The following is a 144,179-nucleotide window of genomic DNA, read 5'->3' on the forward strand; positions in this document are numbered from 1 at the left end:
GTCACATTCCATAAACAACCATCTGTTCTAGAATCATGGCTACACATTACATTTATTGATATTATCTTGAAGAATAAAAAAAAAAAAAAATCTGGTTTCAAATGAGTATATTCTCGTTTATTTATTATTTTTATTTTAATGTCAGAGAATGAACTGCAAATAGTCCAAAAATATTTCAGATCATATTACCTACCACCATAATATAATGCTTTTAACACATGGAAAATAGAAATACATACATACGTATAAGCAGTACTAACTCTTTAAACTTTGCATTGGCATTGTTGCAGTTTAGACAGAGAAAAAAAAAATAAAAAAAAAAAAAATGGTTAAATGTTACCGGCTCCCACACGTCACAGTAAGAACAGGAAGCTTGAAGAAATTACTTAACCACAAAAATAGTGTTTTTTTTTTATAGCACAGAGCATTACAAAATATAATACAAAAAAAAAACAAAAAACCAAAAAACACATAATAGGTGCTAAAGGACTAACAAATAAATGTAAAGATCAAAAGTCTGATCATTATATTTACTTTTCAACCTAAATTATCCTCCATTATGTTGTCCACAATGGGCAATGTAACTATATCACACCCACTAAGCCTTTTTCGTCTTTTGATACATATAGTATTGAGCCTAGCATCAGGCTATGACACAGATCCCAAGTGCGTCCGATTGTAAGACGGGCCGGGGTAACTTCACGTAGCCTTTCACAATGTCCTACATCAGCTGCATGATGTCCGGGATCTGCCAATTGCTGTGACACCAGGTCCTTGTGTTTACAATGATTCATTCGTGAAATTGAGATTCGTTTCCCTTTTTTCCCCCCACCCCATGTGTATTTTGCACAATGTTTCGAAACCACCCCACACCCCTATGCAATTGTACAGACTGTGCCCCAAAGCCTTTCTATTCCCCTGCTTAGTGAATAGAGGTGTTTTTTTTTTTGTCCTTGGTTTATTTCCTAGTCAAAACAACCCAAAAAAAGAACCCACTTTTCAAAAACGTCTGACTCAAAAACAAAATGGTTCGTTAATGGTGAATCACTTCTGGCCATTTTGAATTTGTAGCCCTCAACAATTTTCCGATGTGCTGCCAACGACATCCCACGGCTTCCTCTACGAACAGAAGCTTTCATTGCCTCCAAATGTAAGATTCAGTAGCCTTTACTCTTTATACATATTTTTTATTGGCTCCCAAAAGTCCTACACCCTGATAACTATGAGTTCTGGATACATTTGGCCTACAATTTGGTCACTCAAGTGAGTATACATGTAGTATATAGAAAAGGCTTGGTATTCACCATAAGGCTACCAGAAATTCTGTTTCAGAACTTGTGAACCCATCATATTACAAAACTGGTTTCAAAGCACTCAATCAACTTGGTCAGATGGACCTGTCCGAGCCCTTACTCATACGCCGTTCTGCAAGCGGAGTATGGACAGTCAGCCTAGCTGAGCTTTCTTCCTCACCAAGCGGATTCAGAGCCCGACATGTATAGACCCCGGAATCCTCGGGGGTCACACTTGATATAACCAGCGAGCAGCTGCCGGTGTCTTCATACTCAATCTGAAAGCGTTTGGACTCCTGGATCGGGGAGCCACCGCAAAACCACAGGACTTCAGGATCTGGGAATCCTGCGAAAGCAAAGACATTAATCAGACGTTATTGTACAGTCCTGATGTATGATTAAAAATGACATGTTTAATACCTCTAGGTCTGTATCACAGGCTTCCACTGATACTATTTCTCTGGCATTTTATTATGCAGACTAAGGAAGAGTTAATAAACATATGAGAAGTTCCTCTTTTGAGTTATTTGAGTCAGAAACAGCTCTGGAAGCAATTTGTCAAGAAGAAGAAGAAGAAGAAGATTGTAGATATCCTGGAAGCCAGTTGAAAGGAGGATTGGGAAACATTTATTTCCGCAACCGTTCGTCTTCCAGCCCCCCCCCCCCATGGATAAGACCCTAGAACAAGTTTTGAGCAGGGGCTGCTTTGGTCCTAAAATCATCCACAATGTGTGAGAGGACTCCAGAATACATCCCAAACTCTACGAATGAGCTCACCTTCGATGTTACACTGGAATCGGGCGCTGCTGCCCACAACCTCTACTTGGTCCTTCAAAGTGGACGTGAAGAATGGGGGTCTCTGAAGCTGCTCTTGCAGGAGGCTAAATACCTCTTGGCTTTCACATCCTAACAAAAAATTAAAGTAAAAAAAAATAAAAAAAAATAAAGTTTATGCATTTCTGAAGATATATCCAAAAATATTACCATATGTCATACTTTCATTTAAAACTTTAAATTGGTAGTTTCTGTATGAAATGAAAAAAAAAAACCAAAAAACACCACACACTGCAATCACATGGGCCGGAAAAAAAGGAAGAGATTCTGGAATATAAATAATACAGGCCAGCATGTGCTTATTAGGTGGACACGGCCATGTCATTGGTTTACAGAGAGAGATTAAAAATTATAATTTAAGAATGGATTACAAAAAATGTTGCATGTCAAAAAAAAACTTTACATTAAGTAAAACTGTTTTCTTGATACATGAAAAAAAGCCAGGCAGGATACAGATTATTCATGGCCCACAGTAAGGGGCCGTGTGCCATGCAGTGAGTTGACCCCGTGCTCATGTTTGTGATCCAGCAGTAAGGTCCCTCCTTTTAGGAGAAAAGTTTGTATGAGGAACAGTTGAAGGACATTACTTTCTTTTCTTGACCTCAGCCTGGATCAGCATAGCTAGATGCTCTCCAGACAAGGAAGGTGCCATTTGTCCCTGCCCAGTCGCCACCACTTTCACACTCCTCTCAACTCTATTTGGGGATTGTGCTGCCTCTAACCGAACCACACTTAGTTCCTGCCTCCTATAAAGAACAGGAGAGGGAGAGCTCTTGGGGTGAAGGAGCCCTGGGAAGAGAGCCCTCCCGGTTATCTCTCAAATATTCTAATGTGCTTTAGACTTTTTTAGGAGTTATACAGTAGACAAAGCTTTGGCGGTGCTGTACCTTCTGTATGTGCAGACGGAGAGTTGGCTTCCGATTTGTTGCTGAGTAGAGTCATCCTCTTCAGAGCAAGCATGGCTTTACCCGTTTTCTGCGAACGAGTCAGAACGCATACGGTCACACAATGGGAGCAGGGTTTTGCAAGTCATAATTTTGCATAGTAATGCTAAAAAATAAATAAAAATTCTACAGCGAAGCAAGTGCAGCGTTTCACTTGGTGGCATAGATCGCCACATGGTGTACTCAGCATGTACACGTCGCATGCTCAATCCTCTTTGCTTTAGCAACAAGGTTCAAGTATAAGCGGAGTCAGCTTCATTCCGGTCTACTAAACAGGCTAACGTCTCACCAAACCGAAAACAGGGCAAACAGACCTGCCACTTTTGTCTTGCCAAGAACTTTTTGATGCGCTCCTTTGGTAACGTCTTGGTGCTGGAGACCTCTTTATGCTGGATCCAAGGATGAGTCAGTGCTTGGTCAGCTGTGAGACGAGACCTGTTGGTAGAGGGTTCTAAAATTAATTATTCCGAATGATCTTCATTATGCAGCCATCTTTCTAACCAGTTTATGGCTGCCTTCTCTCTCCGGCTCTCCAAGGCTTAGTCTTCCCACCTCATGTTTTTCTGCAGCAGTCGTCTGATGAAGTCTTTGGCCATCTCAGACAGTACAGCGTCCGTTTCTTCATCAAAATCCCATAGTGCCCTGGTAATATTCTGAAAGGTTTCCATGTCATTGGAGCCCTGGAAAGGGGAGTCTCCGCTGAGCCTGTCCAGAATGGGGAGAACGAGAAGAAGACAAAAAAAAAGTTACCCTATCTGGTAGGTTTAGGAGCCTAAAGTTTTAATAGTTTTGATCCTCTTCTGGTCTGGATTTGAGGTTAAAAAACACTACCATAGACGTTTATGTCAGAATGTGGCGACCGCACATTCGATGTGAAATTAATATCTATTGTATTAGATCATATCACTGTTCCGATACAAGGTTGCTTGTGTTTCTCCTCTCCGTAAAATTTGGGGGGAAAAAAATACCCTGATAAACTGGCTTAAGAGGGTCTGAAGGATTCAGCGTTTTACGTACAGGATGTAGCAGATGACCCCCAAACTCCACATATCGGTGGTGAACCAAATAGGTTCAAAGGCAATGACTTCGGGAGCCACAAACTCCGGGGTTCCTTGTAATACTTTCATTGAAGTCCCAGGAACTAAACAGAGAAAATAATGAACACGCAGAATTCACGGGAGAATACATCAATCAATTTATATTCCAGTTTCATTTAATATCAGAATTGTCTCATTGTAACGAAATTTGGGGGGGGGGGTCTGAGTTCAGAATGAATGTTCAGGACGAAGCAAGAATTTAACCCTCCGGCCACACAGGCGGCTCATTAATGGTGTCCAGAGAGGGCTTTAAATAGCTTGAGTCGCTCATTTGGGTTAAAATGTATAGCGGTCCCACTGATTCAGCTCTTTGGTAAGCAATATAGCTAGGAAAAATTAGATAGGACTCAAACTTGGGGTACTTCGACATAGCGGCGGACGAAACAATATACGGCCATATCATGTAGCTGAATCCCCAGTATCTATGCCGCAGATAGGCGTTATTTTTTTTTTAATCTTCCCCATTTACATTTTATGGAGCCCCCACTATTACAATAGGAGCAGTGATAAATAACACTATAACCGACAATACGATCAACACACGTTAAGGAATTCCGCCACAGAAGAAGAAGACAGCCTCGCTCAACAAGCCTACACTATAGATGCGCTCCCATTTATATCTCTTACCTAGTTCTCTGGCCAGCCCGAAGTCGATGATCTTGACCTGAGTGCAGGTTTTGCTGATGCACACAATGTTCTCGGGCTTGAGGTCCAAGTGGACGATGCTCTGCCGATGCATGTAGCCCACTCCAGACAGAATTTGTGACATGTACCGGACAGACGTGATCTCCGTGTGCTCAAAATCATCGGCCACAATCCGTTCAAACAGTTCTCCGCCTGCAATACTGAAGAACAGATGTTATTAGTCATTAAAACTATGAGTTTTTTAGACCCATGCATGGCCACCATATTGCATAGTTGAGCGAGTGAGACGAGATGGTTCTACTCAATAAACTCTGACGAATAACGAAGATGAGTGAATACTATCAACAACAGTAACGAATAAAAAGAAATGGAAAGAAATACTAGAGACTGACTGAGAGATAAAGCAAATGGACCAGCATGACTTTAACACTTACTACTCCATCACCATAACCATCCGGCCTGGTTCCTGGAACCCAGCCACACAGTGCACTAGCCGGGGATGATGGAGCTTGTTCATCAGTTCCACCTCAGCCTTGACATTCTGTATTTCCTTCTGCAGCCGCGCCTTATAGAATTTTCCAGCTCGTATTTCACCCGTGGACTTCTCCTGTAGCTTATACACTTGGCCGAACTTGCCCCTAGGAGAGACCAGTAGACATATAACATAAAAGAAAGGAAACTTCTAATCTCCATAATAAGACAGACTTGGGTAACTAGGCAGAGCCAAGGAAGGGGAGAGGACAGCAAGCCATCACATTTAGGCTAAAAAAGGTTTGGTTGTAAGTACATACCCTAATATCATGGCAAGCAGCTTTGATCATTTGGAAATAACTTATATTCACCCAATAAACCAACTGTTCCCACCACGTGATCACTTACACTCCCAGTTTCTCGAGCTGGATGTACAAGTCGCCTACTCTGTCTTGGGTATTGATGGAGACTTTGGGGTATTCGACATGTCCATCAAGGTCAGATTCTCCAACTGTGAGAGGAAAATAGATGCCATGAACACATCTTGAAGGCACAATAGAGAGAAAACAGCAGTGATATCTCGGAGGAGACCCACGGTCTATTCTACTGTAGTTAAAATGTCTAATGCTGTATACAAAAAGACCATTCAAGGCCAAGTTACCTTGGACAAAGACTAACTGAACTCTCTAGCATAATTTTTTTTTCTTTCAACCGAAGATTTAAGTGCATAAAAATCAAAGCGCCTGCTTATGTGTCACATGACAATTTAGCATTCCCCGAGATATTATGAATGACAACATTTTTTAGATGATTAAAGAGCTCTAGAAATGACATGAACTCACTTTCAGCGTCACACATGATCACAACGTCTGACTCCTCTCCTGCTTCGCTCACACCGTGGACGTTTACAGCCCGCACACGGAACTGGTATTGGCCACCTGGCTCTAGCCCCTCTGTGACTTGGCAAGAGGTATTAACACAGCAGTCTGTAAGTAGCCGCCAAGCCTCCTCTTTTTGTCCGACGCGTTTAACCTCCACCCAGTAGCTCAGCACAGCACTGCCGCCATCATAACACGGTCCAGACCATGAAAGAGTCAGTGAGGTGGCCTTCAAGGCAGATGTTATGGGCTTCCCCAAAGGTGGCGAAGGTTGATCTGCAAAGGGACATAAACTGATTTAGGAAACGTGGCCCATTTGCTTTACCTGCTCAAACACTGCTCCGTCATAACAAAACGCAACCCAAGTAAAATGTTATGTTTGCCAAGACTATCCTGAGAGATTATGTGAAAGATGGATACCCAGGGCAGAACTATCCACAGGTCAAAAATGGAATTACCATCAGCCCTTACCATCAAAGGTGGCTTTGACTACTGTTTTTTGGGTCAAGTGCTCATTGGACTAAACAGAGTCGGATACAGGGCCATGATCCGATTCTACTGGTTTTAAGTAATAGTTGTGCATTAAATATTTTTTCTGAATGTGGATGGGAAGCCACTAGAATCTAAAGAAACAGAACCGTACTTCTTAACGGCCACTTGAGTACTGATCCATAGTTTTATGTAAGCCAAGAAAGGCAAATGGGTAAGGTCTAAAGCCTCAACCATCACACCCCAAATCTTTCCAATCCTGTTCACCTATCAGTCCTCTGCCAAACGTTTAATTATTATGGATCTACAATAACTTCTTCTTCACTCGACCTACCTACAACAGCCAAGTTGGTGTGATGCTGCGTACTCCCAGTCTGGTCTTGAACACACAGCATGTAGCAGCCGGCGTCGTCCTCGGACACCTGGCAGATCAAAAGACGACTTTCCGCGTTGGATGTGTGCACCGATACTCGTGGACTATCCTCCACCTCCATTTCCAAAAGGAAAAAAAAAAAAAAAGAAAAAAAAAAAAGAACATCACACTATGCATTTCGCCAGACTTTAAAAAACAATGCGCATCACCGAGAAGCCCATAAATTTAGTCTTTACTTGTTTAGTTGCAGGAGTTTTGTGCAAACACATCACTTCCCATGTCTTTTATACGATAGACTTTCTAAGATACATTGAAGCAAAAGGAACAAGTCAGTCTTCCATAACAATAATATAGACAACCGACTGATTGCCATCCCAGTCCATAGAAATTAGCAAGCTGGTTGGTGACTCCGTACAAGCAGAGCAGGTGCTGAGCCAAACCTTGGGCTTGGCTTGTTGAGACTCATCCACCACATAATGAAATACAAAAATACTCAAAGCATAGGAAGCTTGACTTGGACTTCTCCTTTCCCAAAGAGCTAGAAGACCTCATAACATAACAAGACTCACTTGTTTCTTGTTTCGCAACCAGGAGGCGGCAAGAGGTGGTGTTCCCTGTATTCTACAACGCAGCTGCGCTTGGTCCCCCACCTTGACTTCCAGATGAGACACACCATCCAAAAGTTTTAAGCTTTCTCCTGGAGGAACCAGCGGTAGAAGAATCAACATTCTGCTTAAATGTTTCAAGGCTAATAGTACGCTAATCCAGCTAGCACAGGAGCACGAATAATAACGGAGGGCGCAGAAGGACATTTCCTTCACCGAACAATGGGTGGGTTCACCAGTGGGTGGTGTGATCACAGGTGGGGCAGGTATTGGAATAAATTGATGAGGTGGCCATATCCTACACGAGAAGAAGACAAGCCAATTTTATAATGCACATTTATCAGAAGGCATAAAAAGGGTATTGTGGTACACATCCCACACCAGAGGAGGAAGTGAATCTGTATTTGGGTGATCATGTGACAAATAAGTACGGAAACTTGATGAATTAGGAACGACTCCCAGAAAACACAATCGTAGCTTACCAGATCGATGGGGCTTTCTCTTAGGAGAAACTGGTTCTGGAAGATAAAAAGGTATTATTAAAATAAATAAATTAAAAAAATAAATAAAAATAAATGGTATTTATCAGCTCATACACATTATCACACAGAAAAAAAATAATATCACTATTATCAGCTAATGCACATCCCCTTTGGGACCACCACCGCATAGCAGCTGATCAAATAAATTCACTTCAGGAAGGATCTTGTACGTCTCATTATTGTTCTATTGATCGACAGGTGACCTTTAGGTTGTGCTTCCAGTCTCTGCTTGCATTTGTAGGGCAAAAGAACCAGTTCAATGTACGTTTTGTATACATAGACCTCCGTAATAAATGGAATAGAGTCTCCTGGGGGTCCTGGACCAAGGAGATACAGAAAGCGATAAAGACTAATGATGACGACACCTGGTAACACATTAGAAAGCAATGTCAATTTATTTAACACGCACTATGTAGTGTTCAATAAATGTCGAGTCCGAGGAGCCATCTGACGAGTTTCATTGCAAGGGTTAAACGTCGGCCCTCGTAATAAGTCTATGTTCATTTCTAAGCGTGCTCGGTCACCTTCTGTACATGTATCGCTGCAGGCTAGAGAGACGTGATTTAAAAAAATGTATTTAATAGTTGGCTTACAATGTATTCTTACACTAATGAGAGCGGGGGAAATCGGCGACAACCCATAAAACAGGTACTATTTTGTAACAGGTAACATCGTTACATTCAACGCGGTGTTTATTTGTTCTTTCCTGAGTGGGACACTGTCAAACATAATTAACTCCCATAAAACAAATATTCTGTAATTAAATAAAAACATATGTGTCTGGCGTAGCCCATTATGGTAACAATCGGCCCCGGGGAGAATAACAATGTTTGTTATTGATAAAAGTTGATTATGTGGATGAAAGGTGGGAAGAACGTCTCAATAACCCTTACGGTGGTCCCAGAATCCCCCCCTGCAGCCCGTCTCTCTATACCCTCCGTGATTTAAGGCACATATGTTAAAATGCAGTACATGCTGTAGAACTCAGTTCTCTTACATGTCTAATAGGTCTCTGACATCACATCAAACAACCATGACATAGTACTGCCACATAGGCCCTGACTGACCATAGGCCCTGACTGACCATAGGCCCTGGGAAAATGCTCAGTGGACCACTGGCCAACCGAGCCACACTCTCACCCCACGTACTGCTCCTGTAGATCGGGTGCTGCGGCGCGTGGCTGGATGCGTCTGACTGCACGACACATGAGCATGGAAACGTAGCCTGCGCCCGCGCATATCCAGACGTTGGCCACACTTACGTCATCAGATGGCCGCTGGCTTTAAAGCGTCATGACCGGTCCAGCTCTGCTGCCACACATAGACCTCCAATACTGCCGTATAATTCCTCCATATAACCCCTCCAGGGCTAGACTAGGGGTGACCAGGTGGCCCTGGCACTTTAAGGCCAGTGGCCACCACATACCATACAGTATCCGCGGCTGCATGAACCAGCTGGTGGAGAAGATGCTCTGCAGGACCTCATGTGCCGGTGGAGCAGCACTATCGGTAAGTATGTGGCTCTACCGGTCATTGGGCACCGGCCTGGTGTGCCAGACAAGGCCTGAACCACTCCTATTACTCCATACAACCTCTCCCTACACCTATTAATTCACATAACCTGCCCAATACCCTCCAGTAACAGAATCAGAGTCATCCGATGGATGCTGAGATTGTCCCGCAGCCAAATACAACAGGTGGAAAGTCTGATGATGCGGAGGACCGAAGTTCAAGGAGAGGAAAGTAAACTGGATCATATATAAAACACAAATCGACTATTTTCCTCCCAAAACAGACTGAAAATGAAATAAAGGAAACCACAGGGTAAGGAGCCCCCATTACCTGCTGCGTTACCCTCTGTAAGTCACATGAAGGGTCTGGAGGCGAGACCAAGGGTGAGGCTGTCTCAGCAGAAGAGACTGCAGGTAAACAGCTCAGAGACCTACACACCTCCCAACACTTTAACCCCGAAGGAGTAATCATTAAACCAGGTGAGACTTTGGTATGTTTTACGAGAGGCCGCCCCCAACCAACTTCTCCTGCAGGCTCTGTATGAGTTAATGGGGCTGTTATTTCATGTATTGTTAACAGATTGAATGCGAAGGGTTAAGAGCCAGTAGTTATATATCAAATAGCTAATAAAGAAATGAGCCAAAAGATGACGGCGGGGCGACCACAGCTTTATTTCACACATTGCTGACCGAGCCATGAAGTCCTTTGCTGCACAGCACGGCGCGTATAATATCCGAAAAACTACTTAATTGGGTAATTGATTGGTTTCTGGGAGTTTCTGCATTCTGCAAGTCAGAAACACGGTGAAAACGGCTGAGTTGGGCGCTTTTTCAAATGCCACCCCATGTAACCCCTTCTATTACCCCATGGAACCCCTTCTATTACCCCATGGAACTCCTTCTATGTAACCATCCCTATAATTCCCTCTATTATCTCATGCACTTTCCTTCTAGATTGTAAGCTCTTATGAGCAGGGCCCTCATCATCAGTTGTTTCTTTAAGTCTAATTGTTATGTTATATGCTACTTTATCCTTTTTAACCCATTGTACAGCGCTACGGAATATGATGGCGCTATACAACACAGTAAATAATAATATGAGATCAGCTCTTACCGTGACTGGGACTGCCGCAGGTTCCGGGCGCAGCACCGGAGGACGCACGCCGTGGCCGAGGAGCGTCGCTGTCTTTCTGCGGGTCTCCCTCTCGGCCGCTCTCCTCCCGGTCGGGCGTCTTTGTTACAGAGACTGCTACAAAAAACAATAGGAAACGGTGATTTCCTGCAAGATTAAGAGTCAAATCCTGCTGAAAACCAAACTGCCTCCAAGCCATCATCCACGAGTGAATTAAATACCCCTATTGCCCGTCAGCTGTATATATATATATATTATTTACCCCTCCTGGCCACCTCTGACAAATCTACTCAATATCATCCATCAAACACAAAGTAATTCATGTTTTCTGCATATAAACAATAATTGTAACAATTTAACGATGCATTTATTTGGAATTACGCTGGATTTACTGCCTCCGCTGGTTTTAAAGATTTTATACACCCATGGGGTGAAAAAAAAAATGGATTTCGAGTGCAAACTCTAAACTTCCGGCATTGATTTTCAGGATACCCCTAGGGTGCCGCCTCATTTATATCCATTTTTACAGGGTCTTTATCACAATCTGCTTTTTCGAACCCGTTAATTAAGCGTTCAATTTAAAAGCATGCTATTCACTATTCTATACCTTCTATAGGGATGGCAGATACAGGTTCTGTAGTCCCAGCATCAAGCTGCAATGTGGCACTTTCCAGCTGTCGGGATTCCAGAGGGGCCAGGAGTGGGCCATTCACTGAAAGGTAAGAGTAACTGAAATCTTCCTGCACCGAAAAGCACTGCTCCTGATGGAACAGTTCACAGGATATATATGTCATACCTTAAATACCTAAATATTCCCCCAAAAGGGGGAAACACATCTAAAGTGGGGGAGGGGCGTAGTACATAACTGGATCCTGTGACGTCTCTGTATTTACTACATATATTCGTATATAGATTCACATACAGGCGCCTTAATTAAAAATAAGTTTAAACAAAATTTGGAATCTTAGTAAACTTCTAGAAGAAAGAATGTATGTACCGTAATGCTGGCACATGGATGTCACACGCGTGATTGTATAGAGCATATAAAAGTATATAAAGTAGGTACCTTGAGTGTCAGGCTTGCTCTCGATCGTGATGGCTGTGCTGATGGTGTGCAAAGGTGACTTCACTTTGTGGACACTTATCCCACCACCGTTCTGGGGACACATCTGGAGGATTACTGTCAGAAAATGGTCTGTCCTTTTCACAGCTCGATTAAGGCTGGTTGATGTTCTGCCCGGATCTGATATATTGGTAGAAAGAGGAGAAACTTTAGATTGGGCTTCCTGGCAAAGTGGACCACGGATGGACCACTGTGATGGACCCTAGGACATCTCCAATCCCAGCTGTCTTAGGCAATGACTACCATCTGCTGTGAGTGGTCAACCATAATTATGAATGAGCAAAATTCTCTTACCTTTAGCTTTCCCCTTTTCTGTTGTAATGCTGACCCCATTATTCATCTGACACCCACTGACCCCTTTTACCGATGGGGGGTTGTAGCCGTTTCCAGTTGTATATGAAGGCTTCCCTGTAGGTTCACAAACAATTTTGTTAGTGACTGAATCCCAAAGTTTGATCGATATTAACATATTCATATTCTGGGTTTCTTCCAAGTGCCAAAGCTTTGATAACCCATCAGAAACACTCTATGTTAGTGATACTCTAATGGTGGCAACCAAGTGGTTCTAAAGGCTGCCCTAAAGATGATCTGCATTAGGATACCCGTATTGAATCATGGATTTCAACCATGATATACCCGTGAGAAAAGCAAGAACCAGAATGTTCACATATAATGGATAAAGAATAGAATATAAATAAGTCCGCGCTAGACTGGGTGACCTCGAGATTAGAGGAACAAACCCAACTCATGGCTTGAGCTCTTGAAGATTGATATGGTTTGCATGGTGGGTTCTGGGAAGATGACAAGGAAGGTCCGGCGTTTTATCTCCTGGATTCAACGTTTGGTGTAAAATCAACCAATTCTTTCATGAGGAGCTTGGAATGTCTGAGTTTCCTAATTCTACAGAAATGACGACCTTTGTAGCTTCCTCTCGCCCTCAGATTTATTTATTTTTTTACAGCATTTCTAAGCAAACAAACAGACTTTGGCGAGATGTATTTTAAAGTGATGTGCTGGCAGGAAAACCGGCAATAAAAGACAATTAACAGTAATGACAGGCCCTCCTGGAATGTCATCACTGGGGGCCGGTGTCGGGCTTTTTGAACGATGGAGAAGACGCGTTATACAAACAGAGGTTGATATCTGCACTATAACATATACTGCAAATAAAAACGCAACTGGGGAGCCAACAGACCGTTTCTCCTACATCTGGATCTCCTAACAGACAGACTTTATAACTAACATTTACATAAACGTCAGACCCCTCAGACCAACTCAAGACCCCTCAGCTGTCATCTGCGAATAAATATAGACATAATTAATAATAATACTTTACATAGATACGAATAAATAAAAAATCCTAGAAAAGAGAATGGATTTTAACGCCTTGAGGACAATGAGTGGTCCCTAAACCCATTGAAAACAATGCATTTTGAGCCCACACATGTCATTTCTTTTGTCATTAAGGGGTTAATATAGCTAGCTTCAAAGCAAGTAGTATGGAACAGGAATCTGCTATCCACATTGTTAGGGGCAAATTATATAGAAGTTAGGTTTTAACGGATCAGTAACTTCTAACTCGTCTTCTCTTTTTTTGGGGGGGGGGGATTTTTTTCTTTATTGATTTATTTCTGGAATTTAATTCCCAAATAAGTGGGCAATTTCTTGTATTTTTGAAGTTTAGATAGATGTGACCTAATAAAAACGCCTTTAACACTGTACACTCTACGGAATATGAAACAATAATAAAACAATAATATAACAATAATATAAAACAATAAATTATAATAATACAGCTAGATAGATATTTTTTTTAACTAAATTAAACATTATAATAACAATATTATATATATATATATATATATATATATATGTATACAGTGTGTGTGTATACATATTATATTATTATTATTTTTTTTTTATTATATTATAACCAGATGCACCTGGGGTGGGTCTATTTTTGGGATGGTTCCCTCTAATTACAGAACACTTCTGTTCCCAGGAATTCTCATGGGATAGAAACCTCGTCTTCCCTCCCTAATGTTGGATCCGTATTGTTCTCACTACAAACATCTCAGTTTAAATTGAATTTAAAACACCGCCACGTGTAAAACGAACATCTGGACACTAATCTATCCTGATCTTCACAACAATAACAAATCTTTACAACCACTTCCATAAAAACATAAAAGGCAGATCCTCTAGTCTGCTAGTTTTTCCCCAAACCTTAATCGTTTGTTGGTCTCGTCTTATATTCAGGAGCCAAATGCCTATCCCACGCGTGTTTAAATTTCCTCACCGTATTAGCCTCTACCGCTTCTGATGGGAAGCTGTTCCATTTATCTACCACCCTCTCAGTGAAGTACAACTTCCATACATTCCATCTAAACCTCCGACCCTCTAGTTGTAGATGAGGACCTCCTTGTTCTAACGTTTCTCCTCCTTTGAAATAAACTCCCCTCCTGTACTTGGTTAAATCCCTTTATGTTAAATGTATAAATCAAATATATCAGGGTATCGTGGGTTTTAATGTCCAAATAATCTCTCAAACATTTTCTGTAAAAAAATAAATAAATAAGCTACATAAAAACTTCTGAAAAGCTAGTTCCACCTGTGGTGTGAACAGTGACATCTAGAAGACAATCTTGCCACATCAGAACACTCTCTTGTTTTGCAGACATGAGCAGATGTTGGGATCAGAGCTCTATCTGTTGTTGGGTTGGTACCTACCATTGTCCAGGTGAAGTCCCCCACATCCATTCTCTTCAAGCAGGGGTCCTGCCCTTCCTCTGCCCCTCTGGAGGGGCTTCTCCAGCTGGACTCTTAGAGTAGATGTGTAGCTCATTGTAAAGACTTCTGCTGTCTGAGAAGAAGGACCAGGATCCAAGGGGAGGAGGAGATTCTCTCTCTCTCTCCTTCCTGAAGTCTCACTGGAGGTTCAGTGTCTGCATCCAGCTCTCAGAGGAGCTTGTTATCTCTAAACAGTGAGATATTGTTAATAATGATCAAGAAATGTTCTTGGGTAATAATAATATATCATCAGACAAAGTCACCTGGGGGCAAATACATCTCAGTGTAGTATGGTGTATCCTTACATCAAGATGTTAAGAAGAGCAAAGGAGGAACAATGAAGCAAGCTGTCCAACGTTATAGGGATTATACTACAGGATTTGTTTGCCCATTTACCCTGACAAATATTTACCGTGACGTTCATAAACAAATACAGAAGAAGAACGTGTAGAATGTTGTGCCTACAGCCCTTAAAGACACGACATTGTGTGGTGAAATAGAAACCAAGTTATTCTTTTACTAAATGTCTTACTCATCTACGTAAATAACTGTCTCTCTCTCTCGAGGTCAAAGTCACTTAGCAGTCCTGCGAAACCCTCTATATTATATGACTAGATATGGACACATTTTATTTCTTATGATCCATGCAATGCCCTTAAGATATTTCTAACCAAGCTGAAAATGTACCCAGGAATGTTACCAAAAATGCTACAGTATCGAAAGAACTGCTCAACACTGCATAGGAGTCCATGTTCTATACATACCTATATATATATAATATACACACATACACTATATGGACAAAAGAATTGGACACCTGACCATTACACCAACAGGACTTAATATGAAGTTGGTCCCCTTTTGGGGAGTTTCTGTGGGATTTTTGCCCATTCATCCAGTAGAGCGTTTGTGAGGTCAGGCGCTGATGTTGGACGAGACGCCCGGCTCGCAATCTCCGTTTCCAGTTCACCCCAAAGGTGTTGGATGGGGTTGAGGTCGGGGCTCTGTGCGGCCGGCCAAGTTCTTCCACCCCAAACTCATCCAGCCATGTCTTTATGGAGCTCGCTTTGTGTGCTGGGGCGCCGTCATGCTGGAATAGGACAGGGTCTTCCCCAAACTGTCGCCTACGCTGTAGAGCGCTAATGTTTGATGTCATATAACGACACTCTGTGATTTGCCCCTGGTTTTGCCTCCCTTGGATCTGCTCCTAGACCTAAACCAGAATATGCTTTTTCTCCTAACACCCATAACTTACATGATATTAATTACCTACCTTTTATTAACGATGGGCAGAACAGCTAGAAAAGTCTAAACAGTTCATTTGAGTGAAGCTTTTCTCGCTTTTACGACCGTCGCCCCCCCCTTTCCACCGCATTTTATCTTCTGATTAAATTAGTTGGCACAGTTTCTTTGTTGTTTGCAGAATTTCCCAATCCTTTATTAACACTAATTGCATTTTGTGCTACTTTGTAAATATATGACATCATTGTATTGTTTTTATGGTTCACATCACCACAAAATAACATTAATTAAAATGTTTGCCTTTCTCTATCTTGCAATATCTTAAATTGCAATTAAAAAAATTACTTTTTTTTTGTAACATGAATAGAACCTGATTTATATATTGCATATGACCCCACTGAAGGGGTACTAGTTTTTATGGGTACATTTTGCCCCAGGATGTCTTAAAGGGGTAGTATTGGTCTTTTTTGGGGTGCATCTAAGTCTCTTTTTATATATTTTTTTTATTTTTATTTTTTTATTTTTTTTTACTTAACTTTCTGCCATAAGATGACCAGAATTTTAAAATGAAATCCAGGGTCTTATTTTAAATGATTCCAAAAAGTTACATACAAGCTGTATGAATGGGAAGCATGCATGTCGGGGAAATAAAAAAAAAAAAAAAATAAAAAAAAAAAAAGAAATGAATCCATGATAAGGAAGTGTAATTAGAAATACATTTCTTAATTTTAATCGCTGAGATAAAAATATAAATTGGTGGTTTTTATAATACCGTTGACTACAGAAAATACCTGTTTATGGAGTTTAATGGACAGGAACAAATTGCTTTTAAAAGTACACAAGGACTTGGTTGCGATTGTTTTAAGGGTCAATTCTAGGAGCAAATGGGATCCAGGGACTGTCCGCTGAAAACAGGGACATCTGGTTACTCTGCTGTACCGTTCAGTGGCTTTTGTTCATGGAGGATCGCTGGGTAGATGCAAAGATATTGGGAGTGGGAGTCCGGGCGTCCCCAATGCATTCATCTTGGGTGGCCCGATTATTAAAATGATAAAAGCTGACCTGTTGGGTGCCTTTTCTGATGCCCCCAGGGGTAAATCTCAAAAGCCCCAGATTGTATCAAACAAAATACCCCATCAAGTTAAAAAATAAAATGCATCGACAACCGCTTTCTGCCGTTTTGCACGCATCATAACGCGTCGTTATGGTGATCCTGTGATGCATTCGTTATTGACTGGGGTGTAAAGCTCTACTTTCCGCCCGCTTTCAGAGATGACAAGTAACGCTTACGTCATCAACGCCAGGGGCAAATATAAAGTGCAGGAAATCCCGCACTTACTGTAAAAGCGTCTTTAAAGCAAAATGTTTGCATTAAATTCTCTTATTGTAACCCCCGCCGGACTCAGGAAGCACGCGGCTTCTCACGCTGATTACAAGCGCGTTCCAGCGGTCACATTGTTTCCAGCTGTTCCACCGGCAAAACCTTTTTATGTTTTGGACCAGAGCGACAAACGAGGAAATGCCATCGGAGATTCCGATTGTATCGGTTGGTATAGGTGATAAAAGAAATGTCCAAGGGGAAAAATAGAGGTTTTGGTGGCTCCAAAAACACCGTTATCTAAGCAATTTCACTGCGAGCCATTGTCGGCTACTCTTTATTTCTGAAAGAAAGAGGAATCCTCGCTTCTCCAATCCTTTTTAAAACGCCATTACGTATTTTGTGCCTTCCTCTGTAGACTCATTTCCCAGAAACACCTCATCTTCTTCTAAAGCTTTCCGTCAGCTAATAGGACATCTGATGTGGGCCGGTTGAGGAAACGAGATTCTTACTTTTTTTTTTTTTATTCTGGAAATGTCATTTTCATTATAGAAAGCTAATGAATGTATTAGGACAATATAAATTAGATAATACGAATTTCTCATAAAATGCGGAATATAGGGATATATAGATATATATAACGCAGCAGCCTTTGGGTCAATCGGTTCACATCGGTCAATGAAGCCTACAGCTCATATTTATTTAAACAAGGGGCAGTTTCCCTAGGGGCTGGAAGGTGCCGAGAGGCAATGCCCCATCACCCCGTTCTGCCTTGCAAAGCCAGCATGGGGCAGGACCTTCAATCTTGCCCCAAGAGGCCTAGTAACGACTCTGATACCTTCAAAACAATCTCATTGGAGGACAGAGTAGCTTTTGGAATTCTAAGAATCTTCTTTATATTTCCCATGATTATTGAGTTTGATTTTGCTGTAATTAACATCAATAATGTTCTTTATTAGGTTCCTTGCATGGTTGTCCAATTATCTAAGGCAGCCTTGAGGTAGCCTTTCCAAATATGTTCTACCAAAATATCCAGTCTCAACATATCTAACCTAATGTTATTCCGGTAATAGCTGGTGCAAACAGCAGCAGTAAAGGGGGTTTCTCTATGTGCCCCAACTGCCCCCTTTATGATTCTTTTATGGTAACAAAACCCCTAGATAGATCTCTAATTCTGGTCCCACAAAGTTTCCTCCATACTCAGGATCCATCTCTTCTATTTCAGCACCCCCTTTTCCACACTTCTCTCCAGACTCCCGCTCCATCTTTTTCAGTTTAAATAGAGGAAGCAAATAAAATGGTCCTGTCTTGAAGACAGCTTCAAAGTTCATTCAACCACAAAATAAGTATAGGTGTCTCGAGATGTGTGGTTGTGTGCCAGTGCAGTTAATGATCATTGTGTTTCCCTATTAGACCGACAGGGATATTTCTCAGCCCAGAGTGAGAGGACCTGGGATCTATTTTTTTAGAAGGTCACCTCTGCCTCATGGTCCATGAACATGGCTGGGAACCTCCTGGGGAAGTCCACCCCAAGCTTTATGAAGGAGCAGGGATAGCCCCAAACGGTGGGACAGAAGGCAAGTGAGTGAGGAGTAGGCAAAAAGTGAACATGGTGGGGCATGTCCAAACACCGATCCTCTGCCTAGAGAAGCAAGTAACTGACTCATGGAAGCAGGGCTTCACCCAGAGACTCTGTATCAAACCCAGAGAGTTCCTACATATAGCCATGAAAATGCCCTGCATGGGAAGTAGGCAGAAAGTGGGCATGGAGTGGGCATTTCCAGCCACTGCTCCCCTGCACGGGGAAATCAGAAACTGACACGAAGATCCGAGGGAGCGGGACTTCACCCAGAGACTCTGAGTCAAACCCAGACAGTTCCCAGGTATAGCCATGAATATACACTGCTGCTGCGTTTTTGGGGCCTAATTTAGTACCTCGCGAGGTCCCAGTGGAATCACAATCCAGATGTGGAGAGACCCGCAAGGAGCTTGGATGTAAACAAGAAGTCCTCTCAGGGCTCCAGCTTGCAGAACACATGGAAATCTTGTGAAAGCTAAAACAAATAACGAAACAAATAAAACACACAACACACCCTGTTAATAGATCTGCCCCCAAGTGCACGGCGTTGCACCTCAGGGGGTGCAGCACAGCAGATATTTGTACATCTATTTCTCATTTTCTCCCGCTAATGCCAACCCAAACACGCAAACATGGGATAGGCTTTGATGCCAAAGCAGAACAAGGAGTAGCCAGGATACACTCCCTCCAGCTTCGTACACCTCGGAGAGACATTATTACAATCTAATCACTCATATCTCCCCCCCACCCCCTGCTCGTTACTTAATGTGCACAAAGTATTGACTATAATAAATAAAAAAACATATTTTTGAAAAATAGATTTTTTGACCCCATTGATGATCCCCAATGTAGATCTTGCTACATATGCATTGCGGAATAAATTATTCAAAGGTCATATGGGGTGAAATAAAAAGGTTAAAACAAGCTAGGGGCTGTTATAGATGAATCTTAGCCCGGAGGACAACACCAGAGAGGTTTTTTTTTTATTGTTCCTTTTTGATGTTTTTAATCTTTATTTTATTATTATTATTTCTCCTGATATTTATCGCGTTTTTAAGTACTATATTTTATATCCTATAGAATAACATTAATATATTGTATTTATTTTTGGTATATACCTCCATATTGTTTTAATTTATTATATATGTATTTTATATAACTATACTGTGGCATTGAGTCATTTTTTTTGTCTTTTTCTTTTTTGTATATTCCAAAATATTTTGCCAACATTTATTAGCAATAAGGTTCCGTGGTGACATAAAAAAAAACCCACACATTTAACCAGTTCTCTGTTTATTAATAATCAGTATATTCTTACCCTTTTAGGTTTGTAATATAAAGAGTTTTGGGGTTAACTGCTGTCCTTTCGCATCTTCTTGAGAAAACGACACGTAACCGCGAGAAATGGCGTCTCCCTTCCCGTCGTGCGCGTTTACTCTCTTCAAATACAAACTGTTCAATGACCACGCTAGTTACAACAATACAATTATATCTCAGGAATTCTTTTCTGCCCTATTTATGATACACGCCATATTCAAATATATCACGATCCCAGATTCAATCGGCCGTGAGCCCTGGAGACGGGGTCCCTGCCCAAGGGAGCTTACAATCTAAATATTGTTTAATTAGTACTGCACTTTGCGTATATAAATGGACCTGCCTTAACGATGGTGTCAAGCCAAGTGGACAACTGACTCCACTAATATAATCCCCATTTGAGGACTGATGTTGTTTACGCTGAGGGTGTTGATGGCATGTCTTGCTACATAGATAATTATCCCTTTTAACCACATTTTTAATTAACATGCCTATGGCTTAGTGCTTCCCGGCCCTGTTCTGTTTTTGTATGTTAATGATATTGTAACATTGAAGCGACGTAGTTTCTGTTCATTGGCACGTGTTACTGTTTACCTATTATTGTTATTTTGGGCATTTTTAAGAGGTCCCCCAGCCACTTTTTGACTTTTCCTGACCATAGTTCCACTATTCAACCTTGACTCACTTGGAGACCCTGGAGAGTTGTGGCTTCCGCTCTCTTTTACTATTTCATATTATTAAGAAGGGCTAACGTTGGCCGGTTCCTCCAGCAGGAAGGGCCAGCTCGGCCCCAGTATAATGCAGAGTTTAATGGGTGAGGAGACACTGGTTTTAAGGCCTTTTTGCAGCAGAAGCTCACCAGGGTTTGACTCTTCATAACGTATACGAGGTCAACGAGTTGAAAATAATCTGTCCCTTTAGTAAATAAACTCCAACGGTAGTCCTTGTTGTGGAGAACGTTAGCAAGGACAGCAATCATGATTGACAGGAGTTTGAGAAGGTCCTCCGTGGATACGTAACTGCAGGTTCCAATGAAAAGTTTGGCCAAATCCTCCTCTTGGTTCATTTTGAGAACACTGGTCCTTCTTCAGGACTGATATCCGGTACGTTCACTCCCTCTAGTGTCAAAACCGGTGTGTGTATGAATACATGTGTGTGTATGTATAATATATGTATTATAATATTATATCTCCAACAAAGGAATACAGGGGAAGATGTTTTACTTTCTGTAATATGAAGAATCGTCGGAATAGTAACACTTTTAAGACCTTGACAGGGGCTTAAATAGATGAGTAATTAAAATAAAATCTGGGGGTTCTGTCAGAATTGAATGTTGGTTTTGTTGGGGGGGGGATTGGAGACTCTGGGTTGGTTTCAACGTCTTTGCGTAAGGGAGGGAGAAAATAATAGAAACAAACATTTTAGTTTTCTCGTTAAAATGATTTATTATTTTTATACTGCAAGCTATTTACGCAGCCCTTTTATAATACATATATTCAAGGGGGCTGACAAAGTCATGCATTGGGTAAATAGGGCCCTGCTTGCAAGCTTACAATCTAATGCCAGATAAGGCCCCTATTCGTGGCAGTAACGCTGAATCCTCTGATGTAGAGATGGAGACGCTGTCTTGTGATAAGGTTTCCCCAAAAAAGTATCAGTGTGCCGATGTCTGAGTAGGTACCTAGAAATTAGATGGTCTCTGATAGCTCACCCTTATAACAATTTTTGGCTTCACTTACAATAACTTCTTTTGAGCTATTAACTTTAAAAAATTATTTTTTTGTAGTTGTGGTAACAGGATCGTAATTTATTTCAAATATAGATAATACAAAAATATAGAACAGAACTCAAATAATTTGTCGTTATCCACAGGAATTCTTCTCCTGCAATTTAGGAAGGCAATGGTTGTGCCTGCTTGGTCATTAGGGTGTCTTAAGAGCTGCCTTTTTATTGGGATCTGCAGGGGATTCATCTTGTGAGTTTTAGGCGAGGACATACAAGTTCTGATGTTTTGTGATATCCATAGCAGTCAACATTTAACTCATGGCTCAGCTTCTTTACTGACATAACTTGATTTCATTTACGAGCAGTTGCGTGCCACAACTAGAAAATCAAGTTCAGCCTTTTTTTAGATTTCCGCTGCTTTCAAGTTGCCACGACTGCCTGTGACTTTAAACTTTGCTAACTGGGGTCAAGTTCATGTATTTGTGAGCCGAGTTGATTTTATTTTGAAATCCGTATTCCCTTGACCTAAACTTCCTTATTCCACCCGTATAAATAGATGCAAATGAAGAAATAAAAACAGGTTGATGAGCTTAAATTTGAATATGGTTTGGATAATGGTCATAAATTTTGGTACAACCAATTATTACACGCATATAATTATATGGAAAATAAGAAGTTTTTTGTACTTGAGACACATGATTTGTTTGAATTTTTACAGAAAAGGACTACAGGGAAAAAGACACTTAGTATTATTTATAAAATGTTGCTTGGAGAAATGGATATAAGGTTCCGAGATAAGATTAAAAGGAGGTGGGAAGAGGAGATTGGGGCTATTGACGAGGCCTCATGGAACCGTATTCTAATTAACACAGGGTGTTGCACTGTAAATAAACAATACCAATTCAATCAACTTAAAATTATTTATCGGCTATACTACTCTCCGCATCAGCTATGGAAGGTTAGTTGTAGAGACAACTCAGATTGTCCCAGATGTGGGGCCCTTAATGCGGGTTTATTGCACTTATGGTGGCAATGTGATATGATAAAACAATTTCTGGGACGATATATTTATCCAACAGATGAGTGGTTAAATTTGATTGACCAAATAAAAAAATAGGAACAATATAGAAGTGGAGAATCCAAAAAGAAAATGAGGGACTTCCAATTTACTTGGGGTCTATGGTGATATATAATAATTTATTTATTTATTTTTTCTTCCCCTTGCAGACACAGGGTGGGTTGGGAGGGGGGTTATAAATTTGTGAATACTGTCTATTTGGTTTTATTGTATTTATTTATTTGATAAAAGAAAAAAAAGAGTAAAAAAAAAAAAAAAGAGAGAAATAAAAACAGGTGTTCTATATTAATTAAGGTTTGCCCCCTTTTCCCTCACCCTGTGTATCAATGATTAAAAATGTACCATTTGGGGTTATGTTGCCCATCCATGACCCTCACCAGAATCTCCAAAGTAGTGTAATTGGGGTTTTAAAATCATAATATTATAAAATGTATAATTGATTTGGATTCGCATTTAAATTCCATTTATTACCCTCGTTTTTTTCCTCTGTGTATGAAGATGGGCGAAGGTGGCAGATTACTACTGCATTAATACTAAATAATAAATACGAAAATTGAATTTAAAAATAATTATTTTCCCTACTTACCACCTTCCAAGTCCAAGACCATTCATGTTCCATTAGGGTGAACATCATTGTCCTCTCGTTGGCACCCATTAACCTGTAAAGGCGCTTATCTTACCGCTTACCTTTTTGATGTTATCCGGGGATTTGTTAATAAATCCCATTCAGCGTTGCTGTTATTTTTCAGTCGCCTCTGTAGCTGAGATAATCGGGTTCAGTTGATAGAAGTAAATGTAAAAGTCAATCTGGTTGTTGATTTGATTTCACTCAGACGTTACCGAATTACCCAAAAAGTGAACTACTTACACAAAAAAACATCCAAAAGAGTGAAAGTGGATCAAATCTCAATTTTATTTTGAAAAATACAATTATAACACGTGTGAAACCCCATAAGCCCATAAAAATGTAAAGTAATCAGTTATAAAATCAAATAAAACCCTACATTTACAATCAATTAATTTTGCTTGTGATGGTTTCTTATCATCTGTTAATTCTACTGATAGAGCCTCCATTCCATTACGGAGTTACGTGGTCTATGAACATACAAAGGACTGGACAGAGGAGCACTAGATATCTTTTTATACAGGTTCAGGGGTCAACTTAATCACCAGTGGCGCAGATTTTGAATGTTTTGTCGACTTAATTTGCCCAGTCTGGGAAGTTAAAAGTCAGTAGACTCTTTTGCCACCTGGTGACCTGTCATGGCAATAGACTCCTTGGGTGGAAGAGTATCATATATATATATATATATATAATATATGTTTAAATGCAGTTTGGGAGGGAGGGTAATTTGTAGACAACTCTGGGGAAATGTGCAAAATGTACATAGTAGATAGCCGAGCAAGGCTTTGATGGGGATGGGGAGAAACCTCTCTTGAAGACCAAACCATGGAGCCAAACGGTTCCTATCTGCCTCCACAATCTATACTATAATGTAGTGAGAAAGTCCATTACATACTATACCAATATTACAGGTCACATATTCCACAACGCTCATTACAAAATAAATATCACAAATACGTACAAAGCCCATGATCTTACAATCTAACACGGTGGGACCTGGCAAAATAGGAGTAGCATTGGGTTACTTGACAAAAATAGCTCAGGAGACAGATCTGAGGGTCTATAGTGCATCGTAATCTGACAGGTATGGGATATGATTAAAGCCCAAAACTTTATCAGAGGAGCGACTGTAGAATTATTAGGGGCTTTAAAGGCTGATTGGTGAAATGTTGTGAAATATGCTGGTTCCGTCTCTAGGTCCTGAAGTCTTCAGCTGGTTGTACTGGACTGAAAAGCTCCCAATTTTGAGGGGGATAAAGTGACGCATGCATGGCTCCTCCTTTAAACGCCGTTCTTTCCTTTGTTTTATAATGCATTGCTTTAACGTCGGGTTATTAATGCTTGTCTTGGGAGTCTCCTCCACTTTCGTTCATAAGAATTGGTTCTAAAGAGCCGGGTCACCTGGTCTGCAAGGTAAAGAGGGGAATAGCTTCCTGGGGCCACAAAAACGCTCAAGGGCCCATAGTGCTAGACCTGCTCGTTTACTAAAAAGAAGTATTAACCGGATTATCCGTTGACTCGAAGGAAAAGTGGAGGAGAAAAGGGAAGCTGAACGGGGAAGCAATGGAAAATAAAATCAAATGTGCAACATCTGTCTATACGGACATTTCTACACTCTAACCGCTCTACAAATATAAAGTATCTGGTTATAAACTATGGACGTGGGTGTCAATTACCTCTTTAACTCTAACAATTACCCTGCAGCACTGAGAACTATCACTTATGTCAAAATAATTGTTTAGAAAGCCAACCATGATTCAGAAAACCAGAAACCACCAACCTGTGTATTCCCGACGACCTAGGATAGGTTGCTTTTCATTCTAAACGTATAGCTGAAGGGCAAAAACAAAATGGATTGTGCTTTTTTTTTTGTTATATCTATCTGTTTGTTGTGGACCACCAAGTCCACTTAAAAGACGAAGTGGGTAATTTATATGGTATTTGATAGTAAATGACAAGGGGGGGGGGTGGTAATTAAAGAAAGTCAGGAATCTACCGGAATCATGATAAATCAGGCCGGGAGAACACCTTTCACTAAATCAATGAGTTGATTGATTAACTATTCCAATGTGGAGGAAAAAAGATGAATTTTGCATTATTTAAAAAAAAATAAAACTCACTCGATCAGAAAAATCTGGAACCCTCCACCAGGAGTCGTCGATAAAAATACAGGTTAGAAACGTTTTTCTTGGAGATTTAAAAATATGATTTGCGAAATCGCATAAGGCACAAGAGAAGATCAGAGTAACGGATTCCATCACATGATCCAGACTCCCTGATTATTGCTGAGTCTTTCTATATAGATCTACCCAGTAGGCACTTCTTCCAGCTTTCCGCCCTTCACCCTCCACGACCAGCCGCCTCGGTCACCATCGAGAGCCAGGGAACACTGAAGATGGATGCCGCAGTTTGAGATCTCCGTGTTCCAGGGTATAGAATTCCCATTGGGGCTGAGAATGGTGAAAGCATTCAGATCCATCTAAGGAAGGAATGAGATGGTACTGAATGGTTATTCATTAGTTACCCCATATTTTAACGATACTCAAGAACCTCATGTTGATTCCCATAGCAAACAAAAATCCCTACATCGTTGACCGTTAACCCAAGACTTCATCATTTAATTCATAGTATATATATCAACAACACCCAAACAGAGTTGTATTATTAATCTCATATCTGAGATTGTATACAGTCCCCAGCGTGAAGCATGGCACAGGGCAATGTGCTCACCTGGCTACTGATCCCCACCGCCAGGTCGCCCAGTTTGGTCCTGCTCGATTCCAGGATATGAAACGTCTCTCCACCAAGCTTTTGCAAGTGGACCTTTACCCCTGAACCAGCAATGACAAAAAAGTAAGATTATGTCGGATCCATATAGTTCTATTGTTAAATCAAATGGTCGACCAAGTCTATAATGCCTCCTCCTCCCTGTCTTCAACCACGTTCTGTATTCTATTACCATCTTCTCCATGGTCCACCTCTTTGCAATCGCCTTTGTGTTTGGCCGTAAGCCGTAGGATTTATTTTTACAGGAAGTTATTTTGTAATAAGCCTCATCTCAAATAATGAAACGTGGTAAAAACACAAATACAACATTGAATTTCTTATAAAAGACGAGAAACTGGACAATACGGTATTAGAACATGTTGGCTCATAGACCGGCATCTGCCTTAATTATAAGGTATGCCAACATTTTAATATCTAACATTCTGTTGGCATTCTAACTTTTTATATTCATCTGTTGGACAAAATAATAATAATAATAATAAACATAATAAATAACATCTCAAACACACCATTGAACCAACTTGGGGTGACTGTGGTTCCTCCACTAAGTTTGGAGTCACTGTGGAAGCTGGGTTGGTCTACTTGACTGTCCCATGAATGGATCCCAGAGCTTCTTGTGTCCAAGGTGTAGGCAGACATCTACAAAAGAATAAAAGCAAGTACATTAATTAGTAGGAGTGCAACAGCATAAAGGGTAGACAGAAGTGGCCTTGGGCAGAGTAAGTCACATTTATTTTGGTCATAGTACCTTGTGGCTTTGTGAAGGCTCCATGCTGTCATCGCTCAGACAGGACAACATCAGCTGATGTTCTTCAAGATAGAATGGTAGAGCAAAGCTGTCCCTCATGAGACCTACAACCAAAATCATGGATCAGTTGAAGAAGAACGTGATATTGTCCTTCAGGCCAAGTTCCTGTATCTATTTTAAAACTTGTGTTCAGTATTCTGTGAATTTTATTTAGTTTTTAATAGTAGAAGAAGACTTGGTATTGCTGCCTCTTTAACGTTGGTGCTGGTAACAGAAAAGCCATGACGTTGGACGCTACTCCCTCACCTATCTCCAGCTGCTCTAGTTCCAGGTCAGATGCGGTCTTCTCGAGCTCCGAACTCTTGCCTCCAAAAGTAAGTGTAGTGTCACCCCAGGCCTCTTTCCTGTGGACGTTTGAACCAATCTTAGGTTTCAGAACAGGCGGCTTTGGTTTTGGAATCTTTAATGTGTCGCTGAATGGGCATGGGAAGTCCCGTGGGGTCTTGTAGTCGCTTTTCCATGGAGACTTCAGACCACCGACTAGGTTGAAGAAGAACGTGAAGAAAATTAGCTGTTTCATTACACGACATAATAGGCCCTAACCCTGAGCTTTGATTTATTAGTACTCCCTACGCTTTGTGGACAATAAACTCGTATAACTAACCTTAATTACTAAAAATGCTAAGTCTTGCCTGCTGTTATTCTTTGTAGCTACATTTTTTTGTTGTACATTCACCAATTTCTCTGCAAAAACAAACACCCTTTCTCCCTCTCTTTCATCTGTCCTGTAGAAAACGATGGGAGATGCACTGCACAAGAGATGGTCTGATTGACGCAATAACGATGGACCCCTTTGTCAGAAACCCCTGGAAAACATGCCGAATATCGTTTCTGCCCTGGAAGGGGTATTGAAATTCTTACTTTTACGCAGAGCCGCGTCCACGTTCTCTTTGAGTTGTGCTGCAGTCGCTCTCTTCTGTGGGTCTTTCTCTAACCCTGCCACGATGACCTTGAAGGTTAGAGGGTCACAAGTTGGGGGGGTCTCCTTTAGAGGGGGTGGCTCATGAGCAATCTGCAAATACAAGAAAGGGAGAAAGGAAAGTAGAGGATTTCACTCTTGCAAAAACTCCGCAAGCATCGCATTTCGTGTCCAAAATGGAGGAGAGCAAAAGCTCCAGCTCTTCAAGTTATAAAATTGCGATTGTGTTCTTGCTTGAGCCACAAGCTTTTGGTTTAAGCACCAACAAAACCTTACGAGAGACAGCAACGTATGTTACAAAATACATTTTGGCGATGGTTTTAAGATACAATTGTGGAAGAGCTCCTTGAATTTTTAAGGACTGCAAACCACCTTTTAAAAAATATTTTTTTTTTTGTATTTTTATGCTTGTAGCTTTGATATCTACTAGGCTGATATATACTAGTGCCTACTTACCTTCAGGCACAGGGGTGGTGTGTGCGTACGTGTCCATGGGTGCCAGCCATTCAGCATGTGCAGCATCATGCAACATGAGCTCCACACGTCAACCTTTGTGTCACAAGGATTTCCCTTCACTATCTCAGGAGCCATGTGGGATTCCGTCCCTGGGACATAGTCGGCTGCAATGACATGGAGAAAAAGATCAGAAGACCTCCAGGTCAGACCAGCTCATCAGTCTAACCCGAAAGAAGCGTTTAAGATATGAGATTCTACACCGGTGTCATCTCTAAATGATGGCGGTGAGGAGAAGACTTCTGAGGGGTGGGGGGCAACTGCAGAGCTGCAACTTCTACCTCAGAAATTGTTTTAAGATTATCTTAATATGCTTTTTTTAACCTTTAATATGGCGCTTTAGAATGAACAAAGCAGTGAGGAAGTTGAACCCCCAACTCTGGCTTTAGTGAATAGCAGAAACTGCTCTACGTACCCGTCAGAAGAGATTTCTTGGATATACTCGGAGGGATCTGAGCAGCATGCCCAAAATCACACAGGTAAACACTGTCCCCGTCTTCAGACAGGAGCACGTTATCGGCTGCGTGGGGAGACGGAGGTGAGACAACGGGTTAGACACGGACGAAGGAGGCCGAGAGAAATAGAAATGCATAGATATAGCATACCTTTAATATCTCCGTGAATGATGTTTGCCATATGGAGATGATTTAGGCCAGTCAGTACTTGCCCCAGGTAATGCAGGGCTCGGTCCTCTGGTAGGTAGCCAACGCTTCTGATCAGCTGGCCCAGGGAACCTCCTAAAAGAAAGAAAGAATGCATGCATACCAGAACGGGATTTCTAATATTGTTTAAATCCAAAACGAAGTTGCATAGACATCGACTCTTTAACCAAAGGAAAAGACTTTGAAACTAACAAAAATAATGTATATTTTTAAGCCATTAAACAAAAAGCACAAAAAAAACGTACCTTTCATTAACTTCATGAACACTGTGACCCAGCATCCTTCACGGACTGCCCCATACAAAGGGATGATCATTGGAGAAGAGATCCCAAGACAGGATGTCAGCTCTTCAGACCGGAACTGTTTTATATGAATCTGCGGGTGGAAAGAGAGAGGTGACACTTGCTGGTGTCCATGCGTACAGAAGGAACATGATGAGTTATGATGTAATATCCTGCTTACATCACGGTCAAGGTGGAGAGGCCGAACAGAAGGGGACACACAGATTAATAGATCTCCCTGCTCTCCTCACTAGACAACTACAGCTATCAACCTCTCAAAGGTACACAGGTCCAGAGGACACTATGGAGGTAGAAGTGGCCATAGACATGACCTGTGCTCTTCTGGTATATTTACAACAATATGCTTTTTAGCTCTTATAGGATTGGTTCCTGTGATTCCTCACCTTTTTGGCTGCAAAGATAAATCCTGATTTTGAATCCTTTGCTGGGAAGACGTCGCCGAAAGAACCGCTGCCTATTTTTTCTCCGCACTGCCTCCAGTGAATGCCCTCTTTGAATTCGTAGTCCACTGGCTTCAGGTGCTAAGAGAACAACAGACAGAACACAGATTTGGTGAATTTGGACCCTTTAAATGTTTTACAGTAACTTTAAAGACAGACCACGATGGGCTACCATGGGAGAGGGGGAAAGATACCCTTACAAGAAAGAATACGGTCATTGAGAGGTACCTCATGGAGAAGCACACCCTCATTGTCTGTGTTGTCTATGTCCTCAAGGTCTGCTGCTTTTTTCCAGGACTTGGCTAGAAGACACAGGTTTTGTGCTTCCCCTGAGCTCACGCTTCCCTTCTGAGCCGCCAACATACATTCTTCCACAGAATGGTTCTTCGAGTCCATAAAGAGGTCGGTGGAATTTAAGGAGCTCCATTCTTCTTCCCAGTTGTCTAGGTTCAAGCCCTTAATAATTCCAGGTAGCTTAGAGGATGGGGGGGAAAAGGTTTCAGTAAAGGTTTTGGGTGGCGATTTCCCTTTCCCCACATGGTAAATGGACTGATTTGGACTGATGAGTTTATGGAGTTTATCCAGATTAAGATAATTTTTCAGCGGCGGGGCAGCCAGAGGTAAATAGTCGGTGATTGTCGTGTTCTGCTGCAAAATGGAACCAAAGCTGTTTTTCTTGTCGTTCTTCCATAAGTTGTCATCAAAGCCCATGTTGGTTTGGGACTCGTCGTCCTGCAGTAAGAAAGAAGAGAAGTCATCGTTCCCTCCTCAAGATGATACAAAAATGGAGTCGTATCTATCAAAGCTAAACCAGAGAATGGAGGATTCCATTGGTTTCTATAGCAATTGCTCCGAAATCAGTTCCAAGCCATTACCACTTTCCCATATTATTTGACTGGTGACAAGTGCCACCTTTTGCCTTTGACTATTGTGGCTGGAAACGTCTGATTTTTTTTTTAATGGAATCTCTTCATAGGCGTTCACAGGCCCTTTATCACTCCCATCACTCCTGTGTTCCAGTAGCCCTTTATCACTCCCATCACTCCTGTGTTCCAATAGCCCTTTATCACTCCCATCACTCCTGTGTTCCAACGGCCCTTTATAACTCCCATCACTCCTGTGTTCCAACGGCCCTTTTCAACTCCCATCACTCCTGTGTTCCAATGGCACGTTGTGTTCGCTGATCCAAGTTTAAAAGGCTAATTGATCCTTAAAAAAAGCCTTTTGAATATTTGTTACAGCTAGAAATATCCTTGCTTGCCATGAAAACAGCTAAGTGACCCCAAACATCTGAATGATAGCGTATGTATGGTCTACTGATGATATATTGGTACTAGTTTTAGTGTAGTGCACTTAACGTCCACTAGGTGGCGGTATGGATCCAAGTAAAATAAAGGGTAACATTGTTTCTTCCATTTATGCTAAACCTGTCCTAAACTGGAACAAACTTCCTTCACCCACAGCACGGAAAAGATCATACCTGTACAGGTATAGGGGCTTGGCTCTCTTGTTCGGGGCCACTCCTCCCCCTGCATTCACCATATTTGACTCCTCTCTTCTTCTTTGCCTTCCTCCCTTTGCCCCTTGGAGCTCGTGCCTTCTTTGCCAGCCTGCTCTCTCTGGAGTTGGTCACATTATTTGGGACGTCTTCAATGCTCTCTGACAGGCTGCGGACAAATGATGAGCATTAGCGTGGCAGGTGTGCTTTTTTTTTTTTTTTTTTTTATTTCTTACAAGGGCCTACGGAGCCGATGTAAGCCACTAACCAAAGCCACAAAGATTAAAGAATGAAGAAAAGAGCCACAACACAAAGCAAATAAACAAACATACATAAACAAAGTGTCTCTGTGATCTATACGAATTACTCCCATTACCTGTACTGATTGGAGTCTGGTATATACAGCTGGGATTTCTGGGAGCTGGGGCAGATCTCCTGGTTATTTTCACCTGAAACATACAGAGCAGTGATATATGTCATATGTGATATATGTGGGGTAACATAGAAACATAATAGGATGGGGATTTATGGAGAGGTTAGATGGTGTAATAGGAGGAGTAATATCATGTAATAGAGGGGTTATAGGGAGGGTTTTATCATGTAATAGAGGGGTTATAGGGAGGGTTTTATCATGTAATAGAGGGGTTATAGGGAGGGTATATGGAGTAATAGGAGGCGTTATAGGGAAACATATTGAGCAACAAGAGGAGTTATGTCTGAACCCATGCAGTGCTTTCTCTGCGTGTCATATAAATGTTTTAGGAGGTCCTCTTACTCTCAGGATGTGCAATGATGGTGATAGCAGAGGCGTCTTTCTCCTCGGTTGCAGTGCCTTGGAATATAAATTTGGCCCAGGTGCGCTTGGCATCTTTCAGGAAGTCCTCCTTCTTCTCGGCCTCATCTTTTTCTTTACCCCCAGCCCCTTCATATTGATGCGCCTTGAGCGGTTCCAAGTTCTGGTTGGAGGATTGCCCTGGGAACTTAACACTATCTCTAGCCATGGGTCAAATCTGTTGTGACCTAAGAGGACAAAAAACATTGATCATTATGAGCAGAGGGATGAGATATTGACTTGAGGGCCATGCAAGCCATGTTTTCACTTCGAGGTATATGCTGGACTCGAGCCAAACTACACCGATTCCCCACGCGTTCTACCCGCATATATATTTGTGTCCCTCAACAGTAAGCAGTCAGTCAATATATTTCAGTAAGGTCACTTATCAATGAAGAGTGCTTAATACATCTTCATGGTTTTCTGTTACAATTGGAAAATCATGGTTACTATCATCCAAGCCGAAGCAAGATGGAGCCAGCGGAGTGATGAAACCTTTCTACCCAAAATGGGAATTGTCTCACTGGTACCCCATTGGGGTTTATTCACGTAGTAGAGTTGGTGAGATGACACTCAATGCTTCTTATCACCGTACATCATGCAGGTTCTTTTAGCGGGAGAAGCTCACCAGAGTTGAGTGCCTAGTCTACACGGTAAATTCATGAAAGATGAGATTTTGTTACTGTGTAAATACGTCAGTGATACCTGTCTGGTGGACACAGATCTAGAGCTGAACATAATATCGTAAATCTGTTGGATTAACTGAAGCGATAACAATCTCTAAAGGAAGTAGGAACCATACTTCCCGCTGATCCAAGGTAGGGTCTCCATCATATAGTCACAGATTGTGGTTGCCTGTTGCATGTTAGCGGCCCCTGGTGCCTCTGGGACCTTTATTAGTGACAAGTGACTCAACGTCCTCAACATCTCCCTCAATCTCTGCCATTCTCACTTCAACGTCTGTATCCCAATCCCGTCCATCATTACTCTCCTAATTCCAACACGAGTAGATGGGTCCATTGACCGATCTCCAACCAAAGCAGAGGGCATATTGTGCATCATGGCATCATTAAGGTTAAAAGAAAAGTGCTAAGCCACTGCCCTCTTCAAATATTTATATATAATATATAATTTTCTATATAACTATTGATAAGGTAAGTGGGATGGATTTTATCTTAGAGATCTGAAATCTTTACATTTTTTCTGTACCGGCTGAGCAGGTCTTGCTAGGAACACTTTCTATTTCAATACGTCAGAGCGTAAAAGAAGACATCTCGGCAATAATTTGCGGTCTTCTTAAGTTCCTCCCCTCCAGAAATTTCATAATCATAACACATCGAGACCAAAACCCTAAGTCCTACGCCAGGTTTTGAGGATGAGGTTTCAAGAGCATCAACATCCATTGAAAAATAAAATGAATGAAAGAAGAGAGGATCCCGTCGTGATGGCGAACTAGTAGAGTGATGGGAATTTGATGGTCATACTAAGTCTAGTCTCCTCGGTGTTGAAAAGGTTAATGATCTTGATTTGAAATGGTTTTTTTTTCCCCATTGACATTTGAACTCATGATGATTAACCGTGTCATGAACTTACATTTCTGTGATCTGCACCTTATCAGTCTGCTTTTCGTGACCTGTACACTGCCACAAACATCCGGCTTGCTAGATTTTATTCTGCACGGTACTGATTTAGACCAGATAAAGGATGGTTGATGCTCTTGTCCTAAGCGATAAATGTTACCATGAATTACATATCTGCACGGCTATCCCCAATCAATGCATGGCTTGCAAATCGACCATATAAAGTCTACGCCATGCTTAGCCAACAAGTGTTCAAGATATGATAGCGATGTCTACGGTATTGATCCTAATGATACAAGAATGGCAATAAAAACCTGTTCTAGACGTTCCAGACTCAAGGTTATCCTTCTGGGCCATAGGCATGTTCACAAGTACATGAACAATTACCATCACGCACACACACACATGCTCATTCTCCTTCATACATACACATGACTCTCCCTCACACATATATAAGTACACATGCTCATTCTCCTTCATATATACACATGACTCTCCCTCACACATATACATACACATGCTCATTCTTCTTCATACACACACGACTCTCCCTCATGCATACACATACACATGCTCATTCTCCTTCATACACACACACATGACTCTCCCTCACACATATACACATATTCTCCCTCACTCGCATGTATGCGTATGTTTTCACTCCATGCCTTTGTTACTTATACATTGCAGCGTGTGTGAATCCAATGGGGCCATATAGCATATGATAGGACTCTGGGACTCCATGTATTCCCGGTATGAGACCCATCAGTGGTTGTACCCTAGGAACTCGCTGGTTCTGGTAAACCTCTAGCTGTCCTATTATCCATCCGAACACCGGCAACTCCGACACCTCCAAACATATTGCAACATTCTAACCGAATGTATATCAATAACAATGGAAGATCATTAGGATGCCAACATATCATAAACACACTAACAATTCACACTAACAATACATATAAATGAAACACACAAATATAAACTTATACCCCATAAAAAGTACAAAACAATACTTTAATGTATATATAAAGTATCTCATATGATAAATAGGCACATATTAAAGACGCATTAATAAAATAACCTTGTGTCCATGTAGCTCAAGTATGTTGATATGACACTGTGATACTGTGATACTACATACATAATGTGCAACACACGTATATACATACACACACGTATATCAACATAGATAGATGCAATAATATGTCATGACAGTAAATCTAAAGCGCAAGATGCTGTCCATGCACGGTACGGACCCGGTGATCTAACCGACTCCAGATCCACGCTCACCCGGCACGGGCAATTTGTGGCAATACTCACTCGCAGATGGTGCGGTCTGTCCTGTTTCTCTAGAAGAACTCAAATGGTTGCTACACTGCTGATTACTTTCAGTTTTAGCAGGAAGCTCTTCAAACCCGTCCTATAACTGAACCTCCTTCCCTTCGTCACATCCCCCTCTCTAGCTACTCTAACCCTATCTCATCCAACAGAAAGCTTCACGGAGCCTTGTTCAGGGCTTAAAGTGGATTTTGGTCGGCCCTTCATGTGTTCTAAGTCCAATACACTAAATGGTATGGTCCAGTTTTCATGCCATCGTTGGATGCTTAAAGCAGGCAACCAGTGGCAGGTAAGCGATGTCTAATTAGGTTAATGGGAGCACTTTCAGCGCATGGGGAAGTCCTGATAGACCTTCCAGAGTAAGCCATGCAGGACATGGCCAAGCTAAGGAGCTGGAAGAATGGGAAAGATACGAATGGGGTATCGCGCAGAACCCCATACATTTATAAGGAACCCCTCAGATATCATATGCATTAAAGTGCGTATGATGGCTGGAGTGTCCACTCAAACAAAGCAGTGTAACTAATTAGTGAACTACATTCTGCATTTAATTGTAATTATTTGCAGGAAACGTGTTATTCATTTATACCTTCATCAAGAGGAGTAACGTGTGCGGTTCAGCTGCCACCAGACCCCATCACCTCAGTATCCAGGAGGACATCTGTACCACCAATGGTAAAGATCTCTCTTCTCATGTTCCTTCAATGTTCTCCTGAATCGGTGACTAATGATGCCGGCTGGGATATGACTAATACAGCAAAACCAAACAAGGAGGCAGCGAACAGAGGTCTCTGCTGTCGGAACACGTCCGTGATGCTAGAGCACTAATGCCCAAGGACTTGATGCTAGCTAGCGGTAGAAGTTCCAATTTTTCTGAAGTAGCTCGGGACACAAACATTTCATTTGTTATTTATTTCTTTGAAGTTTGCTACACAAACGGCCACACAAAACACCGCTATTTTTACTATAACTCTATAAAAAAGCTCTTCAAGTGGTCGTGTTTTAATTGTGTAGCCAATTTAGAAGTGGAAAATTAGCCTTTTTTTTCCTAATCTGTGAAAACCACATGCACACGGGCATTACTGACAAGATTTACCCGGGACGCTCTAACCCGTAACACTCAAATAAGAACGAAAACCAGGACCAGAGGCATCTAAAACGCTACTCTTACTGAATTCAACAAACAATACCCCGGGAATCTGGAAAATGTCTATAGGTTAAGACAACCTCTTCCACTTTGATGATGTCATAGAATTATAACCACAAAACGTGGCTCATGTTTACAAAAAGTGCCCACCATCTAGCCACACAGGTACATCCACATTTCACAACCTTAACTCTCGGACATTGTGGCACAGGCCTGCCGGTACAAGTTTGTTTGTTGGCATCTGATTTATCACTTGAAGCGGCCTGTTGGCATACCTGTGAACTTTGTAAATAAGCTCACCCTGACCATCTTAAATAAAAATATTAGTCCTTTAATAGTCGGGGCCAAACATGCTAATACTGTACGTATGGAAATGACTTCTGAGCAGGTAAAGATATTCTGTATAAGTCACCTGTATTCAAGCAGGAACTTCAACTGTAATACACCAGCGAGCAAAGCACTAGTATGAAATTAATTGGAGAATATGATCTATTCATTCATGTTAAAACCTTGAGAGTTCTCAGGGAAGAGCATTGGTCATTTAAACATAATACTGAATACCTGCTGCATCTCCTGTGTCCCCATTTTCGGGGCACTGTCCTACCGTCCTGCGTGGTCGCTTCTGCAGACAGTGGTGATCATGGGCTAGTTGGAGAAATCCTCCAGTGTCCACAGACTGGCGCAGTGATCGGTAAAATCAATGAAGGTTTGTGCTGTTGATGTGACCTTGTCATGATGGTCTACGTGACCCAGGTAAGGCGGACGTGAAGTACCATCCAGCCTCATCCACCACGACCCTACCAGTCCCCACCACCAGCCACACCAACCAAGACAAGCGTTCATGAAACGTTAGGCGGTAGGCTGCTGAGAGCGCGTTCATATAACTGGTATTCTTAGGCCTTAGCAAGTAGACCTGAGTGTCCAAAGGCTCTCAAGTCTATATAAACCATAATGGTCAGACAACTTGGGATACAACGATGATTGTCATTTTGGACAGATTTGGGTTTGAACAGGTGGGTTGGCCAATTCAGGCCACCATCTTCATTACGAAAGGCCAATCCCAGCCAGCTTCTCCTGTAAGAAGCTCACCCATGATATGCAGAGACCTGTCCATAACGCACAGTACGGGAAGTGAGTTTTCCCCATGCTTTTAGTCTATATAACCCTACAAGAATCCTAAGACTCATTCTATGGACATGAATGGGCCTCCATTGGATGGTCAAAAAACATGCTGCCCCATCATGCTGATTTGTTTCCTCTTCACTAGTGCAAAAGCAGACAGATCACTAAAGTACCTAAGTGCACTTTCGAGCGACACACACATTTCTGTTGCTGATCGCACCCTTTCTGTCTTATTAATTTATTGAGATATACTGTATGTAAAGTCATCGATAATGCTAAAAACATGAGCAGTAAGATGCAGCATCAGATGTATTGAGAGGCTTAAACATATCATACATGTAGCATGTCAAGAACAAATACACCGCCTTTTCCATGTGTATATCAATACCCAGTTAATCATTACACGTACCTCCAGACGACACCTACACACTAACAGTACACAAACACACACAGCAGAAACATCGGATCAGAGAGTGGAGAAGAGCCACCCATGGCCTCATCTCACGAGCATTCATAGTCTGCGATCCCATACTTGCTTCCAAGCATCACATGCGCATCTTCGGCTTTTAAATATATATATATATATATGTATGATTACATGCACATGTATGTACTCTGCACCTCTTCATTCATGCTTTGTGAACATACAGTATGCACACAATTACACCCTGCAGGGGTTTCTAACTTCTTCTTAATGAAAGCTACTATTGAAGAACAGCTTTTTAAGGATTAATATATTATAAATATTATTTTATTATTATTAACGCATAAAATACCTGCACGCTAATGACACTTGGAGCCACATAGATAATATCTCTAGATTGTAAGCTCGTTTGAGCCGAGCCCTCGTCACCGGTTGTTTCTGTTAGTCAATTTGTTATGTTATATGCTACTTGTTATGTCCTGTCTCTCCATTGTACAGCGCTACGGAATATGACGGTGCTATATAAAACAATAAATAATGATCACTAGAAATGTTTGAATAAGCAAATTGCTTTATGCACAAGGCCCCTGCTGGCGTAAAGATACGCACCCTCCCTTAGGGCCATTTCTTACCGGTCTGACTTCTTCTGGACTTCTTTGCCTGGCTTCTACAGGGTAATCTTTACCCGCAAATTTCGCCACCATCCACTTTCTATTTAGCCCTCTTGCCTTCACCCACACACGTTTTTTTTAACACTCTTTCCTTCCCCTCCTCCTTATCTGGAGCCCCTTCCTTTCCAAGTTTTCACACAACTTTCTTGATTCCCCTCCTTATCCCTCTCCACTCCCCATACCTTCAAGCGTGATGATCTCACTCACCAGACACCCTTACCCCCTCCCTTCACTGACAATCTCCCATGCTGATTGGTCGACTGGGTCATGGATTTTCCCGGCAGAGACTTCTTACTTTACAGGAAGTTAAACAACCAATAGGATCCAAGAGCACTGTACATAACTGTGTGGGTTAATTTTTATGTGCAAACAGTAACCTATTTATTAAACACTATAACCTCTTCCTGAGTTCCATATTCCCTGCGTCGTAGGATCGCGTTACAAAGAGAACGTTAAACAAACTTTTATCATGAACAAAGTTTAACATAAAAGGCAGCTAATTTGCATACAGGGGTGTCAAGGTCCATGACCGCTGACACCCTGCCAGAGTTCTTTGATTTCTGAACTAAACATGTGTCGCTGATTATTATTCTGAAAACATATTTTGGCATTTGCCCCCCCCCCGGTGTTTTTTACTCAGAACTTCAAGATCATTAAAGATTGAATTAATTTCGGCGCATGGGTGAAGGGACCAAGTAGGACAGGGTGGAACCCCCATCCCACCCAGGACAAGGTGGGACCCCCCATCCCACCCTCTCCTCATATTACGCCAGGAGGCAGTAAAGGGTTAACGGGCTTTTGGCAGGTGACCATGGCATGTGGGCGTACAGGATACAGACATTCCCAAAAATAGGCCATTTTCCAGCGAACAGCTGCCTGAGAAAAGTGTGAAAAAGAAAAGGGTTAAAAGAAAAACGATAGATGGGAAGGGAGAGCGAAAAAAAAGTGGAGGTGGCGAGGACAGGAGAGTTAAAGAGGAAAGGAAAGAAGAAAGGAGTTAAAAATGAAAAGGTGGGGGCTGAAGGGGAAAGGCTAGAAAAAAATGTAAGAGGCTGGATGAGGGGGACAGAAGGAGGGAGGGAGGGACACTGGAGAGAGTGAGAGAGGAGGAGGGAGACTTATGAGATACAGGAAGCCAGAAAGAGGAACAAAGTGGCAGAGAAAAAACAAGAGAGATCAGGAGGGGTGGAGAAAGGGCAAGACAGAGGCTCGATGTATGGCTGTAGAGTTTTAACCCTTTGAGTGCCAGAGGGGTAACGCAATGCTTTGCAGTGCCAACTATCGCTAAATCTCGAGGCAGACCAAGTAACAGCGGAGAAACAGCTTTCGAGCTCTAATACTGGGAAGCAAAGAACAGTCGCGGATCAAGTTCACAAAAGAAGCCAGTGGAATGGTCCAAACATGAACATTCCATTAGTTGCCATGGTATTAAGAGTACTTTTCAAACTTTGCATCAGAATCCATCTGATTCTGGCTGAGGGCCATTTTGTAGTCACCTTACCCTGTGATGTTTGTCCCTCCCTCCCTGTTTATTGTGTTATGTTGGGGTATTTGTGTTATGTTGGGGTAGTTATCTGGGATGGTAGCTTACCAGGCATCTAGGGGTAGGGGGTGTGAATGCTCTGGGGGAGAGCATTTGATGCCGGTAGGTGGTGCTGGGAGCCTCAGGTTTGGGCATCTTGGTATGTCTGTCCCTGTGTGGTGGTTCCTCGTTTGCCTGGTAGGCTTTATGGGTTCTGTTAATTATTTATGTTTATTGCATACCTCCCAATATATACCTACAAACATATACACATACACTGCCCTTACACACATGCCCATACATGCTGTCTGTACACACACACCTACCCATTAACACACATATACACATACACTGCCCTTACACACATGCCCATACATGCTGTCTGTACACACACACCTATCCATTAACACACATATACACATACACTGCCCTTACACACACATAAACATTGCCCTTACACACCAGCTTACAAATACCTATACCACTTTTACACACACCTGCCCATACACACACACACACACAAGCTTACAAACACACACATATATACGCATACACTGTCCTTACACCCCTTTCTCTCCATCTCTTACCTCTTCCTCCATCCTTCATCCTCCATCCTGTGGTCCGTCACCTCACTTTACTAGAGCTACAGCAGCCCATGGCCCCCGGAGGACAGGTCCAAGTCCCGGATCCCCCTGCCACGACCTCTACAGTAACACCATATCATGTTTATAAATGAAACATAAGCATAGTGTTTGGATGTAACATCTGGCTAAAGACTTTCTAAGCATCACCGGGTTTCTAAACACGATAGAAATAATGGAATGGACATCAGGATTTAGAAGCTATCACAGAAATGGGTGATTTCATGTCATTTATTCTACTGGACACAGGATCCCTGGAAGAGTTAAAGTTATGCCACTAATTCTCATGAACTCAAATGCATGATGAAATATTCTAGCAACATCTGTGTTCGGGATTTCAGTAAACCCAGGTGATACGCCTTGATTTATGAAGGACACGCCAGATTTCTGTTACTCATATTCCGAGCTGATGAAGAATATGCCTCCAGCGGTGCCACGTATGGACCGTCTACTGCTGGTGGACTTTTTATAGCAGGTACCCCGAAGGTTTGGTGGTGCAGGAAAACACGTCAGTTGATAAGTGGATGGCGTGTCACACTCTCAGTAGTCGTTAGCCTAAAGAGTTCCAAAGTGGGTGAAGAAAAGTTCAGAACCCTGCTGGCCACCCAAGGGTGCGTAGAAGGTAAAAAACGTATCCCATATCAATGCCCAAGATTAATATTAGCCTGCCATCTAGTGGCAAATAGGCAGATTTCATCCTTTATGTAAATTGTTTCATGACAGTAAACATACACGCACACTCAGGCACACACGCACACTCACCCATGCACCCGTAGAGCCAAATATTCCGAGAACATTGCTTTTGTAACATATACCCTCGGAAATCCCAGGCAGGGCTCGGAAGGCCGTCTCTTTAAATCAAGACATATTTACCATCTCTGCCTTTCCCTTATGGTCCAGATTCAACAGGCTCCATTAGACAAACACCCCAAAATAGCGTGACTTAGCGTGTTGCGTGTTTTCTCTGTGTGCGTATTCCTAGGTTGAAGCATTTTAATTGAAATGCTCTGCAGAAATATTACTAAAGTACGTTTTTTTTTAATGGAAGTAGAAATGTGACCCTTGTACACCCAGGTCCATGGTGTTGACATCTGGAAACTGGGTTCAGGTTTACCCCCTGCCAAACTTCCTAAATTCTATTTAATAATTTCAAGGCTCCCAGCTCCTTTCCTTGGAATATTTTAACAGTTCACATCAGGGTTTTTAAGATGTAGTTGTAGCGGAGCACAGAGTACAGGCTGCCGTCTTAAACACTTGAAGCTTCCATGTATGGCTATGAAATTCGATTCGGAACAATTCAAGTGTTTTATCTTAAGTAACATCATTGGTCCAGCACCGAGTATATGTTATATGGGAGATTACCTAGTTACATAGAATCCGACGGGAGAGAAGAACCAGCCGGCCAATGTATCCTGCCTGGTTTTCCTGATGTAGAGGAACCTCAGACCTTAATCAATCCTTGGTCTCATCTTAGATCCAGAAGCCATCCACATCTCATCCATGTTCACATTCCCTAATGTATCAGCATCTACCACCTATGATGGGAGTCTGTTCCATTTATCGGCCACCCTGTCTGTAAAACCTTCTTGCTAATTGAGCTTCACATTGTACAGGACCAGTTGAGCCTGTCCTGCAGGAGAAGTCTCTGTAGGGCTTGCCTTTCATAATGTACGGTGATATCAGGGAGCACATTTTAAGTGAACGGAACAATCTTCCCGGTAAAGTTTGTTCCTTTCTTTCACCTAAAATGTATGTTTAACCCCTTAAGGACAATGGGCGGTCCCTAAACCCATTGTAAACAATGCGCTTTTGAGCCCGTACATGTAAGGGCTTTGTCATTAAGGGGTTAAATATCTATTGTTTATTGTTTTACATGTGTTGGACTATGCAGATATGATTTGTACAGGCCACGCGACTGCTTTTAACATGCGTGACCAAATTGTTGCTCCATGTCATTCATCGATGCATCGATTCATCGCAGCACTAGGGGGCGCCCTTGTCCCTGGAGCTGGAGGATTCTGATTCTCAACTAGAAACACAAATTAGTTACAAATGAATCATCTGTAATGCAAACAATCACTGTTATCACAACAGCATTTCAGAAATGGCTACATTCACTTTACATTAAAAAATAAAGGCCTTCTTCTCATTGAAAGGGTTTAATACACAGTTAGGAGAAATAAGTTCACTGACGTCACGGATGACAAGGTGCAAAACACATTTACTCATCGGGATTGTATAGGAAACTCACAAACAGAGAGCAGAAATGACCCAGTCAGGGTGTAAATGCTGCATTCTTACCTATATCCTCCCTCTCCAAACACTCCATACCTGAGCATCCTTACCCACCTCCCTCTCATCACACCCTCCATACCTTAGTACACACTTACTATACTTTGCCTGCTTCCCAAATTCATTTTCTCCCCCCCCCCCCAAGGAGTATTTTTATTCTAAATCACCCTATCTGCCCCAACACCCCCCTTATCAGTGCCCCCCCACCGCTCCCGGGTTCTGCGTGTGGATTATCGATCATGCGCCCTCCGCCACTCCCATGTTATCTCTCCAAGTTTTATCGCTTTGGCTCCTCTCCCTGATCACACATTTAACCCCTTTCTCTCCGCACGGTGCCATTCACCGCCCTCTCTTTTGTAAGTCACTTATCTTTATGTTCCCTCCTCATTCACAAGTTTTGGGAGCTCCTGCCCCCTCCCTCCCACTCACCGGGCGACCCCACCTGCCCTTCCTACCCTGGCCGCGCGCTTTTTTTCACTCTATGCCCCAGACTTCCCTCTTCCCTGTCAACTCCCTCATCCCCTCACCTCTCACCCCCTCGTACCTTTCCTCTCCCGGCTTCTCCTATTTCACTCCTCCCTTAAACTTTCTGCCCCCTCCCACCCGCTCTCCTCCTCTCACCTCTTTCACAACACACTCTTCCTGGTTATGTCTTTACCGATCACAGCCCCTCAAGGACTGCCCTGGGACCTGGACCCTTTCCCAAGTGACAGCTCCTGAGAGACATCTCCTGCACATTGAGAGACATCTCCTGCGCATTGAGAGACCTCACCTGCGCATTGAGAGACCTCACCTGCGCATTGAGAGACCTCACCTGCGCATTGAGAGACCTCACCTGCGCATTGAGAGACCTCACCTGCGCATTGAGAGACCTCACCTGCGCATTGAGAGACCTCACCTGCACCAACAATCCATGCTCTGGACTTTGGAACTTAAGAATAAGACATTCTCATCCTTGGCACTCTGAGACATCTCGTCTATTATTTGCACTCTGAGACATCTCGTCTATTATTTGCACTCTGAGACATCTCGTCTATTATTTGCACTCTGAGACATCTCGTCTATTATTTGCACTCTGAGACATGGCATCTTTCCCAGTTCTTGGATGTAGCTCCTGAAGACCATCATCCAAGCTCAGGTCAACTGCTTGGTGTCCACCTGTAGCTGCTGGTAGAGGTTCCTCGGGGGAGCTTTAGACACTGCAGAGAAGCACCTGGGAATGTCAGAGACATCCTGGAATAAAAAAGAGATCCATCTACCACCTGGCTGCCGGCGGTCTTCAAAAGCTTTGTAATTTGTAACTAGTCTGTGTATTTTTGGTGGGTTCGTCTGTAGCTGGGACCTCAGTAACCACAGACATGGCTGAGCAAGAGGGTCTGGAGTACGGCAAGGCGGATTTTGTTCTCATGGACTCTGTCACTTTACCAGAATTCATGGACAACCTAAAGCTCAGGTGAGTGACCTGCTGCACACCTCGCACGCTGCGTGCACCTACACACCTCGCACTACACACCTTGCATGCTGCGTGCACCTCCACACCTTGCACTACACACCTCGCACTACACACCTCACATGCTGCGTGCACCTCCACACCTCGCACTACACACCTCGCACGCTGCGTGCACCTACACACCTCGCACTACACACCTCGCACGCTGCGTGCACCGTTCCTTATCACGCTCTCCCCTTGCCCCTGTTCTGGAATTTTGACCCTGTGAGGGACTGACCTCTCAGACATCAGCTCTGTCATCACTTAACATCATGTTCTGCAAAGCTAATGCCTTAACCCTTTAAATAACCGAGGCAAACGCAAAGCGATGTGCCTCTCTGGCATGTAACTGGTTAACCACCTGTGCTATAAATAGACTTTGGGGGATTGTTTTAAGGGGATTCTTGTTGTTGGGAGGATTTAGATCCAGGAAATCTATGTTTAATCAATGGCGTGGTAATATATCATTATTGGTGTTTTGGTCCTTGGGGGTCACCGTACTGCCCAGGGGGGCACATTTACATTCACCTAGGCACACCAAGAATGTGGGGGCACAAAGTGAAAAGATTTTGAGGGGTTCCATCTCCAACATAAGTGATGGAAGGATCGGAATTTAAGAAATCGATACATTATAGAAGTTTACAAAAAAGAGGGATAACCGCCCCCCGCATCGCCTTAGCGTGGGCCGCTTTGTACTAACGGGGCTCTAAGCAGCGGATTTGTACCGTAGCACCACCCAAAAACAATAATGTAAAGGGGGATGTTGGCAGGGTATTGGCACCAACATGGCCCTAATGGGTGAGGGAGAGTTGTAGAGTTGGATGAGCCCATAGACGCATGGTATGGCCCAGGGCAAAGCCAGTTCTGGGCTTCGCTTGCCACAAGTGGGAGAACCACTTGGCGAGAGGAAGATTTTAAGCCGGCTCGCTCTACATGGTTGGTACGGGTGGGCAGGGATATTGTTAGCAGTGATGTATATACCTGGGGTGCTGAACGATGGTACTGCCGGGCCCCCTGGACCCTAGCTGCCCCCTCCGCCCCTCCCCCTTTAATGTAGAGCGCCAGGATATGACGTTATGGCAAGTATCTTTGGGGTAGCCGGGATCTCAACAGGACATTGCAGCCACCTGGCCAATGAACATATATGAAGGCACTTATCTCAGGGAGAAGCTGCATCTCCAGAGGGGATCCAATGCTGTGTGCACAGATTTGCATCCAATCAGTGGCCGGGAAGTGCTCCCCTAAAATCAATTGGAATGCTTTCCACACGGGGGTTTGGAATATCACATGCCAAAAGATGCGTTCAACCGATCAGATCTCCTGGGCGGCAAATAGCCATGGGATAGGGAAAGGGGCAAATACATATACAAGGGGGGGGCAATACAAACATTTAAAGGGACCAGACAGCTGTTAGGGTGCATCACACTATGGGAAGAGGGGTAGGACATTCACCCTGCTAGACTTCGGCTCAGGCCTTCTGGCAATGTTAGATCTGTTTGAGATAAATGGGAGTTCTGGTACGTGCAATTATTGATATTTATATTTATTGATCGCCCTAAAAACATGTTTTCGCTTACGCCACAAACCCCAATAACGTCTCATATGGTTCACTCCAAAGACCTGACATTAATCTGGTTGATTTTTGAGGTCTGGCTCAACTAAGGTGTAACAGTAAATATTGGACAAGGATGTGCATTTCCGGAATATTTCCGTCTTTCTTGTATTACGTTGAGTATGTCAAACTGATAAAGGAGAACATCCTAAGAATGTTTACCTCCTCACATACTCAAATCCGGCACCGCCCTAAAGGGGAGGGGCTTAACACGATAGTCATGTGGTTGGACCATGGCCACTCGTACAAAAATAGGTTGCAGTAGACAAACCATATTTATACGCGGCAACTATTCCAAGGGGAGGAGCCAGTACCCCTAAAGGGGAGGAGCTTAACACAATAGCCATGTAGTTGGACGATGGCCACTCATACAAAAAAGGTTGTGGTAGACAAACCATATTTATACTCGGCAACTATTCCAAGGGGAGGAGCCAGCACCCATAAAGGGGAGGGGCTTAACACAATTGCAGGGTACCTTTCCTCCAATGACAGGCGCACGGATGTATAGTGTCCCTTTAAACATGCTGTCACCAGTAAAGAGGGGTCAAGGAGGGATCGATCCCTCTAAATGTCACCGCTATTAGCTAGCCTTATTCGAACATTAACTAGCCCTTTATACATTTGGCACAATTTGCCCAAATTTTGGGTTTCTAGGACAGATTTGTACAGATGTTAGGAGCCAGACTGGAATCCGCGAGCCCGCGTGATATTTATCCTCAGAGATCAACATGAAATTTAGGAGCCAGATCTAAACACCTAGGAGCCCTGGCTACCTGGCTCGTTGCATTTGCATGACTTTTGTTCTTTTTGTCGGCTTTTCCACCTGTTCTTCCTCTAATCCTCTATAAACCCATGAAATAAACATTGACACATGTTCCCTCTGCCCTTCGCTGAGAGATTCCGGGTCTATTTTCCTTTTTTTTATTCACTAATTTAGAACACACTTCCCTGCTTTCCTTGTGTTCGTCTCCGAGGCGGTTGCCAAGTGGTACTTTTCTTGTGATTAAATGTCTGGGAGCTCGGGAAAAAAAAAACAGGAAGGAAATGACTCTCCCAGAATACAAACCTTATATTGTCACTGAAAAAAAATCTTATTTTTTCTTTATTTATTCAGAAGAAAAAAAAAAAGACCAGAACCCAAAATGGGTAGAAAAATTTCCCTACAATTAAAGAGGGCACGGAGGTCTGTTTTTTAAGGAAAGAATAGATGTAATAATACTTTGGCCGCGTCGCCTCCCAGCTGTGGTTGTTTTCGCCCAAAGAACGTCGAACGTCGATGTTTTCTCGCTGTCAGAAAGATGGCAGATGGTTTCGCCGCAAGACTTTTTATTTCCAGCCGCCTTCTCGGTAAATACATCTAAAGACGTTTTTTTAACCCCTTAAGGACAATGGGCGGTCCCTAAACCCATTGAAAACAATGCATTTTGAGCCCGTACATGTACGTTGTCATTAAGGGGTTAAATACATGTCTGTTTTTAATCTTTCGGCCCCAGCGCTCTCTTGTGTACTTTTTTTGATCTCTACGATGTGCTCACCATATTGCTAGGGACCGTAACTAATGATTTTCCAAAAAGAGAGGGTTTAGGGGGGCCGCTGAGAGTGCTGCCTACTTGACATGCATTCATCCAACCTGCTGTGAAATAAGGCAAAGAAAACAAACAAACAAAAAAAAAAATACCTTTATGGAGAAGCTGCAGTTCCACAGCTGCAGCTTCCCGATTCTATGGATTAGAATGGATGGGTCAGAATAACCTACAGAAGTCCCTGGTCTTCCAAGTCATGTTTGTATAAGGCTAGTAGCATTGTACACAGAAACCAAACAGCCAAGGGATGCTGAACAAAGACACTCAGTGTTGCTGCTCAGTCCTAGATAAGAATAATGGCGAGTCAGCATTTTAAATACCAGGGAAAGTTTCTCTGAAGTCTGACAGGTCAATGACTCTAATGTATTACGCAAAAAAAAAGGCCAAAGCTATTATAGTAATCATTTTAGAATTTAGAGAAAGCAGCCTGCACTATAGAGATTACGAGCTGCTTCTATGAATGCTCTCTATTGTTGGGTTCCAATCATAGACTCTTACTTCACTTGCAGTAAGGACTCTAATTTGACTTAGATCAGAAGAAAGAAGTCCCACTACCTGCTTTAAGTGAGGTCCAATCAGAGAATCAGAGTACACATGCTGTCCCATTCAGAGTTTAACTTCCCCTGAGGACCTTGGACCAAGGATTGTGACATTACAGGGGTTCCCTTGTGTCAGGTGAGACCCCTGGGCAAGGCGATGTCTAGACTCTCTGATGGAAAACAACATGGAGATGAAGCAAGAGAACAGAGAGTAAGTGAAAAAAACATGGGAGAGAAGAGAGAGAATAAAGGGGGATGGAGTGAGGCAAGGGAGAAAGAAATAAGGAGGGAGAGAAGAAAGAAAGTGGAAGGGAGATAATAAGAAAAAGAAAAACTAGAGACAGAAGAGAGAAGAAAAGGGAGAGAGTAAAGAAAGAGGGTTAAGAGCGAGGAAAGAGGGTTAAGAGCGAGGAAAGAGGGGAAAAGAGAGAGATAATGACGCTGATTGAAATATTGAATGGTTCTCTGTCCACGAGGCTTAGCGTTATCACTATGGGCATCCTGGCCAATAAGGGTCTGAGCCACAAGTCATAGTCTACTTAATACGGGGAGGTGTAGATGAGCTTCAGAATGTTCTTTAATGATTATTAAATAACTAAAATTGCCATGACTGCTTCCTTTGTTCCTTTATGGCCAAGCCCAACAACGCTCTCTACAGAAGGACGCTCTCCTGCAAGCACTTGACCACAGCTCATGCAAATAGTTCCAAAGGTTATCTGTCGCCTGCGCTTTGGTGTCTACGCGGTGATCCCATTCTATCCGCCTGCGGTGCTACAGATTAAAGGGGCTGTTCCACACATTCGGCAGAATTTAATGCTTGAACTAAAATCTTTCCTCATTCATACAGCGATACAAAAACAGGTGCTGATAATCTGTTGCCATAGAAGCAAAACAAACTTCTTAAAAGTCCTTATTTTATCAGTATTATTTTTTATTATTATCTTTTATTTATATAGCACCAACAATTTACGCAATGATTTTAATTTCTGATTGAACCTTCAGGGTATGAAGTAAAATGACGGATCTGCTAAGGGGTTATTTGCTCATCACGGTACAATGAATGTTTTTTTGTGGCACGGAACCTTTAATTACGGCGGTGAAACGGCGGACTATGTCAGGCTGGTTTTATATAAAACGCTTGCCAAAAGCATGCAACTTGTCTGTTTTTGTAATGCCCACATATCCCACAAGCTGTCAAGCCGCGCATGAAAAGTGTCATTTAAGCGTGAGTAATGGCTTAAATACACGAATATGTTCAAAAAAAGATATAATAATAAATGCTTTTTTTGGGAACCGAAACCATCTGCGATCCACGCTAGACAGGTTAGAGACTCTTTACTGTCCGCGACACCCACGCTAAAATATAAGGCGTGATAAGGTACTTTTAATATACATTTTTGGTAAAAGAAATAAGACTTACCTGATGTAGAAGCTGCTGACCTGCTGGCGTTATGACAGGAGGCACGTATACCATGTGGCGCGCAGATAGCATATGTATTATTATACATACAATGGCCGGAGTGTCCCAATAGGTGCTGTAAATACTCACAAGGTGAAAAATAATGAAGCATTATTGGCAGCAGATATTTTTATTTTTATTATTATTATTATTACGAGCTTTAATGGATCCACTTGTGCATCAAGTAGTCCTTGGGGGGTCCATCTTCATTACAAGGCCAAGACCTGTGTTATTCCCCTTTTGGTCTTTGTAAACCATATGCAAGGCTTAGGAACTTCCCAACTTCTACTCCCGGTGAATCGAGACTATCCTGCCGAGCTCTGCCTCTGTCCTCAAAAAGCTGGACAGAGGTAGAGCTTGTGGTACAGCAGGATAGAGTGACAAAATCAGGACTGTCCCACGCAACGCGTGACAGTTGGGAGGCATGTTAAAAACATTGACGAGTGCTCCTGTAAGAGGGACTTCTTCATTGTCTATCTGGGTCAGTACAGTTGGAGATACCTCAGAATGGCCGATGAGGTATCTTTGTGTATTCTTTTGGAAGCTCACCACTTACTAACCAACTTGGAAGATGCGGGTAGGAGGTCCCACTGATGTTGGTGGGCGGTCCTGCTGATATTGGTGGGTGGTCCCGCTGACATCGCAGGACACACCCCATTGTTGGATTGGAAGTGGGCGGGGAGTGGGGGGGTTTCCCTGAGACCTGGAGAACTGCGCTTTACCCAGAGTCTCCTGGCAGACGTGAATAACATCTGCAAGAAGACAACACAATAACACTACTAAAAATACCTATAGAAATGGAATCTCTTATTTCTAAAAATGCCCAATCCTTTTGTGATCTTTCCCGTCAGTCCTAATCTTACCAAGTAACACACAATAACGTGGCTTCTTGACACTATGGATGGATTTCCTGTTTATGAATCCGTGAGAAACACCTTCTGGAGCACATTCGGAAGACATTTACAAACCCATATGTTCTGCACATTTATGAAGGATTATAAAAAAGGGGCAAAGTTCCTGTAAGCGCTTATCACCTACTAGAACCAACACGGTCTAATTTGAGTCACACGGTTATGGGATTAGTCTCTCGTTGGTTGAAAGAGATATACTGACCATAACAAAGTTCAGACCTCTGCACGTAAGGGCCAAAGAGTGCAATAACACATTTAAGAATGATAAGCCGTTTGTCACAGCTCAACTGAGGAGATGTGTAGGCCTGAGGACAACCTACTCCATGATGAAGCAGAGACATCGGAACATAGACAGCATAGGGTCGGACTGGGGATGACGAGGCAGCCCTGGCACTTTAAGGCCATCGGCTGCCAAATGACGTAAGCATGGTGGATGGCATATCCAGCCGCTGGCCGTACACAGCCATTGGAGTGGTAGATCGGATGAGCATGGAGCTCTGTCGGCCAGTGGCCCAGGGTGTGACAGATGGCCGGTCCGAGCATGGTCAGCAAGAATCAGTCCTGCTAAGGGTCTAGCTCTACAATTTTAACGTGATGAGTGATGAAAGAACAATGTTAAACTCAGCCGGTATGGTAAGCCGAGTGTACATGTAGTAAAGGGTGGAGTGACTGGGTCTGCCTTTGATTTGCAAAGCTTACAGTAAGCGCTTACTAGAGAGTTCCTTAAAAAGAAGGCTGAACTGGAAGGTATTCCTTTGTTACAGTTTCAGAAGCCATTGTTTCCTTCCTAGTAGCCTTCATCAGGCCCTGTCCTAATGACACATTTTACTTTACTAGGTCTCCACTTTTATTGAGTGCAGGTTGGGTTCTACTTTGAAGGGTGCAGCTTGATTTATATCTCAGGTTCCTCCTAACAAAAGAGACAGACAGTGCAGACTCATACCTTTCTCACTTTCTCCATGCAAAGCGCACTTAAGTGGCCATTTACGAGCACAAGCACAGAAAGGTAACCTTCATCAGTCTTGTCTTAGACACATGAGCCATATGCCTATCCCGTGCATATCTAATAACCTCCACCGCTGCTGGGAGGCTGTTCCACTTATCTACCACCCTCTGTCCAACTCATAATGGTGATGCTGCCTTATATATCCCTTTATGAAATTGTTCCTTTTAATCTGTGACTTAAATCGGGGTAATTTTTGTGTAAGAGCACAAAGTCCATCATATTAAGAAACCTTCTGCTCTTCTCTCCAGCCTAACCTCTTTATTGCTGCAATAAAAGGCTCAGCACCTTCTGAAATGAACCCACTAACCCCGACGCAATCTATTCACAAGAAATCTGAGATCCCCATGGGCAAAAATACCTAGATAAGATCTTATCAGCGGCGGTTATATTCAGAAAAATTACTCAGCAGATTATTTACAAGAAATGATGTGCTGACGCAGATGTTTGAGGAGCAGAGTTAGGAGGAGTAGCTGAAGGCCCTTTGGTGATCCACCCTTGTTCTTCTGAGACACCGTGTATATCTTCAGCACGCCGTTCCCCTGGGCACGTGTTACCGTATGCAGGCCGGTCCTTTCATGTTGTGTATAGTCTCCACGGTATAGATCCCTCCATGGGTGATGAAATATCACACATAATGTATGAACAACAGTGTCGTTGCTGTACAAGGTATACTCCCACAGGTAGCTGGGCGAGCTGCTGATACAATCCATAAAACTCCAAATAAAAAATCACAAACGCATAAAAATGTTCAAATGCGTTCTTTGTTTTAGAAAACTTTATCGCAGCGGCTATAACAGCTATTCTGTAACTATAAGTAGCATATTTTTTGTTTCTGTACGAGTTATTGTGGCTTTTAGGCTGTCGAGCTCTACGATACACTCAAGAGGGATTTGGGTCATCAAGAGGGACTGTTATTGCTAGAGAGGGACGCTTGGGAGGTACAGTATGGAAACACATCCTCCAACGCGATTATTCCTGATCAGCAACAAGGTGATTAATCCCACATCTCTTTCCCTAAAGGGGTTAACGCCGCTCATATAAAATGCAACAACTTCTTTTCTCTGCTCTCTCTTCTGTGGAATAAGCCAACTACACCACAAAAATGTCCCTGCTAAATGGAAACACATTGAGGGATCAGAGAGACCGGGTGGAGATGTCCACGTGCCGATGAGTGTTTGTGTCTACAAAAATATCTAGTGTGTGTGTGTGAGTGTATGTATGTACCATATATATAATATATATATATATATATATATATATATATATATACACACACACACACACACACATACTAAATGGACAAAAGTATTGGGACACCTGACCATTACACCAACAGGGACTTTGATGACATCACATTCTTAATGCATAGACATTAATATGTATTTGGTCCCCCTTTGCAGCTATAACGGCTTCCACTCTTCTGGGACGGCTTTCCACAAGATTTGGGGGAGTTTCTGTGGGAATTTTTGCCCATTCATCCAGTAGAGCGTTTGTGAGGTCAGGCACTGATGTTGGACGAGACGCCGGCTCACAATCTCCTTTCCAGTTCATCCCAAAGATGTTCGATGGGGTTGAGGTCAGGGCTCCGTGTGGTCGGTCGGTCTCAAGAGTCTCAGGGTCAGCTCATTTACAAAGTTCCCAGGTATGCTTATAGGTTGTTGCCATAGTAATGGAAAAAGCTCCTCATTTTGGTAATTAAACCGATGAAAGAATAAGGTCTCTTGAAGGGTTCTTTCCTGGTGTTTAAATTTCAGATCTTTGCCCGTCAGAACATCACGTTTTATCTTATCACGAAATGGAAATGAAGCTGTAGGTTTTTTGTACGAAGGTTGCAAGCACAGGGCTCATGATTGTTTAACTGGCAAGTGGAAAACTTGAGTGTCCGACTTCACCCCATACTCACCCGGCCTGCCACTCCAGCAGCAGATCAGGTGCTGCGGTGAGCGGCCGCACATACTTTCTTTGGCAGCCACCGGCCAGGGCGGCCATGTCACCCCCAGTCCAGGCTTGCAGGGTAGGTTCCCTTTACATGTTCAGGTGTTGTTCATATTAAGCCCTATATGCAAATGTATCCAGAGATTTGTGAGCGGAAAATCTTAACTACCTCCTTGGAGGGTTCGAGCTTCCCTCGGGAGCAAGTAGATTAATGCCTGATCTTGTAGGAACGGAAAGTCTTTCGAGTAAACCCAAGTAAGCAGATACATTGAGGAACGTCCATCGAGTATCCTGGCCAAAGGAACGTCCATCGAGTATCCTGGCCAAAGGAACGTCCATCGAGTATCCTGGCCAAAGGAACGTCCATCGAGTATCCTGGCCAAAGGAACGTCCATCGAGTATCCTGGCCAAAGGAACGTCCATCGAGTATCCTGACCAACAGCAGGACTCGCTTACCATGTGTAGGAGCTCCATGATACTTCAGTTTGTTATCTCAGAGATAGTGATTGTGGTATTTAAAAAAAATTCTTGGCATACCTAACCATTTCTCATCCCTTCCATCCCATCCTTTGCTTGTTTTGGGCATTCTTTTCATTACTCTTTTTTTTTTTTTTTTTTTTTTTTTAATAGGCGTAGGGTTAGATATCGAAATATATATTCTGCTTGAGCATTAATGAGTCTCAGCAACCAGCGTAGAAAAAAAATATATTCTTATATTAAAGAGCGTTGGTTCTTTATAATTTGGCTCTCCTGTTGGCTTGCGCACTCTGGCCAAGGTCACACTGCGGCAGGGTGCATCGCCAAGACTATGTTTTTAGGGATTTTAAATGGATTTATGGAATATAATAAAAGTAAGGGACAAGGATTTGGGTTGCAAAAAGGGACGGTTTTCAGACGTGGCGTATTCAGTGGGACGGCAGCCTTTCTGCCGCATGACAGGGAGTCTGATTGCCGGGATATGACGTCAGATCCCAACGCCCCGGTAGAAAGGACGGCGTCACGGAGGGGGCAGGTGTCCAACGAGACAAAAAGTTGTCAGGTTAAGGCGTCTACAGCGTGATGTGATAGTCGAAAGAATCTCAAAAAGACTCAAAACCCCATACACATACTTTGGAGCGCATCAAGAGTTAAATATTAACCCTTTCATACTCCATGGTGCATGTATTCTATGTAGAGACTCGCCGAATTGGTTACCCAAATGGATCCTCATGGAAACCTTGATTTAAAGCTACACTTAATTGAGTCACCTGCATTCAAGCAGGGATATCAGCCACAACATCCTTGTAGCGAAAACAATAATTGGGAGAATTAGATAGGAATGTGACCCTGAGGTTCTACCCCCTGCACCCAGAGATTGGAGTGCAAGCCCTGCGACTCAGCGACAAACCCCGAGATGTCCCAGGTATGCGTAGCGATGCATTCTATTTCCGAACGGAAAGGGTTTAAAAGCCGAAATCTGCGGAGCGAGGGAATGACATCTTCTCCTACCTTCCACACCCAGCACAGGATGGGAGTTGCCTCTCCAGCATACCAGTGTCTGGCATTTCCTGCACAAAGTGCATGAATGTGGGATTTTAACCCATTAGATCAGATTTTGGTTAATCCCACCTGGAGTCGGGGTAGCTTAAATGCGGTGCCAGGGCCACGGCTCTGAAAGGGTTAATAGCGTGTGTGTGTGTGTGTGTGTATGTGAGATGTGTTCTTCGGTGAGGCACATTCGTTAGCCTACGTCACCCGCTGCCTTACTTTGGATAAACACACCACGGTCACTAGGAAGTTCATTCATTAACCCATTAAACCTTCCACCGGCTGTTTCCATCAGGCATTGAAACAAAGAATTTGATGGCAGACAAGACCCCACTGGCCCGTCTATTCTGCCTGTTACTATTAAAGACTCGGTCCTTAATCAGGCGTTAGTCTTGTCTTAGATTTAGGAGCCACAGACCTATCTAATGCATGCTTAAATTCTCTTATTGTATTAGCCTCTACCCCTTCTGCTGGGAGGCTGTTCCATATATCTACCACCCTCTCAACAAACTGAAACTTCCTGAACAATAGACCTTCTACTCATCAGAGGGGGCACAACACTCCGGTGCTTTAAACTAATGATTATTCCTCCCCGCATCATTTCATCTGGCTCCCCTGTCCTTCTCTCCTAGTCCGGGGGCCCCTCTTGGGCTGACTTTGAGTTATAAAGAGGCATTATATAGTATTTGAGAAAGGAAATGGTGAGGTATGAATAACACTACCTATTTATAGCCGCTCCTCCGACCCATTTACAGCTTGCCTCTGCTTAACCCCTTAACAGCCAGCAGCTGTTGGACATCATAAGGAACCCAAAAACCAGCTTGCTGCCTTTAAACCTCCGTCCCGTCACGTTGAAGACATCTCCGACGGCTTTCATTCACGTCGGAGAAGAAATTCCCGTCGCTCTCCCGTGATATATTTGTTTGTTTTTGTAGCTAATCTCCGGCCTCTCCAATGAAAAGTCCTTTAAATGTCTAATACCAAAAAAAAAAAATACAAGAACAGAGCTCAATGTGTGGATCCAAGTCCCGCTACGTCACGTGTAATAGGCTGGGGGTTTTTTACGGCCAATTCTCCGTTTTAAGAAAAAAATCCACGTTTTCTCAGGTGCCCTATTTTTTGGTATTCTTGTAGATTTGCCAAATCGTCCATTTAAAACAAGCACGTTGCTTGTTCCACCGCTGCGTTGACGTAAACCTCTGTCTGATCTTTTTTTCTTTCTTGTGAGATGCCCTCATATTTGAGACTTCCCATAGCTTTTTGTGCAATGAGGTAAAGCTCTATTTATTTCGGACCAAGGGTTGTACGCGTGCCATGTAAAATCATTTCCCCACCATTAGCGTCTCCGCGATAGCAGACAACCGTTTCCCTTTCTTATAAAGGATACAATAAATGATAATAAATACTTCATACTAAAACTACAAAGTTCCCAGTTATCAAAGCCGATTAATGGACCTCAAGGATGGAGTTTTAGGTCAACCAGGTATATTAATTGCTCTTTTTGTATCTTATTCCCCAGTTTTAGATTCTCCATATTCACATCGTGCATTGAAATCTGAGACTTACAATAAAATGTTCCCGTGATGATTGTTCTTTGTGTTGATCTTCAAACTTTTGTAGACTTTGAGAGTCTCTGCCAAAGAAGAAGTTGTCTTCTTCTCCTATGGGGGTGAAAGTGCAGAAGCCTTAGATAACTTAGCTGGAACTGGTCATGGTGTCCATTGTGTCCTACTAGCTTACCAGTCCCCCCTTTGCAAGGAGATCAGAAGATCTCTGATGAGATGAACAGCCTGTTGTCACCACCTTACCTTTTCGTCTCAAGTTGGCGGTGACTGTGAAGGTCAGGGATCCATGTACCAGGGTGGCTCACTTCTATATTGTGTCGCTGACTTGGAGGCCACGATTACTTATCAATGCCTGAACTTGAATGTGACTTGTATTTCTTGTACTTTTGACCAGGTTTGAGAAAGGAAGGATCTACACGTTCATCGGCGAGGTGGTGGTATCGGTCAACCCATACAAGAATCTTCCAATCTATGGGAGGGATACCATTGAGCAGTACAAAGGGAGGGAGCTTTATGAAAGACCTCCCCATCTCTTCTCAATTGCCGATGCTGCATACAAAGCCATGAAGAGGAGGTGTAAGGACACCTGTATAGTGATATCTGGTATGGTTATTGGTATTTTAATTATTTCTTTCATTACACTTTGTCTCCTGTCTCACACTTTTTCTTGGTTCTCTTTTTTTTATTTACAGTCCCAAGTTGTCTCTTTGTTCCATTTTCCCAGTTTCTCTAACAACTTTAGATTGTACAGTACTTGTCACCCTTACTTCCAATTAGTTCTCACTTTGTTTTAATGTTTATTTCAGGGGAGAGTGGAGCAGGGAAGACAGAAGCCAGTAAGTACATCATGCAGTACATTGCGGCGATTACCAACCCCAGCCAAAGAGCAGAGGTGGAGAGGTAAGGTACTTCAGGCACTTGCAAGAAAAAGTAGACGTTCACGAATGCAATCAAATACATTCTTCAGTTAAATACATTCTTCCAACCTTTGTAGGTCAACTCAAAAAGGACCAAGTTGGTCCGTGGTTAGCTGTAAAAGGAAATTCACGAGAATTTCCATCGCTAGGCATTCACTACCTCTCTTGCTTGGCCCATCGAAGATACATCTGTCCAGGGTCACTTATGATCTCAAACTGCAGTGATAGTTTTCTCAATCGACTATATAGCTCAAAGCTAGGAGTTTCTCCTAACCTGAGCTTCCACCTAAATCAGAGTGGACTCAGCTCACGTGAGCTTGGAGATGCCCTGAGAATTCTTCTCACCATCTCTCAGCTAAAACCCGCCGCAATTAAATTACTGCTTTTTAAGGTACTTCAATGAAAGTGTAGAATTCTTTGCTATGTTTGGTGCGATCTCTCCAGACTTTAACTCGTTTTACCATTTCTTCTTTACAGGGTAAAAAATACGCTTCTGAAATCTAACTGTGTGTTGGAGGCCTTTGGGAACGCCAAAACCAATCGAAATGACAACTCCAGCCGATTTGGAAAGTACATGGATATTAACTTTGATTTCAAGGGAGACCCTATTGGAGGGCACATCAATAACTACCTGTTAGAAAAGGTGAGTTCTCTCCCTACTGTAAAAAAAAATTGAGGATGGGCTCATATCTACTGCTAAATTTAATTAGGATGAGATAAATTTTTACTTTTTTTATTGTTTTTTTTGTTCTGTTTCTAGTCTCGAGTTATTGTACGGCAACTGGGCGAGAGGAGCTTTCACTCCTTTTATCAGGTTAGTTTATTTTAATAATTCACATAATTTAATAATTGATTTCTGAAGGCAGTTGGTTCTTTTCTGGATTAAAATATATTACATTGTAAAAGTTAAGCTGTCGCTTTAAAACCATTTTATATTAGCGTGAACCTTTGTTCTTTTTTTATTACAGCACTAAGATATCAAACTTGGTGTGTAGTTGTTACTTTAGCGTCTCCATATAGTTTTTACCAATTTAAAAAAGGTTTAAAGGTTTTCTTTTTTATGGCGTCAATACTAGTTTAAAAAAGGACATTTGAAACTATTGTAAGTGTTATTTTCATAATATGTTATTACTTTTGTTAAGTATAGTTTGAAGAGTAGTGAAGATGGAGCCGAGTTGGCTGACGTTCTCCTTGGTCGTTATTTTGGTCCTCGCAGCTTTATGTTGTGGGCAACCATCAGCTCATCTACCTCTAGTTTCAACATAGCTCCATGGAGCAGATTAAGACTACTGATGCCTACTGATGCCTACAAATTATAGTTGGGGCATCCAAATTCTTTTTTTTCCCTTGAAACATAGAGCTTTCCCCTGAAAGACTCTAAAGAACATCTTTGTGTAACCTATTGTCAGAACCTTTCGACAGTCTTGTGTTCGCTGCCCTCGTGGTATAGGATAATTTTTAAAGTTTCATGAACTTTCTAGGGAATAATGTGCTTCATTATTGTTTTTATTATGGAAGTTGTACTAATTAAGATAAGTTTTCTCCAGTTGATTTTAGGAGCCCCAGAGCAAACCCTCCGTTCCCTTCACCTACAAAAAGATATCTCCACTTACACCTACACACGCTCCTTAGCTCAGGTCAAGGTAAGAACCGTTCCGTGACGTCTCTGAGGTTGCTCCTCTTTGTGTGTGTAAATGAAGTAAGCTCAGGTGGCCATCTGTTGTTAGCTATTAGGTCATGACACATATACATGCTTGCCCCTACAAAAAAATCTGTGTGGTGAGGACCCCTGGCATTTCAGAGATTGAGAGGGTCAATGAGGGTCTCTCCCATCCTGAATATCTTCATTGGCCCTGCCTGGGTGGACCTTGATTTTGTGACATCATGTACTTTTACTATTACATTTACATACATTTTTACTAAGTACATATCAACACTTTTTGACACCTCGCCAAACAACATTTTATCTAATTATTTACTTTTAATCTTTTTTTTTTTTAACCAAATGACCCCTTCCCCCTTCTGTCACTGTCTATCCCCCCCCCCCCCGCAGTCTTCGATTAATGATGCTGCTGATTTTCGAGAGGTGTCGGATGCCATGAAAGTGATTGGATTTAAGCCAGAAGAGATCCAGACTGTCTACAAAATCCTGGCTGCCATCCTGCACCTGGTGAGTGGCTGAGAAAAGAGGGGGAGGCCGTCTGAGGAAATGTTTGTATATGACTGTCCTGTGAGTCATGCCGTCTGTCCGTCCCACCGCAGTAACCTACGCAGGGCGTGGAATCGATCTCTCCCTGTATAAGGTGTTACCCACAGCGTAGACTAAGAATGCTGAGTATGTTCTTGACAGTAGATCGCAACAAAAAAGGGGTCGGCAGGATCTGTTCCAGTTCCAGAAATATATGACACAAGCAGGGCAGCTAAGGAACGTAGGAACTCTCTAGATTTCACCTGGAGGCTCCTAAAATCAGAGTTTATTACTAGGCCCTGTTGTCAATGGGCTTCCTGCTCTGGTTCCATCCTTTCCCTGCCCCTTTCAGGGTGATTTGGGGTTAGCCCCACCCCTATGTGCAGTAGCCCTGCCCCTTTATCTCAGTTATGCCCATCCTGTAAGGAGTGGGAGAGGAAGCGCTCCTTGGGGGCCACTTCCCAGCAAGGGAAAACTTTTTGTATAGTATTGGGGTTGTTGACTCTGTTCTTCCAAGTCCATGCAATGGATGAATGAGTAAAGGGACAAAAATAACCAGTTGGCTTATCTAGACATGGAATTCCAAATCTGTCCCTCGTAATAAAGAATAATTCGTACAGAGGGAAGCCAGGACTATTGTGTGTCACTTTTTGGTCTTCTCTCTCTCTTAAAAAAACCAAATTGTTTCCTACTCAGGGGAACCTCAAGTTTGTTGTGGATGGAGACACCCCACTGATTGAGAATGGTAAAATAGTGTCTGTGGTGGCAGACCTGCTGGGTTCCAAAGCAGAGCTTTTCGAAAAAGCCCTCCTTTTCCGAACGGTGGCAACCGGCAGGGACGTGATAGACAAACAACACACCGAGAAAGAAGCAATCTATGGCAGGGATGCATTTGCCAAGGTATGAATACGTTTCACTCCAAAGATCTTTGGTGTTACCCCCAGACGTTCGGGTTTCATGGATCTCCCTCTATCAGCTTAGATGAGTTTTTTTGGAAAAGGTTGGCGAATGAAGACAAGTAAATACTTATTCCGACATGATAATCCATATATGCTTTATCCCCCTTGTAGGCCATCTACGAGCGACTTTTCTGCTGGATTGTCACGCGCATAAATGATGTGATTGATGTGCGGAAGCAGGATGCAGCTCTTCATGGCAAGAACACAGTGATCGGTGTGCTGGATATATATGGTTTTGAGATCTTTGATAGCAACAGGTGAGAGCAGTCAACATTGACCACCGCACGGCGTTGCCCCAAGGACAACCCCACATAAGGCAAATTTAGCAGGGCTACACAATGCCGGACCTCGAGGTCTGCAAACAGACCAGAAATTCTGTGTATCGTTGCCTGAACACAAGTAGTTTAATGTATTTTTCCATTGAGATGCCTGTGCCCAGGACCTGTGGACCTCGATGATCAGAGATGTGTAGCCCTGCGCTGTAGACAAGTTGTTTTTGCGTTTTAATGTTTCCAACAAATGGATAGGTTCATGGATACTAGATATTTACGATCTTGAGTTTTTATACCAATTTGTGGTTGCATGGCCTTATTAAAATGTGAGCATTATGGGATCACGGGATGTGATCGCCCTCCATCGTTCTTATGACCAGACAAGAGACCAGTCTCATACTTGATATCTGTTAAGTGGTGTTGCTACCTGACCTGATCCATAAACCTCTCCCTTTTATACATGCAATTAATAATACACCTTAAAATGCTCATTTTCCCCCCAGCTTTGAGCAGTTCTGCATTAATTATTGCAATGAGAAGCTACAGCAGCTGTTCATACAACTTGTCCTGACTCAGGAACAAGAAGAATATCAGAGAGAAGGGATCCCATGGAAGCACGTGAGTAGTAATTGGCTTCTGTAGATGACTTAAAGGGACTAAATTGTCTAAACAATATGAATCTATGAAGCAAATAGCTTGTGGTTAAAGAGAGGGGGTTAAATGAATGGGCTCCTGGCTGTTATAATAAACATGCTTATGGTCCAGCATGAGGATATCCCCAAATCTATGGAAGCAACACATTTTATACCATCCGTTCCAATATAGAAGCAGAGAGAACTTAATGCGGAACTTTAATATACCAAGTAAAGCGAGTTCTGGTTAATGACACAAAAAACAGTTGGATCTTTAAAATTTCCTTTGCTTATTAGCTTTGATTATTTAATAATTCTGTAAAACAAATGTTTGGTGATTTACTTATATACAGATTGACTAAGACAATATCTGACCCTTGCAGGAAAATCACTGACCGCCCTTTCACGCTTTCTCCCCACAGATAGACTATTTTAACAACCAGATCATCGTGGATCTGGTGGAACAGCAGCACCGCGGGATCATCTCCTTGTTGGATGACGCCTGTATGAATGTGGGGAAAGTGACGGACCCCATGTTCCTGGATGCACTTAATAAGCAGCTGGGGAAGCACGCTCATTACTCAAGCAGAAAGGTAAGAGAGAACGCATAATGCTGGTTAGTACATATAAGAAAGCAGAATTGTATTATTGGGCACAATGGAATTGTCCAATGGAATTATTGAGCAGCATGTCTATATGGCCTATGACTGCGCATGCTCTATAAGACCATGCGGTATCTCTGTAAATATTTTTCGGTCTACTGAGCACTGGCTAGACAGTGACGCCAAGTGGCAAGTGCAGGAATTGCATTGTTCTAATTTGCGTTGGTAGGCTGTATTTTTTTGGGATGTTGAGCAGTTTTTAGGTATAGTTTTTAAATGTTTGCCACCATCCCACCCGTAATTAGTTTATTACCCGGAATCTACCGTCATGTAAATCTGAGGACTGCCTGCATTAGTGAACCTCGCAGACAGATTATCAGCTCCATGTGGTGGCAGAACCAAGAGGTGGGGGTTGTTGCCCTCTTTAGTTTCCAAACCCTGTTGGCTTAGTGTAGCATACAACTCTTTTCTTACTCCTGATTCATTGAGCTGGTCTGCAAAGGTGTGAACGAAGGCTTCGGAATATCTGGTTGTGTGTGGACCACCTTATACCAAATACACCTCAGGTCTCAGACTCTGTGAGTGACCTGGGGGGTTATTCTTATAAGATTGATAAAAGTTTGTTGGAAATATGCTTTATAAACACAAACCAAAAAAGAAGTTTAACCATCCCATAAAGGAGTAGCACCCAACTTAGACAGGGGAACGCCTAATAGAATACTTTACCACTGGAGCAAAAAATCAAAAGAAAGGGAGCCAAGCCAAGTTCTCTCTGCAGCAGAAGCTCACTGGTGGTGGACCTCCATACTGTATAGTGAAGCCAAGGAGCTGATAATCTTCCCTTTAGTGAATAGAGCCCAATCTGTTCAAAAACAAAGCAAAATCCATCTTAGAAAAATCTAGATACGCTTTATGGACACAACTATTGGGACACCTGACCATTAAACCATTAGGGAAATTGATGACATTGCATTCTAAATAGATGGACATTAATGTGTAGTTTGGAGCTATAACGGCTTCCGCTCCTCTAGGAAGGATTTGCACAAGATTTTGGGGAGCTTCTGTGGGGATTTTTGCCCATTCATCCAGTAGAGCGTTTGTGAGGTCAGGCACTGATGTTGGACGAGATGCCCAGCTTCTAATCTCCGTTCCAGGTCACCCCAAAGGTGTTCGATGGGGTTGAGGTCGGGGCTCTGTGCGGCCGGTCAAGTTCTTCCACCCCAAGCTCCTCCAACCATGTCTTTATGGAGCTTGCTTTGTGTGCTGAGGCGCAGTCATGCTGGAATAGAAAAGGGTCTTCCCCAAACTGGAAGCATCACATTGTCCAAAATGTTGGTTATGTCCTCATTTACCAATACGTTTGTCCATATAGTGTATTTCTAACTAAAGCAATTTTCCTTTATCTACTTAAACCATTAGAGTGATCTATAGAGCCCCACGGATCCCATACAAAAATAATGGCGATCAATATAGTTTGCATTTATCCGTGTGTATTGTGAAACCCCGCGGAACGAGTTGCGTCCGTTCATCATGGTGATCACGTAGCTGTCGGAGGAGGGGCGGGCTGCTAATGGTCTGATGGATTGTAATAACATGGTAATTACTGGGGTGTAACTCCACACCCGGATTAATATTTATGTGCAAGGGATGTTACTTCTGTCATGGAAGGATGATAAATTAGCCCAGGGTTTTGTTTCCACTTGTAATTGTGGCTTAGTATTATGTCGGTCAGAATAGTGTGGGCAAAAAGTGAGTTTATAATATACCGCAACAGCCTCCCCAAAACAAGAATGCAGATTAAAACCTGTGATCTGGCAATTCTAGCCGCTGATTGGCTGCTTGAAGCAGGAAAGTATTCCAATTTTAATCAATGGAAGCTCTTTCCATGCATGTGCATGGGGGTATCCTTTGGCTCCCCCGACATATACACTAAGTCACCACTGGAGCTGACCATTGGTGAATATATAGATATGTCAATCATGGAAACTATCTGGGGGCAAGGAAAGGGGCAAATGCAGATCAGGGATTCTCACGCCATGCATTTAGAAGTGGAACATCACGGAAGTTTAAAGGGACACATCAGCTATCATATGTATTACAGTGCATGTGATGGATGGAGGGTCCCTTTAATATCTATAATCATAGAAACGGAGATTATAAGTCGCCTGGATATCGCCATCATACTTGCCAAATGCTCCAACATAGTTGAAAGTCCTGATAGCATGTGTATGTAATTATTATGGATGTAAATATACCACAGGCACCCCTTTTCCCACGTAAAGGGGCGTATCTTGGCATTGCGCATGCAAAGTTGTCAGCATTACAAAAAGTGGAGAAAATGGCTGCGACAGCAAGCAGCTGGGACTGTTGGCACCTATGCTTCTGGTGTCGTTGCAGCGTTCTGTCCTAAGAGCTTTACCGTGTGCATTCAACAGTCCGTGGCATTGGACAAGTCTTTTACAACTCCTTGTCCTCTCTTATTCCTCAAGGTTATCAGTTGTTTGATTTTTGATTACTTCCAGCTTCCTGGAACACTCACCTTTCCCCATTCCTTTGTATTGAGTCAGTGTGATTATTGTGCTGACCAGCAGAGGGCGCCAGATTCTCTGTGAAATTCCCAGCGAACGGATTCCAGCACTAGATGATGTCATGTCTAGCCAATGGCCGCAGGCCACCGGTGTCACGTGACTTTCACTGTCTCGGTGCTGGTGGTGTGATGCTGGAGCCCAGGGGTTTGCTGCATCAGATGTAAAGAGCCAAAACAACCGTGGGGCCTATTCACTAAATTAGTTTTCAGGAGAGTTGTTTCGACTCGCTGTTATGATTATGTAATATTGTATTATTCGAAGACAAGCCCCAGTAAGCTTCTCGTGCAGGATGGCAGAGTTGACCCTGGATAATGCATTTGGAAGACTCTTCTCACTGTTTCTTGCAGGAGAAGCTCACTGGCGTTGGCCCTTCACAATGAATAGTGAAGTCCGAGTCCTTCTGCCATCCACATTTCTGTAGTTTTGGTCGGAACAATAACATTTTCCTCTCTAAAATCAGAACTGCTACCTTGTTGACCAATATATTATTGATAGATCATCTTGGTGAGGACGTCACCAACCCAGCTTTACTACTTTATGAAAACTCTTTCCACATCCCAAGGGATCTTCTCCTCCTTCCTTGTGTTGGCCAACACATGACCACCAACAGCGATGTTTTTATGACATATGACTTAACTGACACCCACCTAGGAACTCTGAGTCCTCAGATGACCTTTGAAGGACAGTCTTATTATAAGATTAATAATAATGGGTACATAGGAGGTATATAAATTGTGGTCACCTCCAGAGATGATTATTATACCTTGAATCATACACTCGCACCATAGCTTTTTCTACGTGGCTCATATCGGTTCCCACCGTCCACCTCTGACGCCCTGTATCTCCCCTGCTTTAAGGTTTGTCCTACGGATAAAGCCCTGGAATACGACAGAGATTTCCGAATACGCCATTATGCCGGAGATGTTGTGTGAGTCTCATGTTTCTTCTTTGTTGTCACTACAGCTGCTCGGGCTGAAGGACGTTTCCAAAAGAAACAGGAATTGGTTTCTTCTTATTACTCTAATAAGCGGATACAAGGTTTTCGCACACGCAGCCCTATAGCATAATATTCAAAACATGACGAATATTTAATAAAACCAAGAAAACACAAACAGAAAGGGGTAGTAAGCAACGCTCCACCAAGGGGTCCAAGTGACGGTACGTCTGGTGTCCCACAGCGTAATATATTCAATTTAAATTCATTTCAGTCCAAAATAATCTAACGTGGTACAATATAAAAAATAAACACTTGGTGGAATACAACGAAACTCAAAGAATCACATAAAAGGACAGAGCTTTAATAATATGTGTAAAAACGACTAGTTTTTGGGGACAAATGCACTTTACCAAGAGGATGATGATTAATTCCATGCGTTATGCCTATACGATGGTCATTATCACTAAAGGGGGAACGGCCATAGAGGGTAATGTCTGGGTATGTCCTTTAAAAGGTGTGAAGAGGGCAGTAAGTGCTTTAAATGTGTTTATCTTTAGAGAACATATAAATCTAAGACTTGACGGCAGATAAGAACCATCTAGTGTTCCACTTTTTTCCTGCTTTACAGTGTAAATGTCCCTTTGTAGCTCATATTGATTAACTTTGATCTTCTTTACAGCTACTCTGTAGTGGGATTTATTGATAAAAATAAAGACACGTTGTTCCAGGATTTTAAGAGGCTGATGTATAACAGGTAAGAAGAACTATTGTGATTGTGTGATTTCTTTGATCAACCAGATCCCTTCCTAATTTCCATAATGGACGTAGGTTACCTCTTGCTCCCCCCCCCTTCCATACCCCGATCTCTCCTTTGTTGCCCTCTTTGGTCGCTGTTCTTGTTCTGTTCCCCATTGGCAATAGGTTGTGAGGCTTTGGGGTCCGTCTTGGCTGCTCCCAGGACTGATTCTCATCATGCCAAGTTATCAACCAGTTTTTTTCCCCATAAACATCTTGATTCTTTGTAAAGGTTTGATCTGAAGTACACCACTAACTTTACCTGCTACCCAGAGCTTGCATTAACCTAAATTTATGCAACACTGAGGGGAGGGGGCAAATAAACAAGTCTTGCTTAATAATGTAGTAATGTTATTGAATCCCTTCTACTTTAATTCCACTGGATTTCTGTATTCTCATCGCTTGTCTCCATCCATGCTCAGTATGGTGACCCTACGAACCTTTGTTCCATCTCATTCCAACCAGCTCCAACCCTGTGCTGAAGGCAATGTGGCCGGAAGGGAAGTTGAGTATCACAGAGGTCACCAAACGACCCCTAACTGCTGCCACTCTCTTCAAGAACTCCATGATTGCTTTGGTGGACAATCTTGCATCCAAGGTACCGGTGCCAACCTCACTCACTCATTACTGGGTAGTTTTAGTGAATGCTTAATGCCCTGGAAACCATGCTATGAGTTATATGTAATTTGGTGACTTCTAACTTCATGGTCTTAAGGACTAAGGTTATTTGCCTTAAATTATTGAACGAGTGTATGTCGTTTTAACGTTTTTATTTTCTCTTAATTCTGCCTTTTTCTTGCTTTTTCCCTTTCATTCTTATTTTTCTTTCTTTACCTCTTTCTTTATTTCCCTCTTTGGTTCTTTCTTCTCTTATTTTCCTCAGTCCTTTACATTTTCTTCTTTAACAAACCAATCTAAATCAGTATTTTCTCTTCTTCTGACTCCACCTCCAGTTGATGACTGATTGTCTTTTTCCCCCATGTTACTTTCCCTTATTTCTTTCTTTTTCTTTCTTTCTTTTTCTTTCCTAATTCTGCTATCCACAGTCAACAAATCTCTCTCCCTTTTAACTCCTGCGTCTCCATCCTCTCTTAGGAGCCATACTACGTTCGTTGCATTAAACCAAACGATAAGAAATCACCGTCTCTGTTCGATGTTGAACGCTGTCGGCACCAGGTGGAGTACTTAGGATTGCTGGAGAATGTCCGCGTACGGCGAGCTGGGTTCGCGTACCGCCAGTTGTACGAACGTTTCCTACAAAGGTGAACCGGCCGTGTTCCTGATGTCCTATTTTGTCTGTTGCCCTGTACGTTAGCAGGGCCTTTGCTTCCATGGATTTACCAATGTCTCATCTTGAGTCATCTTGAGTCACCTTTGCTCTATCATAATGTCCTTATCTGTTTTTCTAGTAACATCTCATTCTATGATTTACTTTGACCTGATCAGCAATAGGCTGAAACCTACAGAAATAGAGGCCAAATACTTTCTGTGCCATCTCATGTCAGCGCCATCTCTACTGCATTGTAACCTCACCATGATCTTGGATGTCTCTTTGAACTAGAGATGCAATAATCCAGCTTTTCATGGCTTTAAATGCCATATACCAACAGGAGTTTACTTGTGACCTTGCCGTTATTGACTTGACTCTTACCCAGTCAAAGACATGATGTTGTTGACCTACTTCTTCCGTGGTCCTCACCCAAACATAGGCTTTCCAAGCTTTATATGATAGCTACACTTGTGAATGGTTTACTGTTTGTCTTAGTTAGAATGCTCTATTACTGTAATCTGTTGGGTTAAAGTTACTTTATGATCCTTAAATATCCCTTGTTCCGTCCACCCGTTCAGGTACAAGATGATTTCAAAGCTGACTTGGCCCAACCACCGAATGTCTTCAGATCGTGCAGCTGTGCAGAAAATCCTCCAGGAAAATCACTTTGACCAGGATGCAGCCTATGGGAAAACCAAAGTTTTCATTCGCACCCCTCGTACGCTTTTCTCCTTGGAGGAAAAACGCAGCGAGAGTCTTCTGAAGGTCATTATTTTCCTGCAGAAGGTAAGCTTTTGATCTTGTGCAAGACTATACATCTTGTTACTCATTTTAGAGACTTAGAGACGGTTTTTTTTAATCTGTATACTTTCTAGATCCGTTTCTCTTCTGCTTACCTTTTGGTATTAGGTTTAATAATGTCTGACTTTTCTAAAATGACCCTTTTTTTGTTTATTCACATCTAGTCTGCCCATTCAGGGTCGACAAATTACTCATTATTTTTTGTTGAACAGCTGAATGCAGAGCAGGGTTGTCCTACAGGTAGCTTTAAATCTGTTGTGGTACAGCTCCGGTGATGTTTGGACAGCTCCTAAGGAGCCATAGATCCTAAACAGCTGAGGGAAACCTGTTGGCCATACCTTGCCCAGACATTTGTATTCCAGGCACTGCCTGAGGTTAATGTGCCTCTTCCCAGAGTTAGTCTTGGAGCGTGTCCTCATGTCGGGGCTGCGGTGTGTGTTACCTAATTCACCCTGGAATACACCGATATGAGAGTAATTCCAACAGATTTCAAGTGGGTGCTCAACAATTATCCTCTTACATGCACTCGCGGCTCTGCCCAGCTGCCATATCTCAAGAGTCTGCCCGATGTGTCCTTACACTAAGGGCTAAGAGGACGTAAGTGCCTAAGGGAGGTGAATGCTGATATATATATATAATTATTATTTATTAATTTTCCCTTTTGCAACCAGATCTGGAGAGGAACCTTAGCCAGGCAGAGGTACAAGAAGACAAAAGCTGCTCTCACAATATTACGCTACTACAGACGATACAAAGTGAAATCGTACATCAAGGAGGTGATCTACAGGTTCAGGGGAGTAAGGGAAAGCCGGGATTACGGGAAACACATCAAGTGGCCAACACCCCCTAAAGTGCTTCGCCGTTTCCAGGAGGATATGCAGAATATTCACAACAGGTATCTGTTCCAGGTTTTCTTGCCGCATTGCTTTAAGTTCTTACTCAGCTCAGTTAGTGACTGTACAGGTCATTCGATGTGTGCTTAGACCATATGGACATCAAGAATGATTGTGTGACCTACTCGGAACCCTCTGTTTTCAGGTGGAGGGCTTACCAATTAATTAAGAGCTTGCCTGCTTCAGAAATACCGAAGGTCAAAGACAAAGTAGCAGCCTTTGAGAACCTTAAGGGCCAGCGCTCTGATATGGGTCTTCAGAGATGCTGGGAAGGAAGCTACCTCGAATCGGTGAGTGCCAGGAACCGACATCTCCAAAGGAGAACTTATTACATGCTAGCCTTCACCCATTGTCACGTGGGTGAAATGCAACCTTGTCTCGTCACAGGTTCCTTCAAATAATATTGCATTACAAAACCCATCACAAGTCACCAGTATTACCGCATTTGCTGAATTATAAGACGACCCCCCCCCCCCCAAACTTTGGCTCTTAATGAAAAGAAGAAAAAAAAAAGAAAATGCTTTAATATAAGACAATGCTGGAAAAAAAATAACAACCACTATTTTAGCATCCCTTGCCCACTCTCTTAGACTCTCTGTCAATGTCTCCGCCGACCGCTTCCGCGACGCTGTCTACTTTTCCGCAGCTTTGCTTCTTTTCCTCTCTCTTCTTGTTCTTCTGTCTTCTTTCTTCGTCCCCTTCTCCCCAGTATCAGCTCCATAACGGACGAAGACAGAAGAAAAAAAACCTCCGCAAAAGTGGGGGAGGCTCCGCGATCACCCTGTCGCCGAATTAGAGGATCCTTCTTTGTATATGGGCACCAGTGTTTGACGTTGGTCCCGGTAGGGATCCTATTGGAACTGCGAGTTGATATTCGTATAGTTTATTTATTTATTTTTCTCGTTTCAGAAACAAGAGAACGCTCAGAACTCGGTATATTTTGTGTCTCGTGCAAATGAGCTACAGAGGAAGGACAAGTACATGAAAGCTCTCTTCTCCAGTCATGTGCGCAAGGTACACACAACTAAAATGTGTTCTTCTACGGTATACATCGCTAGTCGTAAAATGTTACTCCTCTCCTTTTGTTAATTTATTCCTTCCGTAGAAGGTAAAACAGTCCTTTACTTTTAAACCAAATCTCTCCACAACAACAATGCTGATGGAACATCAAAAAGGTACAAATTATAACCCGTTTTAATTTAAGGGATGCTGCACCAACTCTGCTAAATAAAACACCTATTCAACCAAACACAACATTAAAACTATTGTCCTTAGTCTGGAATGCTCCAGGTAATTATTTAGTCACGTCGTGAAGTTATTGATTCTACTGCCCTGCAGTGACGCGGCACTAGGGGATCATGCTGATTGGTTGAAAAACGTTCTTGGCATTGCAGCAGAAAAAAATGGATCCTACTAAGTCACTGTAGACAGAGTTGGCTGCCTATGTGTTTTGTTGTGCTGTGGATATTGTCACCATGTCTCCTGATGTTGCGGTGTCTTTGTCTGTGTCCCCCCCGTGGTAGTGGTCTCCGTGTGGGGTAGCGGTGTCTTTGTCTGTGTCCCCCCCCCCCCCCGTGGTAGTGGTCTCCGTGTGGGTAGCGGTGTCTCATGCATGTGTCATTCTGTAGGGTTCTGCCATTTGGGCTTTTGGTACGTCTTTGTTTGTGTTTAGTATTATCTTCTAGTGGTTGAGTGTATGTTTTGTTAAAATTGGTCTGCTGGGAATGCTTTTTACCGGCACGGTCTGTCTGTGTGGATCTGCATGGGGTATGGAGGGAGTCCTCTTCTTCCAACATTTACCACGTCCAAGTAAATGGAGGTAAGTGGATTGAGGCAGGCAGGGGCATGGCTGGCCCCAGGAGGGACATGGTCATGTTTTGACCACTCACCCATCATCCCTGAAGCTCTTGGCTGCAGAGTGTCACCAGGTGTCAACAGGTGGAGGTCTCTGCTACAACATCGGTTGCACTCGGCAGTCCTTCTCTGCATACGGTTCTACAGAAATATCTCTGCGATCTTCAGGTGTACCAACACCTGGTGGGTGTCTGCACGCCTGCAATACTGTATTTGTGGTGGCTCCATCTGTAGGTGCAGTCTATGTATCTTACTGCCTGGCCAGCTTTGCCCACCACCTGCGATCTGTTTTTGTTTCTGCAGTGTCCGGTGGGTACCCATCTCCATCTCCATCTTTCTCCGTTGCTTATACTTAACAAGGAAAACGCCACCTGGCACTGCAGTTATTCCTGGACTTCAAGTGTGATACGTGATGCAATTCCTTCAAAGGGTTAATGATTACCCCCTTTTTGCCTGCAGGTAAACAGATTCAACAAGGTTGAAGATCGTGCCATCTTTATAACAGACCGACACCTGTACAAGCTGGATCCCAGTAAGCTGTATAAAGTAATGAACAGCACTCCACTTTATAATGTAAGTTGTTCCCGTTATCGGGTGATCCGCCATCATTATATCAAATCTGCCCAAATCCTGCCAGATCCGGCACTTTAACGCGCAGCGGCACCCTGCAACGGTGCGTGAAGGTGGCGTGCGGCCGTACCTGGCACTGCTTTTCCTCCCCGGTCCCAGTAGAGGTTTACGGCTTTTTAATGAGGTTTAATGATTGTTTTCACGGTCGGTTAGTCTGCAGGGCTAGGGATAGACAGGTTGTCCCGTGTCACCCTGTCATTTTTAGGAATTGTGCCGCCCAGGCTTTATTTATAAATCTTCTCCCGTGTATCATCCATTCCATCGCAGTTATGTCACCATGCTGTGGGAAGGGCTCCTGGGGTGGCCATGGATGGCTTTACATGGAATGAATAGATGGAGTGGAGAGGCAGGTGAGGAGGAATGAGCAGGGGGGGGGTAGAAAGTACATGGGAAGGAGAGCAACAATCAGCCTCACTGCATCCAAATGCATCTTTCTGACAACCTCTTGGGGGATGTGGTTGCCATGGCGATCTCCATGGAGATGGATGGTTGGTCCAGCGGTGCCTGAGCTTCAGCGCTCATCCTCCCAAAATGATTGTAGGAAACGCTCCAGCTGCTGCTAAACTACAGCTCCTATTGTTCTAAGTCATGCTGAGAATCACGGGGGTTGTGCGGCAGAAGCATTTTTCGGGCTGTCTGATGGCTGCCATGTATTTCAGCAGAAGAGCTCCAGACAGGGATCACATAATTAATTACCGAGTGGCGCTTGTACGGCGACGCGGTATATGGTGACGCTATATGAGACAATCAATAATCCTACAGTTATGGCGCATCAGTCACAGGCATCGTACCTGTCTGTACATTCATCCCTTTGTTACACATTTTAACCTGAACGGCTTTTTTTTTTGGGCCAGTCTGCTTCGTGTTTATAGCTGAACCATAGACGGGACGGACCTGTTAAACCCGTCACGCGGATGTTTTGGTTGTGAAAGGGATAGACCCAACGACACGCTAATAAGCTTAATTGCACTAATGGCAGAATGAAATTATACTCCTCGTATAAAGAGGTGAAGCCTAATTCCATTTCAACAGGTCTGTTCCGGCCGCGTTTAAATGTCTAAATTTGCTTTTCTTAGCCGTCACGACTAGCGAAATATAGGCACCACCTTTACAGGAGAGATCATTTGGCTTCTTTCTAACTTGTAATATATACAGGATATATATATATATTCAATATAACATTCATATAGCTGCCAACATTCCTAATTGATTCTCAGTCCCCTTCTCCGACTATCTGTCATTCTGGCCTCCAAGATGATGGGACATTAAACGTGAGGTTGGGTCAACATGGGCTTAGATTCCCTATAACAAGTGTGTCTCGGGCACCATTGTATTGCATGGCAGTGATTAGCAGTGGAGGGGCTTTTTTTGAGACCCCCCACTACTGTTCATGTTCTTTCCAGGCCAGGCTTCTCCGTATTTATGAATCCCTTCATCTCTTTCCAATCTACCTGCCTCCTCTACAGTGTATGTAAGGAGAATCCATAAAGTAATCCATAGGTTTGTGCCCAGTGGGATCTGGAATGGAAATCCTGCTGGAGGATATGGGTGGAGATGACCCTTTGAACGAGTCTGTGTACATTTGGTTTCAAAAGAGACAGATCCATTAAGAAAATCGTTCTCTCTCTCTCTCAAGGTATCGGGAATCAGTGTGACCAATGGGAAGGATCAGCTGGTGGTTTTCCACACAAAGGACCATAAAGACCTCATTGTATGTTTGGGGGAAAATGGGACGTTGACTTCTGAGAGCCGAGTCGGGGAGCTGGTTGGTGTTCTGGCCAACCACTTCAAGAGGTGAGTAGGCCACTCACAGGTGGCCGCTGAAACAGCACGACACAGCATGCCACTCACTGAACTTAAGTTATGGAACTCTGGGTTGGCACCAAAGTCCTGTCCTGTTTGAGCAGAGTAAACGGGAACGCCGTAGACGCTGAGTGTCATTAACTAACATGCTGAGCAGAGTGTTCATTAAAGGATAGAACGCAGCGTTTAGCCGGATTAGTGACGTAATGGGTTGTGGGGTGGAGTGGAGGCTTAAGAAGGTCTGAAGGTCCAAGTCATGGAGCTCGGTACTTAGAGGGTGAGCTGAGTGTAAGGTTACAGTATGTGTTAATGAGATATGTGTGCATGCGGTACTTTGTGTTTTGCTTTGGGATTCAAGTCCTGCCCATGCCCAATGATAAATGCCCATCGTGGAATATTCCTTCTCCTTAATGTTTACCTCTCAGATATTTCCCATAAAAAAAAATGAAACCTCCTTTAATCCAGGCACTTTCTCCTATATCCAGGGGATATTGGATTGAATATGCATTAGAGTCCCAGAGACAGATTTATGAAAATCAGGAACATCCAATTGGTTTCCATGGTAATAGGCTAACACTTGGCAATACAACCTGCTCTTAATACATGTGGTCCAAAGCTTTTGTTTGAGGAGGAGGGACCCTTCTTTTGGTGGCTGGCACTGGTGGTTCAGTAGACCCTCCATCTGTGACAATACAGACACAAAACGCATAAGGTTACTAAACCCAGAATCCTGACTTAATGTTCTCCCTTACATCTTACATTTTTTCTTTTCTCTCCGATCCCCCTTTTCTCCTTCATGTTGCAATGTTTTAGGTTGATTGGCATCTCCTGCTGATGGGAGTTATGGGTAGGAAGGGGGGGATCCCATAGCAGCACTGGGTTGGGGGGGGGGGTTCTCCCCCTTTCTGCTCAGCTGCCGCCTTCACGCTCTGTTTGCCTCCCGCTTTCTCTGTCCTTCGCTTGCACTTTCACTCACCCTCTCTGTGTCATTTCCCTCATGTCTGTCCCATCTCTTGTTTGTCTATTTAGCCCCCTCCTTGGCTCTGTTTGCGATTCTGCACACATACACACATAATTACACATAATTAGAACTCGTTTTCATCCTGGTATCGTCGTGAATGCAAAATCATTCTGTGAGCTTCTCGCTGTTTAGACAGCGACCGTCACGCCGGCACATTATTGCAGCTCTCTCATTCCTGCCTTTCACTCTGTCCCCATTTATCCCTCGCTCAGAAGAGGTTTCACACGGTCCCAAAGACCCAAAGAGGAGGGGGAGCATCTTCTAGAGTCTCCATGACAACAACATCAGCATCTGAATAGCTGGGCGATAAGGATGGAGAATTTAATGAGCTTCAGGGAAAATCCCTGGTCAGCACCGGGCAGACGTCCAAGTCCAGAGAGGCCCTCACTGCATTGTTAAGCACTCAGCGTTCGTTTTCCCTCCTCTCTTATGGAAGATTTTATTACGTCTCAGCTTGGACTGTCTAGTCTGTAAATTCACGATAAAGCCATTCTAGTTTAGATGTGAGGTTCTTCAAAGGTTATATTTTATTCTTATTTCCCATAGGGCATCCCAGCTGCAATATTTTATGGAATATAAGGCTCAATTTTTACTAGGGCAAAAGAGCGAAATAAAAATTATATCCCAAATACCCAGAAACATGCAGATGTCCATCAAATGTGAAAATAAAGGCGATTTCTAGAGAAGGAATGTGTTTTCTGGATGGGCCAACTGCTTATCTGCCCTAGGTGGCCCATACTTGGACCTTCACATTATCTTATGTCCACGATACAGCCTTATAGGCAGTCCATGTATAAATTCCTTTACAGGGTTAACCTGTAGACATCGTCTCAGAGACATCATGCTTTCTTGCATCATTACATCAGAGCCCTTTCTCCTAAAATGTCTTCTCTTTGGAAATGTACTTCCTTCCTGTACTTAATTTAACCTCTTAATGCATGTAAAAGTGTCCCAGTCTCTAAACTTCAGATTAACTGCAAAGGCCGGTGAGTTCTGCTTGTTTACCCCCGTTCCTGCCACCTCTTAAACGTTAGGTCCATTTGACCCTCATTAATATTAATGATGTAATCTTTAGGACAATAAGAAACTCAGTTTAGTCCTTCTGTGAGACGACTCCTTTTGTTTGGTACTTTTTCTGTAAATTAGTATTCATTTACTGCTATTTACTACATTCCATTCCAGGGGACTCTCAGGGTTTTTGCCCCAGTTTTAGGATGAAGGGGCAGATTCTCAAGGTCCAAACTGGCAGTATAGCCCTTTTTTCTTCATACGATCGGTTATCATGTAGGCACACAGGCTTCACACATCTGTGTCCGGAATGATTGTACAATATCCTGTAACATTAATAGATTCTGCTCCGCACAGACATTGCCGCAACACTCCTTACGTCGTCAATGTACCGCTGTTATTATTAGTCACGCGACCATAAGAACAAGTAGGTCACAGAGTGTGAAATGAGGCAACCGGCTGGTGGGGTATTCTGCAAATATGAACTGTGGGCGCTGCCATATTTCTATTCTATTTTCAGGAAATGTCCACCATGTTGGAAAGAGGATCGTACTAAATAACAAAGCAGTAATTCTATATTATACAGAATTTGTATCCGTTTATGGATTTGTAATTTGAAGTAGCGGATGTATTAAGATATCATGATTGATCGTTGCTTTGTTGGCAGTGAGAAGAGGCGCTTGCAGGTAACCGTGTCCCATCCTGTCCAGTGCAGCCAACATGGCCGGTCCTGCTCGATCACCGTGGAAACCAAAATCAACCAGTCGCAGCCTCACTTTGCCAAGAGCCGCTCCGGTTTCACACTCATTGTGCCTGCCAATTAACTAACCTGAGACCGGATCGTACAGTGCTACTGAGTATCTCTGTTATGTGCCTTTGCGCCCAAAAGCACCGCACCGCCATGTCTTCTTTGTTGGGGACTGGTTCCCTCAAGTTCTTATACCCTGGACTGGCATATAATTACCCCTTCCTTAAATGATGTCCACATTTTAATCCTTCCTCACCACGTGCCTTTATATATCAGCTGTGGCCAACTTATTGCTTCCGGTCTGTTGTTGGACGACAGCTCCCATGATGCTCTAGGAGCCAGCGTAGGTTCCACTTCTTCTTCAGCTGGAAAGTCTGAGATCTGAAGTTTTGATGACCAAAGAGTTACCTGTTGCCTTTCCCCATCTGCATGACTGGACATCAATTTGACACCATTTTATTGTTCCCGATTTAATAATAATAAAAAAATAATTTGTAAAATTAACATGTGGTGTGTGTGTGTGGGCTTAGCAGGTCTTATATTTGACTTTCCTGTGTCCACAAAACATGTAGGGTTACATTAAAAATTAAGCTTTGACCAAGGATGTGACCAACCAAGCCCCGACTGGCAATTTGGCACATCAGGCAAATGCCCAATGGCCGATGCTGGCCACTCGTGCCCCATAATGCAGCAGATCAAGTGCTACTGTGTGTGGCTGATGGCTGGATATGCTACGTGAGCATAAAAACATGACTTGGGTCGGACGCACTTATGTCACCAGGGCCACCTCGTCATCGGCAGTCCAGTGTCTTAATAATAAGAGTACAGCACTTGGGTGAGAGTCTTTATTTAAGCCTCACGGTACAAAAATAAATAAAAAATACAGTTTGGCGAGGGAGTCATCCCTGAATTATTCTACTAACTGGAGGGTCTCACCACAGTCGCCCTGCATTAGTGTCATTCACATAGAAACTACACGGCATTAAATACACCTTTGTTTGAACAGGGAAATGTTACAAGCACGACGAACCGAAGTCACATTTATACAAAACATGTTAATTGCCAGACACATAGATGGCATTTTGGAAACATACATGACCTGTGTGTGTTAGCAGGATTATGACTGTGCGGTCACTTTTACATCATATACATATGTGTATCATGCCTCCCAACAGACCTAATTTTGCCACTCCATTCCACTGAGCTCTACCTCTCATCGTGTGCTTCCACGGCTTTGGCTCTTCCGGTTACCCCCAGCCATTGTCCTCTGTATCTGTCTGTAATCCAAATCAGTCACACACAGTTGTGATTACCTACCATAACAACTACAACACTATACACATTTGGCAAGCTGTAGCTCCATTCCCACAGTTGTCCTGCATTAGAGACGACCTTTATATACAAGCAAGTCTGCGTCATCATCATACAAATGCAAATAAAATGGACAAATTCATAGATTAGCTAAGATCCAGTGTAGGTAAAGCATACTCCTCTTACTTCAATAAATTAATCCAGACCAATTTCTGTGCAAACCCCCCCCCCCAAAAAAAATGTATTTTCACAACCATCCTGCAAAAGCAAGGTGCTTTGGTCCCTTAAAATGATATTGTTTAGGTCTGAAACGGGTTATTTTATAGCAGTTTCATTTGTATACAAAACCTTTGGGACTCGGAATACACAGCGTTCCATTCTTCTTCTTCTTCAAACCACCGATGGTGTGCTCCTCTTTCACTGTACAGGAACAGATTTGGCTTTCTTCATAACCAACTTGGCCAAATAGGAAGTCCGGTGTGCCGGTAGGTTTTGGAGTCACTGAGGATCAGGACTTTGGAGAACTGTGTATCTCCTGAAGCCTGTCCACGTGTGCCTTATTCCAACACAACACCAAAGAACATCCTTGAGATGCATCACTACAATGCATGGCTAAAGGATACGAGATGATAAAAATACCATATGGTTTGTAACACTGATTATAAAATACACCTTCAATTGCCATTATTAACCCACAAACTATCTTTTTTTCCCAGTTGATGATCCCATCAATCACTGTTGGGTCTGCTTGAAAGATGAGAGTTAAGACGAGTTAATTCTGTAGGCTTTTAAAGTGAGAATTATTCTAAAAAGCTACGCAAAGTGCGACGTTTTCCCTTCACGGTTTTAGTCAATTCAATTGAAGGATTAACAAAAATGCAATGTTTTGTAAAACCGTTCCTTGCAGTCTACAAAAATACCGTAGCATTTCAGGAGATCAATGTTCTCCGTCCGCCAGTAATTTATCGGTCCAATCTAATCAATAGCAGGTTTTCTTCTTCCTGCTCCCCTTCAAATTTAAGATCAGCAAAGATCTGGGTGAAATACTGTGGGTCGGCATTGATTCTCAACATCTTGGAGCTCATGGAATCGATAATAGAAAGGCATCTGTCCCAGAATGCCTCTGTGGAGCTCTCCACCAGGAATGGCTTCAAGGGATACGAGATCTCGTTGCCCATGTAGGAATAGGATAGATATACACAGGTCAACAACCCTGACCGTAACTCATGCTCGCTGGAGAGTTCTGAGGAGATTACGTCTCGACATAGCATATATAGAAAAACCACATTAGCTGGGGTTATGAACCCTTGCTCCTGCCACCCTTGAAGGAGCAGTGCTCTATCCACGCTCCTAAGCCACAAAACAGGGTCTGTGGGAGAAAGGTGCTTTAGCTTATAGCACCTACGGCAGAGGAACTCTCCCAAACATCTCAGAAGCTCACTGGTGGATGCCTGCACCACCACCCTTTTTGGGGACGAATGTATCTGCTGCTGTTGGTTCTCCTTGGTTTGGGAACATCTGTTGTCCTTGCTATTCAAGTCCTTTGTATCTTGAGAATAACTTGAGAGATTAGAGCAGGGGAGAGACTTTTTAAGGTTTTCATCTTTAAAATGAGGAAAATATTTCTGGTAACTGCTGCTGGGTGAAGTCTTCTTCGGCTGCTTCTTTTTGGACGAAGCAGCCACAAGCCTCTTCCAAGGTAAGACTGAAATAAATGAATGTCTCTTCAGGGGTTTCCCATTTTTGCTGTTCTGGATGGCTATGTAGTGGGCAACGCTTGATGAGCCTCCCTCGAACAGACTGCCCTTACTGTAGCCAGGGGACAAAGAGAGTACAGTGCCCATGACGGTGTATCGGATGTTGAGGCCTTGTAACCTGTGAAGACTTTCTATATCTCAAATGGTAAAAGAGCTGATGGGTCTCATTTCAAGTCTTTCGAACAATGCTTGAGATGCTAAAAAAAACAAAGGAAAGAAACCAAAAGGTTAAATTGTATCTAGTAATCGACAGATGGCCATGATCTTCCATTAACCATCTATGACTCAAATGGAGTTATGAAGAATACGCGAGAAGATGTATACATGACCTAGGTAGACGTGCCAATAATGTACACATTATTTGCACCAGAGAAACCTCCTCAGAGATCTCCTACTTCTGTCCCTTTTGGAAGGCAGGAGGGAGAGGGGATTTGGGAAGGGGTCTTGCCCTGCACAGAATTAGTAATAGCCCCTGTGACGGATCGACCTGTGCACCATGTCTGATCTTCACTGCCCCTAATATGAGGGAAAGGGACAAGAGTAGATGGCAGAGATAAAGTCAATCACCTCTCATAGAAACATAGAATTTGACAGCAGATAAAAACTATTTAGCCCGTCTTGTTTCCCAGCCCAGAGATCAAAGGCTCTGCCAGATGCCCCCATACCCAGGAACTCTCTGGGTTTGGCCCGGAGACTCCAGGAAAAGCGCTGCTTCTCCGTATCGACACCCAACTCCCAACCCAGGCGGGGTCCTGGCATTCCCCACTCTCCCATTTCCCCCTTATGCGAGGGTATGTCCCGCGGTGTCTGCAGGGCCACCCACTAGCGGTGGGACTACACACCGACGTCAGCGGGTAGGCTCTGGGTAGCCAGAGGCCAAAAGTTCCCAGGTATGGACACCCCACCAAACTCCAGTGCCAGGACAGAGATGTGGCTGGTCCACTAACTGGCTTGTTCAGCTGCGTAGAGACCTCGGAGCACGGTCTACTTGCAGACATACAGAACACACTGGTGTCCTCAAAAAAAAAAATCACTGATGGGTAGAGTCAGCTTCCTACCTCCCAACATTCCCAGCGGCCTAAGGAACTAATGCTTCCTTGGGCCAGTATAGATATGTCCATTTTCAGGTAGACATGTTTAATTTGGCCAACAAGTAAAAATGTCACAAGTTTTGAGGACCACAAATGGAGATGGATATATTTTTAGGGGGTGTGGCTAGAGGCGGGGCTTCCCCAATGTGACTGTGATCTATTACTGGCTATTTATGTAAATATATAAGGCTTTTAGGAGAATGTTTTATTTACAAAATACTGTTTTATTTACTAAACATATTAATAAACCCATTTCCTGTTATCTCTATACACATTATTGTGACTTTTAGGGCTGTAGGGCTGTGTGATGCCCAGCAAACATCAGGGGAGGAAAAAGGGGACAGGGGGATTCGGGCCCCAAACAAGGGTCAGCGGTAAATTAACAACATTTTTTTTTTTTTTTTTGCTGAAGTGGACACATTTTGCAGAAAAATAACATCTGATTTTTCTTTTTTAAATCATCAATAAAAACAAACGTTACAATATTTTTTAATTATTTTTCCAAATATATTATGCTTTTTAAAAATGTAATCTATGAAAACGATAATGTTTTTCCAGCTAAAATAGGATATTTGATAGGAAAAACAAATAGTAAAGAAACACATTTCCCAAATGATGGCATATTTGTAACCATTCTATTTTCCCCACTCCCATCCTCCCTTTCTGCATCCTATTATAATAGATTGTAAACTCACGAGAACAGCCCCCTCTTCTCCTCCGGTACGTCTTAACGTGGGTTAATGTTTTTTCAATCTCAAATGGTCTTTGTGAAATATAATATAATGCAATCTGAGATATCAAAACTGCATCATTCGGGGTATCAATAATGTGCTGCTTTCCTGCTTACGCGGCCATTAACCGGGAGTATTTATAAAAAATATATCAACCTCAAAGAAGAAGCGAAGGGTTACCCTGTCGGCGACGCAGGTTCCACGGATGGAGATGCTGCAGCTGCCTCCGAATACCGGCGGATCGCTTCTGTAGAAGACGCTCCTATTGTTCCTCCCTCTCATTAACAACTCATTGGAATGTAAGCCATTGGAAAATCCTAATTATCATGCAGTCGTTAGAAGGGAGGGGCCTGGCGTGTAACGAGGACGGATTCAAGCTTTCGGGGTTCTCAAAGTGTTAAAAGACCATTTTGTTTCGTTGAATTCCTAACGAATTAGCGAAGATGCACCTGCGCATGTTGCCGGGTTTGTTGGCATCCTCCTACACGCCCCCCCCCTTTGGAATCCACATCAGGTTCTTACCTTAGCAGCGGTCCAGGGCGAACAACCAATCGGGTTCTGGACGAGATCCGGACCAGCTTCGGATGATTCGGGGCTGGTTCCGAAAGCAGGATGCTCTGGTCCGGCTTAGTCGCTCTGGACCGCAGGATCCGATGTATGTCGGTTCTGATGCCGTAGGCGACGTGAAGCTCCGATCTAATCTGGTTCTGACTCCGGTGGCGGTGGCTTTTCCTCTTTTCGAATGCCGATCGCTATTATCTTAGCGGCGCTCTTGTCCTAGTTGCGCTTTGACTCCATTCGCTAAAAATGCTGCTTGAGATTCGCTGATCCAAGCCTTTTGTGAGCCTCCTTATCCAGTCCGTAGCAGGAATGCTCTGTCCCGACTACATTAACCCATTCATGCCCCGTCTCCATAGCACCCCCATTACCTCCCGATTAGTACGCAGTGCGTGTCAGTCTTCATGATGCACGCGGGGCGCCGGCTCCTGTGGATGTTAACTGCACAGGTCGTGTATAAATATATATATGTAGGGAACATCTGTGCCTCCTGATGACACCGGTGATTTTGCAATAGTCTCTAAACCCTCCCCCCTTTCCCAGGAAGCCTCTGCAGTTCTATACACCGGCCACCGCTTTACTGTCATTAACCTCTAGCGTGTCGGAAAGACTGCCGCCGTCTACTATGCCACAGCCAGGCAAGGGTTAAAGTAAAAATTACTATCATTAACCTCTAGCGTGTCGGAATGACTTCCACCGTCTACTATGCAACTGCCAGGCAAGGGTTAAAATAAAATTTACTGTCATTAAACCTCTAGCGTGTCGGAAAGACTGCCGCCGTCTACTATGCCACAGCCAGGCAAGGGTTAAAGTAAAAATTACTATCATTAACCTCTAGCGTGTCGGAATGACTTCCACCGTCTACTATGCAACTGCCAGGCAAGGGTTAAAATAAAATTTACTGTCATTAAACCTCTAGCGTGTCGGAAAGACTTCCGCCGTCTACTATGCAACAGCCAGGCAAGGGTTACATTTTTACAAAAATAATAAAAATAAAACATTCCCCAAAATCTGTGTTTGTGATTTGTTTGTTACCCCAAGCTCAGGGTATTGGGGGGGTCACACAGTCTGGAACTGATGCCTCGGATTTAATCTAAAAATCCCACCTAGCGGGGCTTTTAACTGATAAAGCACAGCTGGAATCCCTGCTTGAATACAGATGACATCAGTAGTATTAACTTGTAGCAAGTTCTAGTGTTCACGGACCGTTAGAGCCGTTTGTCCCCGTTAAACGTTACGTCACCATAACCTGTTAGTGTATCAAAGGGGTATTATTTGAAGACCTGAAGCATCAGCCCATGTTCGCATGTATATGTATTTTTACGCTTTACATACTAAGCTCTAGCATGTTGTATGTGTGTGAAGCTCACGGAAAGGAATCGATTACTCTCCTAGGGAAAAACGGCTGGTGTGAATACTTTTCCCCTAAAACCTGTGCTTGCGCGGCTGTGCGGCCGGTGACAACACATGGCTGCGGGGCGAGGAAACGGGCGGCGTTTCTAAAAGAAAGACCGACGACGACGACAGGGATCTGAGATGCAAATAGTCGGCTTAAACCGGCCCCGGAAAACCCCCCGAGCATGAAAGACCTTTCAATGTATTCCAGGAAAGAAAAATGAAGCGTCTGCCCCGTAACCTGCGGCTTTCATCCGATCACAAGGCCCCCGGGGGCCGGGGTGACGAGGAAGCGACACTGAATTAAATCTCTGCCGAGACAAAGAACGCTAAACGGGGAAATTTCACCCTACCTGTATTTACATAATATGTCTTAAAAACCCCAAAAAGCAACTTACAGTTCTATATAGCGCCATCATATTCCGCAGCGATGTACAACGGGTAACTTCTAGATTATTTCTGAACGCTACTTGTGTCAGGAGACGCGATGGAGCACGAGGGGCAATAGATCTCTCTGCTTAGATATTTTTATATGGTAGAGGATCTAATGCCGCCCCCGAGGAGCTCATCGGTGCGGTCTGTGTACGCCGTCTCCGTCGAAGGCAGTCGCGTTTGACCTGCAGATGATCAACTATGGATGGTGCCCCCCCCAAAGCTTAAGCTTCCTTTTCTACAGCCCTATAGAGCGGGGGGGGGTCACACAATATCTGTGTGTCAATCCAACACGTCTACGAGTAAAGTAGTGGAGGAACACAGCGGAGACGCACGAGGACGACCCTCCTAGGGCCAACGAATTGCTCTGAAAGTCCCCTTTAAACTGGATCTGCTGCCCCTTATCGCCTGCGGGTCAGCGTCTTAAACCAACAGACATCTACACCCTGCTGTAAGAGACGTAGGTGAGATAAGGGGTCACCCTCCAGATATGGACAGAGGTACAAACCCTGGACAGTCCCGAGGGACAAATAATCTGTCACTTCATTTAAATGACTTTAACACACGGTGGTCTGGTCAGGAGAGTCGCGTTTCCGTTCCTTGACCTTACAGACCAAGGGCCAACCCTTTACCAAGATTCTTCTAATTAAGTCAGTGAGATTTTCTTCATATCCACCTATTGAATTATACATTATACCGGGCCAGCTCAGCTCCTTTCTTGCATGGCGAAGGTGTCGGAGACGGAGAGACTGAGCTCATACCCCCATCAGGCGCTGGTTCTACCCACCGCCCGGTAACCAACTCCATATCACATCATGGCCACCAACATAACGAGCACCGGCAAGACCACGACCCCGACACACAATCAACACTCGAGGCAAGCCGCTGCCTTTTAGGTTTTAAGACAAACCCCGTTCCAATCAGCTTGTTTTCTAAGCATATTTGTATACAGAGACCATGTGTAGTAAATATAAGAAAAGTGGAGGAACTATAAAAAAAAAAAAAAAAAAAAAAAAAATAATAAAAAAAATAAGGCTATAACTAGAAATATACGACAGGTAAACCAGGAACAAGATTCACAGGTCAGATAATCGTGTGGAAGGAAAGAGAAGCTAAAATAGTTACAAAGAGGGGGAAACCCCCCCCCCCCAAAAAACAACGGGGAGGAATGAACGTGAAGGTGTGACCGCGAGAACGAATTTAGGGGAAATTCAGAGACTTTTAAGAACACGGTCGTTGCTTTTTGTATTATTTGACTCCTGACTTCATCAAGGAATGGATCTGAATCTTGAGGTCTTTATTTTTAATGCTGTATATGTAAATCTAACCCCGGCTGTGTCTGCTGATATAACCACATAAAAGATATTTATTGCAATATTTATTTCCGATCGGATATCAGGATCAGGTCGGTTATGATTTTACCCCAACCATTTTTTTTTCCAAGACACGCGCACGCACACGTACACACACACACTTATCTCGCGTAGGCAGAGGGTCCAAAAAGCGACACAGAGCCACAGAAACGTCTTTTGAAAACTTCAAAAAGAGAAGAGGGGGAAAAAAAATACCTTTATTGGGACACATCTGAACATCAGATATACTCTGGTTTCAGGTGGATGGGGCAATTGTGCACCTCTTGGGTCTGAAATGGGCATCTGCAGGAAGGGGGCATAATTTAGAGAATAGGAGGGAGCGTAGGTGGGGAGAATAGAAATATTTCTATATTAGACATTTCCCAACATTCTTGGGCAAACCTGCCTATCCGAGGACGGCCCCCACTGCAGATCTACGACCCGGAAAGTGGATTCCGCGTGATTTTAATTCCGCCAGCAGGTCACAAACTGCTAAACTGGCAAGTGTTGGTTCTATATTGGGGCTCTGGGGCATGGTTTAGAAGTTCGGGTCAATTTATGTCTCTTTCTCCCCCTATTCAGTTCACAATCAAAAAATCCTATAAAACAAGCAAGTGTTATTTACTACAAACCACCCCCCCCACACACATGGGTTGGCATAAAAGATGGGAAGTAGCCTGCCCTGGAAATAGGTGAGGGCCCACGTACTCAACGTTGTATGGAGAAACTGGTGCAAGGATTAAAAAAAAAACAAAAAACCCCAATATTTTACAGTGAAAGCAAAATGTGTTACATGGAAGGATGAGAAAAATAAAAAGGCTCCCCCCTTGCACCCCCTGCCTCCCCACATGAGAAAGAGGTGTCCGTTAATCCTGCCGCTCCAGATCTTCAAAGCCCGGCAACGAGAGAGGATCTGCGGAAAGAAGATTTCTTATACTCAAGTAGGACTCCTGAAAATCGGATTAAAGACATATGTTTAAAGCCAGCTGTATGTGGGGTCGGCGGCAGAATCACGGAACATATATGGCCGTTTCTCCAGCAGGGAAGACTCGGGGGGGGGGGGGGGGGGTCGGTGTTATAATAAAAGCTTGTTTTTGTGTTGTAACAGTTACGAGGCGTTATACGACACGGGTAACGTGCAGAACGTGTGCGCTAAGAACATTTCCTGATCGTGCGATAGAGAAATGGTCGCATTCCGCCAGCTTCTCATTTATACCGCATGTCTTCCCGTCGCTGATCGGACAATCCGTTCTAGAGCTGGCGCTGAGCCAAACGTTTGGGAATAAGATACGCTAAGGAAATCTGGGCAGCGTTTCCGGAACGCAGCGCAGAGATCGCAACAGGTGACCCATGAAGTGTTACAGCATAACAATGTCCTGCTCTCTAAATGGAACAACAAGTTACGAGACACTTGCGATCACAAGCATTTTTTTTTTGTTCTAAAAACATTAAAGAATCTCTTCTTACCTATGTGAGCTTCTTCGCTTTGTTATACAGGGAATCCACCACTTTACTCATGTTGTGGATCGTCTCTAAAGCAGCTTCATAGGTTTTATCTACAGGGGGCTCATCGAAGATTATAAGGACCCCCTCTCCTTGATCCAGAATGCCTGTGGACGATGAAAAATACATTCTATAAACTTGATCTTTATGAAAACAGATCTTTTGTTAATAACACAATCTTCCTTGTTTTACTAAGTCACCCCATGAATGTATTACTGGTGAGGTAATGAGATTTGGGCCCCACGTACCATGAAACTTTTTGTCTAAGATCATCTGGGAGAGTTTGCGTTCTACTTCAGGCTGAAAAGAGATGAACGTGCAATTAAATTCCAAGTTAATCTTAATAGATAACGTGGTATACAAAGAAGTGAAGCGACAGAACATTATTCCTCCAATCTGGGTTTAGATGCAATAAGGTAAGTGGTTTTTTTTTGTTTTTTTTTTAAGGCGATTAGTTATTGGTTTCTGTAATACAAGACTATGAAGAAGCAGGAGTTCAAATAAGAGCTTGGATGTTATGGGGACTTCTATTACTCACCTTTGGAAGTTTGATGAGACTTGATATGTGGTCAATCTAAAAGAAAAGAAAAAAATAAAAACATTTCTCCTTTATCTGCGGAACCTGTAAGTCGCTATCCCAGACAGCCATGTTTGGGCGACCGAGCTGATTTATGGAAATGCTAATTAAATAATTTCCTTGATAGAGTTTAATGAGTCTGAGGCTACCTTTGGGTGATTAACACAAAGCCATTCTATCTTTCACCAAAATGATGCACGCTAAGGGACCAGCATGTTTGGCCAAGATGAATATGGTATATGCATGATGGTTTATCTTGACAAGGAGCACGAACGGCAAGATCTTTACCTGTACTCTGGAGAAAGGTTCAATCACCCGAATGAGGTTCTGTTCCAGCAGGTTATCATAGAGTTTGGCCAAGTGTGTGCTGATGATAGGATCCTCCCGTAATTCTGCTTTATAATCTGTCAGTGCCTGCAGAAAGTGAAGAGTTTTGGAGTCAGGCTGGGTTCAGGATTTGCTGCTCACTATTATCGCTCCCCAAGTAAACCTGATGGCTTACATTACCTTCTCGAAGTTGGCAAGCGAGCGGTTCTTGCTTGCCTGGGCCACACACTTCAGTGCTTCTGTCTATGATGCAAATATCAATTAACATCTTCATTTACACACATGCACTGAAGGGATAGGTTTGATTGTGTTTACTTGTTGTAAAGGGTGATCTTTCATACCTCCCAAAAATATTGATTTCAATAAAAAAAAAAGATAGCAGGAAGGCAAAATCCAAACATGGCTGCTCCGGCAAGTCCACATATCAGGTGTATAAGGATTATGGATAAAACTGAACTGTACATGTGGCACTTTGGAAACACGAGATCCATTTCAATGTATTTATTTTAGGACACTAAGGGTATGCAGAGGATTATTGGACAACCTACTCAAAAGAGGGGGGGGTGACTAGCACCTTGTGGCCCCCTATTCGTAATCACAGTGCTGTGCGCCAACAAGTTTACGGTAGCCATGCTGTATTTTGTATTCTTACAAATAAATATATGGACAGATCTGCTCACGGTACTTTGGCATACATCTCTACGGAGGGCTTTCAAAGGGCAGGGTGTTTAGGTTCGAAAGGGAGCCATTAGTAATGGGTCTACATACCTGCCGTCCGGCGTAACGAAGTGCCAGCTTCCCACTCACAAGGGCTTGCACATCCTCAGGGCTGGGGGGGAAACATTAAGAACCTATAAATTCCACATGGCCCAGTAATCTAATGCACAGACCCCTACTCTCTGCCTATATACACATACATGGGAATATTGATACTCCAATGAGCTGGAGACACTTACGCATTGAGCATGATCTTGCAAAGCAGCATGTACTTCAGTGCTGTAACAGCTCTGGGGCTGTCTATGGAATCATATCCCTCAAAGGCCTCGTAGAAATAAGAGTAGGCAGTTTTCCAGTCCTTCTCCTCGGCTGCATGGATTATGCCTGAATTGAAAAGTACATAAAATATTTTATATATATTTTAATGGTCAAAACGACTTCATGAAGCCACTCCAAACACCCTTAGCACATATAGAAATTATTAGCAGGCCAGATACGCTGTACAGGAACAAATGCCAACCTGACTGCATGTCCAGAGCAGCCTGCAATTTTGGCGGGCAGTAGATGGCGTTGGCTGTGGTACGGGCAGATGTCAGCGCAGCCCGGGCTTTGGGTAAGTTGCTGAGGGCATGGTAAGTCTTGCTCTCTAGTAGCTGAACTTCCACCAAAAGCGCTTTGTCGTCCATCTTTTTTAACTCCCGTAGAAGTTGTGAACCTGGCGGCAGAAGGAACGTTTGTTTTATTGGCAGATTTTAAGATCAACAGTACAAATAACACTAACACAGCCATAAAATGTCTGTCCTTTAAAAATGCTCTACAAAAGGACAGGATTTGCATGTTTGTGTGCAACAGAATCAAGGCAGGGTCTATCAAATGTAAACATAAATACAGAATTACACAACATCCTTACACAAAAAATTACACAAAATCCTGAAAACACTTTATTCCACCTCAACAAGTGAGTGAAAACTCAACGTGAAGTTAATTCGAAAGATAAATCAAATCATTTAAAGACACCTTTCTGTGTTAAGCAAATAACTATTAGCAGATCTGTCACTTAAATACAAACTTGAGACATTCTTTGAGTTTAGATTGCCAGTGTCTGCTTTTATATCACACCACAAATAATCGGGGGGGCATTCAAATAAGGCAAAGTTTTACGTGACTAAATTATGTCTGGGATGAGTTTGGGCATTCACGAGCACCGGGAACGATTTTAATGCTGCACGCTTTACCATTAGAATAGTGTGTTATTGGCCTACTGTCACCAAAAGGGTTAACTGTTACACTTTATCTAAAGACCATTACTATGGAAACCATATACGCATTCAATGCACAAGAGCTGATACGATTAGCATGTAGCGAGACTGCCTTCTGCAGGATTACTTACCTAACTGCAATGCCTCTTGATACCGTTTAGTGTCAAAGTAAAGAGATACGAGACGAGCCTGGGACAATTACAAAAAAAATGCACACGTTAAATTGAATGAAGAGATCAAACGATCAGAAGTAAGGTTTGTTTCATTTTATGTCATCTTAAGTAAAATGATTGTGGTATATGAAGCAATTAATATCAGATTAATAAAAAACAAAGAAATACCATTCCAATCAAATCCTTGCAACCAAATTTAAGATAATGGATTCAGGTGATCCCCTTACACTGAGAAACACGCTGGCCACACTACTTTAAGAGCCAAATCAAACTCTTTTAAACTGTACACTCCCCCCTACAACGACTGAGCCACCAAGAAAAGAGAGCCTGTGATGGACATCGCACTTCTCAAGGCATATGCTGCCATACCTCTAGTGCTTGACGTAAGAAAGTCCTCTTCTCTGCTTTAGCCCATTCAATGCATTCCAAGCAGAGTTCCACCTAGAAGAGAAACATACCTGTTGTAAAGAATTTCTACAAACCTAAATGTTTATGTTTTACCTATACAAAAGTAGCTACAATGGCATATTTTACTTACTTATGGAACCCACCTAGCGGTTTAGTGACTTGTGTGACAATGATTGATATATATATATATATATATATATACACATATATATTTTATATACTTAATTTACCTGCAGGTTCTGACCAACCCTTAGCGTTTCATTAATGGTGTCCAGAGTTGGCTCTAGATTGCAAGAGTCTCAGCGGGTTAAAAGCTAGGGCAGTCAACTGGTCAGCAACTTGGTAAGCGATGTCAAATTAGATAGGACTCGCCAAAATTAGGGTACTTTGATGTAGTGTTAGGCTAAACAAAGTAGTGTGATGGAATCCCCAATATTTATGCCCAAGATAGATGCTCTTAAACAGTATTTGCTGGGTGTGCGCTGATCTTTTACTTTGTTGTGTGTTTGTGTTGATTATTTCGGCCGCAGCCCAGAATCTGGATGGTTATGCTGGTTATGGGTGCACTTTCCTTTCTGTCGTTTTTTGTATGTATATATATTTTCTGCGTGTGCATTATTTTGTTACAGCTGCACCATGGATCTGTTGCATGTTTATATTGCAGCTTCAGATTATTGCTCTCAGCATGGATTTGACGCATCAAGGAGCTTCAAATGGGACAAGTTTTCAGAATGTCTTCACACGGGGCAAATAGCCTTAGTCCATCAAAGAGCATGTGCGATGACATGAGAAAATCCTTAATGTATGTATCGTTGGGGACGATACCATTAGGGTAACTTTTTCCCTGCATAATTAAGTACAAGCCCAAGGTTAGTTTGACTAAGTCTACAAGCAGGAGGTGCGCACCGTCCTACCTGAAAATGCCTAGAGTGCACACCTTGCGTGCACTAACTGCCTCCTAATAAAGTGCTGTAATGCATTGTCTGAGACGTACCATATAAAATACATTTTTATATCGAGAAATGCTAGAAGACAAAGTACATTTGTCCTCAGGGTCCAGTAATACGAAGAAACTTATACCCAGACCAACTTCACAAGTCAAGCTTTTACTTCATTCTTACCTCTTGCCCAGTTGCTGCCTCCATATCTAAGAATAAGTCCAGAAGGGACCTTACAAGCCTGGCTGCTTTGGCCTTGCTGATGGAGTTGAGAAACGGACGTACATACTTCAGGAGGCCTCCCAGTTCTGCCCAAAAAGTGCAAAAAGGTGAAGTGGCAACAAAATCAGGTGAAACAACTTGCACTGTTTGTCATTCTACAAATCAAACGTATGTACACATAAGGTGTAAACCCAGCCATGTCACCCCCCCATGACAGGCATGAGTCAGTACTATTTCTAAAAGAAGTGATGAGTCAGTATTGCCATTTATACTTCCATAATGTATTCTTCCCACTACGATCTTAAAACTTAGACCCATCCCATGTGTAGAATTACATTCACAGTGCAGTCGACTAGCTACAGAATGTACAGAAATAGATGTAACGGGGATGTAATTCAAAAGCCCTCGCATATCCCGTCACAAGAACGTTCCCAATAATTCACCTGCAGCTTGCCCGGTCTTGGCAAGAAGCCCACCCAACTCCAGGATGCTTTGCTCCTTAACGCGAACAGCTTCTTCATCGCTTTCCTGGATGTCTCGCTTCACTGAAAGATAAAACGCGAGGAGAGGCTTGGAACGAGACGCTAAAGCATCGGAGTTACTTTGATCCGCGGGTAGACGTCTTTTACAAAGTCAACGTGCCAGATCCAATTACACCAGGTAGGCAATTTAGAATAGGCGATGGATCTTGGTTTTTGACAGGTCTCCAGAAATGGTCTAAAATATGTTTTAATCATATATTCCACATACCCCAGTCCCCTATACTTTATCATTTCCCTATGCATGCTCAGATCACTACAACTCTTCTGACCAATACCCCGCCTGGCTGGGGCCATCCAGGGCCCTGCAGGCTATAAACCCCATACATAGCATTTAATTAGATAAATTATACCCCGAATTTCCCAGGAAATGTATAGAGACCGATTCACTGCCTGCCCCTATAGACTCCAATACATTCACATTGTTCATTTCCTCTGGAGCCCTGTGAACCACTAAGTTCTCGCTCCTCCCTGCCCCTCTGACCCCCCCAAAGAAAGCGCTAGCCGTATAAGCCATTCACCTATAGACTGCAATATGTCTATACTCGCCGCTTTGTCCGTCACGAGCATTTCTTGCGCTCTCTGATATTCAATAACAGCCGCGGCCGCCATCTTTCCCCTATCCCTGCACCCTGACACAGCTCTTCCGGGCCGGAAGTAACCGCGCCGGAAGTTAGGAACGCTCTCTGAGAATCCGTTCCGGAGTGTGGCGCGAGGCGTTCTGGGACGTGTAGTTGTAGGAGGATAGGAGGCATTTTGGCGCGCTGCGAGTCAGCGTCCGTTTTGACAGAGAGCGTACCGGTTCAGAGCTTCCTGCAATCTTGAGTTTTGACTAAAATAATGAATATACTATTACAATTATACAGCTTGGAGGAGGAAATAACATTTAGTTACATTAAAGGGGTTTAGCAATCTGCGAGAGTGAGGTGTATTGCAAAGGACCCACGTTAGAACAAGAGAGCCGGAGCGTTCGATATAATGTTGGAGAGTTTTTATTTACTGAGAGGGTAGTTTGTAAACGGAACAGCCTCCTAGCAGAAGGGGAAGAAGCGAATGCAGTAAAAATAGTAATTAAAAAAAATGCATGAGAGGCAAATGGCTCCTGAATCTACAGCAAGACCAACAATTAAGCTTTCAGTCTCTACATCAGAAATTGGGCAGATTAGACAGGCCGAATGGGTATATCAGATTCTACGTTTCTACAAAATACCACCTAAGTTCTATATTATATAACATAAGGCGGTCATTGTGTGACCTTTCCAAAGGTGGCTGAGGTACTTATTCCGCAGTAGATACATTGCCCGGTTTAATTGTGGACATGGGGCTCAAACAAACTGGATGTAGTCTCAGACCAAGCTATAAAATACCTCACAAATACCTATTTTTCATTCCCTTTGATGTCCCTTTTTCCCCAGGAATACCTCTTGGGTAAAGCGGGGTCTTCTAGTAGTAGTCCTATACCTTCCAAGTGTCTGTGCTTTGATGGGACAGTCCCTCATTTGGCAGTAAATTCCATGTCCATTTTTCATCCACTGATGTCCCTTTTATTTATCATGTCAGTGTTTTTCCAGAGCCATAACTGTTACAATTATTTGTTTATAAACAGAAGAAAATGTGTTTATAAATTCAATTGTGTAAATAAATCACATTATTCTTCTACAAAATGCCTTGTACTCTAAATTAAATTACAGTCGAGGTCACCGAGTCGCTATACATTTAACTATATCCTGTAAAACAAACGTGTCCCTCTTTGGCCATGTTGGGAGATATAGAATCACAATAATGTGTATGTGAACAGCAGTAAATCTGGATACTCATTAATCAATTGATCGACAGTCTTGTCATTAAGGGGTGAAGTAATATTGCCTTAATCGCAGCGGAAGAAAGTGCACTTTTAACCCTTTTTTTGTACTATTATTTTGGCTTTAATGGGTTTAGGAACAGTTAGTATTAAAAAGCAAACAAAAAAAGACAACGTATTTTAGCCTCTTCTGCATGTCTCACATTTGTCCTATTAACAGGATGCCCCCTCCTCCCAAAAAATAAGAGGAATTCTGATCAATGATATTCAGATATTCTGGGGGAAAAAGCGTGTGTAAGATGCGTGCCCACTAGTTGTAAGTAGTGTCGGTGCAGCGTCCGTTTATGGGCTTATATGGAGGTTGATCTTCCAAGAATTGTGGTTATAGGAGCACTAATTGAGTAAATGCCAAGTTGAGTATAACGTCCGGGGACGACCAGAATATGATCATAGTAATCTGCTATATGGATGGATGTGGCCCTCTTGAACATCAAAATATATATGTGTGGTTGGACTGTAATCAGGAGATGGTTGAACTTTGGGTCTTAGTTTGACTGTGGCACCTACAGTATGGCAGAAATTTTAAGCAAAATTGAAAAAAATCTTTTTTTTATCTTATCATATATTATGTTTTATGTATTTCTATGCTTTTAAAAGAAGGCACTCCTGAACAAAACAAAGTATAATTTATGTGGGTTCATCAAATATGGGAAACATATGGTAAAAATGCAAAAAAAAAGATTATGAAAAAGCCCCAGTCCCGAAGGGTCAATGACACTAATTTGGTAATTTCTAGGAATGGGTAAAGGGTCTGTGGATTTCTATATTACATCTGGGATATTTAGTCAAATAATCGTCTCAAAGCAATTATATCGCCTATAGCCCGCTCTTCCACTACTGCAATAAACTTGTCAGACCCGTAACCCACCTTCACTATCATTACCATTTTCATACCAAAACCCCAACCTGCCATAGCAATATCCAATAGTTTTGCTGAAAATAAATTGTGCAGTGTTAACATATTTTCCTTGGTTTCTAATGCAGATCTTACCGTGTGTCAGAATTCAGGAGAACATAGATTATCAATGGAGCCTACTTCTTAGTTGAGATGAAGTGTAATGTGTTTTGGGTTTTTTTCCTGCCTCGTAAGCATAGTTTGAAGAATCATCTCTTTTATCAGAAGGAGGTGTCGAGTTCTCTCAGATAAAAGCACCAATGTTCGATCCATAAAAATCAATGCACTCCCTGTATCCCAAAGCTCAAATGTTTCCCACGCTGCCCATGAGAGCAGAAGAATGGGAAATGCATGAAGATTCGCTCCTCTCAACCTTTCCTTAAACATGTCTAGGGGGTTGCATGTTCCCTGGGGTTCTCTTGTGTCTGACACTTGTGACCTCAAAAGTTGTGTTGCTGCCATCCTGCAACTGCTTTTAAAGGATTAGGTGCTAATAGCATAAGCTTCTCCCCACAGACCAGGGTTTAAAACATTGATAGAATCTTACTCCTCCAATGATGGTAGGGGCAGAGGATCTTAATTCCACAGAATATTGTATTTCTTAACCCAGGTGTAAAGTTCTGAGAATTAGTTGTCAAGCAAGCTATATGTAGCATGGATGAGCTGTGCATATACTACCCACCTCTATATGAACAACAGGCATTGGCATCCTTCTGAGCCATTCCTGAAAAAGCCCAGACTCTATTTAGCAGTCTGGGCGGCATGTGGTTGTGGGGATAGAGGGGTCAAGTTCAGGTCAGGCTAGATTCCAGCTTAGGTAGGTCTAGAAAGTTCTGGTTGCGCTCGAGCCGCTTAGTTGGCCGCGCCCCTTTGTGTTCTTGGGTGTCGCGTGCCACTTAGTTTAACCGCGCTTTTGCGTTTCTGAGGGGAAAGTGGGTCTCGCGCTGCGCTCGCGGGCGGGAATGTGCCCTATAAATAGGGTGTCTGAGGTGAGGTGTTTCAGACCTGCGGCGAACCGCTAAGCTGACTGCACTGACCTCTTGTAGCGTCTGGTGAGCGGCGGCGTAGCGGGAGAGCCAAGGGTTGAAGAATGGAAGAACTTCTGCTGAGGCGCCCGCCCTCCCACCCTATGTTTATATAAAAAAAAATAATAATATAATAATCTATGTCGTGGCTTTTATTGGGGTTAAGGTTGCCCCCCCCCTTTTTGAGGGCGAACCAGTGGTATTTTTGTGACTGTCCTGGCTTTAGGGCGGATGGTCTTTGAGTATTTGTTATGGTGGCACTCTGGGGCTTGGGCCAAGAGTGTATCATGGTTATAAGGTTTATGTTATTAAGTATTTGGTTTATGTTACAATGTAAACTAAATAAAAGACCACGGCCTGTTTTCTCCAGTTCTTGTTGTCAGTGTCTTTATTTATTTACGGAGTGTTTGAGTAACGTATTTGTGTTACACATATCCCTTACAGTCACATGTCAAAGACCACCTTGGGATTGGACCAATCGTAACCTTGGGCATTGCGCCCAGATCTTGGCTAAGCACAAACAAAACAATAAGGGACCTGCTATTGGTATTTTATTCAGTATCACATTTCCTGATATGATTAAAACTGAGATCCCTCCCAGCCTCTCTCAGCCCTCCAGAGTGTTTTGGATGCGAATGTGGAAAGTGGCCAAAGTATCATTTTGTCAATGATGTACTTTCTGCATATTTAGATATTTTATCAATCGAAATGTGTATGAAGATCATCAGAGAGGATGCAACAATAACAATATATATAATGGTGACAAGCGTAGCCCTCTAATGTTGGACATTTGAAGATTTTCCATTGGTATTATGAGTTTTGGATTTGAAGTCAATCTTGATGATCCAGAAAACTCCTTGGAGTGACTTTACCCTGCATCATTTGCTAAAAAAAAAGTGAAACAACATTATTTTAATTTGTCCATGTTGGTCTTCACTTATGGAAGTTTTCATTTTGCAGCCCTTACTTTACCCCCAAGCAAAATCTGTAGAAACTGAAGGTTCTAAGGTTGCTTCAAGCAAATAACCAAATAATGAGTAGTGTTCGCACTACTTTGTCAAAAAATACAAAGAGTACAACATTATGCATCTGGTTCCCTTGGCACAAAAGGCCCTTTTGTATTTCACTGTAATAATTGAAGCGCGGGCAGTTTCTGATGGCCAGCCTTAGCTGTGTGAAGATTGCAAGACCCCAATATGATCAATAAAACATATCACAGGACACTTTACTATTTATTTTTATTTAAGTATATAGTTCTATGTACAGTATGATGAACAGTGTCATCTTATATAATAAATATACAATTCTGTTCAGTTATATGAATTAGCACAACACCTGGTCTCTAGTGGTTTGTAACCTACAACTCCGATGATCCTCTGGACATCAAAGCGCGATCCAGAATTAATGAGGTTTGAGAAGAACAAAAGCCACCGGTTTTTGAAGGGTCATTGTCAAAGCCACTTTGCAGTGTCACAGAGATATTGATAATGTCAATTTGTCCTATGGGATAATACAAATGCGGGCAATTATACTTAGTCCCACTATTTCACTGCGTGTATCCACATTCGGTCATCCTGGTTAAGTCTTTCACAGTCAATTCCGGACATCATGTGGCAGTAGCTGCTTTTCCTGCAAGGTGAACCAAATCACGCGGTGAAATCCTGTGTCACCAAATTAAAGACGTTGCTCTCCAGTGAACTCTGCCACTTGCCCCAGTGACGCTGGATCTCAGCTTGTACCTGCGTGAAAATAAATATATATATAGGGAACAGTTTACATAAACCCACTCGGAAACCATTTCAAATGTTAATCCTTTAACAGCTGAACACAAAGGTTCTATTAGAGTAGCTTGCTTATGCAACCCATCACTTGCTAGAAGTAGAGATATTCCAAAATATCTGATATATATATTATATACATTAGGCTGAGAAAAGCACAAAAAAGTCCCATAGAAAATAGGAGGCGGTAATCTTAATCTCAGAATATGTTTCTAAACCTGCTGATAAAAGGAGTTGGTTGCTGTATTTGTAGATGTTGTGGATATACAAGTGTTGGATGTAATACAAGTTATCTTTTAAGATTTTGTCTCCTATTATTTTCTATATCCTATTTTTTACTGGGCTCATTTAAATTACATTATGCTTACTTATATCATGCTGTTACAATAGCAGGGTCGTGGCATACTGGGGATCTGTTGTGCTTTTCCCAGTTTTGGATGCTTAATGGTTGGTGGTGTGGGCTGCCGTTATTGAACACATCACAAATTACATTTTATTAATAAAGTGCCACCAGATAGCTCTATTAAAATAGTATGTAGCATTATGAATATGGCCATTCACATCAAGATTGGTGAAAAAAACCCACTTCGGATGTAACACATGGAGTTCTCAGGTTTTTATTCACAAATTTACATATAAAATAATTCATTGGCTTTATGGCTCGTATACCTACCAGAGACATACAAACCTATGACATTAGCAGCGATTAAGACATAATGCAGTAACATACAATACAAAGAAAAACATAAACAGCAACAAACGATGACAGACCAACAATCACATGCATGTCTCCCATACAGTACTACTGTGCAGGTCATCATTACATATTAATATATCTTGTATAACAAACTTAACAGTTAACCTAACGACAATTTTTGTAAAACAAATTTTTTTTTCTCATTCTTTATAATTTAGCCATATTTAGCTTTTTTTTTTTTTTGTACCAAAATTGCAGCAATTTATACAACAATAATCACCCGGCCAAATATGTTGAATGCCATTTTAGTTGATGAAATATCATTAAATTTCCAAATTATGTTTTCAGGTACCTGCCAGTGATGGGATTTTAGACATTTTACTATATGAGTTAAACATACCTGCCAATAGATGTCCCAGTATCCTTCTATTACTGCATTTATTGCAGGAGCTAAATGGGTATTTTGATCTCTGTAGAAGAATAACGGACTGTGCTGTCAGGTGTACTGCTTGTTTTTTATGTTCTGATCTGACGTTAAGTAATATTTAATTCTGCTAATGTCTATTCTGCTGTCATTAAACTTGTTTCAACTTGGCTGAAGCTGGTTGCACTGAACATAATGATGGTCCCAAGCTTCTCCTGTTAACCAGAAGGTTATGCCCGTCTTCTCTTACACAATTTATGTGTTAATATAAGAAGGACATGGGCTCGCCTACCGTGCCTTACCCATTTTTCACCATCCTCTGGTAGTGGTCAGTTGCCAATGTCTATTATACCTTCCTTGCTTTCCATTAAACACAATGGCTAGCAAGCATTTCATCAATATAAACTTGGGGAGGGCATTTTCTTTCTATTTGTGTTTTTTTCCTACTTTAATGTAGGTGAGAAGAATGTTTTCTATTAAGCTCGAAAAACACTTTAAACAAAGTTTAGGTATAACTCAGGAACAACTTCCGAGTCAGCCATGTTGAACCAGGAGGACTGAAGCGATTTTTAGTTGATGACTTTATTAAAAACACAAGTTGCTTTTTTTTTTTTTTTAATGCGAGTCACATGAATTTGCCTGAAAGGGGTTCCTTGCAGAAATTAAAATATTCACTTGTTAATGAATCAGCCCCATGCTCTCCTGCTCTAAAGTGGGTTTCCCATTGTCAAAGTGTTCCTAGGATATATAGATTTTTAAATAGTATTCTTGTTATAATTTGATATTGGCAAGTATGAGTTACTCACTGAAAAAAAAGTCTGCCTGGCTCTCACCTCTCCGTTCAGGAAGCAGTACAGCAAGGCCACAATAAACCCCTGCAGGGAAATAAGGAAACATTGAATGCAATCCAGTAGTTTTAGATTACAAACTTAATAAAGTTTGTAATTTTTATTTGACTGTTTTCTAGCAGGGGTTAATATGGGGTTAACACGGTAACAGCTTTGGCTCCACGATTTTAAAGGTCCGTAAGAGCAACTCTATTGGTCGCCGACAGGGGCCTCCTCTGCCATCAACCAATGAAGGACAGCTGCTCTTCATTAGTTGATGCCAGATGAGCCCCCTGGCGTTGACCAATACAGTCTCTCTCATGGACCTTATTAACTCCAGACGCCAAAGTCAGTAGTGTCCCCAGGCCAAGTTGCTCTGAGGTGTACCTTGTCCTACCAAAAGGGACTCAAATCCTGGGACTGTCAGGGGTCATTACGGCTTACCCAGAGCGCCCAGTGGTCGCCGGCAGGGGCCACCTCTGGCATCAACCATTAAAGGGCCACTGCTTTTCATTGGTTGATGCCAGAGGAGCTCCTTGCCTGCAACCAATAGAGTCGTTGATAAGGACCTTTAACTTCTGATGCCGAAACTTGACCTGGGGAGGCCATTGGTCTATTGGATCCAGGAGTTAAAGGTCCGTAACAGCGATTCTATTGGTCGCCGGCAGGAGCCTTGTCAAGGGAATTGACCTGTAGACCCGACAGACGTTGCTTCCTCTGGCATCAACCAATGAAGGGCAGTTCTATTGGTCGTTGCCCTTCATTGGCTCTTGCCAGGCGAGCCCCCTGGCGACAACCAATAAAGTCTCTCTTACGGACCTTTTAACTCCTGACGACGAAGCCATTGGTCTCCCCAGGCCAAGTTACTCCAAGGTGCACCTTGCCCTATCTTTTGCCAGTGGGATTCGAATCCCTGTTCCTCCGAGGCCAAGTTGCTCAAAGTGGTTGACTCAGACAACTGCTCTGAGCAACATGGCTTGGGAGAAATGGGGATTTAAGTTCCCTTCACAAAGGGCAGGGCAAGGTACACCTCGGAGCAACTTTGCCTGGAGAGACCAATAGCTTCAGCGCCATGATTTAAATTTTAAAGGTTCCTAAGAGCAACTCTATTTGTCGCCAGCAGTCGTTTTTACGGACCTTTAACTCCTGGCACGATCCTACGGATTCCAGTTAACCCCTGTGATGCTACGAAGACTTAAGGTAGGCTAGAGGCAGTATGGGTGGAAGGGACCAGGGATATTAGCTAGGAGATATTTACGAACACGAAGATTCTTTGTGTTGTGCTTCTTCGTCTTCGTGTATGTTTACCCTCCACCATATTAGTTTATTCGGTATTCAGTGTGAACAACGAAAATGCAAAATTTTCTCCCAAATACGAATGCACCAGTCTAGTTGTTTCCATTTTTTAGATAAAGCATATTCAGGGTAGCAAAAAGATCATGTAGCTCTTCAGAACAGGAAGTTAAAATAGCTATTCCCATAGTCTATGCATTAATTTATATTTGTTTATTATTAAAAAGCATAGTTTGCTGACATGCTACTATATACACAAAAAGGCTCAACAAATACTTGTATAGAAAAAGTCACCTGGTTTGAGCCTAGAACAAGTTCAAAGTACATTCTTGCCCAGACTCCAATGTGCTCCGGGAACAAAGCAAAAACAACATAGTGAACGCCAAAGAGTGGGATGAGAAGAAGAGTGGATTTGGCAAGTCTCCTGCGAATGAAAGCATAATGTAATAAGTCAAATCTTGAATATGGCCTTTCTTGCTCAATGACTTTGCTGTCGGTTGAACACAAGTTAAGAAAAGTTTCATAATTACTCACATGTACTGCTGCTTGTAATTTTTCCCAATTTCTGGGCATCTTATTTTCTGGATAAGGATTCTTATCACGTTTAGAAATATGATGAAATTAAGCTGGAATTACCAAAACATAAAACCATGAGGAGTTGTATTGACACCAGCCTATCCAAAACTACACATTTTAGCTTTCAGAGTTTACATTTATGCCATTTGTTCATACGATCTACAATATAATAGAGACAATTCCCATGCTGTATAAAAAACGTAACAATAAACCTCTAGGGTTTACTGAAACTCTGAAACCATCTATTAACATTTGAAAGATGGGAGAAGAAAGCAGAGAAGATAGAACATGGATACTTCTATTGAAGATGGACGAGGTGGTCCTGGGATCTACAGACAATGACTACAATGAAATGGCTTTGAGCCAGGTCAGTCTTCAGTCCACACTGGTCCACCCAGGCCTGGCTACTAATGGCCATGATTATAATTAACCTAATTCTACCAAAGACATTTTCTTGAGGGACTCTGGCCTAGACATGACAGCATAATCAAATCTGTTTTTCTCTAAAATACATGACTTCCTTGCAGCTCTACAATGCAGAAAAGTGAAGTGTTAACTTCTACCCACAAATTATGTGTGCTGTTAATAAAGAATCCATGTATTTCATGGCACTGATGACCCTTGAAAAATTACCCCCAATATCCCATGCTCCAGAATATCAAAACTTTGGACATCATCAGTGAAAGTTTAAAGAAAATGTAAATTTCTATGAATAGATTAATATTAACATAACACTTACAAATATTGCAAGCAGTATTGGCGTCTTGATTATCCACCAGTATATGTTCTCATAATCATCCCAGCACCTAATTGAAAGAATTATGGGAGAATCGGTTTATATACTTTTATAAAACATTAAGCAACATTTCACCATCCATGATACATTTGTTCCGTAATCGTGTCCTACCACTGTAGTACCTGTTTAACACCATCAGAATCTGTTCTGCTCTCTACATGAATTCCAATATTTACTTAAGACAATAGATGTACAGTAATTATAGTAAAATATAAGGTTTAAAATTTAGCGTGGCATTAAACTTTGTTTTTACAACCAGGAAAAGTTTTAAGTGATCAACCGAGCGAGATTTTTGTTCACGCCTGATTCCTGTACTGTTGGAGGCCAACTTCTGCAGTGTAAGTCAACAGGCAAGTTAAGGGTCTTCTTCTAATCTCTATGTATGGTTTGCTTAATCTATTTTGAGAGCAAATGCCACAATAATAGATTGGCAATGTAATAGATTTCTACCTCCTCTGGATGGCACTGTGCACCTGAAAAACATATTTTACATACCGGATTGTGAAATACAGGATAAAAGTCCTAGAATTAGTTATATAAAATGATGGTTCAAATTGACCACCAGCCCAACGGTGTATCAAGCATAACTATTTTGATAATTTAGATAATTTTAAATAATGGAGTATGTACCTGCACAAGATACATGTCGAAAACAATATCACTGGGACCCCCAGTTGCTGGCTCCAGTACATACTTAGTCCAATGAATCAGTATTCATGGAGCGAAACAACTGCTTGGTACTTTCTTCCTCTCTTTTTTGGGGGGTTTTAGTTACTTGGTATTTGGAAATGTCATTTAAAAACTTGTGTTATATAATACCAGTTATACCGCCAACGTTTCTCTCTTACCCTCTATCATCGAATGTAATTCTTGTTTTTATCCACACTGTAATTGTAAGAGCTGGAACACCTGAAATAGACAAACATTTGTAGGTAGTTTCCCTCTACCCTCTACAAACAAAATACAGTGTAAATAAACATAATGAAGCTATGTGGGTTTGACCTGGAGTCTCCAAGTGAAGTACCGATTCCTCAAGTCTCCAGGACAATTTTTTTTAAAGCATAGTTTGGTCACAATCACTTCCTCTCCTACAACCAGCTAATTTAAGGCTATTTGGGCTTGCCCTGTCCATCACATGGCTAGCCCCACCACCACCATGTGTGGCTAGCCCTGCCCTTACATGGTTAGCCCTGTCTCCACATGAAGCCACTTCCATAGAACAGGGAGAGCTCCAATTAGCCTACCCCGGGAAGTTACCAGGTATGAACATAAGTGAATATTGCCCTAGTGCCAAAAGGTCCAGGTTTTTTAGGTTTCATAAAATTCAATAGGACAGGAGGTAAGTCACTGTTCTGCAAGTTCACATTTTTTTTCCAGTTGGAAATTGACTGGGAAACTCAGCTCATGGATATCTTACATTATCCAGAGCTGTTCTGAGTCCATAAACTGAACAATATGCAGATGATCATTTATAAGTTGACATTTAAGTGAACCCAACATGGTTTTGGGGGACCAAAAGTACATTTCATTAAAGAGATCCAGGATTCATTTTAAGTGTGTTATGGGGAGCATCATCCGTTGGTAGAAGAGGTTGTCTAGCATGCAAATAGACCGCCAGAGACTTAGCTAAGACCAGGCCAGCCCCCTCCTAACTAAACTGTGCCCAGGTGAAGCTACGCTAGCATCCTGAACATATAGGCCCACATAAATATCATTCTGAAGATGGAGGGTAAGGAGGCATTTAAGCCACCTCATGTGCTCCTCTGCATGCCTCAGTTGATGGCACCTAAAACATCTGCTATACATTTGTTTGCTAAGGGGTTTACCCGTGGCCAAAGACTCACATCGCCCAATCAAAATAAAGATTTTGTTGACAGTTTTTGCAGATAAAATGAAGGATTGCCGCAAATCAGAAAATAGCAACACGTGACATCTTAACCTCTGCTTATCATAACCGGCAAGTATAATTTCGGCGGTAATTTAGATAATGCGACAAATAGAGTATAACGCGCTGTGCCATGAAAATGAATTATTTTAATGCCACAGCAATTATCTATAATAGATTTTTAACAAGAAGATGAATCGCGTTACCCTTTCTGGACAGCACATTCTTGAAAAGAGACAGTTTGTGACAGGTTATAGAGGTCCTAATGCAAAAAAAACAGGTGCAGATTCAAGTCCAAGTTAATTCTTGCAAAATTATGGGTCTTCCATCTGTCGACTTTCCATGAGTGGAAAGTCGAACATCGGCCCTATGTTAGTAGAAAGCAGGGGGTAGAAGATATTTAATGACCTAGAGGACCGTGGCATAGACATCTTTTCTACTATATATATTAAACTCCTGTACTCCCCTGTAGATTTAATCAGTTATATAGTATATAGAGGTGAGTTCACAATAACAAATGTGGAACGGCTCTAATGTTAATGTCTTATTTCCGGAAAAAATTCACACTCACCCCAGCCAACTACAATATACCACCAAAAGTATCTCCTCTGTGAAGTGAAAGCGAGTGTGAGCAGTGTGTGGAGATACATCCCCTCCACTAGCAGCCAAGAGAAGTTTGCAAGGATAGAGAATTGGAAGAATACCATGGCCGCCTTGCAGCTCGCCTGGAACGAGAAGATGTAGATTAGCCTGGGGCACGGAAGCCTTCAGTGTTATATAGAAACGCAATCTATACGAAGCTGGGCGGGCAACATTTTATGTATGTGTGACGAACCTCCTGTTGATGATGGTGCTTGTGCAAACTTTGTGATAGATGGAGAAGAAACTGATAGATTTTATGAGTGATTTCTGGGATGTCTTGCAGAAATGAATTCTAACTCGTGCTGTCCATACACACGCTTGGAAGCCAATTTCTTACTGTAGACATTGTGCAATGATCCACGTCTTCATCGGCAAACAGCACGGCGTCTTTAACAAACACAGCAGTGCCACGTAATATAAAAGACACAAACAGGTTCATGTGGATGAAATTTCTGGGGCAGTGAAGTTTCCTGAAAATGAACAGAAGACGTAACAATGAATGAAGATCTTCTCCAAGGCTTTTCATCCTTAGAAGCAAGAAGATGATCACTAAAAGTCATCTGTGACGCTGTAATTGTCCCAAACAATTGAGCGAGACTAACCTTTTAGTTACCTTTTACAATTAACAATGGAAGGTTGTCTTTCATGAAAGAAATCAAAACATGTTTGGACCTCTGGAGCGTTCTTAAAATCTGTAGCTTTGCTACAAACCTTTCTTGGCTGGTTTTAATGACCTAGAATAGCCATCAATCCATCTTTTAACATGGAAAGTCCATATTCAACAAATCAGTTTCATAGAAGAATAGAGGACTGGCTTTATTAACCCTATAATTAATTTAAAAAAAACAAAACTTTCTTGACCATTTCACTATTTTCACCAGGTCACTACCGTACAGCAGCGAGTTCATCGTCTAATTCAATTTCAGTATGTTAAGCATGTCATCATATTGACCTAGTCTGACGATTCAAATCCATCATCATGTCCCCAGAGTGTTGACCTACTGCTCCAGCTAATGAGCCCTCTGGGTTAATCTATATCTTTTCTAAAATTAACAATTCAGCCACATTTGCATTTTTGATTCTGCAGTCCGCACACTAACCCTTTCTATGAAATTATGATGAGAAAAGTCTTAACAGCATGAAATAATGATATATATTTTTTATGAAATATATATATATATATAATCTTCAGGGACATTTCAATGGTTGCCATGATAATGACCACCTTTAGAATTGCTGTTTATAACCCCGAGGTGGGATAAATTACATTGACCATTGGCCCATATTCCAGTCTCTATGGCACCCAAAGATTTTCCTTAGACTTAGTAAAATTCATTGCACAGTAAAATTCATTGCACATTTTGTACTTTCATCAAGGGACAAGAAGAATGCATTGGCGCGACTGCTATCCCTGACGTAACAAGAAGGACCACAGGACCTGCTTTATTGATGGTACAAGTCCTGAGTACTCTCCTTCAACAACCCATAACCATTCCTGACATCCGTTTGGATTGGAGTTGATGTATATATTTAGTGTTTTTATTCTTATTTTTTGTGCCCGATATGCCATGGCTAATTTGGTGTTGATTGGATTGGTTTTTTATTTAAATTTTTTCTTCTAAGTTACTTCTATAGGTGTAATAATGGTTCTTCGATAACTAGCTTTAGGCCAGTAGTAATTAGTTACTTACTTTCCCTTTTTAGTGAATAAACCACATTAAAGTAAAAGCCAGGCACGTCAATTTAAGCTTCAAATCTTCACTTTGATCAATTTGCCTCTTAAGATCTGTCTCTCAAGAGTTAACTGTCTTTGCATTTGGAGAACTGACAGTAAGTATTCATTAAACAATTCCAGAAAGGGGCTTCAGTATTCCAATAACTCCTCATATCCCATCTCTTTTGATGCAAGCCCTTAGCTCATTTACACAATACACAGGTGACTCAGTGCCTATTATACCAGACTAATGTATGGACACAGGCCCTGAATAAATGTCAATCAAACATCCGTCACTAGGCGCCGCGGAGAGACGGGGAGCGGGAATGTGACATTAAACTAAAATACTCTCTGAATCAAGCGCCCACAGAGACTATAAAATAATCATACTGATTTTATATTTTCCATCCATTTCATGTTCGGAAGCTGACGAGTGTGCCGAGTATAATTGTATCAAATAACATTTATACTCAAATCATTTGCAGAAGAATGCTCCGTGGTTCCTCATATAAACATCATTAAAATGTATGTGGTTTTTTTTTCCCGATTCTCATTTTCCCCAAATGAGGTTGCCTGTGACCTCATTTACGTATAATACAGTGGAATAATTGTTGGGTAATAGAAGTGCGCAATAATACAATCCAAAAAAAAGTTACAGAAAAAGAAATCTAGCTCAGTGGGGGTTCTGATGGAAGCCTAGTATTTAGCCACCAATCATATTCAAACGTATCATTTAAAAATAAGAGCTGAAGGAGACATGATCTTGTACTTGCGGATTGTAAGCTTCTCGTCTTCATTTGCCTCAAGGACTCTTCTCACTATGTCCACCTGGTGGCACCACTCACACAATCTATGGTTCAGGGTTTCATTTGTGAACGCCAGGTCCTGTGACCCTTTGACAATACTATTTCTGTGGTCAATTGAAAACTAAGATCATCAGCGCCTCGGGCAGTCTACAACCTGTCTGTTCGTATATTTCAATATACTGGCGTTTCTCTTCTGTTACATGGCATTATGTGGCAACACGGGCGGCTCGATGTCTTTGCCCCTCTCTGTGTGGTTGACTAAGACATTATTGATGTGATTCATGCAGTTGTTTCTCCTGTCAAAGGGAAAGTCTAAAGTCCCATGCAGCCTCACCACTGACAAAGAATGCATTACTTGTACGTACTGTAATATGCAATCTTCAACCTGTTAAAAACAATATACGTAATATGTAACGTCCTTTACGTATAGAAGAAGCTGGCGCTTGAGAGAGGTAGAGCAACACGCCCTCCTTAGTCACATTTTCACTTAGTCCTCTCATTGGAATCAAGGATTCCCAGCAAAATGAATTAAAACCTTAATAACTGAGGATAAAACCAAAAGTGATAAACCACCTTGCACATCTGGCTCTTAAAATAGAGCCGGATGAGCCAATGTGGACTAGAACTCAATGCTTTGGCCATGATGTGGGTCTGCTTATTGGACCATACTATTTGGAGGGTGAATCCAACTTGATTTGTAGTCACAGCTCCCACACCTTTTAATCTTGTTTGTTTCACTTCTTGAATTCCCCTTCACCCTTTTTTTACCCATAAATGGCCCAAAATAAGTGATTATTACAACCTACTAACCAAGATAAGACATGGGATGCTTTAGAATTTAGTTTGCCCTGGGCACAAAGAGTAATATCTTAGGATGATACTGTGCAAGGAAGAGGATTGTGATCCAAAGGGGGTTAATAGTGTGATTTAGGGACGTTGCTTTACAAGTGTTCTTTACCAGGCTAGGAGCTTGTGAGACTTTATGTATTTCTATGCCAACATAAGAAAGCAGTGATTAATGTTCCAAGTATTTGGCAGGTGCATTCTACTTGCAGCCGGTTCCACTAGAAATGTTGTACATAGTTCTCAAAAAGAATAATTAACATATTTCCTTAGATGCAAAGACTTTCATGTATTCCTGTAAGTCTAAAACAGCCGTTTTCTTTGCCTGGTGGGACTGTGCTATCGACCAGTGCATAAAGCAGGTGTCCACGGACTGCTGTTCTTCTACCACACATAGAAACTAAGCATAACGTTTTATTCTTATTTAACTATTTGTTTTATGCATTTATTTTGATTTGGTTAACGAACCCTATTGAAGAATCCATTCGCTGTGTGATATATCATATCTGGGAAATCTCAGGGCTTAACCCAGAGTCTCTGGGTGAAGAGCTGCTTCCTCGGGTCTCCAGGTTCCCGTCTATGTTCTCCAGGGCAGGAGAGCAGCATTTAGTCACATCCACTCCCCACTCTGTCCTCCCACACCCAACCTAATTAATGGTACTTGGGACTAGCCCACCATTGTCCAAGGCTAGCCCCACCTGAGTACATGGCTAGCCTTGTCCCCTTGCAAAGCTGCTACTATCTCCAGAAGAGGGAGAGTTCCAGGTAGCCTGCTTCCTAACGTTCCATGGTATGCATATCATCTGTACATTCTAGGACCTGTTTTAGGTGGAAAAACTTGACCCTTTTACTGGGCAGGGTATTTTTCTAATAGGTGGGCTATACTCAAAAAGGTGTGGGGCATTTTCAGAAATGGGCAGCGTTTAGATGAGAGCAGGTAGGGCTACTGAGAACCTTAACCACATGTAGCATTGTATAGATATACAAAATTACATCTTTAACCCCTTAATGACAAAGCCCGTACATGTATGGGCTCAAAATGCATTGTTTTCAATGGGTTTAAGGACCGCCCATTTTCCTTAATGGGTTAATATACTTTTGGAGTACACAGGCACTGGCTGACAAGTTCAATTTGTGTGATGGCATGTTAATATATTTATGGAGCATCAGCAGATTTCATAGCGCTATTACAATAAGGGGAAATTAACAATAATACTTAAATTGAGAAGATACAATGTGACAATAAGATTAACGCAAACTGAGAAGGAAGGAGAAGAGGGTCCTGCTCTTTTCAACACACATCTGCCACCTCTTGTCACCATCATTCTTGTCGCTTGTTTTAGCCACGGCGCTCACCTGAACAGAGAGAAGATGCTAATAGCGGTCACAAGTGCCGTCAGCGATGCCGCGTATCCGCAGGTATACAGAATCTTCACGGTGTAGAAATGGTCTCTCTGAAACACAAGGAGCAAAGGCGACATCGCATAACTCTGTAGTCTAAGGGACTTTTACTTTACTGACAGGGTGGCGAATAAGTGGAACAGCCTCCCAGCAGGAGTGGTAGAAATTAACACAGCAAGGGATTTAAAAGATGCATGGGATAGTCATGAAGCTATCTAGAATCTAAGACAAGATCAACAACTGATTATGTTTTGAGTTTTTAAAGCAGGAAAAATCTTGCATACTAGATGGGCTGAACGGGTCTGATCTGCAGTCAAAATCTATGCCTAAGATTATTTCACATTAATAAATACCTTTCTATGCATCATTAACATGCCCAGATTCCACTTAAGGCTACATTTAAAGCTTTTGTTACAAAATATAATAATATAATAAGCATAATAAAACAAAGCAAGAATTCAGCGCATGCCCAGCAAATACCATTCAAAAACGCCTATCTAAGGCATAAATATCGGGGTTCTGCCATACGTTGCTTAGCCCCAAGTTAATTGTTCATGGCTATATTGCTTACCAAGTAGCTGAATCAGTAGGACTATACTACACTTTAACCCTGAGACTCTCAAGCAACTTAAAGCCTCTGGAATAATGATTCGGTAATCATGATTAATACAGCTGAGCACTCAGGAATAATCACTTTGATCGTGTAACATTTTCCCTTATTTCTAATTTATGTAGAAGAAAGACTAGAATGGCAGATCTGCTGAGGTTTATTTGCTTAACGTACACTTTGTGTATGTGGAGAAGCACCGTTAACGTCTGGATGCTACAGTAAACCCAGCAGCATCTGTCCATGACGTTAAATCCTGCCTGCCAGACCAGGATTCTGATGATGAAGTGGCTCTTTTAAGGTATTAAACACGTGAATAAATATTGCTTAATATTCATGAATATATATATATATATATATGTGTGTGTATGTATATATATATATATATATATTTATATATCTCAAATACCAGTAGGTATGCAGAAGTGTATATAAAAACTACTAACCAGCGTACCAAGGAACTCTTCCAGCTTTGACCTGGAGTCTCCCAGTGAAGCATTACTTCTCCAGGTCTCCGGGTAGCTTTCCTCTTGGGCAGGGGAACTAAATACTATCTGGGGCTAGCCCCGCCCACATGTGCAACTAGGTCGGTTCCACACATGACTACCCTGCTCCTAGTGAAGCCACTCCCCCCAGACGAGGAAGAGCTCCGGGGGGCCTTCTCTGAGAAGGGTTACAAATAGGGCTGAAGGAAGGGGAGAAAACCCACAATCCTCTCTGATCCTTCACTGGATGCTGTGCAAGCACTATACGGGAAGGACAGTCATATTTGTAATTTCTAATCTGTATACTGTCATTACCAGACGGAATAGCGGTCAGGCTGCAATCTTTCATGGAAGATAGCGTTTGCCTATACTTGTGATAGGGAAGCAGCATATGCATCAATACAAGAAATAAGGCAAAAATTGAGACAAGGGATAATCGTTAGACTACCTCAGGGAAGCTTAGATCTGAGGCAAAATAATTAGTTTTCTGTCATGAACATCTCTAGTTCCCCCTCCCTCCAGTCCTACAAAGGCTGTAACAACCAATCAACTTTAACCAAAGGGAATTAACAATTTAACAAAAAAAAGGAGCTGTAATTATGCAAAACTCAAGGACCGGAAATTAAAATAGCTGCTCCCATGGTATACGCACACGAATGGGTCTCTCATACATATACATTGCTTATTTCGAGGTATAAACATCCTTTATATAGGTTTATTCAGCGTACTGAACTGTAAAATATAGGATTAGAAAAACCGACAGCGTCTTGGGGGTTATGTATAGAAAGTAATTCTGATGCAAAGTTTGAAAACCAGTCAAATCGAATTCTCAGCAAGAATATTACATCGGTTACTATACATTAAGACCATGTTTTAAACTTTGATTAGGAATACTTTTTGTATATCTTTAACCCCCCCCCTGTATAAATGCATAACCGTACCTAGGATCTGCCCAAGTTTCACCCAGAGTCTCCGGGTGAAGCCCTGCTTCCCCAAGCCTCCGGGTCACTTTTTACGTTCCTCGGGGATGTGAAGAAGTGTTTAACCACGCCCACTTCCTGCCCATTTTCCCTTTTGCTCAACGCAGGAGCTAGCCGGGTCCTTAGGACTAGCACCGCCCACAATACCAGGTAGCCCCACCTCCTCAAAGCCACTCCCACAGAAGAGGGAGAGCTCCAAATAGCCTGCCTGAGAAGTTCCTGTGTATGCGTGTAACATACTAACCTAAGCAGCAGGCAGAGCTGGTGACGAACATCACCTTGCTATAATTTCATACATGAATAATAATAAGACTCAATTAGCAAACAAAATGATTGTTTATATGTGTGGTGTATCAAACTAACTTCTCTCTTCTAGGTGACAATAGATCATTTCATGCAATCACTAGTTACCATGACAACAGCTGTTGACAGAATATTTTCCTTTTTGCTGTTTATTTTTAGAACCTATACACCCCATACTACATTATACCATACATACATACATACATTTGTAGGGAAAAAATAATACATTGTATTGACTATGCTAATAGTGTCTAAATAAGCAGTTTTTTTTCATGAAATATGCTATTTCTGCAGGGAACATGGCATTTTATGTTTTTGATCAATGTGCACATACTATTCTTTTTTTCCCACAAAAAGAAATACCACATGCATATTGTCCTTAAATATCTTGAAAAAAAGCATAGCAATTTTTGCCCCATTGCTTTGGGTATGATCATAGGAAATGTTCTAGTGGCGGTTAAAGGGACACTCCAATCATGTGCACTTTAATCTTTAATATTTTTAATTTTGCAGAAATCCTTGTGTGTAGTGGCCCCTTCCCCTGGCCCCCAGCTATTTTCCCCGCAGAAGGCGTGTTCGGCCAATCATATCTTCACGCACGTGATATACTTACCTCCAATCAGCTCCAGTGAATGCTTGGTGAACACTACCATTTATTTCAAAAGAAATTTTTTCTTGTCGCTGATTGGCCTCTTCAAGCAGCCAATCGGTGGTAAGAGTTGTAGAACCACGGAGAAGGGCAGCTGCAGAGCTGCAGTTTCTACCTCATGCATATACTTGTTTCATTTTGATGTACTTTGGGTACTTTAATACTTATTCTTCTTTAGTGGGGCTGTTAGGGACAGTTCCTTTAATCACAGTTTCATGTTTCCATAGTGATTACAGTTTGTTTAGGGACATGACCCAATGGGTAGGGTGCATTGGACTGGGTTTCCCATAAGGTGCACTTTTCATAGGGGGGTCACTGGAAGTAAAGTGGGAGGAGATTAGTGATGGTCCTGCCCTCTTCAATTTATGCCCCATCCCACTGCTTTTTTTGTTTTTGCTTATGTTCCACCTACTTTTCTGCCCGCAAAGCCAGTTTAATGTTTTGGGGGTTTTTTTTTTACAAATCCCTTCAAGGGTACCATTGATCCTTCTGCATAGGAGCACCTAGAAGTCAGCTCTGGGGCGCATCTTACCGACAAATAAAAATAGTTACATTTGTAAAGGGACTCAACAAAGTACGATAGGGAAGTACATTTTAAAGGAAGATAAACGTTGGGACAAAATGGGCTAAATGGTTCTTATCTCCTGTCATAAACCCACTGTTTTGTGATTAGTGAATAATAAAAAAAAAAATTCGATTTTGAGAAAAAATACTGCTGATAAACAGTAACTGAAAAAGAAGAGAATAAACATAACATTAAAAATAAATTTTCATCTTTTTTTAAGATAATTTCCATTTAACTTGCCTTTTCATCTGTCTCGCTGCTTCCGTTAAGTAGACAAGCCTTATAGTATGGAGGCGAATGAGGAGTCCAGCCGCTCTCTGTACAGCTCCTTCTGATCACAACTGTAATGGAGACAGGAAAGAGTTAATGCCCCTGACTGTGGAATATAAAGCAGGTAATACTCCAGTGATTTCCTAATGTGCCATAGATACGTAGCTCAAGGACAGAAATGTAAAGATCACATTAAGTTACAAGAGAATTTCAGATGCTAAAATTACATACCATAAATAAAAAAAACATCAAATGTACAGTATAATCTGTTGCGCTAACTTTGGTAGATATACTAAGGCGCCATGACATCATAGAATAGTGATGTCACTGAATTCTTCCTGAGAGAAACACTGTAAATTAGTGCTAAATGATCATCATCCCGCGTCCACCTAAGTTCACTGTTGTGTTTATGCTCAGTGGTTTACGATCAATACTTGTCCATGAGTGTCCATAGATGTTTTTGGGGAGGGGATGTGCGTGCAAATTATTACCCTGCCCATGGACCAGGGAGTAGTCAGAACAAGGAGGAGAATGGTTGGGTACCACCACAATGAGGTGGCACCTTGGCAGGCTACTTTTTTGGTGTGCGCCCCACCCCGCATGTCTCCTGTACCTCCTTGAGGTCTCTGCAGGGTATGAAAGATGTAGAGTACTGGGATATCACGTCAATACCTGAAAATACCACTTTGAGGAACAGCAAAAGCAGTACTGATTGCAGAATTCAGGGCACTCATAAGTTCTTGCCCTGCCAAAGGGCAGCACTGTCAGGGAATTTCTTGGGAGGGACATGTGCCTCTTCTCGTCTCCTCCTGCAAATGCCCATAAACGTGTGCCTTTTCAGGAGATACAGTTCCTCTTTCGAAACCTAATTTTTCCCATGATATTCTCTTTTCAAGGAGCACAGAACCTTTGCTGGGTATGAGTGTATCAGGGTGTTCTACAGCCCTAAGAGCAGGGGAGCAGTTGCAACTAGGCAAGGGCATGGGGTAACCAGGTAGATCACTTCAAGTTCCAGTAAGAAATTTTATTTTTCGCGTCATCATATAGATACAGCCACTTCAGGATAGCTTTGAGAAAAGGGAAAGTACCAGTCCCCAAGGAAGCAGACAGGATATCTTTCCCAAAGGGTCAACTGCTATATTGACCTTAATCATTTATATATATACACACACAAGGTCAACTAGCACAGACAAAAAGACCACTCAGGAAGTGACTACATTACAGTTCTATCTTCAAATGTAGTGGTGCCATAGTGTCTGGGTCAAGATGATCCAATAATGTTAATGCTAGTAACGTAATATATTTATTAAATCGGGTATAGTCAGAACGTTGATTAGACTATGTACCTTCTCAGACACTTGAATTATCTTTAAACAAAAACTTGTTAGGGCAAAAGCTCATTAATTCAATCTAAAGGAGAGACCTCTGAGGTCGTGACAATTTATGTGACTGTACATCATTTTCTGTGTTAGCACAATAGAGGGTATCACCTTTTGACTAAAAAATTCCATCTTCTCTTGAACGAACCCGCTCTGTAAAATCACAGCTGACTGTTTATTATAAACTTTGTCATAAAACACGTCACCAGACATGAAGAGGCGTACTAATTAATTTATTTTTATATTAGTAAATTACACCCTCAGGGGTTCGCATGGTCATAGCAGCCACGCTACAATATTAGTTTTGTTAAATTAGACATCTATTATATTATAGATACTGTTACATATCCAGCAAGGCTGAAAAGTCTAGGGGGTGACAAACCCGGGAGGGGCAGATCCACCCTCTTGGGCGATTGAGCATCCCAGTGTCCCTTTTGGTGATGTCCTCTTCGCTGATTGAGGAGAGGACATCACTGGAAGCGTCACCATAGTGGCAAAAATTTCTGCTGGGTTATGTCTGCAAAGATGCGGGCAAAGGTAGAAGATAAAAGGTAGAAGAAGAAAAAAACATCCATTCTGACCAAATCCCTAACTCCATCTGCAGAAATACAGTCCCAAACTTGCAAGGAACCTCCACCACGTTTCACCATGCTTTAGGCAGATGCTCATTCTTGTACTGCCCACTGATGGCACAGCTGGACATCTTTGGAAGAGAAGTTAACATGATGTGTCTTTCATCTGCTGCAGTAAGTGTCTTTAGCTGATCACTGCCTCTATGGTCCTCAACATTACCCGTTTCTCCGTGCTTCTTCAAAAGAGCTTGGATGGAAGATCTGGAAGCCTGGGAGAGACCTTGCTAATCCGGTGTGACTTGTGTCTTGTTACTGTGCTCATGACTTGACATTTGTCTTCAGTAACCTCACAATGCTAGTGAGTCTGGCTATCCCTCACCTAGTTGTATGCCTCCTACACAACTGTTTTAGTTAATGATTGTTTCAACCTGTATATTTTTGATGATCATTAGCACCTGTTTGGTAGAATTGTTTAATCATACAGCCTACAAAATCCCTGCCTGTGTCCCTAGAAGAATTGATGCTGATTTGTTATTCTGTTAACTCACTTTGCATTTTTTTAGCTCATAAAAATACACTGACGTGTCTATTTTTGAAATCATGCTTACTTTTCAGCATTTTTTCACACATGCCTAAAGCATTTGCATAGTTTTGTATGTATTTTGTATATATAACTGTCAAGCAAATATTTGCTTGCGTTTTGCTGTTTTTTGGTTACCAATCAGAGATTTCTTTCCCTGCTGCGGTGTAAGCCTTGACGTTGGTGATTAGGATCTTCATCCATCTGCCATCTAAGTCTTATAACTAGCTTCCCACTGGAGATTCATAGTTTCTGTGTGGCACTCATCTGGCTGGCAACTCTCAAAGGTTCTCTTTCATTATATCACAAATTGAATGGTACTCAGTACGCCAACCTGTTCTGCCATGTAGTCCTTGGGCAGTTCTATCTCCAGATGGTTGGAGAATAGTGTTTCGCATCGTCCACGTTTTACCAGGAAAATAGGTCGCTGTGTGTATGTATATTGTTGTTTTTTTTAAAACTGATTAATAAATATTAAATATATAGGTTCCCCTTTTTTGAGGCAGTTGCTTATAAATTAACGACCGATGTTTAACGAGCCTAAACCCAGGGTGGCACCACCTGCTTGCAAACTCAGCACGGTCCTCCATAGTGTGTTTGGTCTGGTTGGGGAGATCAGTGATCTCTCTTTTAACCAAACCATTGAGTAATGGCATTGCAGGGAGCCTGATGCTCACTCCTATGCGGCAGAGAGGGGCTTATCGCCCCCCCGGACCTGCCACCAAAAGTGTTCATAGTAGATGGTCAGTGTTGGCTATTTATGACATCCTCTCTTAGAATTGGGGGGAAAAAGTGGGGAGCGATCAGAGAAAGAAGCAGGTAACTTTGTAGTCCCCTTTTTATGGTCCTCAAAAGGAGAAGTAGAGGTGAATAATCATTAAGTAATATTTTACGAGGATAGCGTGAACGCCACACCAAAAAAAATCATAACTTCTCTTTTTGTTTTCTCCTATTGGTTAAATGTGTATCAAAGCCCTTAAACAGCCATCAAAATGCATGTTATGCTGCATTGTCTCAACTCAGAGGACTTTACTATGAATTATTCTGTAGTAGGGGTGCCATGACATTAAACTGCCCCTTCAAACAAATCACAAGTTTCTTGGACACGTTTTGTGGTCAACAGCCCAATTGAACAAAATTATGAAAAAGCAGGAGTAGTTTGCTTATTTAACTACCCGGTATATATTGCATAGCATGCACCCCACGATCAAGTCCTAAAACAATGGCAAGTGAGATGCTGCTCTGTGTAACATAACGTACTGTAGATACGATATTAAAAATAAATGTTCCGGTTTTAAAACAGTTTTGTCAATGTTCTGCATATTGATTCATGTCAAGAAAACCATGTACATAAATAGTTACTATTAATGCCTATAGTCCGGGTTTCACACCAGTGGTTTTGCTTTGATAAATAATCCTTGTTGCCATGTTCCTACTGCGAAAGCCTCAATGACATGTAATCAATTGATGTGCCCACGGCTTTTGGAAATCAGAATATTGTGAAGCAGCTTCTCTGTTACATGACGCATGTGAAAACATGGGGTGAAACAGACAATCTTTCTTTTAATGAGTGCAGTCATTACCTTTAGCCCGAACTATCACATACGATTGAGAATTCTTCGGTAACCAAGAGCGTAAAAGGCCGTCGGGTTTGGGAAATGAATACTCTTTGAAGGAAGGCGATGCCTAAATTAAAATAGTTTTAGCGCTGAATCCCACATGGGACGATTGTGTGACGGTAATCGATAACACGCATTACCCACATAGCGTCTAATGAACCATTGACACCTAAAAATCCAGTGAATGTAATCTGTAATTGCTCTTCCTTGAGTTGGCCATAATTACACCTGCTCTATTTCCTTATTTCCAACTCTTACTCTTCATTTTCAGCCTTTCCATTTGAATAAAGAAGCACTTCTGCACTGATGGCACGTTAGTAACGTCAAAGTTTTGACCCTCAATCAGCAGTGGCGAGGTAAATTAAGTATTGATTCTTGTTCACTTTGGTTTACTAAACAAAGTCCTACTGTTATGACCTAATAACGTTCTTACTTCCCATGGATAGACCTGGTATCTAGGAATGCCATCCATCTTTTTTTCCCCAGTTGGTTAGCAGAGGTAGAGTTGATCCTCCTGTAAGGTCTTGCAGATACCTGCCACCAAAACAGCCCTGACCCGTCGGGGGGGATGGACTCTACTAGACATATGAAGGTGTGCTGTGGTATCTGGCATCAGGATGTTAGCAGCAGATCCTTTAAGTTGGGAGATGAGGTCTCCATGGATGCATCTTGGTGCCATGTGTTCTCCAGGTGACACACACGCACCCGGCCATCCACGTGATGTAAAAGATAACATGATTCATCAGACCAGACCACCTTCTTCCATTGCTCCGATTCAAAGTTGCTCAGATTCTTAGGCTGCCCATTTTTCCTGCCCGCATGAACTTTGAGGACGAAATGTTCACTTGCTGTCTAATATATCCCACCAGGGGCCATGAAAACAAGATTATCGGTGTTCTTCACTTCACCTGTCATCGCTCATGATGATATGGTTGGTTGGTGTGTGTGTATATACATATCAGCAGCATGCACAAACCTGTGCCCTTGCCTCCCTTCCAAAATATAACTTGGGTTAATAAGAACAAAAAACAATTTTTATGACACAAAAAAAAAACATCTTCTCTCCACCAGGATGAGGTAATGTTTAGATAGTTAAAGCTGTCGTAAACGGTTCAATTAAGGAGGCAGGATTGGAAAAGGTTTGCCGGGCTACCGTGCATCATAGAATGGATTTATCTTAATCTGCTGGCTATTACCGGAGTCATGCTACAGTGGAGCTCATAACCGGGCGAAGTCTTATCAGTTTAATTTCTTTTTGCGAAGGGCAAGACTTGCAAGGGAAGGGCGGGCGGCTCTCTGACATAAGCCCAACTATGATACAAAGTATTAAGGAAACCCTTGAGGCAATTTATGTATCTTTAGGAGCTAGAAACTTGGTTTGCCAATGGATGGGGAAAAAAACTATTAAATGAGAGAGTTTCAGGAAGGGATTCCCTATCACCCTGGTCACGACTATACAGCTTTGAGTCTAGAGCCTTCAATGATTTAGCATCCACCAGCTGTCCGACCTACCTTTCGATGGGAGGAACATTTGAAGACTGTCGGGACATGAAACGGTCACTGTCTGTCCCAGTGAAGCAGCGTGCCAGCAGTTAATTCCGTCCCATTCCGTCACACAACCTGTGGTACGAGAGAAAACGGTTTCGTTATAATTGTGTTAGCAGAGTAATTCTGTGTTTTTCCACTTAAATGAATGACTCTCTCTCTTCTAGGGAGAGTATAATAGTATCGGCTTATAGGTGCTCAATAAAGGTGCCAGTCCCCTTACGCAAAACTTTGATCACAGTCTTGTACGGCAAATAAACCTTAGCAGATCTGTAATTTATTCTTTCCTCTCAAGGTTTAATCACATAGAAAACAAGAAAAAAAGCATCTTCAATTTCTATGGCAACAACCTATGAATGCCAGCTTTGGTGTCATGTGACCCCCCCACCACAAAAATGATGAATGATGCAAAATTTGACAGGATTGAAGAATTATTACAGGGAAAGATTTGGGCATTCAGCAGTAGTAAAATTATGTTTCTAAAGCTGCATTAGGTGGGAAAGGTGTTAAAATCAGCAGAATAGGTGGAAAAGCACCTTAAATGGTACTGAGCTTTGGCAAATGCTATTTAGGATAGAGCAGCAACCACATGCCCGCCTGACACAGTACACGGAACATGCATTATTATCTAACAATATAGATCTCTGGAGCTAAGGAGCTTTCTAAACCTAAGTTCACATGTTTGATGTTGGCTTGTTTAATGACCAGCTGAAAGTCCTATGATTACATCTGTAAATCATAAAAGTAATATTTAGAAGCTAGCTGCTGGTTGTTTGCGAAGGGAACATGGATGTCTTTTTTTCATGGACTGAATGACAGGTGGGTATATTGTGCTTAGGTGACCATTAGTGAATGCTACTTACAAACATAATGGTTTTAAGTCCCCACCATGTCACTGCCTTCATCCACTGCAGATTACAGTTCACATGGCACTTAGTTTTTTCTGGGTCTTTATTTGGTGGCTTCCTTGGCCAACTGGCAACGGTGCAACAGCCCTAACCAACTGGCTAAAATATCAACATGCTCCTTTTTTAATAAATTGGCCAATATCACTAGTATTCTGTTCCTCACCTCCAGAAGAAGATCTGGAAGAAGTCTCATTTTCTAGTGTTATTCTCTTGTGGCATTGAGTTTCCTGCTCCAGAACCTGGATAATGAATGCGCATTCCGGATGTATGGACATCACCTGAGGAAAGAAGAAATTATATATGAGGGTAAGCAGGTCATATCAGATCACCAGCCATCTGTGGATCCAAAAGCCAATAATTACATTATAAGACCTCATACATGTGGCTGCTGATCAGCTGGCCTGCTGTTAAATTAAAATGGGTGAGGTGCTTGATGGGGAGCACCACAATTGTCCCATCCTCTTGTTCCATTACAGGGACATCACTGTGCCCATTGCTCGGAATTGCCCAGGACATGTTCCCCGTGGGCTCTCCCTCTCATGTTCCTTATGGGAAGTGGCAGGGAGTTGGAGCTGTGGTCCTAAGGTGGAGCGAGTGTCCTATATAAAGTGCATAGGAAGAATCAGGGGTAAAGTCAAATGCCATGCACTTGGGATAACCATGCTGGTCATGCCGCATGTAACATGTATAACTGATTAACTCGTTCCTTTCTCTGAGTTCCCACATACTGCATTGGGCAGCGCTTTACATGTGCTGGTAAGCAACTGGTAAAATGTATATGTGCCCTGAAAAAAAGACTAATGTGGTCACCCTATACTTACGGCAACCAAAGATCAAAGACCATGGCGATTTTCAACAAAATGTTATATACACATCATATTATATAGACCCAATATTTGGACTTTATTTAAAGAGCTGCAATAACCTATTTGTAGTATTGCCTGAAATACAAGACATATATTATGAGGCCTTATTATTATTCAAGATACTCAGGCATTTCTCTTGAGCCTCTCTCCATTTAACCAGTCAGTGGTCCAAACAGTGCTCTCGTATCACTTGGTATATTTATCATTGTGCGTTGTTATAAATCATATTTTCTTTTAAACTCGTGGGAATTTCAGTGCATTAACATCTTTTTCTGAATGTATATACAGAAGGAAAGCAGTATAGAAGGAGTATGCATGATATTCTATGAAATAGAACACAGAGAGTCTGAACGAAACAATAACTCCCTTTCTCTGTGTAGTTTGTTGAAGGGACCGTTTTCTTATTTAACGTTACTGCGCCTATGTGAATCTGGCTCTGAATCATATGGAACCAGGTATGTCAAAATATACGAGTGATTTGTCTACAAAAATCTACTATATACCCCATATTAAACATACGCAAAGGTTTTTGGCCAACAAATTTTGTTACTTGCCCGTTTGGTTTGGCTTAAAATTTGGGGGCATTTTTAATTTGGGAACAGAATTCGTTGTCATTCACACTCTCACACTCTCATTCTCTTTCACTCTCAAGCTCTCTAAACGTTTCCCTAGTGGTCAGCAGAGAAGGTAGGGAAACATTTAGAAAGCGTGAGAGAATGATAGTGAGATTGTGTTAGAGTGTGAGTGAATGTGGGCACACGTATTTCTGATGAAAATTCAGAGCTTTTTGCTTCGTGTTTGTCTGATTCATGGGGGGGGCTCTGTCCTCGTTTTTGTGGCTTTGTACTAATTACCAAATTTACCAAAATTGTGTACATTTTCAATTTGTACGAATCAAAATGCACAAGTCTACCCTGTATGATTATCAAAGAAGTCACAAGCAGGCAGGGCTCACCCCAGCATATAGGTAAACTATGCAGCTGCCTATGGTGCGGAACTGGTGGTGGAAGCGGCAAAGTGGGACCCCTCACAGATGACACAAATGCGCTGAAGGCTTATGTTCCTAAATTGCTTTTTGGGGTAGAATTAAGGGTTATGGGTCAGGGCTATAGAAGTCCTCATAAAGTCCTTTTCCCCACAGTCCTACATTAGCCAGAGAGTCTTCCATAACAATACTCATCATTCTTTGGAAGAAAATGGCTTGCTTGATTTATCGATCAAACTGATATGGGATGATACACAAATAAAGCATGTGAACAACAGCAAGGCCAACAAGATTACATAAAAATGATCACTAAACAATTATGAAACTTTGTTTAAGGCAATAAGAAAACAAAACATATATGGGAGAACCTTAATTGTTATTGCTGTTAGCCTCTTCCCAAAATCCTCCATAAATAACCGTTGTGCTTCTATGCAAATACCCAACAGCAAATATTCAGTCTTATCCAGATTAGAAGTGAAGATTTCCCCAGAGATACACACATTATTAAGGCTTGCTTACTCACAGATAGTGGGTTTTTTTTTCAAAATGTGACCCCAGCTACCACAGACTTTAACAGAAAGGAGGTACAAGCAAGATCACTTTACATCTATTTCTCTTTCCAAGGTAATTTACCTTCTTCACTTGGTCTTTCATTTCATACAAAAGAACGGTGATGGCCGTATTAACCCTTTAGTTGAAGTTGATACCTTTTCTTGGACCAACACAGAAAAAAAAAGATGCAAGCTTTTGGGACATTAGAGGTCTCATCTTCAGCTGGAATGCATATGAAGAAGAGACATCTGAGCTCCTAAGACCTTACACAACTTTTTTTAGGGGAAGTGCCTAGTGCCCCTGTAGCCCCTGCCTGCAGATGCCCATGCCCGCCGCCACGACTTACTTTCTACAGTTCCAATCTCGCTAAAACAAGCAAAATAAGTTCACTGGGGACGGTCATCTTCTTTGTTTCCAACATATATTAGAAGTGACATGGTTACAAAAGCTACCTAAACGCTGTTACACAGATATAATCAATACAACTGCCCCTAAAAGCTGCACTTTACCAGGACACGTCTGAACACTGCAGCTGCTTACGTCAAAATTGAAGGTGGCAGGAAAGACGTGTTTGCTGAAGGTAATGAAATCGATTATTTTTGTGTTGGTTTTCCCTTTAACCCAAAGCCTGCCACAGTCTAACACATCAGGATCTTGGCTTTCGGAAAGAAAGGGTTTAACACGCGGCGATTTAATCCTTTCTGTGTCATACAGTCAGAACAGATAACTCATCTACTGCCGTACGCACATGAAAAAAGGATCAAGAGTCCTACTGTGCTTTTTAAAGCGGCAGAGAAGGAATTACAAGCAACAGGGCAGTAAAATTAAAAGGTGGGATTTTAATAAAAAGGGGGAATTCTAAAAATAAAAAAGATAAATGAAAGGCAAACGAGAAAAACAAGTGAAATCTAAAATTATTTTTTTCCTCTAAGAAAGTTTCTGAACCTGCCAATGCCCCTTTAAGAAAACCAATGTTAATATCGTTTTCTAGCCCCATAACTTATAGAACAAATAAAAAATATTTTTTTTTTATAATAAAAATAATAAACTTGGCATGGATACCTTGATAAATAAATACTTACGGTTCTGAGGCAAAGCAGGAAAAGCAGTAATGGAATCTGCACCCTTGTTCTGCTTTCGGAAGGCAGGGAAATAGGCAGCAGGATCGGAGAGCTCATCGTTGGATCTTAAGCTTTCTCTTGACCGATTATTGTCCAGCGAGCCTTGGACCTGTTGCTAGCACTTATTTCTTATCCAGTTTCCACATATTCATGACGGGTCGCACTATCCAAGAGACAGTCTGCAGGTCCAAGTTTTTGTTTTCTCCCTGGTTAATCCTATACGACCGTATTTGTTATATGGAGCGAAATAAGTTACAGTGTATCTAGCAGGTTCAATCCATGATTGGTATCATAATGCAAGCAGATCATGTTCCCGGTATATGATGCAGTAATTCTTCATTTGCTATCCCTGTTGAGTATCTGATGCTGTATTCCAGCATCTGTTCCCCTCTCCTCTATTGAATGCTGTTACCACCACTTCAGACGTACCGGTCCCATTATATCACCCTCCTCCCTCTGTGCTCACATTCTCCCTCCCTCCTAATCTCTCTTTCTATTAATTTCTCGCAGAGCATCGGGAAACTCTGCCACTAGCAGTGTCTATGAGTTTAGCATTCCTATACACAAGAAACTAGCATGTCCCTCCCTAACAAGATCATTATGGGCTTCCTTACCCCTGGACATGTTGGTACAGTAACCTGCTGGTGACCAGGACGTACAAGAACTGCATTGTTAATTATGTTCTCCTCTACTTTAAGGCTCTATAGGTATTGGTTCCTAGGATGTAACACAATTCTGCGCCTCTAACAGTAATGAAATCGTCAATCCTGATCAGATTTGACCTTTAATCCATAATATCATTCCTGTCCTCTCCTCTACATGTCCCAGCATCACCTTATTCAACAGCTTTGTAAATCCCTCTCTGACCTGCATGCTCAATTCTGGGGTCAATTGTTCAATTTGGAGTAATCAGCAGAAACATTCCAGTTGTTTCCATAGAGACTATTTGACATTAAGAACTTTGCCCCGGAATTATTCTTTAGAAACATGACCCAAAGTCATCAGTGTGAGTTTTCACATTTAACACATTTTCTGCTTTATGCACCTGGACCTTGGAGACCACGGAGCAAAGCAGCACCACCTGCATGTAGATGGGAGTTTCTCCTCATCTGAGAACAGGTGGCTCATTGATCTACCAGTACTCATCGGAGGAGATCCTGAAAGGGCACACTTTTAGAGAACCCTTTAACTGGATCTGGGACATTCTATTGTGGATCGTGTACCATCTTCAAGGCCATCTTTAAAATAAGGCAGCTTGTCCCAGGTCCAGGATTTCCTTAGGAGCCTACAGCACCTGCTTCCTGTGAACCCCTGTTGTGTGTATGAATGACGGTGAGCATGCTGCATGAAAGAGCAAGAACCATCATGGGTCAGCGCATAAAAATAGGCAGATGCAACAGCAGGCTTGGGGGCCCAATGGTGGAGCTTTGGCCAGCCCTCACCATCTTACCAGCCTTGGCATAACAGCAACCTTCAACTGCTATATCCACAACGGCTGGTCGCCTTGTGGATTAATGTTCACAATTTACCGTATAATATATCATATAACAGAGGCTCACATCCTACACCGACGACCAAACTCACATCAGCCAGTTACTACCAAGGGCCAGAGTTTCCCAACATCATCTGCCAGAGAAAAATATCTCTTTGCCGTTCCCATTTTTCTATATAGTATAAATTACAGTAATGTAAAGCATGGTCCTTATTTATTCCTTTTATGGAGCACTGAACTTTTCCTGTGTTTGAAAATAGCAGATTTTTATAACAATAATGATACCATGCTATGGGGAGAGACATAATAATATCGCCAATTTACTTAAAAGTATCAAAAAGCACAGTATATGTCAGTTATATGCATTCTACTTCGCAAATAGCGGAGGGTGCAATGTATAATATTTCCTCACTGATTGAACCAAACATTTTTCTTTAAAATGTATTGTTCGATAAATCAGTTTTGTGCCACATAATAGTAGCTGAAATGTAAAAAAAAAAAAAATGAAATAAAAAATAATTGATACAAATAAAATATGATATAAAGTAAAATGAATTGTAAAATAGTATAGTTTTAAGATGTATGCAGAATGACACAATGCCTTACAAAATGTTTTGGGTTTTTTTTTAAATAAAAAATACTATTAATAGCTACAACTTGATAATGCACTCAGAAATCACGCCTTAGGATGGCGTTTATAATGTGTGTGCAGTGAACAAAAGAATGAATTTATTTTGTAACTGATTGCTAGATTTCTTGACATAAAATGAAAATCAAGCAGTTTTGTCCCAAAAAGTTGCAATTCACAGATAAAAACCCAACTCCTGCATTCATATTAATGCCTCCAGGGACCCCTCTCATGATGCTTTGCTTATCTACAACCTGTTACATTATAATAATAATAATTTATAATAATAATCTAATAATTTAAGTATATGTTTGCCTGTGGAAATTACTTGTTTATCTTATATATATAATATATAGGCATTAGCCTCTAAAGATTTTCCCATGTCACAAAGTTAATGTATTACAATTCTGGAATAAATATACTTTCCGTAAATTTTAACGGCGATCGGTTCTCATTACTAATCAAGCACATTCATTAAACCCCTGGTGTTAGGAAAAAGTGTGTCTCGTGAGAAAAAAAAAAAGTATTCCAATGGAAAAGAATTTGCTTAAAAGACATCACAAAAGGGGGATTGGTGTGGTTGGGCATGCTGGAGGACAGGGGGTCCATTATTAATCATGTAGGATCTGATTTCTTCAAGCAGGGCTGGCCCAGCATGACGTTTAGCAATCCAGCTGTGGGAGACGAGTGCTCAGCTGCACTGATAGAGCGGTACTATGTGCTATAGAGACATTCTAGACAGTTGGGGGGCAAGTGAGAGGACATGTAATATGTACATGGGTGTATGCAATGGGCACTACTTGGCTGTGCATACCCCCAGGCCAAAAGGTGCAATCTCTCCCGTGGTCGTGGGTCTAACCAGGCTTGACTAGCTCTGGCTTAAAAAAGGAGGAGAAGTATGTCAGATTTAACCTCATCTTGATTTTTTTTTTTGTCAACAACTTTCTTTGTTTCCTCCTATTTCTGGTGCCACACGTTGGTCAATGGCCGTCCTGTTTCTGCCTTGGCATGTGCATGGCTCACCAAGTCAAGCTTGGTGGCACATTAACTCTGGCTCAAGGGCCGATCACGTTCCTGCTTGTTCCTCTGCAGAAGAAGATATTTAGATGATCATGGTCTACCATAAAGGAGAGTTAACTATGAATAACGTTTTAATATATTACCATGAGATTAAGGAGGACCTATCACTTTCAATAACCCAGTATCTTCATACCTGGGAAGTATCTGGATTTGCCTTGTAGACCCTGGGCATTACAGTAGGTAGCCTTTGATCTCTGTGGGGTGGCATTTACTACATTGGCCCACCTGGTGGGTAAAGAACCCGTACCCCCTGGCCTTCTCTACCCAGGCTGATCTTCTCCTGACTCCTATGGGCAGTGGGCTCTAGGCAAAAATACCAGCAATGTTTGCCAAATATTTGTACCGATTTTAAAATGCGCGCAAACCGTTTTAATAATTCTAGAGCCTGGGTATCTGAAAGTCCTTTTTTTAATGAAAATAATAAACTTTGTACTATTTTCTTTAGTTAGTTATAAAAACATGAGGCTTAGTACCCTATTGCTAGCCTCCGCCTGGGCTAAAACAACCACCCACGCTTTCCATTGGTTTCCAATTAAATGGTTTCTATGAATTTGCCATCTACCTGAAAGGCTTCTAGCTCTCAGCGTGGCTTTTTTTTTTACCGCTTCTCTGAATGAGCCCGTGTTGAAATTGGAGAGCTTAAATACCTGGAACAAACATTAATCCTCGTTCCCTATGTCCCATTAGAAATTTATTAAGGAATATAGGGTGTTCATCCTGATTTCACTTGACGTGCTTTGCAATACGTCCAACTGTTTGCATGGCGCAGGGGTGTAGCCGGCTGTTAGTCGGATAACACAATCGTAGTCCAATTCTGTCTCCCCCATTAAGATTCATTTACAATACAGGGTGAATACTTTTGAAAGCTCGCCCAAAACATTCACTGTATAGGGCAAATAAAATTACGTTATTTTAAAGGCTTCCAAGTGGATATTTTAAAAACGGCAAATTAGATCCCACTCTGCTGTTGCTGTATAAAGGATTGCCAACTAGGTTTGACACATTTTGTGTTAATTCTGTATGGTTTTCGCTTATCAAGTTTTCAGTACCTGCTCGGCTCCCCTTTCTCTTCTGCGAGCCCTCTAGCTCGGTCTCGGTGCTGGCTTGTAATGCTGAGCGCCGGAATATGACGTCATTTCCGGCACTGAGCAGTAAAGCAGCGCGCACCGCTGCAAAGCAGGGAGACTCGCCCCATGACTGCTGGAAGGTAAGTGAAGTACAAAGGGGGGGGGATAGGGTAGATAATGAGGAGGTAGGGAGAGGAAGGGTAGATAATGAGGAGGTAGGGAGAGGAAGGGTAGATAATGAGGAGGTAGGGAGAGGAAGGGTAGATAATGAGGAGGTAGGGAGAGGAAGGGTAGATAATGAGCAGTGCGGCGTAGGCGGCACTATGTCTTGGGCCGGCTCTGGCGGCGGGGTATGGTTTCATATCCCAACGGTCCGTCACTTGGACCCGGTTGGGGAGATCAGAGATCTCCCTTGTAACCGGCTCATTGGTCAGCGACGGACCGGGAGGCCTGATGAGCCATGATGGTCTAGTTCAGAATACGTTGCTGGCTACAAGGGGACATCTGGTGCATATCTGCGATTTCTTAATATGTGTGATCATTTATGGAATAAGCCTCTCAAATTATATTCCCTTTAAATTTTTAATCCCATTTTTTTGTGTTTTATGGATGATCCGGTTTTTTTTTTATGCGAAAGCAAACTAATAAAAGTAACATTTTGTTAATATTTGGCAGGATTACCATACTCTCAGTATTTCTTGTAATATTCTAGGGATAAACTCTGTCCATAAAAGGAGAACCCATTCCCCCCCCCCCATCTTGAATTAAATTTGTGTTTGAAGAGACAACAAGAAAGTCAACGCAGGAAGGTCATAGAAATCATTCAAGGAATAATAAAACGGACTACATCAATTGATAGTGACCATCACCATTACATATTGCGTGCGCAGTGTAAACATCCACTTCTCTGCTGGTTTTCTGTGCAGCTGGACACAAACGCATTTAATGGCGGTTCTTCATAGATACTAGAGCCATGTGTTCAGATTCTATGTTTGGAGGGACGGATTAATTTGCAGAATAATTTAGTATTTGGAATCTTTTAAAAGTAAATTGTAGTGTAAAGTGTTGTACTTGGCTTGTCCTGCACCCACCTTGTGTTCTGGCAAAACCCCATCTTACAGAGCCTTTAGCTACAAAAAGCCGTGACATTTGAAGAGAGCAGGTGGCCGAAAAGTGTGTAAGAAAAATAATAAATAGAACGGACATTTTGAATTCAGTTTCTCATCCCTTTGGCTAAGGTCAAGTGTTATACCTGTTAGAGGGGGACATTTTTGTTCTTCTACCCAAGGTGGTTCTGAGCCACCCCTGGGAGGTTTAGCCTGGTGGCCCTCCACATTTTGGATTAGGTTAGGGGTACACAGGGAGTTATTATAACACGGAGCACTTTTGACCCTTCTACATGACTTTTTCTGTTTACCTACCAGCCCGTGCTTTTTTGGCTGACAGGTAGAAGATGGATTTTTATAACCCCAACCAGCGGTAGGGGCCAGAAAAGTATTTTTTTTCCTGAAATATTGCCCTTTTTGAGGTGGGCTGGACTTTTGGTTGCCCTATCATCTTGAAGATTCCAGTAGGGGGTCAAGAAGACCCGGTCTTCCAGCTGGCCTTGTACATTGGCGATGTACATTCCTTTAAGGAGGACCCTGCCAGAGGATAAAGATTGGGGACTTGGTTTTTCACTCTGGTTCCTTTTGGAGCTTTTCCAGGTGACTCCATTCCTTTCTTGGTAACAAAGAACTACATATTTTGCTTCATAGAAATTGAGGGAAAATCCACAATGGACTGTTTTTGGGAGTTAAGATTGTTTGCTGGGTATGCGTGTGTCATAGTGTTCTACAGCCCTAAAACATGTATAGAAAGGGCAGAAAATGTGTTTCTAAGGGAAATTATGGAACTCAAAAATCCCAGCCACGTCTCTAACCAACACTGTAGTGTCACTCAATAGTCATTTAAATCCTAGGAGGTATGCAATACCTAAAACAGAATACTAATGAATATCGTAAACCCTGAATATCAGAAGCAAGGTTCCGAATACTAGTGTAAGTATATACAAGTGGAAAAAAAATGATAAAAAAAAAAATATACAGTGATGCACAAACACTATAGACCACTAAAATAGTGATCTATATACCTTAGCAAAAAATAGGGCTAAGTGGTATGGACCTAACTAGAGATTGATGGCTTTAATAATGCATGTGCCACCTCTATAACGCTAACCAATAACCCTTATAGATCAACCCTTTTTCTAATACCTAACACAGTACCGATAATGTTTTTGGTCCAGGATATGGAACAATGTGGTGGAGAAAGCTGGACATCTATCAGAAATATGTTCCTAACTGGTGAGACCCATCGAAAATAAAACCAAAAACCACACACATTTAAGTTATGGGCTTGGAATGGGAGCCACCTAACTTTTTTATGTTTTTTATTTTCTTTATTGATTTCTTTTGTGTGGATCCTGGATCAGAGCTCCTGGAAGCCTCGTTACGATCTGGGGCAAAGTGTCACATTTGCATAAGATCAATCGTCGGGAACCTGATGGTTTCCATGGTGACTGCTCTACATTAAGTACTTTGCTCTTGGTAAATATAGCCCAGCTTGGTGGAGTTTGGCTGTAATTAAAACTTACATAGGGCTGGAGCGAGCGGAACGCAGAGGATGATTGACGCTAAAGAATGAGAGTCACCAGGGATTAACATTAGCATGTGTATTGGTTAATTAAATCTTTAATTGGAAAAAATCAGGCCAGTTTACCCATTTAAAAGTAAGACGGAGTCTTGGAAGAGAAAATACTGACTTTACCGCATTTTTAATTCATTTTTTTAAGCAGAAAGTATGAAAATGTGGGCCTAGTGTAAAAATATATATTTGTTATAGTATGCAGTATAGTATTCCTCTACCGAATGAATATGAATATTTGTTGGTTTGTGTCGGCCAAACCCTTCTCCCATTGAACTAACCGCCATATTGTAAATAACGATCTCGCAATCACACCGGACAGATGTATCAATGCTCGTAGTTCCGTTTTATATCTGCGCTCTTATAACATAACTCCCCATGGTCTAGTAAAGAACCGCATTTACCAATTGTGTGTTTTGATTCCCCGCTGCGCCATTGTTGTGTTCGAAGACCCGGAGGGTGACATGGTTGTAATTCATTCCTTGGAACTTGCTTAATGAGCAGACACTGAGGCTATTAAATATTAACCCGTTCATAGTCCATCAACAATTTGGTTGTATCGATTCACTAATGGCAGCAACCAAAATTGATCTAAATGGGATGCTGAAATATCATTAAAGGGACAATCTACTGCCTCAAACCCGCTAGCAATGATGAACGCATCCTTTATCTAAAACAGAAAACGCTGTAGCTCCAGAGTTCTACTGCCCCATCCGTTCTCCATGATTAATGCCCGTGTGGGCTGCTAGAAATACTCAATCACTGTCGTTGAAATTCAGTGGAACCCATTCAGCGCATGTGCACAGGGGATCCAGCGCTGTAGCTGGCTGCGAGCCTCCATGCATATTCACGGCTGAGTAGGAGATGTGTTTGATGGAAATGTCTACGCTGCTTTGGGAATAGGACAACAGCCAGGTAATGGAGATGATCTCAAAGCTCCTTGTAGATACATTTTGGGGTCTTGGTTGATCCTTTGTCCTTTACGTTTAGTTAATAGGGAGGGGGTTCTATGGTCCTCGGCTATTGCCATCCTGCCCTGAGGTTCTCTAGATCAGATCTCCTTCTGGTGGCCATGTCATGGCTAACCTCATATCTCTGTTCTTCATTTGGTTTTGCTTATCATTTATTTTATCTTTTATGAGTTTGTCCAGGCAGCGAGAGCGCCAAGTTCCTCCGAGGGTGCTGTGTGTTATTTAACCTTCTTAATCCTTGACCTGTAATAATTCGCATTCATTCCAGTGGCTGTGGAATCCCTGAACTCCTGAAATTGAATGTGCCATTACCAATTCCCGGGAGATAACGCCGCTTCATTTGCATGTCGATCTAAATATAGCTGTGCAAAACATGAACGATGCTTCATACCTATTTATAACAGAGAACAGGAGGGATCTCTAAACCGCAATTTCCTCTAAAAAACACTGATAATGGGTAAAAAAAAAAAAAAGTATCCGCTCTGTTAATTAAAACAAAGTTAAATTCACAAAAAAAATGGGTCTCAAATATAAAGTGTTCATTTATTCATATATAGCTAACTGATTCTGTGCTGTACAATATGATTACCATATTTTTCGCTCTATAAGACGCACCTGCTGATAAGACGCACCTAGATTTTAGAGGAGAAAAAAAATGAAAAAATATTTTGAGCTAAAAAATGGGCTAAAATATTTATTACAATAACTGAATAAGCTATGAACACAGTAAGACACACACAGACACAGTAAGACACACACAGACACAGTGAGACACACACACACACACACACACACAGTAAGACACACACACACAGTAAGACACACACACAGTAAGACACACACACACAGTAAGACACACACACACAAACACAGTAAGACACACACACTAAGACCTCCCTCCCTAACCCCCCCTTCTCAGGATCTCCCCTCTAACTCCCTAACCCCCCCTTCTCAGGATCTCCCCCCGCCCCGGTCACTTACCTTAAACTCCTGTGTTGGAAGCGTGAGGCGTTTGTCTCGGGTGCCGGCGCTTCACTGCTGAGCGCCGGCGTCTGACGTCATATGCCGGCGCCCAGCGTAAAGCGCCGGCACCCGAGACAAACGCTTCCAACACAGGAGTTGAAGCGCTGAGGCAGGCGGCGGTGGCGGCCGCCGCCAGCAAAGGATTCCTGTATATCTGTCAGGCAGGGGGGCCCGAGAGTTGCCGAGCGGTTGTCTTCAGCAACCGCTCGGCACCCCTTGGGCCCCCCTGACTGGCAGAAATCCAGGACTCCTCTGCTGGCGGCCACCGCCGCCTGCCTCAGTTGCGACCCCGGATTTATCGGCGTATAACACGCAGGTAGGGTTTAAGCTCCGGATTTTAGTTAAAAAAGTGCGTGTTATACGCCGATAAATACGGTATATCGTTGCCCCCCTCCCTCCCTCCCTGCCTGCATCTTCGCTCCATAAGACGCGGCTGATTTTTCATCCTACTTTGGGAGGAAAAAAACTGCGTCTTATGGAGCGAAAAATACGGTATATTTTAACGGGTATGTAACAGTCTCAAAAAAGCTTCTGGGGACAAAAAGAACGGAATAAATTGCGTGTTGACTTGTCTTTCCACACTGGTCTATAGGGAAATTCATCCCGTATTAGTATACAGAGCAAATATGTTTGACGGCTACTTATACAGTTAAAATATTCTACTCATGCCCTGTCATTTGGTGATGTTTCAATGATGTCTTTCACCCTACAGCCTTTCTCAGTCCCCTTAAAGATGGCCGACTATTTGGTTACGGCCATGGCAAGGACTTTTGGCTCCTTTGTCACCTGTGGGTGCCTGATACGGTTTTTCCCTGCACATGTCCCATGAAGTCATCTTGGACTCCACATCCAAACAGTGGCAGAAGGTCCTGGTAGCTGTCGACCAAACCTTGAAGGGGTTGGAAAATTGGGCTTTGCATGTCCGTCGAGTAGCCAGGAAGGCCAGAGGAGATCCAGAACATGGTCAACCAGCCAGATGGAACAATGCATAAGAAAAAAATGAATCATGCGCTTTGACACTCAACCAAAAAGAAAAAAAAAGATGACGACAGTAAGGTTGATTATGAGAAGATTGCAGATGACTCAAGTCGCTTGTAGGATTTGGAAGAAATAGAGAATTTTAACCCCTTCGAGACATTTGGAGACCGCGTACCCATTTAAATGTCCTAGTTCCGCTTTAGAAGCGATCACATGCATTGAACTGAGGGGGATTGTGGGTCACCCAGCGGTCAGTAGCAGCCATCCCCTCGCGATTCCAGCGTTCAGAGCGACGCTGCATCGTGTATCATCAATGATACATTCGGTCTTGAAGGGGTAAAATGAATCATTACTGTAGGAAAACATCTGTATCTTATGTTATATGATACAGAATCTGCTGGCACTCCATATGTAGAACGTGTCATGTAAAGCCAACCTTTTTTAAACTACTCGGTGCTTTTTAAGATGTTTTTCAAGTGTATTTCAGCATACAAGTAAACGTTGTACAGTATAACTAAGTCTCCTCCAGACGTAGCATGTGTAGGACCCTTGGTGGGGTAGTAATGCAATCTTTGGGTTCTCAGACAGACCTTTGCCGGTATCCCAGCAGAACACTGATGGTCAACTTGCACACAGGAGGCTACCTTTACACCCATCGTTCCAATGGAGGCTCCATTCCCATTCACTTCAGACGGACTGTTATAGAGCGCGTGAGTGGAGGTAGACCTGGGTGGAAGTAAAATGAGACCAAAACCTCCAATAACTAAATAACGCATGCGCCAATTTGTGTGCCGTAAAGTGCATTGAAGTCTTCTGCAAAATGCATTCTAATTTGTGCCTAAAAAGAATAATGAACTAGACTGCTCCTTTAAATTTTTTGGTTTAGTTATAGGGGGTATCACCATTGAGGCCCATCGTTCATGTCATCCCCAATTTCTTAATATCCCATTTATATTTGACACGAGGAAAGGGGGGGGGCTGCCAACCAATGAATAATGAGTTTGTTCAATTCCGTCAGATACAATAGAACATCATGAATGCAAAATGAAGACATTATTGTTATAAAAACAGTAGTAGACAATTGTCTTTTGTTTCCCGAAACAATCCAAACCCTTGAGAGAAAAAAAAAAAGTAATTATTCTGGGAAATGTGTGCCCCGTACATTCACCCCCGCTGCTTATCAACAAGTCCCTTGAAGAACCAGAATATTAAAAAAACATGCGCTATGATACCAGGATGTGGCGTTTGTCAATAGATTTCATTGAGGGATCTAAAAACATTCATAAGTCCCGAGTGATGTGATGTGACACGCCGCAGATGGGGAGGACCGCAGTATGCATACAGAACGAGCTATATGCGAGCTTCTATTCATGCAAGAGATAATGACTGAAATGTATCGAAAGTGTCAGAATTCAGAGGTATAAACTTAGCTCCCAAGTGTCCCTCTTGGGTATTGGCTGGATATGAGAACATCACCGTGTTCTACAACCTGAAAAATATATAAAGAGTAGACAATGTTTAAATATTTTTTCTTTTACTAAGTACTAGACTTGGGCGCCGGCCAACTCTTCGCGTTCGTCTTCGTGGGGGAAAAAAATCTTTGTATGTTCGCCCATTCCTGTGTTTGATTCGGGCGAGTATTCATGTACAGTCTTCGTGTTCGTGTTTGTCTTCGTTTTTTGTAGACAGGGTTAAGGGGGTACGCAATACGCAGCCGCTGTGGCGCCAGGATTTTAAAGGTCCGTAGGAGCAACTCTATTAGTCGCCGGCAGGAGCCTCCTCTGCCATATACTGGAATATATATACCGTATATACAAAGAATACAACTTCCAAATGTGACTTTGATCTGCCGTGATTTAGTAATGTCCTGGAGAAAGGATACGTTATTTGGTGTAAATATTCACATCGTGACGATGAGGTCAGTGTCTAAATGCGGCAGATCAAATAAGAGTGACAATGGGAAGGAATAATCATGCGGATTTTGATACTCCTATGGTTGGTTTTCTAGTCCATATATAGTATATTGCTTATTCTAATTTGTAAACACCATTCCACGGGTCCTATTTTCTGTATGGAACTATACAATGGAGGATTTTGGAAAACGAAGAAGGAAACATGACATCACTTCCTGTCACAAAGTAAAAAGGCACACCAAATCAGAATCAACCTAGCGTTGTAAAAAAATCACTTAGTAGTGATGTATGTCAAGCTGCTACGTGTTTATAGGGTGCAAACGTCTCAGCAATTACCGATTTAATTGAAATCCAAATAGTGCGGCTATATTTGAAACGTTTTCAGATATTAATGAAATCAATATTCCTTTGCGGTCAATCAGAGCCGAGCGTAGTCTGTATGCGAAGAACCCAATCATAGTCTACTGAACAGAAACATATTGATTGCACATCATAACTTACATAGCAGAAATCAGAGTAGAACAAATGAATGTTTAACGGCAATATTCTAATTACTTTAGGAAGGTCATAATTACATTTTTTTTTATTGGATATATGAGACATGCATAATCACTAAACTCAACTAACCGATGCATATTTTATGGATTGATGGTAATTAGATGAGTTCTGCAAAATTTATGCTTCTTTGGTGTCATATACTTCAAAAGTTCGGGATTGGTCTGCTAGCCGCAGGAAGGGCAGAAGACCGATTTCCCAGAGTCGGTCCTAATTCTTCAAACTGGGCAGACACTACCTGGACCGGCATGATCGTATTGGCAGAACTGCTGGGACACCGCGGATTATAGAACAGCGGCTTGGACAGTGGCAGGGGTCCAGGCAAGGTACGAGGGTGTGTGATATGTGTCAGTGATCATGTGTTAGTATGTGTGATAGTGCTGTATTTATCTTCTGCCTAACCCAGGGCCGTGACACTGGTACCCCCTTCAGATGGTTGGTGGGTGCCCTTGTTCTTCTCAATGTTGAGAGCCAGGGTATGAAGTCACATCCTGGTCTGTGCTGGCGGAAGTAAGTAATGGAGGCTGTGCTGACTAGGCATGGTCTTCCATAGTGTTAATGGACCAGTTGAGGAGATCAGTGATCTTCCTTTTTAACTGTCCCACGGAATGCTGACGTTACAGGGAGCCTGATTGCCCAAAAAGCAAGCGCCAGTTCTCTTTGTCTATTAAAGCCACCAGTTGGCTTGTACTTAATATAAGAACATGCAGAAAGGTTATATATTCAATTTGTATACATACTTAGGATCCTTAGTCTCTTTTTATGTTTTTCCTCTAAGTCTTAAACACATTTTGTCTTTCTTGTTAAAAGAATATCCAATAGGGCTTTGTGTTGTGTTGGTCATATATGCAGTGCAAAGCTCTTACAATAGTCAAACCCAGTAGATGACCTTACTGAGAACAAAAGATCAGAGTTGGAGTAAACAAACATATGGCGACTCGTTTAATGTCAGATCATTAAGCGTCTTGAGATTGATATTATCGAATTCAGAATTCAAACTTAGAAACCTTAAACTGTTTGTAAAAGGGAAAACTAAATAGGAAAACCAACATTAGGTTTTAACCTAGACCGATGGGTATCCACCACCACGACAGACACATTTCTAGGGGTTTCTGTTATACATTTCTAGCATTTATCTTTAGTTGTAATTTTGAGTCTTCATTTATTCAAGCTTCGTTGCTACTGAAAATGAGTTCAGGCTCTTCTGTTGAGAAAGACAATACTACTACTCTACGGTTGAGCAGCCGTTGGGTCCACCATAAAGTGTAGAAATTGCAGCGCGTGTGAGAGAGAAAACCAAACAAGTAATGTTGTAAAGTGTAAAAAAACACTTGAACCAAATATGTATAAAATAGGTTTACTTGCATCGATTGTAAAAGCATGAAGAAGAAACACCAATATTTCAATGGGTCTCCCTGGACCACCATAAACAGATATCCCCCAAAAGGCCCAAACAATCTCAAAAGTAGTAGAAAGCCGAAGGTCCCGTCCTCCAAACATTGCGCCGGTCTATATATATACCCAGCTTCATTGGGAGGAAAAAAAAGTAGTGTGTCTGTAATTCGGTTATATGTCCGACACTGGGAGAGTCTACTTCTAAGCAGAAAAGATTGAGTCCACTTCCGCATTCGACATCCAAACGTCATGTCGTCATTGAACGTGACACAGAGCTCCCGCGGTGACAAAAAGCAAACACCTTCTACTGTCATGAAATATCGGCAGAAAAATAGGATAAGTCTCCGAACACAGAGACATTACATATAACAAATCTACTGAACCAATACACAAGTCCCTCAATCCATGATCTCTAAGGGACGCAGTGTCCGTACTCATCAATGGCCCCCGAAGCCACAGAAACGGAGAAAGCATTAAAAAAAAACTACATAGAATTTATTGTATAAGTTTAAGACCTGAAATCTATAATCACAAAAACAAATTGGGGATTTCAGTCACAAATCACCGATATTAAAGTGCTGCAGCACAAAAACACAATTAAACATGAACTCAAATAACAAAGTTCTGCGCAACAATACAATAGACACAAATATGTAGAAAAAACTTCCCATTTACGGATTTTCTGCTATATTGCTTCATAAAGCTGCTTTAAAGTGCATGCGCGTTTTTGGAATATATGCACAATGGAAAAATTTATAAGAAATACTGCACTATTTTTTTTTATGTTCTTTTACGTGTTTTAATGGAACGTTTCCAATATAGGAGGAAATTCTTAAACCGGAAGTTTTTTCTACATATTTAAATTTTTTTTAATTTCAAATGCCTTAGTATTATATTTAGTGAAATCATTATCAATCTGTTTCAAACTCTTCTCTTTTAGGAGATCTTTTCTATTTAAACCTATTATTTAACCTTTTTAAATTGGTCTCTCTTGAAAAAACGCCTATTAACCTTTTGCGATATTCCTAAGCCAATGAGGGTGATGGCAGCGACAATAATCAATAAATCCGTTAGCATCCATGTGCTTAGAAAATGTACGTGATCATTTTCTATAAATAAGCTTAAATCCCCCCAAAAAATCAATTGTACTCTCATGAACACTGGAAGTGAATTCCTAGTTGTAATCGTTTCTATTAATGTGTTGAATCAAATCGTTGAAGGTATCACGTGGACCATGCCAGATACTAACGTCATCGATGTATCTCCTCCATAGCACCTGGTGGTCTGTGCCAAATGCACTGGTGTTCCCAGTCTACCTTCGGAGGTATTTATGATTGATCTCCCTGGCGGTCTGGTCAAGCTCTTATATTACTTTGGGGGGAAAAATAAAAGAATATTACAAGTACCAACATGTGTTTCTATTTAGGACCCCCTCATGTAATCTTTTTTTTTAAGAAGATCTTTAAATTGATCGGGACTTCCAGGTAGTCCAACTAATCAACCAAAATTTAAATTTAAAAAAAAAAAAAATTGTGAGATCATAACGTCTGGAAGAATTCTTCCTCAACTCCTTGAAGTCCTTTATTAAAAGGCCGGTAAGAACCTCTGCGTTCTTTTCTTTGGTTGTTGATAAAGTCCTCCACTGATTTCCTTAGATTCTTAATTCAAATTTATCTTGAAAAAATATTTTTAGAGTTTCCTTAAGAATCTCTGGGGGTCTATAAATAAATCAAACTTGCTGGGACCCCTATTTGGAGTAAACTTGAGTCCTTTGCTCAACAATTGCAGGTGGAGACACGTGACTCAATGCTACAAATCGCATCCAATACACACCACATAGGGTGTTATATATGCTAAACCACCTTAAAATGTTCCTTGGGAAGAAGGGCATTTCCAGTTGTGTATGAATTCTGCCTGAAGCTCTTATAACAGAAAACACGCTACCAAGGAACGAACAAGAAAGAGTGTATGTTCCCAGGTGAAGTGTCAGAGGAACGCAAGTCCTGCCTCATCGATTGGTTAATACCAGGGATTTTGTCATTGAACACAAATCTGTGACATTTTCAGTAAGCTTTCTACCGGCACTATTAACCTTTCTGCCCTCATCTCTCTTTTTTTAACCACTTGAGTGTCAAAGGAGAGCAAGGGTAAACCATTACTTATCAGTTACACTAATTTGAAACGCTACCTGAAGGTCAACTACTTAGTCAGAAGACCTCACAAGAATGAAAACTCGTAGAGATGGGAGCCGCATTTCCCATGAGACAAGTTATGGAGTGTGTGTCTATAACACCATGTTTTTAATTGTGCCGCGTTAGGCAATGCCCAATCCATTTTGACCACACTTTTCCCACACTTTTACTGTCATCCTGTTTGCACTAAACCCAGGGCCGGCGCCACCTATAGGCAAAGTAGAAGCGCGGCTGCAGCTCGCGGTCACGATGGGGAGGAGTGGGTGTGGCAAAGGAGGGGCTTGTGGGGGTGGAGCCATGGGGTGGCTTAATTATGTTTTGCCTAGGGTGGCAAAAATCCTTGCACCAGCCCTGACTAAACCCATCTTCCACCTATTGGTCCATCTCGTGAAACCTTTCTAATTTGGGGCACCAATGACCTTTTGTAGGACTGGTTGGAGCACAAAGCAATGTTTAAATATGTCCAAGATGTGTATAAGTCACGGTCCGCGGTGTTTCATTGAGTAAACCCACCTCCTGTTGGTGCAATGTGTTATTTTTGCTTTGTTTCAGGGCTTCACATGTCTGAAATAACATTTTAGGAAGACCAGGAATGCTTTTCTACTTTCTATGTTCCTAGCGAGTCTGAAGGCATGAAGGACTTTCTATCTTTACTGGCGCCATGCAGTGTCTTCCTATGACGCCACACTGATGTACTGAGTTGTTTTTTTTTGTTTTTTTTTAAAAGATGGTTATGTACAAAGTTAGAAACTTTGCTTGTTTACGTGCCTAAGAAAAGTGCATTTAGCTCCCAAACAGGGAGGAGGCGAGCACGCTCGGCAGCATTGGGGTCTGTCGGACAACGGCTCCCAGGTGGCATGCGGAGGTGGCCACCGACGGCTCTGCTCTTGAGGAAAAGGTTCAGCAAAGTAACGTTTTATGATTAGTAAGGTTTGCTTAATCGTCTTCTTGAGAATAAAAAAAGGAAGAGTAGATAATAAAAGCCCCCCTTATTACGATTCCAGCTCTACAGTGAGGGCAGTAAAGTTCTGGAATGCACAACCTCCTGAAGTGATGATTACAGGTAACGCTTTAAAAGGATTTTAGCAAGAGACGGCGTCCAGCGCCTTGTGTTTTAATTTCTATAACGGTTAAGACAGGAATGTATCTGTCTGAAGTCATGAAATGTTTTGCCCTCTATGTAATTACCGACTAACCCTCGCTTTTATCGCGTTCTTTTCCCGTATGCGCCTGTGTGATCATTCCTTTACTGCTCAAGTGTGCCTATGTAGGGATCAAGTGTTAAATTGGCATAAATGGGCCAATTAATGTGCGCGAGCCTCCGTTGAAGTCGTTGAGCGCTGTATGCGGCATTGTGATGAGGGCTGCAACGTGAGCATATTATTACATTCATCGGCATTGGGGGGGAATGAACTAATAAAGAATTAGAAGCAGCAGAGAAAGAAAAAAGTAATTAAACTCATACTGTGTGAATATATACCGCTATCGAGTGCTTTTTTTTATTCTTTAGTCATTTATTTTATTCAACACGCTACATTTGAAAGTGGAGTGTTTTAGTACACGCTACCCTTCTGTATGAAGATTTCTGGGTTGACTTACCTGCACTTGGAGATGAGTTGGAACCTGTATTAAGTGGACTCCGACCCCTACTTGGTTTTCTGCTGGTAAACAAGTCGCTGTAGTTTCCGTTGTAGCTGAATACAAGCTTGCAGTCAGGTTGAGGTCAGTCCAATTGACTTGAAATGTAGACATGTTGGCGTTGAGTTGACTCTAGCGAGTAGACCTGTTTTATCCATTTTAGCCAAATGGGTTGGGTTAGCCTGAGCAAGCTGCTCAGGCTAACCCAACCTATTTGGCTAAAAGTAATTTCGTGTGACAGTCAAGTTGACTGCCAATAAATTGAAATCAACAGTAGTGCTTTCTGTGTGGATCCATGGGGTTGTTGTTGGACACCATAACCCCATGATGTTTGCCATGGTGGTAAATATGATAAGCCAGGTCATCTCTCCAACGAAATGACTTGCCATTGGGCCAATGGAAGGGATTGTCCAGGTAGAAAGTATGCTTTATTTATCTTACAAACCACTAGGACACCATAACAGCACATGCACTATGAATGAAGCGTATCTTGAATGTAGAGGTGAATGATCGTTCAGGTCTTTTCTGAACGTTGATGCATTTCTCATACTATTCAAAGCAATATGTTTATACGGCCGGATCTGAGCTTTGCTGCTGTATACAAAACAGGAGATTCACTAAATATATTTAAAGCCTGTTGTATTTAATGGGATTGGAGAGGTCATCAAGCTCATGTTTTGCCTGCAGCACGCCATACTTTTCAGCTTCATTTTGATAAATGCTCATTTTTAACCACTTACCTACAGTGGAAATTGCCCCCAGCATTGCAGCCCCATCCATGCAAACAGAAAAAGTATCAAACATGATGGATTTAAATTGTACAATAACAGCATTTATTATATTACCAAGATTTGGCAATTCCATAAAAAGCAGTAAATACAATAAAATAACAAATAAAAAAACAAATGCTTTCAATAAGGTGTTTGCTTACAGAGTTCGTTGGCGATCAGATGATTTTCACACATAGGGCAGTAATCATTTTAATAAGACCTACAGCTGGGTAAGAGGAAATGTTACAAAGGAGGTGCCGCTACGTCTAGGTCCAATGTAAACCCACCATAAATCCACCAAATGCCTGTATAGATTGTGAATTCTTTTTATATGCTAAGTGACCACCAGCCATCAGGAAAAGCATTTCTTCCAGGGTCATATCCAACACATACATCAATAATAACCCATAGATTCATAATCATACCTCCTTAAAATAAAATGAAAATAAGTTATTTTGACTCATGTTTCCACAACACAAGGGGGGAGGTCACATATGGTACCCCTTCCCTCCGCTTATACCACCTCTGGGCCGGCTTGGAAACTCGGGATGAACTGGGAAAGAGTATAAAGTTAATAAGAGAAGATTGGTCGGTGTGCTTACTAGGGGCCAAGAGCTAATTTTGAGTAAGTCGCCATCTTTCCTTGCCGGAGCCCTACGGACAGAAGGTGTAAATCATCTTTTTTGTATGCACTGTGGCTTCTTTGTTCATAATAAATATTCCTTTATTAAGTTCTGCCTTTGTCTGGTAAAGACTCGCGTTACCTGGTGAGACCATTTTATTGGTAATTTGAAATCACATTATTGTGTTAAAATATTTTGTGGGTTCTTAGTCTAATGGCTTGGGGACCGAGGCACCCCATTTATAAATCTTGGCGGTGGCAGCGTTATTTTGATATTAGTTATATCATTAGAGTTCATTGTGGGTGGTATGAAGGGTGAATATTTTATTTTTTATTTATCACTATTTCCGGTCTAGGGCAGACAGACAGTGAATTTTAACCCTTTAACCACCAGAACCAAGTCACGCGCACGCTCGGAGTAGGGGTGCGTTCGTGACAGGGTCACCCTGCATTCATCGATTTGCGGCTCTTCAGCTATGACCTAGCGACTCGTAAATTGTTTTTTGTTTTCCAACCAAGGATAATGAGATGCTCCACGAAGCTGATTGCATTCTCATGACCCCCCCCCCCCCCGCTTCCCTCACTTCCAAGGACAAGCAACAACGTGGAAGCAAAATAAAATAATTATTGTATTAAGTTTAGTTCTGTTGCCTGCGGTACATGGTGTGAAGTGAGATGGTGCCACTCTACCTCTCTTACCGCCCCATCTTCATCATTAAAAGGGTGTCAATACGGAGGGTGGTCTTAATGTATCCCCCTTCATCCCTTTGAGTAGCGGAGGGAGTTTGGTACATTGCAAATCAATGAGGTCGGCTCCTTCGCGTGTTTATTAAAATGGTTATATCAACTCATCTTGAAAAGTGTTGATGACATTCATTACTTTTGAGGGAAATATTCTGTTTTATAAAATCCAAGGATGGCTTTCCTTTAACTCTTCGATGCATTGATCTTCCCGTGTTCATAACTCACGGTGGCATTTAAACAAGACGAATACGGTACATTGTATCGCGGGTTCTGTTATTAACCTGCAGTCGCCTTAGGGTACTTTCTATAAAGCCATATTTATTCCTTTTGAGCACTAGCTGAAAATTACTGAAGAGGCTTCAAGTGCTCCAGATGAAAGGGAGGAAATGAAATTACTAAAGTTCATTCACATAATTGAGCGTAGAAGCTGGGAACCTTGACTGCCGAAAATGCCTTTCTTCTCCGGTGGTTCTGTTTGCCCAAATTCGAGAGAGAGAGAACACATTTCCTGGGAACCTGTGTTAATGGACAAGACACAAGAAAAAGAATTAAAATTACACATAACATAATACGCAAGTCATTCGAAAGCAACAGCGATTCTTTCAATACTATTAGTAAGCAGTACGGTAGACATTGGAGTATAAATACCAAGCAGATGTAGATATGGAGATCAGTTTAAATAGGGGAAAAGATAAAAAATATACGGAGACCCTTAAATACTAAAATCATGAGTTGTTTTCATGTTGGATGGCTGAATCTCAGAACAACTGGAGTGAGCTCATACTACACTTTGACACAGAGGTCTTGGCAAAGCCACTGTTGGCGGCCAAGATGAGTCCTAAAAGACATCATCTAGAGTGAGCAGATCCTTATTTCTATTCATTGGAAAGGTGAACCCAAGGCCAGGTCCTTCCTAACTCATTGTCAATGCAATAAGATACATTAAAAGTCCAGGGAATGGGGAAAGAAGTGTGGTGCACCAAACTCTACATAAAGTGGAGGAGAGACCGTCCAGGGTCCAGCTTCCTGGTTTGTGTT

General features: G+C 42.1%; 6 protein-coding genes across 7 annotated transcripts; 1 reads left to right on the plus strand and 5 right to left on the minus strand.

The window, feature by feature from the left end:
* Positions 1–1,387: 1,387 nt before the first annotated feature.
* On the minus strand, positions 1,388–14,781 carry LOC149274456 (myosin light chain kinase, smooth muscle-like). Its single transcript, XM_089505486.1, has 15 exons — positions 14,667–14,781; positions 11,880–12,056; positions 10,796–10,930; positions 7,593–7,720; positions 6,985–7,138; positions 6,126–6,437; positions 5,692–5,794; positions 5,247–5,450; positions 4,795–5,012; positions 4,088–4,211; positions 3,623–3,775; positions 3,385–3,505; positions 3,014–3,101; positions 2,070–2,198; positions 1,388–1,638 (listed from the first exon to the last, which is right to left on the minus strand). Exons 1-15 carry the CDS (start codon positions 14,779–14,781, stop codon positions 1,388–1,390), a joined length of 2,412 nt encoding a protein of 803 aa, XP_089361612.1.
* An 11,134-nt stretch (positions 14,782–25,915) lies between these two features.
* Positions 25,916–32,540, minus strand: LOC149274457 (mitogen-activated protein kinase kinase kinase 14-like). Its single transcript, XM_089505487.1, has 15 exons — positions 32,315–32,540; positions 31,916–31,988; positions 31,522–31,708; positions 30,270–30,773; positions 29,985–30,122; positions 29,545–29,674; positions 29,243–29,374; positions 29,053–29,157; positions 28,581–28,744; positions 28,067–28,217; positions 27,452–27,685; positions 27,146–27,249; positions 26,919–27,036; positions 26,341–26,441; positions 25,916–26,089 (listed from the first exon to the last, which is right to left on the minus strand). Exons 1-15 carry the CDS (start codon positions 32,538–32,540, stop codon positions 25,916–25,918), a joined length of 2,541 nt encoding a protein of 846 aa, XP_089361613.1.
* An 11,926-nt stretch (positions 32,541–44,466) lies between these two features.
* On the plus strand, positions 44,467–76,728 carry LOC149274458 (unconventional myosin-Id). 2 transcript variants are annotated; one of them, XM_089505461.1, is made up of 22 exons: positions 44,467–44,561; positions 57,129–57,337; positions 57,541–57,634; positions 58,129–58,294; positions 58,412–58,465; positions 59,199–59,294; positions 59,705–59,821; positions 60,536–60,739; positions 60,910–61,055; positions 61,574–61,688; positions 62,125–62,295; positions 65,750–65,820; positions 66,509–66,583; positions 67,090–67,222; positions 67,720–67,886; positions 68,473–68,680; positions 69,367–69,590; positions 69,734–69,884; positions 70,498–70,602; positions 71,902–72,015; positions 73,709–73,866; positions 76,572–76,728. In XM_089505461.1, the coding sequence occupies exons 1-22, from the start codon at positions 44,467–44,469 to the stop codon at positions 76,726–76,728; spliced, it is 3,030 nt and encodes a 1,009-aa protein (XP_089361587.1). The 2 variants fall into 2 exon arrangements, with proteins under 2 accessions (XP_089361587.1, XP_089361589.1); XM_089505463.1 differs by having other exon boundaries at positions 69,734–69,878.
* A 2,197-nt stretch (positions 76,729–78,925) lies between these two features.
* On the minus strand, positions 78,926–79,807 carry LOC149274459 (cyclin-dependent kinase 5 activator 1-like). The gene has a single exon (XM_089505467.1). It carries the CDS (start codon positions 79,805–79,807, stop codon positions 78,926–78,928), a length of 882 nt encoding a protein of 293 aa, XP_089361593.1.
* Positions 79,808–86,746: 6,939 nt separating this feature from the next.
* On the minus strand, positions 86,747–92,554 carry LOC149274460 (26S proteasome non-ATPase regulatory subunit 11). The gene is made up of 13 exons (XM_089505466.1): positions 92,464–92,554; positions 91,847–91,948; positions 91,365–91,489; positions 90,205–90,276; positions 89,794–89,851; positions 88,924–89,118; positions 88,643–88,787; positions 88,455–88,515; positions 87,867–87,929; positions 87,648–87,773; positions 87,321–87,356; positions 87,031–87,082; positions 86,747–86,889 (listed from the first exon to the last, which is right to left on the minus strand). The coding sequence occupies exons 1-13, from the start codon at positions 92,552–92,554 to the stop codon at positions 86,747–86,749; spliced, it is 1,269 nt and encodes a 422-aa protein (XP_089361592.1).
* A 4,815-nt stretch (positions 92,555–97,369) lies between these two features.
* On the minus strand, positions 97,370–120,383 carry LOC149274461 (vasoactive intestinal polypeptide receptor 1-like). The gene is made up of 13 exons (XM_089505488.1): positions 120,240–120,383; positions 120,031–120,145; positions 118,927–119,034; positions 113,235–113,335; positions 109,361–109,458; positions 104,979–105,111; positions 104,571–104,724; positions 102,963–103,023; positions 102,058–102,124; positions 101,277–101,368; positions 101,037–101,166; positions 99,456–99,497; positions 97,370–97,462 (listed from the first exon to the last, which is right to left on the minus strand). The coding sequence occupies exons 1-13, from the start codon at positions 120,381–120,383 to the stop codon at positions 97,370–97,372; spliced, it is 1,338 nt and encodes a 445-aa protein (XP_089361614.1).
* Positions 120,384–144,179: the final 23,796 nt, after the last annotated feature.

The sequence above is a fragment of the Sceloporus occidentalis genome, unplaced genomic scaffold (assembly GCF_023333645.1).
Source record: "Sceloporus occidentalis isolate IW3139 unplaced genomic scaffold, rSceOcc1.0.p SCAF_330, whole genome shotgun sequence".
Classification (NCBI taxonomy): domain Eukaryota; kingdom Metazoa; phylum Chordata; class Lepidosauria; order Squamata; family Phrynosomatidae; genus Sceloporus; species Sceloporus occidentalis.

Bases quoted from the DNA above. Each gene is read 5' to 3' on its own strand.
- LOC149274459 (XM_089505467.1), bottom strand. From the start codon at position 79,807: ATGGGCACTGTACTCTCTTTGTCCCCTGGCTACAGTAAGGGCAGTCTG.
- LOC149274460 (XM_089505466.1), bottom strand. From the start codon at position 92,554: ATGGCGGCCGCGGCTGTTATTGAATATCAGAGAGCGCAAGAAATGCTC. The intron at 91,949-92,463 runs GTGAATGGCTTA...TTTATCTTTCAG, and splicing joins AGACATATTGCAGTCTATAG to TGAAGCGAGACATCCAGGAA. The intron at 90,277-91,364 runs GTAAGAATGAAG...TTTCTCTTCTAG, and splicing joins AGGCAGCAACTGGGCAAGAG to GTGGAACTCTGCTTGGAATG.
- LOC149274457 (XM_089505487.1), bottom strand. From the start codon at position 32,540: ATGGCTAGAGATAGTGTTAAGTTCCCAGGGCAATCCTCCAACCAGAAC. The intron at 31,709-31,915 runs GTAATGGGAGTA...ATTTGTCCGCAG, and splicing joins CCAGACTCCAATCAGTACAG to CCTGTCAGAGAGCATTGAAG. The intron at 29,375-29,544 runs GTACGTTTTTTT...TCTTTCTTTTAG, and splicing joins GTTCATGAAGTTAATGAAAG to GAGGTTCCCTGGGCCAGCTG.
- LOC149274456 (XM_089505486.1), bottom strand. From the start codon at position 14,781: ATGAGCTACACATCTACTCTAAGAGTCCAGCTGGAGAAGCCCCTCCAG. The intron at 12,057-14,666 runs GTAGGTACCAAC...CCAATATATCAG, and splicing joins GGGACTTCACCTGGACAATG to ATCCGGGCAGAACATCAACC. The intron at 4,212-4,794 runs GTAAGAGATATA...TTCTCTGTTTAG, and splicing joins CGGGCTGGCCAGAGAACTAG to TTCCTGGGACTTCAATGAAA.
- LOC149274458 (XM_089505461.1), top strand. From the start codon at position 44,467: ATGGCTGAGCAAGAGGGTCTGGAGTACGGCAAGGCGGATTTTGTTCTC. The intron at 44,562-57,128 runs GTGAGTGACCTG...ACTTTTGACCAG, and splicing joins ATGGACAACCTAAAGCTCAG to GTTTGAGAAAGGAAGGATCT. The intron at 72,016-73,708 runs GTAAGTTGTTCC...CTCTCTCTCAAG, and splicing joins ACAGCACTCCACTTTATAAT to GTATCGGGAATCAGTGTGAC.
- LOC149274461 (XM_089505488.1), bottom strand. From the start codon at position 120,383: ATGTCCTGGGCAATTCCGAGCAATGGGCACAGTGATGTCCCTGTAATG. The intron at 102,125-102,962 runs GTAAGAGAGAAA...TCTTTCAATTAG, and splicing joins ATTACATTCGATGATAGAGG to GTGCTGGGATGATTATGAGA. The intron at 97,463-99,455 runs GTGAGAGCCAGG...ATTTTCACGCAG, and splicing joins ACTGCTTCCTGAACGGAGAG to GTACAAGCTGAGATCCAGCG.